Raw genomic sequence first — 144,179 nt, 5'->3', positions numbered from 1 at the left:
AACTATACAAGGTAATGGATGTGATCATTAAGTTGACCTGGTAATCATTCCACAGGGTCTATATAAATATAAATATAAATATAAATATAAATATAAATATAAATAAATATAAATAAATAAATATATGTATATATAATCATGTTGCACACTTTAAATATATGCAATTATATTTGTCAATTACTCATTTAAAAAATAAATTTTAAAAGAATCAGTGTCCTAAAGAAACATCAGCTGTAGCCAGTCCTCACCAAATGTTTTAGCATTCAAAGGGAACTTAGTTACCATCAAGACCCATGTCCTGGTTGTACTGAGAAGGAAAACAAGGCCAAGAAGTAAACGGACTTGCGAAAGTCATTTGGTTTCTTTAGGACCAAGGCTGAGAGTGGGCCCCAGAGCTCACAGCACTCACATCTCCCACGGTAGTCTGTTGCATGGCCTGATTTTCCACCATCACTGCTGAATTCAGAGGCCCTGATTCCACCTGTAAGCAACCAGAGGCTCCTGCCATATGCTCTGAGGCCCACTGTCCGTCCCCTTTTCATGCTCTCTTGTTATTGCCTATTCAACTGTCTCTCCTGCCTTAGAAACTGACCCACCATCAGCGTGAAGAACAGTGGTATTTGCTTGCCATTGTATCCCAGGGATGTAGCACATGGTGGGATCTAAATAAATCCTCACAGTTTGAAAAAAATGAATCTGTGAATGCATGGATGATAATCACCTCCTTAGAGAATGGCCTTCATAAGGCTACACAGGGCTTGGTATTACCCACTACTTTCCTCCTCCGTGCAAGCTGAGACAAGGCTCACAGAGGAACGAGGATGGTTGGACGAGGAGGGAAGAAAACAAATCCACAATGGCATTTTGAGGAGGGCACGCTGAGTCAAGAATCCCAATAGATGTGTTATGGTCCAGAGACCCTGACTCAGATCGAGAGAAGCAAGTTCAAGGAAAAGGAGGAGTCCCCGAGACCCTCATGCAGACTGTTTGGCCCTTGCTGCCATAGAGACTCAGCAGTCCTGCCAAACCAGGGCCTGACCTCCCCAGGTAGCAGCAGGTGTTTCCAGCCAGGAAATTTGCCGTAATTGCTTGTGTCCTTCTTCTTCACCAGACACAACTTCTGAGCCATTAATATTCTTTCAGGGTGCAGAGAGCATGCCAAGAACTTCCTGTAGCTTATGAGTCATGGTCTCTGAGCACAGAACATCTCCCGGGGAAAGAAGGGTTGCAGAGCCCCAAGCCCCAAGGGGATCTCTTCCCAAGGGTGCCCTGCCCCAAAAGCACCCTGGAAAGGCCCTGTCAGGGATGCTGGGTTAAATTGTCCAGGGTGCCATGGAAACCTCACTGGATGGCTAGGGCTGAAAGAACTTAGAGCAAACAGGAAACCAGGCACTGACCCGGGATGGGCAGCCTGATGTTTATACTCAGGAGCCCCAGGCTTGACAGAGTTATTGAAGTAACCAAATGAGAAAATGTATGTGATACTGTTCTGCAAGCTTTATGCACTGTTACTGCTAGTTGCTATGATTAAACAAAAGTCAGACGTCAGACCTACAAGGCAGACATAATGTTCTCTGTCTCTCCTTTATATTCCCTTTGAGTTCCATTCTCCAGGAAAGACTAATAAGGAGGGAGCACTCAGAATGTCTTTTTTTTTTTTTAAGATTTTATTTATTGATTTGACAGACAGAGATCACAAGTAGGCAGAGAGAGAGAGGAGGAAGCAGGCTTCCCACCAAGCAGAGAGCCCGATGAGGGACTCGATCCCAGGACCCTGAGATCATGACCTGAGCCAAAGGCAGAGGCTTAACCCACTGAGCCACCCAGGCGCCCACTCAGAATGTCTTGATTGTGAAATTGATTTCAACTGGATTTGCTGCAGGGGAAGATGGGGAGCTTCAAAGACCACTACAAGGGACAGGAGAAGAAAGGGTGACATTCATGACCAGGGCTGGTACCCACAGAGACCTGCAAACCAAATGCAGAAATCGCAGCCTGTTAAATAAGCATATATTTATCCAGGGTGGGGAGAGGGAGAAGAAAAAATAAAAATTAAATTAAATTAAATCATTTTAAAAAGCAGCATGCACTTAGCAACATCATCTGCATGTGGTGGAACATGCCTACTTGTGATGTCTACTTTGAATCAATCAACAAACATTTATTGAGCATCTCCTCTGTGCCAGAATGGCATTGGATGCATGGTTTCCAGTAGCTCCTCAGAATCTTTTTCCCGTTAAAATTCTAACATGTTCCCCACCTAACGCCAGCTTTGCATGATAATATTCTCAACACTCCTTTGACCCAGACGACAAGGGGCTACCGAGACAGTTTGGGAATTTACTTCCAACTCAAGTGTTGTTGTTTTCCCAGTCTGTGACACATTTTTCTGTTCCCTACTTTCTATAGAATCTATTCTCTTTTGCTTCTTCCCTCCTGTTTCTCACACAGCTAGATACACGCACAAGGAGCTAAAATGCTGACAACGATCGCAAGACACTTCATTCCTGAGGGTCTCAGTTTCCTCACCTGAAAATTGGGCGTGCTGAGGAACATACACTCAAAAAACCCTTCCCGCTCTATCCTTCAGAGACCCTGAAATTCGATATGCAGGTCTTCATTTTTCAATGAGGAGAAGCAGCTCAAGGCAGGGAGAAGCACCCAGATCATGGGCAAAGTCGAGATCAGAGATGCTAACATTGTGGAGTTGCCAACTTGCTCGGGGACTCCATGTCCAGCATGTAACAGCCTGACTTGCAAGAGACACTGTGTACAGTTCATCCATGTCCAGAACAAGAGGGTGACTATGAGACTGGGAGGAAGGAAGACTATTAAGTGATAAAAGGATCGAAGTTCTTTAGGTAGCTGTTTTTCATTAGGTCTTTGCCAAGAAGGTTGACTTTGGCCTGAAACTAGGGCTAAGAGCCCTGGGATGGCAGCAAGGCAAGAAGAAGGATGGCTTCTTATCCCTCTTTTGACTGGACATCAGCCAGGCAGCACTGATGCCTGCAGGGACCCTTGGCAGGCATCTTCCAAAGAGAGACTTTGGTAGCCCAGAACACTTCCCACCTCCAACACTGGTAGAACAGCACAGGAAATACTCCAAACTGGGGCGCCTCGGTGCCTCAGTCAGTGAAGCATCTGACTCTTGGTTTCTGCTCAGGTCGTGATCTCGTGGGTCGTGGGAGCGAGCCCCTTGTCAGGTTCTGCACTCGGTGAGATTCTCTCACTCTGTCCCTCCCCCAACTCCTGCTCTCCCTCTCTCTCTCAAAAAAGAAATAAATCTTTAAAGAAAAGAAAAAGAAAGTATTCCAAACTGGTCATAGCCTTCTCCAACCTCTCCAGTCCTCAAAATGCCACTCTGAGAAATGGAGAAAGGTATAGAAAGAAAGGAGAGAAAGGCCCAGAATGACAAAGCTGATTTGCATTAAGGGACAAACACCGAGTACCAAGAAAAGAACTCCTTCCTGGAGGAGGAAGCAGAAGAAAACCCAGCCAACGTAAGGTAGAGTTAGGGGGAAAGGCCCGAAAGAAAGGGAGAGACAGAGAGAGCTCACAAAGAAAGAGGGATACCCCAGGAGGGGACAGCTGTTGTCCTACTTGGTGCATCTCCATATTGCAAGAACCTCAAGAAGGATTACTTCACTGTTTATTATGAAGTGTAATGCATCTCTTCCAGGGCTCTCAATGAAGACTCGAAAGGCTTCACAAAATTTTCTTGAAGTTGGAAATGTTTCTTTGAATGCCGCCCTATGCTGAGACCATTGCAAAGGCGTCCAGGTTGCATTCTGGTGAGCGCACTTTGGAACAGCACATTCTGCCTGAGGTGACCTCAGATCTGTAACCTGCTGGGTTCGCAGACACCGCAGCAAGGAAAGGACCCTGGGCTTGAAGTCAAAGGGCGCTGGTTTCCATTACTAATTGTGTAAAGGAATTGTTTGGTCTCTGCTTCCTCATTTTGAAAATAGAAAGATGATGATTTCTAAACTGATACAGTTTGTAGATGGTGGCCCTCAACTGGGAAGCCATGGATCCACTCTGAGCTTTTTGCAAACACATGTGCCCATGGAAAGGAACAACGCAGTGACACACGCTGCAATATGGACGAACCTGAAAAGCGTGAGGCTAAGGGAAAGGAGCCAGACACAAAAGACCAGGTACTAGGTCGATTCTGTCCACAGGAAAGGTCCAGAAAAGACAAATCTATTCAGTTAGGGAGTCGATTAGAATTTGCCTGGAGCTGGGAGGTGAGTGTGGGGACAGGAATGAGGTTTCTTTTTGGGGTGCTAGAAAGGATTTAAACTAAGATTGTAGTGAAGGCCACACAACTAATACTAATAACCACTGAACTGTACACTTCATTTTTTTTTAAAGATTTTATTTATTTATTTGACAGATAGAGAGATCACAAGTAGGCAGACAGGCAGGCAGAGAGAAGGGGGGAAGCAGGCTCCCTGCTGAGCTGAAAGCCCAATGCGGGACTCGATCCCAGGACCCTGAGATCATCACCTGAGTCGAAGGCAGCGGCATAACCCACTAAGCCACCCAGGCGCCCTGAACTATACACTTTAAATGGGTGCATTTTATGGCATGTAACTTATGCCTCAATAATGCTTTTTAAAAGCACACACACATCACCCCCACTGCAATAGTCCTTGTGGGGGGTAAAATTCCAAAAGAATTTCTTCCAGGTATTTTTTTCTACCTACCTTCCTTACCTCCACATAAGAATCATTGACACAGGGGCACCTGGGTGGCTCAGTGGTTAAGCTGCTGCCTTCGGCTCAGGTCATGATCTCAGTGTCCTGGGATCGAGTCCCGCATCGGGCTCTCTGCTCAGCAGGGAGCCTGCTTCCTCCTCTCTCTCTGCCTGCCTCTCTTCCTACTTGTGATCTCTCTCTGTCAAATAAATAAATAAAATCTTTAAAAAAAAAAAAAAAAAGAATCATTGACACAAGGCTTTGCCCCTCCCAGAGGGGTCCATAGCACCCGCCCCACTGGCTATCCCCTAGGAGCTGGTTGGAAATTAATCAGAGGCCCCACTGCAGAAGCATGATTGTGGCTTGAAACTGGTGAGCATATGAACCTCGAGAAGCAACTGCTGTCCCTGCAAACAGTAAGAGTTGTGCCCTTGCAAGATCTTTTCTTTTCTCATGACTTTATCCTTTATGAGTCCAACATTTGCTTAAGGAAAGTCTTCTCGCTTAAGGAAAGAGAACACTCTTGCCTTTCAGAAACCAGGTAATGTTTTGGGGGCGTGGTGGGGGGGGAGACTCTTTTCAAATTAAGCTAATTCATTATTGGTTATCAACAACACTAACCAATGTTGCCTGCCTGCCTCAGAGCCTTGACCAGATGTTTACCTGGGGTTGCCACCAAGGGGGGGAACACCAGGCATCTGAGGAATGCAGGTTCTCATCTCTGCTTCTGGATGTACGTTAGGGAATCCGAATGCCCATTTGCTGTAGCGGTGAGTCTCCCCACAGTCTGTCGTGTTGGTCAACTGCCCCACTGGTGTTTCTCTCAGTAATCCCACGTAGCACCGATATCAGATGGCTGGCATCGCGCACTGGAAAACAGCCGGAACACGAGCAATATTTCCATATTTTGGAAATGTTGTGAATGATACAGCAGGGGCCTGGTTCCTAATTGCTCTGTTTCTGGCCTGGAGGACAAGCAGAAACTTGGTTTTGGAAGCTGTTTTGGGGCACTGTTGGTTGCAGAAGCTAAAGGCTGCCCCATCCACCAAAAGACATTGGCATGGAATGTTAAGCTCATATATTTACATAATAGAGACTTTTCCTTGCAATTTCTACTTGAAAACATGAGAGACATTATCAGTTATGTTAGAGATTCTGACAATCACTAAACAACAAAACCGTTTGGAAACCATTACGTCCTTTAAGCATGATCATTTAAAGAGTCCTGTCTTGGGCGCCTGGGTGGCTCAGTGGGTTAAGCCGCTGCCTTCGGCTTAGGTCATGATCTCAGGGTCCTGGGATTGAGTCCCGCATCAGGCTCTCTGCTCAGCAGGGAGCCTGCTTCCTCCTCTCTCTCTCTGCCTGCCTCTCTGCCTACTTGTGATCTCTCTCTGTCAAATAAATGAATAAAATCTTAAAAAAAAAAAAAAAAAAAGAGTCCTGTCCCGCTCCCTTATGCAAGGTGGCGATCCAGCCTGAGATTCACTCCTGCCTTTCTTTGGTCCCGTGGGTGTCTTCATTTTGACCAGTTTTTTCCTCATCAACACAACCTCCAAAAGAGGAGCCAGAGACGGGAAAGATTACCAAGGCTGGGTTAGTTAAGTCTCTGTTCTTTTGAAGGTCTGGGGACAATAGTGGACAATATTTCCATTTTCCCTGCAATGTTCCTCCAGTCAGAGAATTCAAAATCACAAGAGAATTCAAGGTAAGATGACAGAAAAATTTTGAGTCAATTTTTTAAAAAATATCAAACACTTTAGAAATTGATACAAAAGTACATTGGCACTCTTTCCAATAGTGAGAAGTGCAAACAATTTTCTAAACTCTGCCCAAGTGCAAAAAGCTTTTTTCATGTACTGCCTTATTTATGATCGATGTGGGCGGAGAAAGAAGAATGCATTCATGGCTTCTGTGGCTCTTGGGCCAAGGATGTAGAGTCATAGCTGCAAAGGTGAAGGAAGAGGGGAGACAGTTTAGAGCTGGGGCAGGCTGACAATGCCTGACCATCTGTGGACATTGGATGAGGCTGCTCCAAATACACCAGCCAGAGAGAAGCCTGATGATTTAAGGCCCTTGTGATGGCTTCTGCACAGCATGAAAAGGACATGGTGTGCCTCTCATGGCCCTAGTTTCATTTCCCAAGATCTGATAAGATACACACTTGTATGATGATGTTGAATGTGTGAGAGGTCTAGCAACCCAAACTCCCAGCCCTAAGAGCCCTTCCTTTTGTTTTTGTTTTTGTTTTTAGCCTTTTTATTACTTTTTAATTGTTTTTTTAAGATTTTATTTATTTATTCGAGAGAGAGAGAGAGACAGTGAGAGAGAGCATGAGAGGTGAGAAGGTCAGAGAGAGAAGCAGACTCCCCATGGAGCTGGGAGCCCGATGCGGGACTCGATCCCAGGACTCCAGGATCCTGACCCGAGCCGAAGACAGTTGCTTAACCAACTGAGCCACCCAGGCGCCCTGCTTTTTTATTTTTTAATTTCAGTGTAGTAAACATACAGTGTTATGTTAGTTTCAGTTGTACAAGATAGTGATTCAACAATTCTGTACATTATTCAGTGCTCATCACAAGAAGTTTACTCTTAATCTCCTTCACCTATTTTACCCATTACCCTATTCACCTCCCCTCTGGCAACCACTAATTTGTTCTCTAAAGAGTCCGTTTTTTGGTTCGTCTTTTTTCTTTGTTTCTTAAACTCCATTTATGAGTGAAATCATGGGCTGTCTTTCTCTAATTTATTTCTCTTAGCATCATGCCCTCTAGATCCATCCATGTTGTTCCAAAGGTCAAGATCTCATTCTTTTTTCTGGCTAATATTCCACATCTATCTATCTATCTATCTATCTATCTATCCTGTATCTTCTTTATCCATTCATCCATCGATGGACACTTGGGCTGCTTCAAGAGTTTGGCTATTGTAAATAATGCTGCAATAAACATAGGGCTGTGTGTACCTTTTTGAATTAATGTTTTCTTATTCTTTGGGTAAATACCCAGTAGTGGAATTACTGGATCATATGTAATTCTATTTTTTTATTTTTTTGAGGAAACGTCATACTGTCTTCCGCAGTGGCTGCACCAGTTTGCATTTCCACCAACAGTGCACGAGAGTTCCTTTTTCCCACTTCCTCACCAATACTTGTTGCTTCTTGTATTTTTTATTTCAGCCATTCTGACAGGTGTGAGGTGACATATCATGACAGTTTTGATTTGGGTTTCCCTGAAGATTAGTGATGATGAGCATTTTTTCATTTGTCTGTTGGCCATCTGTATGTCTGTCTTCTTTGGAGAATTATCTGTGTCTTCTGCCCTTTTTTTTTTTAATTGGATTATTTGATTATTTTGGTATGGAGTTGTGTAAGTTCTTTATGAATATATAATTTTTAAGATTTCATTTTTTTATTTGACAGAGAGAGATAGATAGACAGAGAGGGAACACAAGCAGGAGGAGTGGGAGATGGAGAAACAGGCTCTTTGCAGAGCAGGGAGCCCAATGCAGGGCTCGATCCCAGGACCCTGGGATCATGACCTGAGCCAAAGGCAGACGCTTAATGACTGAGCCACCCAGGCACCCCAGTTCTTTATATATTTTGGATACTAATCCTGTATTGAATATGTCATTTGAAAATATCTTCTCCCATTCAGTTGTCTTTTAGTTTTCTTGGTCATTTCCTTTGCTGTGCAGAAGTTTTTTATTTTGATGTAGTCCCAATAATTTATTTTTGTTTTTATTTTATTTTATTTTTCGCTTTTGTTTCCCTTGCATTAGGAGGTTTATCCACCTAAGAGCCATTTCTTCTTCTTCTTTTTTTAATTATGTTATGTTAGTCACCATTAGTTTTTGATGTAGTATTCCACAATTCATTATTACATATAACACCCAGTGCTCCGCGCAACAAGTACCCTCCTCAATACACATCACCATTTCTACCAGAGTCGGACTCTACCACCACCTATGTATTATTATGAAAAACAGTATTAAACCTATCAAAATCGATCCCAGAGATCACAACAATTACCAAAGATTTAAAAATAACTACACCCAAACCAGGAATGCCTTGGGTAATTAAAAAAAAAAAAGTTCATCTACATACCATCAAAACCACATACCATCATAAACCAGGTTTAGGTGATAGGTCCTACTTTAGCTTTATCTTCCTGTAAGAAACATGGTACAGTGGGTTAAGCCTCTGCCTTCGGCTCAGGTCATGGTCTCAGGGTCCTGGGATCGAGCCCCGCATCGGACTCTCTGCTTGGCGGGGAGCCTGCTTCTCCCTCTCTCTCTGCCTGCCTCTCTGCCTCCTTGTGGTCTCTCTCTGTGTCAAATAAATGAATAAAACTTTAAAAAAAAGAAGAAGAAGAAGAAAATAAAAGAAAAAAAAAGAAACATGGTACATTACCATCTGTACCTGTTTAACATTATATATTTGACAACTGAAACCCATAACTCTGAAGCAAGACAACAGCTTGGTAATTTATTTGCACATTGTCATTTCTCCAAGGTTAAGTGGGTTTGGTGGCACATAATGCAGCTGAAAAATTGTGAGGAAACATCTGCTGTATTCTCCATGATGAAGGCAGGGAAAGAGTGTATTGATTAGTGACTACACTGCTTGTATTGGAAGCTTGACTTCCAACTTGGCCCAGAAACAGAGTTCAGATTCCAATTGGCCAGAACCAGACACACCTGAAGCCTGGCTGTAACCCCCCGTAATAGAGCCGGGGGCTGCAGCAGCAGCAGCAGCAGCTGGCAACTGAGGGAGCCTTTGGAAGGTCGTGAGTCTTCTCTGAGAAACTCAGAAGAGAAATGAAGTGTTTAACTTATTGGAATTTGGGGAGAGATAATAAATTGAATGTCAGTATGATGGAGTAAATAAAGGAACCTTACTGGGGCAAGTAGGTACTGATTATAACTAGAGACGTGAGGAGAAAACAAATTGCATTTGGCAGCATGAAGAGAAATGACTATATGTGTCAAGGCTAAAGAAAAACCTGTTTGATGTGGGGATTTGCACTGGAACCTGAAGTGGGGGCTACTACCTGAGTAGGAAAGAGAGAACATTCTGAACTTAGAGTAGAGAATGAATGATCCCAGCTGAAAAAGAGAATTAATGTTGGAAACAATGAGAAAGTGGCTATGCAAGTAGGACCAGACTGAGGAGGTTGGCTTTTTATCTTCGGGTTATGATGATGTGAAAATTTTTATCGGGCAGGCCAACTTCATTTGCTAGGGAACGTCTGCCTAGAACACTAGGTCAAGGATTCTAAGGCAGTGTTTGGACTTTTGAGAAAGAAGCCATGATCAGGTGGTAGTGTCTGCCCTGGGAGTTGGATGTGAGGCACAAGCTTCCTGTCTGCTGGCTTAGTCCTACAAGAAGGAGCACCATGAGAGGTTTGAAAGCAAAACTAACTCAATTAAACCAAGAGACAGTGTTGCTATCCACTTGCCTATTACAAGAGAAAATTTGCCCCTAAAATCTTAAATTTCAAAACTGTTTTGAAAAAAACATGCAATCATGATTATTACCTTGCATTTAACTTGTTTATTGATTCACTCAGTAAGTATCCTTGTGTGCCTATCAGAAGCTTGGCACCAAGAATAAATTATAGGCAAGACGAATGTATCTCTGATCCAGGAGTTCACAGTCTAGTAAGGGAGATAGACAAGTAAACCGGTCTGAACTACAGAGGGATAAACTGAGGATACCGCACAATAAGTTGAAAATGGCCACCAGGGGCACCTGGGTGGCTCAGTGGGTTGAAGCCTCTGCCTTCGGCTCGGGTCATGATCCCAGGGTCCTGGGATCGAGCCCCGCATCGGGCTCTCTGCTCAGCGGGGAGCCTGCTTCCTCCTCTCTCTCTGCTGGCCTGTCTGCCTACTTGTGATCTCTGTCTGTCAAATAAATGAATAAAATCTTTAAAAAAAAAAGAAAATGGCCACCAAAAGATATCCACAACCCAATCCCCAGAACCAGAGAATGTCAATTTATGGGACCAAAAAAGGGGGGGGGGCTTTGCAGATATAATTAAATTAAGGATCTTGAGATGGGGAAATTATTATGGATTATCTGAGTGTATATGACCATGTGGCCACAGGGACGGAGACTGGAGTGACACAGCCACATAAATCATGGGCTGACGAGAGCCATCAGAAGACAGAAGCTGGAAGTAGCAAGGAAGGGATTCTCCCTTTCTGAGGCAGCAGGGCCCTGACAACATTTTGATTTTGGCTCAGTGATGCTGACTTTGGACGTCTGGCCTCTAGAACTATGAGAATAGATTTCTGTTGTTTTAATCCACAAAACTGATGATAATTTGTCAGGAGAGCCATAACAAACTAATAGACACCCTGGGAGCTCATGAGAGAGTGGATCATCCAGGCTTCCTGGGTCAAGTTTGGGAGTTAATCTGGTTGATTTAGGCAAAGAAAAAGTTTCCTTGAAAGGCTGTCAGGGGGCTTTCATAGGGGACTTGTAAGATCTAGAAAAGCTGGAGGAAGAAGCTCAGTGAATGGGAAGCACCTCAGAAGGCTTCAAACACCCCGTGGGAGGAACAATCCTTCCAAAAGGCAACGACCCCTGCCACGGGAAATAGGAAATGACTTCTAGCCATCTCTTTTGACTCTGTGTCAGTCACTCAATCCAAAATTCCAGAAAATAGGATCTGATTGGGTAAGACTCGGACTGCCAAAGGATGGGAGAGAAATCGTCCCCCATTCAGCTTCTTCCACGAGAAGAGGAAGAAATCCCACAATACTATACATTTGGGGAACTCTTCCCCAAATTCAGTAGGGGTCTTCGGTATTAACAACCAGGAACAACAAATATTCATACCAGGAGATATCTAATTCACTCTTGGGAGGCTCTGGGGGAAAAGTGGTATTTAAGCAGAAATCTCAACGATCAGGAGAAGTTAGTCATGTGTGTTCGTAGAATTAAATTATTTCTCTCCCCCCACACCACACACACAACCCAGATTTGTTCCTGTCTCAGCTAACAGACCTACTAAGCACTAAACAGCACATCAGCGCCCTCTCCGATTCTCACTTCTATTTCACTCCTGATTACAAAGGGACTGAGGAAGGAGTATGGAAAATATGGGGCTCAAACCAAATGATACCACGTCTGAACCTTCCAGACCTCACTATACCTGTGTCCTCAGGACATTAGCTTGGAATCCCCCATACATCACAGCGCTGAGAGCAAACAACACCATTGCTGCTTCCATGAAGTGTGTATCACATTGCTTAGCAACCCCTCACTGTTTGTGTGACGAACTCTTCGCCTGGGCACATATGAATAAATTTTGGCTCCCTGGGGACTGTAACTGAGTCACAATTCTACTTTTATGAGATCAGGAAAGAATAAAAACATTATTTGCCTACGTGGTTGCTCACAACAAAGCAGTAAGACCTTCAGGTGAGATGACTCAGAAGACTGAAAGGAGGATGATGAGAATGAATGTGAATGACAAGTGTTAAGAACAGGCTAGAAATAAATTTCATTAACATCATCCTTCTAAGGAAGCAGAATAGATCCAGGAGGGGATTTCTGTCAGCCAGGACACCAGTGATGTGAACACCCAGGGTGGAGACAGTCAGTAGAGTCAGTAAGATTTATGTCAGACACAATCTCCGGCCATTGTTCTTAAACTGGGGTTTTATACCTAGAAGTTTCCTGGGAAGATGTAATACCCATGACCTATGGGTAAGATTAAAAGTGAATTTACTGAACATTTAGCTAAAGCACATACAATATTTATATACAGCCTATATTACTTTTGCTATAAATGAGCCTCTAAGCAAGCAATTCCCATTTAGAACCCTCCCTTCACACCACAGCTGTTCCTGGCCCTCTCGGTCTAGGTCTATCCCAGGCTTGCCCTGACACCCTGTTTCATCATCAAAAGAAGTAAAGTCAGAGATAGGGGTCAAATGACCATTGTGCCACTTGGTGGTTGTATACCAAGCAGCTCTCCAAATCCCAGATTCCTTATCTGCAAACTGGGCAAAATAACAGCAATTCATAGGTTGTTCTGGCAACTAAATAAGATAAGCCTGGGTGGCTCAGTGGGTTAAGCCACTGCCTTGGGCTCAGGTCATGATCTCAGGGTCCTGGGATCCAGCCCTACATCGGGCTCTCTGCTCAGCAGGGAGTCTGCTTCTCCCTCTCTCTCTCTCTCTCTCTCTCTCTGCCTGCCTCTCTGCCTACTTGTGATCTCTCTGTGTGTCAAATAAATAAATAAAATCTTTAAAAATAAATAAGATAATACATGGGACGCCTGGGTGGCTCAGTTGGTTAAGCAGCTGCCTTCGGCTCAGGTCATGATCCCAGTGTCCTGGGATCGAGTCCCACATCGGGCTCCTTGCTCGGCGGGGAGCCTGCTTCTCCCTCTGCCTCTGCCTCTGCCTGCCACTCTGTCTGCCTGTGCTCGCTCTCTCCCTCTCTCTCTCTGATAAATAAATAAAATCTTAAAAAAAATAAATAATAAATAAAATAAATAAATAAATAAGATAATACAAATAAAGCACTCATCACCACCTGAACACTCAATAAATGGTAACTATATCGGATTGGAATTCTAGCTACTCCGCTTATTGTCTGTTGACCTTATACAAACAACTTCATCTTTATGAGCTTGCATTTCCTCCTCTGTAAAATGGTGATAGCAAAGCCTACCTTACAGAATTCCTGAGAGTATCAAATATGACATATATAAAAGAGCCGACACAGAACAGTCAATAGTCCTTAATCTGTAGTAATAATGTTTCTGTTTCTATCTATTGTTCCCTTTCACGTGGATTTAGCTAATGCTTGCATAGTTGGGGTTATCTGGCTCTTTCCTCCAAAAATGATAAATTTCTCTAAGTTACTAAGACTTGTATAAGCAACTTAAAGAGAAAGACCATTTCCTCTATAGCTTGGTGTCCTTGATGCCTGACACAAGGTAGAAACACAATAAAATTAAATTTAAATTTAAAAAGAATTTTTCCTCTGTCCCTGACTTCTTGCCTATTCCACAGCACTGTTTCTTGAGATTTTATTTATTGGTTTTAGGAGATCAGGGGTAGTGTCAGAAAGCACAATATTGATAACAAACATTAAATTCTGAAAATTATAGATCATTTCTACTCCCATGATTAGGATTAAGAAAATATTTAAAACCTCTTGCTTTAAACTAGTCAACTATTTAAAACATTATGTGAAGCTGGTGGGATTGGTTGGGGAGGAGAATTCATGTATCCCTAAAATATATAAGTTGATCCATTAGAGTATGGGAAAAAAATATAAGAACTTCAGTTCAATTAGTCCAGCAGTAAATGTATATAGTAGTACATAAATAAATTCCATATAGTAGGGGTGCGTACTCAAAAATTGTGACGGAATTACAACTTATATAATCAAAAATGTTTAAAGATCATTGACTTAAGTTGTGTACTTAATGTCACAGTTTGCCATTAATCTTATATCCAAAACTTACCATAACATTTAAACTTCATTACTTTGGATGTGTAATTAGAGTTACCCACATGAAAACTACATATACAACTTTAAAAGTTCCTCTATCTTTATTTTACTAATGGAGCAAGGGAGAGAAGGGAAGGGAAGGAGGGGAGGGGAGGGAAGAAAATGGGAGGGGAGGAAAGATGAGGGGAAGAGGAAGGGGGAGGGCAGAGGAGGGGAAGGGACCAGAACGGAAAGGAAGGCAAGGGACCAGGGAATTGAAATTTTTTTTTATCTCAAGAGAATAACTTAAGCACTTCATGCATCCTGCTAGCATTTCTACAACTAACACCCAAGTGTTAGCCATTGTAGAACAATACACAAACAAAACCCACGTTTTGTCAGCCAGGGTAGAACAATACACAAATACTTGGTCCAAACTGAATCACCAGAGACCAGCTTTCTCCCACAGTAACAAAACTCAGTTGGTCCTGGCCAGATGTCTGAGGTGCCCCACTCTGCCTGCTGGCCTCTAACCTGTTCATGGTCCTGGGCCTGTGGCTCCTAAAGTTGTTTGTGATTATCTGCCTTATTGTACTCCGATGTCCATTCTTTTTTTTTTTTTTCAGTGTTTTTTTTAAAAAGATTGATTTATTTATTTGCCAAAGAGAAAGAGAGAGAGAGAACAAGCAAGTGGAGCAACAGAGGGAGAGGGAGAAGTAGGCTCCCCACTGAGCAAGGAGCCTCATTCAGGGCTCAATCCCAGGACCCTAAAATCATGACCTGAGCTGAGGGCAGACACTCAACCAACTGAGCCACCCAGGTGTCCCTGATGTCCATTCTTTAAAGTTTCGTGGGGTTTTTTTGTTGTTGTTTTTGTTTTTGTTTTTATCTGACAGATCACAAGCAGGCAGAGAGGCAGGCAGAGAAAGAGGAGGAAACAGGCTCCCTGCTGAGCAGAGAGCCCGATGCGGGGCTTGATCCCAGGACCCTGAGACCATGACCCCAGCCAAAGGCAGAGGCCCAACCCACTGAGCCACTCAGGTGCCCCCCTGATGTTTATTCATTAAAGAGGTGTTAAATCATGGCTGCCCCAAGACTGCCCCAGGCTTATGTTGGGCAGGAGGCCATTAATTCAAATTGCCTAAACAGAGCAGTTAAAGGACACTCTCTTCTTAAACGAATGTTTTTTGTTCAATATTAAATATTTTTAAAACTTCCTCCATTTCGTTATTGAAGCTTCTCATTCCCCTGTCTAGTCATACAGCTATCAAAATTTCAGTGTAGTATCTACTGTCTACAACTGCCTAGAGTGTGGTAGACACCCCCACTCCCATGGGCAGTTCTTGCCCCAACATTCAGGGCTACCAAGGCCTATTAAGTTGGTTTCTAGGCACACTCATCATCTGGGAAGTATTCCCTTTCTGTTAGTTGGATAACCGTTTATTAATAAAACAGGCCACTAATGAGTCACTCTCAGTCTTAATTGTTTGGGCAAGTCATGACTGACTAAATCACTTCTCAGACTTGTGACCCAAGGGTTCAGTGCCAACGTGGAATAATTGCTTTCTCTATTTTATCACTTCAGGGCCAAAGGCTTGGCCAGCTGGAATATAAAATTAACTAGTAAAAGAGATGAAATATAAGATCATTTTTCAATACAAATAAGGTTCTAAATGAAATTTCAAATTTTACGTTATTGTTCAAATGCTCTTATGACTCTTCAACAGTTCATTGAGGCTCTTCTTAAGGACCTCCATATGATGAAGTTCTTGAACCTAGGTGAGGTTCAGTGGGCTGAGGTCCAGAGCCGATGACCAAGAAAGAATTCTTGAGACATCTTTGGTGCAAAATGGTGGTTTATTATAGCACAGGGACAGGACCCGTGGGCAGGAAGAGCTGCGGCTGCTCCGTGCCTGTGAGGAGTGTCTGGTTATATACACAGGAGTTGGGTAGATGAGGACAAAGGGGTGTTCAGAAGGGCTATTGGGGTAAAGAAGACTGTCAAGATATTGAAGGCCTGGTTACTATCAAGCCAAGGCCACTTTCCCTCTAATGAGGCACTAACATAAAGACAATTGGGAGTCTCCTGGTGGAATGTTACATTCCTGCTATCAAGCGTCCTTGTTAGTGAGATTTGGGTTTAGAAGAAATTTAACTTTATTTACTTTTGCTTATAACTCAGCCTCCATCAGTTTTGTTTATGGAGGGGAGGGTGACATTAGGGCTTGAGGAACTGAGTTATGTGCCTTTGGAAATTGGGCTATTGATAAGGTAACTTCTTTGTTGTAAATCTCAAGGACATTTGTAAACCAAGGGAGACTCCTGACTTGCAGGATTGTGGTCTCTGCAAGTTAACCATTTGCTCTTCTTTAGGGCAGTCAGGGGTGCCTGTGGAATGTCACACATATTACCAAGGGGAGTGGGTGGAGAGGGGGTGCAAGGCGCTAGCCCCCTGCTCCGTCCTCAGCCAGCCTCCTGCTCCTTCATCACATATGTTCTCCTAACCAACCTCTTACACTTGGATTCACACTCTTCTAGAACGTTTCCCCTTTCCTCTGACACCTTGAATCCTGAGACATCTGATCCACTTGTCCAAACCTACACGGTCGCCGAGGTCTAATTCACATCACACATCCTCCTGAAGCTTTTGCTGAGGTTTGTAGCCCACGTTGATCTTCTTAACTGTAACAGCCTCATGCACAGCCTGTCATTTATGTCACTCTGTGTTGTTCTCCAGTGATACGGGGAGATCTTGGATGAACTGAATAATTATAAGCACATTTGCTTTCATCACACTATAAAACTTAACATTCAATATCATAGTGTTTATGAAGCTATATTCAATCAGCAAATTTAAAACTTTGACCTTGAGGTTGCCTGTTTCTGTGTTAATCAGCGGAGATTACTCCCATGCAAAGAGAATTGGTGTGAAGGAAAGTCATTGTTCCTAGAAACAAAGCACGTCAGATTATTGGGTTATTAACCTAAACCTCTATATATATATATATATATATATATATAACCCCCAGCAATATATATATATATATTGTATTTTTAAGTTTTTATTTTAATTCCAGTTAGTTAATATACAGCGTTATATTACTCTCAGGTGTACAATATAGTGATTCAACACTTTCATACATTACCCTGCGCCCATTACCAGTGTCCTCGGTAATCCCCATCACATATTTTACCTATCCCCCACCCACCTCCCCTCTGGTAACCATCAGTTTGTTCTCTATAGCTGTCTGTTTCTTGCTTTGTTTCTCTCTCTATCTCTCTCTTATTTTTTTCCTTTTGCTTGTTTTTTTTAATCTCTTAAATTTCACATGAGTGAAACATATATTTCTTTATTTCACTTAGCTTTATCTCTAGTTCCATCCATGTCACTGCAAATGCAAGATTTCATTCTTTATGATGCTGAGGAATAGTCTATTATATAGATCTAAATTACATATCTATACACACACACACACGTGTGTATGTATGTGTGTGTGTGTCACATATTCACAACATATCCACTCATCAGTGGATGGACATGGGCTGATTCCATATCTTGGCTATTATAAATAATGCTGCTATAAACATAGGGTGCAAGTATTCCTTTGAATTAGTATTCTTGTGATTCTTTGGGTAAATACCCTGTAGTGTCAGTAGCCCTATTTTTAACTTTTTGAGGACCCTCCCTACTGCTTTCCATAGTGGCTGCACTAGTTTGCATCCCCACCAACATACACGAGGGTTCCCTTTTCTCCACATCCTCGCCAACACCTGTTGTCTATTTTATTGTATTTCTAGTCATTCTGACAGGTGTGAGATGATATCTCATTGTAGCTTTCATTTGCATTTCTCTGATAATAAGTGATCATGAGCATCTTTTCATGTGTCTGTTGGCCATCTGGGCATCTCCTTTGGAGAAATGTCTGTTCATGTCTTCTGCCCATTTTTTCATTGGATTATTTGGTATTTGGGTGTTGAGCTGTAGTAGTTCTTTATATATTCTGGATAGTAACCCTTTATTGGAAACGCCATTTGCAAATATATTATCCCATTCCATGGTGATATTAGTTTTATTGTTTTAGTTTTTATTTTTTTAGTTAGTTTTATTGTTTTAGTTTTATTGTTTTTAGTTTTATTGTTTCCTTTGTTGTGCAGAAGCTTTTTATTTTGCTGTACGGAAGCTTTTTATTTTTATATAGTCCCTATAATCTTGTTTTTTCCCCCCTCACCTCAGGGGACCTATCTAGAAAAAATGCTATGGCCAATGTCAGAGAAATTATTGCCTGTGTTCTCTTCTAAGATTTTTATGGCTTCAGGTCCTACATTTAGGTCTTTAATCCATTTTGAATTTATTTTTGTGTATTGTGTTAAAAAATGGCCCAGTTTCATTCTTCTGCATGTTGCTGTCCAGTTTTCTCAACACCATTTGTTGAAGAGATGTGTCTTTTTCCCATTGGATATTCCTTTCTACTTCATCAAAGATTAATTGACCACATAGTTGTAGGCTTATTTCTGGATTTTTTTATTCTGTTGCATTTATCTGTCTATTTTTGTGCCTGTACCATATTGTTTTGATTATTGCAGCTTTGTAAAAAAAAACTTGAAGTTTGGAATTGTGATGCCTCTAGCTTTGCTTTTCTTTTTCAAGATTGCTTTGGCTATTCAGGATCTTTTGTGGTTCCATACAAATTTTAGGATTGTTTGTTCTAGTTCTGTGGAAAATGCTGTATTTTGATAGGGATTGAACTAAATGTGTAGATTGCCTCGGGTAGTATAGACATTTTAATGATATTTGTCTTCCAATCCCTGAGCATAGAATGTCTCTCCATTTCTTTGTGTTGTCTTCAATTTCTTTCATCAATGTTTTATAATTTTCAGAGTACAGGTCTTTCATTCCTTTGGTTGAATAAATTCCTAGATATCTTATTACTTTGGGTGCAATTGTCAATGGAGCTGTTTTCTTTTTTTTTTTTAATAATTTTTAAGATTTTATTTATGTATTTTTTTTATAAACATATATTTTTATCCCCAGGGGTACAGGTCTGTGAATCGCCAGGTTTACACACTTCACAGCACTCACCAAAGCACATACCCTCCCCAATGTCCATAACCCCACCCCCCTTCTCCCAACCCCCCTCCCCCCAGCAACCCACAGTTTGTTTTGTGAGATTAAGAGTCACTTATGGTTTGTCTCCCTCCCAGTCCCATCTTGTTTCATTTATTCTTTGGAGCTGTTTTCTTAATTTCTCTTTCTATCACTTCATTATTTGTGTATAGAAATGCAACATATGGTGCCCCTGGGTGGCTCAGTGGGTTAAGCCTCTGCCTTCAGCTCAGGTCATGATCTCAGGGTCCTGGGATCGAGTCCTGCATCGGGCTCTCTGCTCAGCAGGGAGCCTGCTTCCCTTCCTCTCTTTCTGCCTGCCTCTCTGCTTACTTGTGATCTCTCTCTATCAAATAAATAAATAAAATCTTTTTTAAAAAATGCAACATATTTCTGTATGCTGATTTTTTTATCCTGCAACTTTACTGAATTCACTAAACCTCCCTATATATTAAAAATAACTAGTTTATGGGGCGCCTGGGTGGCTGAGTGGGTTAAGCCTCTGCCTTCAGCTCAGGTCATGATCTCAGAATCCTGGGATCGAGTCTCAGCAGGGAGCCTGCTTCCTCCTCTCTCTCTCTGCTTGCCTCTCTGCCTACTTGTGATCTATCTCTGTCAAATAAATAAATAAAATCTTTAAAAAAAAATAAATAACTAGTTTATTGAACTTCTTAGTTTAAGTACGACAGGTAATATTATAATACCTGCCATGTTTATTTCAGATTGAATCTTAGAGAAATACAATATTAGAGGGGTACTGGAAATTCTTTTTTCCCCAGTCCCGTTACTCTCCCTTCCGGGCCATTGGCAACTAATATTATAAATTTGTGTATCCTATGTTATGTTCATTACACATAAATTCACTCTCTCTCTCTCTCTCTCTCACACACACACATACACATACACACACAGTGGTTCTCTGTTACATTAGCGGCCTATAATGAGCCACACTTCCCAGAATTCATATCACTGAGTAGACACCCTCCCTAGAGCTTGAGCTGGTCTGAGTGATGGCAATGACACTGGGCCAGTCCCATGCCTAGGCTTTAAGAATTCTTGTCTGCTTCTCCTTGTGTACTCTTGGGAGCCCTGAACTGCTATGTAAGAAACACAGTTTATGTGAGAGACCATATGTAGAGTCCACATGTAAAGGCTACATGGGAATGAGAAGTCCCAAAACAACATGCAGAAGGAGAAAAACCCAGCTGTCCCAAGTGCCACTGACGCCGGCTCCAGATGACCTATCTGCCAGCCACCAAGCGACTAGCAAAACCAGCAGAACTGGCCGCTGAGTTGAGCCCAGATTGCAGAATTTTAGGCCAAAAATAATTTTTGTTGATTTAAGCCCTAAGCTTAAAGCTGGTCTATGTTATGAAGCAATAGATAATCAAAACATATATATTCATAAACATTATATAGTAATATTCCATGTGAGTTTTTAAAATTCAACATGAGTGCCATCAGTGTATATAACATTGTATCATTTGTTTTTTCTTAGTCAATATTATGCTCTTAGGTCTATTATTATTAAAACCATAGATCTAGTTCATTCATTTTAATTCCTGTATATTCCATTGTATGACTAATACAGCTTGTTTTAAAAATTTGGTTGTTTCCAGTTTTTCTCCATTGCAAGCCAAGGAGCAATAGACATTCTCACAAAGGTCTCCTGTGCTTATGTGAGAGAATTTCTTTAATTTAAATATCTTAATGTTATTAAAGATTTTCCATGCACCAATATTATCCCCACTTTACCAGTGAGGAACCTGAGGCTCAGAGAATTTAAGTGACTGGTTTAAGGGCAGACAGCAAATAAGTCACAGAACTAGGATTAAATAGGTTTATTTGACTCTAAAGCCCACTTCTTCAACCTCTATACTGTTCTGTATACAAGTGTCCTACAGAGCTATGTCTGCTGATTTTGTTTCCCCACCAGAATTCTAAATCCTTTGAGGGTTTACAACTATAATTCATAATAATAGCTTTATTGTTATAACTTAATAGCTTAATAACCACTTCTTATATAACCACTATGGGCCAGATGTTGTACATAACCTTTAAAATATTATTTAATTTCATTCATTTAATCCTCATACAACCTGATGATTCCCATTTTATAAACAAGGAAACTGAAGCACAGTGAATTTCAATAGCCTACCCAGAGTTACACAGATAGACAATGGCCAAGATAGGAAGAGATCCTAGTTTTGCAGGGCTTAAAATTTATCCAAGTTGGATTAGGGAGGCTCTCAAAGAAATAGAATTCAAATATACAAATATAAAAGTAGGTATGAAAGTGACTATTCCAAATGAAATAGAAACCACCACTGGTTACTTGACTCTTAGATATGCAATTCCCTTTCTTCTGAGATAGATTTAGACAGTTCCTTTGGAATGCTTACATAGAAAATGTGTCCTAGTTGCTACTGGCCTTCCGTCTCGAACACTCTGCAACTTCCTTCACTCACAGGGGCTATGCAAGGGAGGGACTCTGAGGCTGAAGCAACATTAACTCACGATAAATCTGCTTCCAGGCAGACCTAGGATTAACCTAGACAAACCTAAATGTTTGCCTTAACATTTGCCTTCTCCAAAGCCCATCTTAGGCACCATTTTGGATTCACACAGTCCAAAGGGCCTGGCACTAGCCCTCAGTATGTATTAGGGAGCCATGATCTTGTATACAACCCACCTCAGTCATTCTCCCTCATCCTACACAATTAATTTTCTTCACAGTATCTATCACTACCTGCAATTATCTTAATTGTGTGTTTGTGTGTTTATTGTCTATCCCACTTGAACATACAGCCCATAAGATAAACCTTGTCTATATTTGTTCCACTTTGTAGCCTCATTATCTACAACAATGCCTTGGCCTCATTCATATTATCAATGAACATCTAAATAAATTAGTAAACAAATTCCAGCTGAATGAAGAAATTAAAATACTTTCACATTAAGATAGCTCAAAGCTTAGAGAAGTCATACAGAAAAAAAAATTATAACGGAGTTTGCAGTATTTGAAACGAGTTCGTGCAATCTTCTTAAAACCAAATTTATATTTTGCACACATCAGGCATTATATTAAGCTCATTTTCTTATGAAAATGTTAAATATTTAAATCCCAGGTACAATCCACAGTTCTTGAGCAAGAGTTGCCTTCCTCTATAGTAATTATAGTAAGATTGCAATAGAAAATAACAATACTTAAGAACTATCGTTATTAATATGGTAATCAAGAAGTTCACACTGCATATACTGGGAATCAAATCTAAAAGAACTAACAGCAGCAGCTTCTTTTCCAGTGAAGAAATGCAAATTTTGCCACTTCATGGATGATTTATCTTAAGTTGGGAAATTATCAGGAAATTAAAAAGAAAGAGAAATGTTTGTTTCTAAACTATGAATCATATAAGAGAATTGCACCAAGTCTGTGTTTTTTACATTTTCATACTAGTCTACTTGAAAGACTATTTCATTTTTTAATCCTCATTTCTTGTCTAACATTATTAAAATTCAAAATAACAACTTTGTTTTCTTAAATTTCATAATTGTTATTGAGGAAAAAGTACAGACTACATAAAGTTATTGTCTGAGATAAATATCTGAGATTAAAATGTCTTTTGTTTTCTGTTCTTCTATTAAGTATATGACAAAAAAAATCCTCAAAATAACCATAATTAATGTTTCACTTGGGAATGGTTCACTTCCCTGTTGCCTTTCCAAACATCCCACAAACCTCTGTTTCTGTTTACTTTGGTTAATAAGATTTCCAAATCTTCTTCCAGTATTCTAATGAGTTTAAAAGTATGCTTTCAGTATCAATTTATTTACATTACTGCCAAATGTAAGGGATTAATGGTATTGGGACAAGTGACTAACCATCTAGAGAAAAATAAGTTAGATACCTCACTCCTTACTCCAAAAGAAATTTCACTGGAATCAGAAACTTAAACAGAAAGAAAGAGAAAGAAAAACAAAACAAAACAAAAAAAGAAACCACAAACATACAAGGAAAAAAATATAGGGAACTTCTACTTCTTATAATAATAAGTTAAGTAATACAAGTGACTATCCTACTGAGAACAACAAGGCAAAATATTTTTAAACACACCCCTACCACAGGATCCAACTATTCCATGCCTAGATATTTGCCAAAGAGAAATAAAACCCAAGATAATTATGCTGAAAGAATCCAGGGGGGAAAAAAGCAAATATGCCCATGCTTTCATTTATATAGAGTTCTTAGAAATGCAAACTAGCTTACAGTGAAGGTAGATCAGTGGTTGCCTGAAGATGGGGAGTCGGGATGAAGCAGAGGGTAGGGAAGGAGGGATTACCAAGCGACAGAAGGAAAATTTGGGAGTGATAAATATGTTTATTATTTTAATTTTGGTAATGGTTTCAGGGCTATATACATATGTCAAAACTCATCAAACTCATCATATATTTCCATAGATGCAGTTTACTGTGTATGGATTATACCTCAATAATTACCTCAGTGATATTTACAACTTCAACAATATACCTCAACAAAGTAAGTCTCCTTGAACAGTTTGGAGATTGTAAGGAGGCTGTGAAGACTGACACAGCCAAGACTCAGGAAAAGGAACTCCAGAGGCTGAGCCTGGTATTTGGGGGCAATTTCTTTCTTTAGGAAGCCCTATAAATGTTTGCCTTAAAAAAAAAATACTGAAAATGAATGGACAAAGTATTCAACTTAAAAGGTTAGAAAAAGAACAGAGTAAGCCCAAAGAAACAAAGATTAGGAAGTAAAATAAGAAGCGAAATTAATGAATCTGAAAACAAGAAGTTAATAGCATAACCAACAAAACCAAATATTGAGTGGTTTTCTTTTTTTAGACTAATAAAATAGACAGGGGACCCCTGAGTGGCTCAGTCAGTTGGGTGTCCAACTCTTGGCTTCAGCTCAGGTCATGATCTCAGGATCGTGGGATGGAGCCTCACTTTGGGCTCTCTGCTCAGTAGGGAGTCTGCTTAAGGATTCTCACTCTTTCTCACTCTCCCTCTCCCCCTCCCCAAGCTCACATGCTCTCTGTCTCTAAAATAAACAAACCTTTCAAAAAAAACTAGACTGTGGCAAGATTTATTAGAAAAAAATTAAAAAGCAAACATACTAGGAATAAAAAAGAGGATAAAACTACAGAAGAAGTAGATATTAAAAAGCATAAAAATATACAACTTTTTGCCAATTATTTGAAAATGATATATATTTGAAAATGAATTATAGAGAAATATTACTTACCAAAACTGACTGAAGGAGAAATTTTCTAAACCTACATAAACCAATAACCATTAAAGAAAGTGTTTCAATGTTTTAAAAAAATCTGCCCCTCTTAAACACACACACGCACACACACGTGTGTGCCATCAACACCAAACCTAAGAGTTTCACAGGCAAATTCTAACAAATACTCAAAGAAGGCAATCTCAATCTTATGTCCAGAGCAGAGAAAAATAAGACAAATTTTACAGTTCATTTAATGAAGCTAATGTAACCATTATACCAGAACTAATGAAAGAATATGACAAAGGAAAATTATAGACTAATCCCATTTATGAACAATAAATACAAAAGTATTAAAATACTTTTGTATTTTATACATAAGTCTTAAAATACAAAATACAAATACAAAAGTCTTAAAAAATATAAATACAAAAGTCTTTTAAAAATGTTTCTTACAAACTGAGGGCTGTGGAAAGGGAAGGGGGTGAGGGGTAGGGCAACCAGGTGATGAGCATGTGATATTATGAGCGCACAAGGTGTTATATGCAACTAATGAATCATTGAACACTATATCAAAAACTAATGATGTACTACTATATGTTGGCTAATTGAATTTAAATTTTTAAAGAAGTTTCTTGAAATCTGAATATGTTTAGGCGCATGCCTGGGTGGCTCAGTCAGTTAAACATCCACTCTTGTTTTCGGCTTAGGTCATGATCTCAGGGTGGTGAGATCAAGCCCTGCATGGGGCTCCATGCTCAGCACAAAGTCTGCTTGAGATTCTCTCCCTCCCCCTCTACCCCACCCCACTAAAATAAATAAAAAATAAAATCTTTAAAATCTGAATACGTAAAAAATTCCTCTTGACTAAACTGTATTTATTCTAGAGAAATAAACATGGTATAATATTAGAAAATTTATTAATGTAATGTACCTCATTAACAAAGCAAAGAGGGGCACTTGGGTGGCTCAGTGGGTTAAAGCCTCTGCCTTCGGCTCTAGTCATGATCCCAGGGTGCTGGGATTGAACCCCGCATTGGGCTCTCTGCTCAGCAGGGAACCTGCTTCCTCCTCTCTCTCTGTCTGCCTCTCTGCCTACTTGTGATCTCTGTCTGTCAAATATATAAATAAAAATAAAAATCTAAAAAAAAAGAAAAGCAAAGCAAAGAAAGTAATGCGGCTCTTTCAGTAGTTGCAGAAAATGCATTTCCTATAACTGAAAATACATTTTTTAAAAAGAAATCATATTTTAAAAAATCATATTAATAATAATAGAAAAGAATATCCCTAATCTGAAATGGGAAGCAACCAAATACCTACAGCAAATATCTTATTCAATGATAAATATTAGCTCCATTCTCTTTAAAGTAGAAAAAGGAAAGAATTCCCAATATTACTGATTCTATCCAAAGTTGTACTGGAAGTCCCTGCTAACAGCAAAAACAAGAAAAAAATGATACAAGAGTTACAAATGAGTAACCAAACTGTCATTACTCATGGATGATATAACAACATAGATAATCCCAGAGAATTATAAACAATTAGAATTCAACAAGTTATTAGGATACAAGATCAACAGGCACAGATCAACTACTTTTCTATGCAACAGCAAAAAACAAGTAGCAAACAGTAATCTCTAACATCATGTCTTTCACAAACAATAAATGCTACCTGGTGCCAAGGGCTAAATCTACAATTTATGTGCAATATTTTTATGGGAGAAAAGTCACAAAACATTATTGAAGGAGTACATAAATGGAGAAGTATGTGATGCTTAGAGATGGGGAGCCCCCTATCACCAAGAGAGCAAGTTTCCCAAAACGAATCCAGAAAAGCTAGTGCAAAGGCAAAATACCAAGAATATCCTTTGTTGGAACTTCACAAGCTAATTCTCAAATTGATATGTAAATGCAAAAACCAAAAAATAGCCAATGTATTTGGAAGAAGAACACATTTGGACATTAAGCTATAGTGATTAACAACAGCATGGGACTGGTGCACAGATAGCCAAGTATATCAATGAGAGGTAACAGAGAGCCTAGGAACATGAACATAAATATAAAAACTCGATATTTGTCAAAGATAACACTAAAAAAAATCATGGGAAGAGAATTAACTAGTCAGTGAATGGTGCTGGAATAAATGGTAACCCACAAAGGAGAAAAGAAAAATCAGATCCCTATTAAACAACATGTATGAAAATAAATTTCAGGCAGATTAAATCCTTTAATATAAAAAGGAAAACACTAAAATACAGACAAATGTATTTATGACTTTAGGATAGGAAATAATTTTTTAACCAAATTAAAACCATAAGTAAGGTCTAAATTTAAAAACCTCTGTACACCAAAAGATACTAGTAACAATGTGAAAATACAAGTCACTTGAAAGAAGATATTTGCTATTACAAAAGATTAGTATTCAGAATATGTAATCCTTATGTAATAAGTATTTATTGATATAAGTTTATTATTATTTATATATTATTTATATGTATTATATATTATTTTTGTGTTTGTTGTGTTTATTATTATGTATATATTATTTTTATATGTTATATATTATCTCTATATAATTTATAATTAATAAGTATAATTACATATATCTAATGTAATTAGTATTCAGAATATGTAATTCTTGTGTAATAAGAATTCGGATCAAAAAAATTGTTAAAAGGAGAAAGTACAATTTTGCGTTTAAAATGTAAGTGGATTCAAAGTTTAAAGTAGATAATTCTCTGAGGAAAAAGTCTGAATGGTCAATAAAAATAGGATAGCATAATCAGTTCCACTTGTAGTTAAAGGAATGCAAAGTTAAGTAACAATAAGAACCATTTCACTCCCATTTAGATTGACAAAAACCACTCTGCAGAGCAATTTTCCCATAAAGATGGACATATATTATAGCTGAGTGATTCTACTTTGAGAGAAAGTCTTGTTAATGTGTACAAAGAGACATGGACAAAAATAAATTTGGGAGCACTGTTTATAAGAGCAAAAAAAAAGGGGGGGGGAACAACCTAAATGTTCATCAATAGGAGAAATAAGGAATTGTGGTGTAGTCACACAATTGAATACTACTCAGCAACTAAAATGAAAAACTAGTGCTACTTGTGTCAGCATGCATAACTTTTTTTTAATATGTAAAGTAGAAAGATTAGGTTGATATAAAGTTATATAAAGTTTTACAGCCTGTAAAACAACACTATAAAAACTTTATGGACAAATACATGTATGGTCAAAATATAAAAATATGTACAGGGATGGTCAGCTCCAAATTCAGGATATTAATCCTTTCTGGGAAGAAGAACGAGGTCTTCTTCGTTTACAAACGAAGAGGGTTTACCGTATTTGTTAGGTTTATTTCTTAAGGAAAAAAGGTCTAAGCAAACACAGCAAGATGTTATGACTGTGTAAAGTTGTATGAGATGTACAGACCTGTTACAATGTTGTACTATATACTTGGTTATGTTTTAAAGTATTTCATGATTTAAAAAAGAAAAAATTGTACCCACAAATGCTGAATACTAGTCCAGGGACAGAATGAGTGTTACATTTAAATCCCATTCTTTGTATTCATGGGAGAGTTCTCTCCAGTCCTGGAATCATGAAAGGTCTTTACACAGGTATCATTCATCAGCTCTGCAAGCTTGGAACCCAAATAAAAAGTCTCTGTTGACTGAGATTTTTGCTCATGGCCACAGGGCATGGCAGTGCTTCTCAAAATGGGGTTGATGGCACAGAACTCTAAAATTTCCGACTGAGTCAGTGGTGAAGGAACACAATGTGGCAATGCTACATGAAGGAGAAAATTGGATTCTGTTCTGGCTCCAATGGAATTCATTCCAAGGGAGACACCAAAATCCTCTCTGAGAGGGAATGAAGCTGAGCCAATCTGATTATCGGAGCACTGAGAGTTCCCAGTAGAGACAAGTAAAGCTGGGTCCCAGCAGAAGAGCACAACACCCCTGACCCCCAAAATTTGAATTCGGTATTTTCCTAGAAACATTTTGCCAGAACTTGTTTGTCTCCAGGTTCCCATGAATTTTATCCACATTATGAAGTATACTCCAAACATCATTAAAACTGCTTTTTTTTTTCTTTTTTCTTTTCTTTTTTTTTTAATTTACTGGAGAGAGATTTAAGCTTTTCTCTGGCATTTTATAGGTGTGTTCAGCTAGCAGGCTAACAGTCAAAGACAACAAAGTTACAGCATCTTACAGATGGAGAAACTTACCTTCCTGTCCAGAGAAAATGAGTAAACATTCATCGGAGATGTTAGGTATCTCAGAAACACTGACACTGTTTCACTCAAAATTTGAGAAAGACTTAGGTAGACCACACTAGGCAGAAAGATTACATAATATGCAGCTCAAAAGAATAAAACATCACAACATGATTTCAACTACAAAGATTTGGGGATGAAGATCATTGTGGGCTATTTTTAGAAAATCTCTATTTAAATAGCTGTAAACTCAGATTATAATTTATAACACATGGTGGGGCTGAGCTATTAGATGTTCAAAGATTGACTGAAGCAGAAGGAAGAAAAGAAAGGGGGTCAGAGACAAGAGTAGGAGTAGAGAGAAGAAACTATTCCAGCCAAGAAGAGATAACCAAGCTTATCATTAAAAAATTAAGATTTAGGGGGACATGGGTGGCTCAGTTGTAAATGTCTGTCTTCAGCTCAGGTCATGATCCCAGGGTCCTGGGATCAAGCCCCGAATCAGGCTCCCTGCTGGGCGGGAAGCCTGCTTCTCCCTCTCCCTCTCCCCCCACTTGTGTTCCTTCTCTCCCTGTATCTCTGTCAAATAAATTTTAAAAATCTTAAAAAAAAAAAAACCACCCTCAAAACTTTTAGAAGAAATTATAAAACTTCTTTATGACTTTGGGGCAAGAGGAGTCTCTTCAATAAATGAGTGAATAAGCAAGCAAACAAAAAAATCACATCCTCAAAAAGAAAACACACATTTGGCTACATTAAAATTTAAGGATACTATATATAAAGAAATATAAATTGCTGGAAGAAGATACATTTGTAATTCATAAAACTGACAATTAATAATTAATCTAATTAATTGAACTAATTAATGTTGTTTATTAATTAGGGGCGCCTGGGTGGCTCAGTGGGTTAAAGCCGCTGCCTTCCGCTCAGGTCATGATCTCAGGGTCCTGGGATAGAGCTCCCTGGGAGGAGCCCCTGCTTCTTCCTCTCTCTCTCTCTCTGCCTGCCTCTCTGCCTGCTTGTGATCTCTGTCTGTCAAATAAATAAATAAAATCTTTAAAAAAAAAAAAAAAGAAAGAAAGAAAGAAAGCAGCCTTAGAGATAGGGAAACTTACAGGACAAAGTAATTGACTTCTCATTTAATTGAAAATTGAATACCCACCCCTTTTTTACCTCTTCTACCCACATCCTTCTAACCCTTGGTGTGGGTGGGGGAGGAACTCTGGTAATTCAAAACGTTCTGGACGAAGTCTCCCAGCAAGGAAGCAACACCCAGGTCAAAGTTTCACACTCTGACCACGTGAATCTTCTACACCTAGGCATCCGAAGACATTGAAGGGAGACAGCTCCTATTGCTGACCTAAGGCTGGCCTTCAGTAAGGCTTGGAAACTGTAAATTTATCGATTTCTCTTTATGAACACTTCTTCAGGCATCAATAGAAAAACCAAAACATTCATTTGTCTTCTAGTACTTATGGAACAAACATTAATGTTTCCATGTTTTCAAAGCCTTCCGAAAGTCAAAAAATTCCTAAATAATGTTTATGGAGGAAAACTGAAAAATTGTCCTTGGAGGTCTCTCAACACATTCTGCATAAAACAACAAACCTATCATCCTGTGCAAAAGTCAGATTATGAAACCTATCTTCATCTTACAAAAAAAATGGTAAGTTAATAACTAAGGTGGTGTTACTGATTTCAGTGGTCTAGTCCATCAGTTTTTAAAAGGCCTGCTCACTTCTCATTTAATTGAAAATTGAATACCCACCTCTTTTTTTACCTCTTCTACCCACATCCTTCTAACCCTTGGGGTGGGTCGGGGAGGAACTCTGGTAATTCAAAATGTTCTGGAAAATAATCCTGTCGGTCATAGTGATAGCTGGAATGATTTGCCAATTTTTATAGCTATCATAACAGCAGCCTGTGATTTGAAATCTTCTAAAAACAGGAAGCTCTGTGCTCTAAGACGTGCCTGGAATTCCAAGCCCAATAAGGGACAACTGCTGTGATCTGTTGCTGCCACCAGCAGGTCACACTCACAGAATGACGTTTTCCCCTTTGTTTGATTCCCAGCTCATCTATAGGTATTTCTTGACCACCAAATGCTTTAAGGACAAATGATTAGATCAAATAACAAATCTCATCATGGATATCCTCCGTAACAATACTTTTTAAAAATCTATGACAGGTAGCCGTTACTCTTAGAAATAGGCGTAATCTTTTTCTTTGTCTTCAATTCCTGTTTGCATTTTTTCTTTTTAATTATTATTTTTAGTTTTCTCTTATTAACATATAATGTACTATTTGTTTCAGAGGTACAGATCTGTGAGTCATCAGTCTTACACAATTCATGATGCTCACCATAGCTCATGCCCTCCCCAATGTCCATCACCCGGCCACCCTCCCTCCATTCTTGCAGTCCCCATGCCCCCCACCACTCCAGCAACCTCCAGTCTCTTTCCTGACACTAAGAGTCTCTTATGATTTGTCTCCCCCTCTGGTTTCATCTTGTTTCATTTTTTTCCTCTCATAAAACCCCAAATTCTTGCTTTTTGAGATTTTTCTGATAAATATATCTTAATCTGAGACTTAGTGATCCTGGCATGAAATGTAGAGGCCCATCGTCCATCACACTCATTACTACTACACAATGTTCCTTAAATTTTCATTTAGCTTACAGATTTAAGGCTGGTGCATACAAGTGAGTTCTAAGGCCACACTGACCTGGGATTAGATCCAGTTTCCACCACTAACCAGCACTGTGCTCTTGGGAAGTATTTAACTTTTGTAGGACTATGTTCCCCACCCCCAGCGGGGATAATATATTTGTCTTAGGATTGTCAAGAGGAATAAATGAAATAATCATATAGAGCATTTAGTAAAATGTCTGACCCATAGTAATCAATAAATGATTATTATTATTACCAGAAAGTGCAAAAATTAAGTGACTTCCATACCACCAGAAGCCAAATCAATAGGAGCATCTGACTAGAATTTCTAGATGGCTGATTCTCAAGCCAGAGCTCTGACAGTCACACTACAATAATACTGACTTCATATTTGCCCAATTAATATTAAGGCTCTGGATCCCTTGGGATAGGCACAAATGTATTGCAAGCACTATTTTTAAAAAGCGAACTCCTTCCTAAGCCCAGAATTATACCAGCCCTCTGGATGTCCCCCTAACACATGACACCAACTTTCTTTCCGATGGATGACAGAAGTGGTGTTTCCATGGCAATAGTTCTCATAAGAAGCAATTACATGTGATTTCTCTCTAAGCTCTGAAATTCCCTTCCTTTGTGGAGCTTCAAAGAAAAAAAAAGAAGCTGTCTACTATTTGTTTCTCTCAGATGACACTATTAAATATATACATGGAGGAGTGTAACCATGAGAGCTGTTCCCCAGTGCAATTAGTGGAAATGGTCTCTAGTCTAGGCCAAGACAGTAACCAAAGCCATTGAGTCTCTTTGCTTAACGCTGACTGGAACTGAATCATTGGAGATCTCCCTGAGGAGCTTTAGTGCAGCACAAGGCAGGATGATTTGAATTCTCATCTAGCCATGCTGCTAACAGTTTGTGGATTCAGGAGCGAGGGAAGACAAGAAATGCCCAAGAAGGTTTACTCTGCTACAGAGAGAATCAATAAGTCTCAGTAAGTCACACGTGGGTATCTTTAAAACGTTCTCCTATAATTAGATTCTCATTATTTCTCCCTTTCTATTTGAATAGTAACATTCTAGAGTCACTGTCTCATCAAATGTCAAATTATTCTTATATCTGTAAATACTTTCTTTTTTTCTAAGATTTTATTTATTTATTTAAGAGAGAGCTAGCGAGCAGGTGTGGGAGGGGCAAAGGAAGAAGGAAAGAGAATCTCTCAAGCAGACTTCCGGCTGAGCACAGAACCCAACTCAGGACTCCCATCTCACCACCCATAAGACCATGACCTAAGCTGAAATCAAGAGTCAACACTTAACCAAATGAGCCACCTAGGTACCCCTGCAAATACTTACTAACCAGGGATCTCCAAAGGCTTTTCCACACTTCGGAGATTAGCTTACTGCACGGAAACTAAATATGAAGGTGAGTGAGTTCTAGGACTAGGGAGGGAATTAACAGGGTTTGCTTCTCAAACTAACCTCATTAGACTAGAGAATTTTATAACGGGTCATGAATCCTTAGCAAGTGGTAGAAAACTCTGGCTATTTATCTCAGTCCCATCCCAGCACACAGGCAACAGAGTCTTCTTGATTGCTCAGTATGTTTTTTAAGGTTCTAGTTCTCCACAGTTAGTAGTAGGTCCTAGTGTATGGAAACAGATGAACATCAGTGTTCTTTGGCATCTGGCCAAACCTCTCAATCATATAGTGCTTTCTTAATTATCTTTGAAGAGTATACCACACCTATGAATTTTGTTTCCAGTAACAATATGGCAATCTGGAAGCAATTCTTCTAGCACCTTCATTATGAAGAAAGTCTTGAAACTCATCAAATGGCTTCTTCCTGTCCCACATTTCCCCTTGTTTCCATAGAAAATGTTAGATACCATTGGCCACTCCTTCCTTCAAGTTCCTAACCAGTTGCTGGCAGTCTATAGGCTAGACCCCATGGCACCAGGACAGAAACATGCTTAGCATTCAAGGAACAGCAAGGGGCACTGTAGGAATGAAGTGTAGTTGGTGAGGGAGAGATGACGTCATAAAGATAATGGTGCCAGAATATGTCAGACTGTAGGCCATTGTTAGGACTTTGACTTTTTCTTTTTTAAAGATTTTATTTATTTATTTGACAGAGAACTAGGAGAACACAAGTAGACAGAACGCCAGGCAGAGGGAGAGGGAGAAGCAGGCTCTCCGTTGAGGAGGGAGACCGAGGCGGGACTCAATCTCAGGACCCAGGATCATGACCTGAACTGAAGGCAGATGCTTAAACGACTGAGACACCCAGGCGCCCAGGACTTTGACTTCTATTCTCAGGAACAATGATAAGGTTTAGAAGGAAAAGGTAGTAATTTTTTTTTCCTTTGGTGATAAGAGCTAAATTACCAAATGATTAAAAATGGATGCCCCAGGGGCGCCTGGGTGGCTCAGTGGGTTGGGCCGCTGCCTTCGGCTCGGGTCATGATCTCAGGGGCCTGGGATGGAGTCCCACATCGGGCTCTCTGCTCCGTGGGGAGCCTGCTTCCTCCTCTCTCTCTCTGCCTGCCTCTCTGCCTACTTGTGATCTCTGTCTGTCAAATAAATAAACAAACAAACAAATAAATAAGTAAATAAATAAGGATGCCCCAGTGTTAACTACAATGTCTGCATCACCCTGGGTATTGTCACAGGGGCTTCCACAGACACCATCTGGCACTATAGCCTTGAGTCCAAAGTTTAGAGAGGCCCAGAGTCTGCTCTTATAAATTAGCCCACAGACTGGAATCTAAACAGGAGCTTTGGCCCCACACATCACCTCTTTCTTGCTCTCTTAGTCTTGCCCACTCATCCTTCTTTCCCTACTCTCATCTCCACAGGCTTCTCATCAATGATGAGAGGGAGCACAAGAGGGGCTGCTCTGTGGAATGAGCAAAGTCCCTTAGCCTAGCTGAAATGCCAGTGCCCTGGGCCCCTCCTCACAGCCTATGGACCCTGGTGTCCCTGTGAGCTATCTTAACCTAACTTTGTCTCTGAGTAGAAGAGAGCATAAAGGTCAGGAAGAAAGAAAAACATGGCACCCACAGCAGACTTCATGTGACCTTTCTTGCTAGTCCCTGAATTAGAGACTGATTTCCAAAGCCAGTCCAGGAGGAAAAGATGGCTACATCTCCCTCCTGACCCTGTGTAATGAGGCTTTATGAAGAAAACACGAAGCTGCTCCTTAATGGTTTTCCCCTACAGTAGAGGATCTGAGTGGGTAAAGTGAGAAAGACAAAAGAAACTGGTTTCATATAATAAAGCTAGCAGTGTCTGCTCAATCAGTGATTGAATTTTAAAATATGAACAGATTCAGAAGAGAAGGGTTAATGTGACACCCTGCTGCAATGGTTATTGCTAACAGTAGAAAATAGTCCTTAACATTTCCAAGTGCTGGTACAAGCCACAGGCTGTTAGTATTACTGCTGTTATGACAGATTAAATAGCCATCATATAAATAATCACACTCCGTCCAAAACTTGAAAATTCAACAATGCCTAAAAAGAAAAAAACCTAGCTTATATGTACGTCAGCCCTTTTCTTTTTTTTTTTACAAAGTCCTCTTATAAGTTACTTTTCCACAGTTTATTGGATACCACATTTCCCACCTCCCTAGTTACTTACCGAATGGCTCTACATCTGTTGATGTTCATTAAGACTGTGCAGACTACCCATGATTAGGGGGCTGTGCTTCTTCCCCATCATTCCAGTGAAGAGAGCCCCAACTGATGTAACCCCTGGCCTCCCTCTGCCCCTTTACTCACCAGAGCCCTTGGGGGAAGGACTGACTTACCTCATCGGTACCTTTGTCAGGAATAGCTCCACCTTGGCATATGACTAGTTCTAGCCAATGGGATGGAAGTAAAAGTGGGCGTGCAATTTCAAGGCTAGGCCTTTAGGCAAAGGCAGGCTTATCTCCTTCTGGTCTGCAGAAGTGCAGAAAGGATTGCTAGAATGAATCTGCAAGTTGCAAGTTGCCTAGGCTAGGCACCTGTCCTGCAAGGTGGAAGCTGCCTAGTAAGAACAGAGGAGCAGCAGAGAAGCTGGGAGCCTGGGTTGTTGGTGACTAAAATTAGCACACCAGCCTGCATGGCCAGCCCAGACTTTTACTTAAGAAATAAAACTAAGCATAATACCCTCTAGTTCCATCCATGTTGTTGCAAAGGGCAAGATAAAAATACATTATATGTTCATAAAAAAATTTTTAAATTAATTTTTTAAAAGAGGGGGCAATATTAAAAAAAGAAAGAAAGAAAGCTATGCCAGGGCTATGCCAGGGCTATGCCAGGGCCCTTGGGTGGTTCATTTGGTTAAGCAACAGACTCTTAATTTCAGCTCATGATCTCAGGGTTGTGAGATCAAGCCCCACATTGGGCTCTACACTCAGCACAGAGTCTGTCTGAGATTCTCCCTCTACCTCTGCCCCTTTCCCCAGCCTAGGATATATATATACATATATATATATATCCTAAAAAAAAAAAAAACTACTCAGAAAATGTCTTCAGTATTTTGCTGGCATTTCCTCAAAAAATGAAAATAAAGGAGTTGTTTGTTTTGGCCTGCTTTGTTGAATTTTCTCTACCTTTGTACTCAAAAAGGGATTTATGGGTATTTTTAATAATCTAAAAAATTTCGTTATAAAGATTAAATTATACTTAACACTTCAGGTTTTCAAGTAAGTATAACAAACTCCAACAAATCGTTCTATGTCAGTAAGGATTATTCTTCCACAGTTTATGTTTGTTGGTTTGTTTTTGTTTTTAACTGTGAAGTTATATTCTGAATTGGTATTGATTTTGTGGACAATGAAGAATCTCAGGGATGAAAGTTTGTAATGGCTTGAAGCAACAGGCTAGCTATAGAAGAATGCCACAGGAAACTAGTCTAAACCAAAAAAATCCTGTAGTGTACAAGGTAAGAGGAAAATAACATCCCTTTGAGTCCTTCCTTCAACAAGAATAGCCTCGTCTACAAACCCCTCTAGGACTCAATAGCTTAATTTGGGACGAACTCGGAGAAACAGTGCCATCTGCTGATTATATATATACCATTTGCTACAAATCACAGAATTTCAGTCTTGCCAATATACTACAATATTAAATTGCCCAGGCAATGTGACGTACCCAGGACTGCACCACTCAGAGAACAGCAGGGTTTTTTGACTTGTGCCATTATCGCGTGCCCTGCTAAATGGACAAACAGGCTGTTGGCAATTTGAATTCTGCTGATCGGAGCTGCTTGCATTTTAATTCATCGGTGGTGATTTGGTCCTAAAGAGAGTATGGTTAAAATGTATTCATATTATCGTTTAAAGCAAGAACATTTTCCCATGAAGGTGTGTCAAACGTTTATTTGTGTCATTAGAAATGATTAAATATGTGACTCAAGCCATACCCATCGCACAGAGAGATTTTGTCAGCTCCTGCAGCAGTTAGAAATCATGGAAGGGGGAAAAAAAAATCATGGAAGCAAAAAAAGAAGTCTAGAGCTGCCAGCAGGCAAGAAAACCTGCTGGCTCTGGCTTTCATCAGGGTCCAGCATGGCCCCGGGTTCAGCTTAATAAACACCTTGGAATTGAAATCTAAGAGCAAGAAACCTGATCGTGGTAGTTAAGGAAGAAAAAGAAGTGAAATATCTCATTCATTCATTCATTCACTCATTCATTCTATTTAAAGGTAGCAGTTTTAGGGGCAACTGGGCAGCTCTATCGGTTAAGCATCTGTCTTCAGCTCTGGTCATGATCCCAGGCTCCTGGGATACAGTCCCTGCATCGGGTTCCTTGCTCAGTAGGGAGTCTGCTTCACCTTCTCCCTCTGCTGCTCCCTCTACTTGTGTGCTCTCTTTTTCTCTCTCTCTCAAATAAGTAAAATCTTAAAAAATAATAATAATAAATAAAAGTAGCTGTTTTGTGCCAAAGACCATAGAAGGTAATGTGATTCTAGGATGGGTAAAATAAATCTTGGTCTTCAAAGAATTCAGCCTAGTGGGAGAAGGAGCCAGGTAAATAGTTACAGACCGTATGTGTAACTGCTCTATCACAGCGCTATGGACAGGGAGCAGAGAGGAGGGGAAAAGAATGAAAAAAAATTTTTTAAAGGTTTTATTTACTTATTTGACAGACAGATCACAAGTAGGCAGAGAGGCAGGCAGAGAGAGAGGGGTAGAAGCAGGCTCCCCACCAAGTAGAGAACCTGATGCGAGGCTCCATCCGAGGACCCTGGGATTATGACCTGAGCTGAAGGCAAAGGCTTCAACCCACTGAGCCACCCAGGCCAAGAGTGAAATTCTTACAAATCAAGCATCTGCCACACAAAAGGTGCTTTATATACGCAACCCAGGTGTTAATGGGCTGCCTCTTTAACACCTAAATTAAATAAGTTTGAACCCCCCACAAACTCCGGCCTGTCAAAGTCCGAAGCCCTCCTCAATCCCCTTCCTAAATTACCATCCTCTGCTTCTCAGTGTCAGAGCTCCTGCGTCACACTTGCCACCTTTGTCCCACATCACAAGGATTTGCTCACAAAACTCTGCCTCTTCCCAACATTTCAGCAAGATTTCATGGTGGGAAAGAGATGAAGGGAGGGCTACTTCCAGCACTCTGTAGCAAACAACTACATGGAGAACAACTGTTATTCAAATATCCTCCAGTTCTGTCACGGGGAGCTTTTCTTATCTAACCCTGTCCCAGCTTCCCTCTGTATTTTTTTTTTCTCTTCACCTCCCTGATTGCCTTTAAAATTCCAAATTTTTCTCCCTCATTACACTTGTTTGACTGCAACCAATACCCAAGGCTCACTCTCTCCCAACCAGGTTTTAATAAGGTGTTTTTCCAAATAAAGTCTAAGAGGAATTCTAATATAAGCAGTCCGGATAGTATTTCTCTATCTCACCAACCATACTTTATTTCACTTAGGTCTCACAACTACCCTCGGACATATCACTGAACAGATGAGAAAACTCAGCCCATCTAAGAATACTAACAGTGTCTCATAGGTTGCTAACGTATACAAAGCTCTTCGCATTTAGAACACAGCAACAAGCACTGAATAAATGCTAGCCATCATGCACCCCTACAATATTTAGTTGCTTTATCTATTTTCTATCTACACTTACTACCTAAGTAGTATCATCCAGTCTCGTGACTTCATTAAATATCATCTGTATATTGACAAAATCCCAAATTTATCACTAGCTCTGACCAATGCTTCTGAACCCATTTCTTTTATGGAGCTGCTTATCTGGCATCTCTCCCCATCAAATGTGACATAACCAACAGTGAACCTCAGATCTTCCCCTATAAACCTTTTTTCTCAGTCTTCCCATCACACTAACTGGCAATACCATTCCTCCTTTGGCTCAGGCCAAAAATCTTGGGAGTCACTCTTGATTTCTCTGTTTTTTCTTACACCTTGGATTCAGTCCACTCAGAAATCTTGTTGGCTCTGCCTTCAAAACTATTGAGAACACAACCATTCCTTCACACTTCACTGCTACCACCTGGTCTGAATCACCACCACCTCTTAACAAGATTATCCCAATAATCTCATATAATAACTCATACAATAACTCATATCCTTTCTCCCACCCATGCTCTACCAGTTTGTTCCACCACAGCAATTCAGATATGTCTTTCCTCAGCTGAAATCCCAGTGGTGGTTTTTCCATCTCCCTCAGAGTCAAAGCTAGAGCTCGCAAGGCCTATCTTCAGTGCCCTCTAACATTTGAATTGCCCCACCACCTCTTTGATCTCATTTATTACTATTCTTCTTAATGTCTCCACAACAGCCTCTCCGGCGGCTTCTCTAACATGTCACACACTCCATCTATCTCAAGGCCTTTGCACCTGAAGCTCCTTCTGTCTGGAACATTTTTCCAAGAGAATGTCACTTTTCCAAGAGAACCCCTCACTTTTTTCAGGTCTCTGCATAAACGGAACCCATACAAATAGCAATCACAGACCCACTTTAATATCTCTCCCTTGTTCTACTTATTCTTCTTCACAGCACTTCTCATCACGTGCTATATTGCACGTGAACTGCTCTGTGTGTGCTAGAATTAAAGCGCCAGGGCAGAGACTGCCTGTTTTATTCATCGTCGTACATACAACCCGTAGGACAATGCCTGAGATGTGCTAGCTACTCAGTAAATACTTGTGGAATGACAAATGGATATAACCCATTTAATCAAAATTAAAGAAGGCAAGAGATTCAATAAGGCAGTGTTCACCAATATCTAATATGATAAAAAGCCAAGATAAAGACTGAAGAGTTCACTGCATTTATCATTTTGGAAATCATTGGGATAGAGGCCTTGAGTGCTGGGGGAGGGAGGCCAGTGGCTTTGGGTTGACAATGACCAGGAAGAAGGAAATGAAGACATCAAGAAGAGAACTCTTCTAGAAATGGATAATGGGGATGATTGCACAACTCTGTAAATATACGAGTGGTAATTCTTTCTGCCTTCATGGGGTATGAAGCAAAACTTATACGATTTTTTAAACTTTCATGTTATTAGTTCATCTAATTAAATGATTTTTCGGCTCATAAGTATTTACAATTGAATGCTGTCAATTATAATTATTAAAATGCTTTTCTCCAGTGATACTCCAGGGATAGTGTCTTGGGTCAGCTTCCCTGGAACACATGTGGAGGCAGACCTTCTTGCAAGGAATTTATTAGTAAGTGCTCTTCAGGACAACGCCTTTGAGGGAGTGAGGGAAGCACAACTAAACAGGGAGGGCAGCTGCACCACAATGAAATGAGAGCAAAGGCCTCAGTTGAAGAGCTCTGGAGCTGGGCCTTTCCATCCTGCATCGACAAAGCACTGGATTCAGCTGAATCCAGGGAGGGAGCATCACCTGAATTAGGGCAGCTCTTTTCAGCTCAGGGCTATACTTAGGCAGGGATTTGGCTAGGAGAAGTGGCAGATAGCTAGGGAAATGGATACTCTGGAAATCCAAACAGCACCCTCTATCATCCACTACAATTTAAGGTAAACAATAAAGCTACTAGTCCCTAGCATATTTTTTAAGGATTTCACACCTGAGAATAATATCATAGATATTGAAAGAAGTTTTTTATGTAAAGCCCCATAGATAAGGCCTATACATAGGGCCAAGGAACACCATTTTTGCTTATTATTAGTTGAGTACTTCCTCACTGACAATTTGGTCCCAGACTGCCTATTCATGAATCCTAGATGTGTAACTGTCCAGGTATGGTGCTAGAAAACTGAAGAATTCAGATTTGCTGATATATAATTGAGTCTTCATTCATTCATTCATATTCAGTCTAAAAGAAATTTCCCAAATGGAAGCAGAAGCTGATTACAGAAACTACAATTGGAGACTAAGTAACTTGTCTTTGTAGACTTCAGCTTTCAAAGCTCGTTTTGTACATTAAAACTTCCTTTTTATGTCAAAAATCACTACAGACAACTGTTGACATGATGGTAGCCCAAACATTCCCCATTCAGAGTGCAAACGATGTCTGGTGGACACAGCTTTACAGACTGCCTGTCAGTCCCCATGAGTCTGAGTTTTCAGATTACGAACTAGTGTTCTGAAGCATCTCCTTCGTCTCCTGCCCCAACCTGCTGACCATTCTCACTCAAACTGCCCTGCAGCGACTCTTCCACTCAGCCTCTGCTAGTCCGATTTCTTTCTCCCTTGAGCTATAGTTGAAACTGATCTCACACATCTATGTCTAATATTCCTAAGTAGATTGGATTTCCCAAAACAGGGACTAGGTATTTTACCTTTTTATATTCCTTATGAAAATTCCTTAATGGGTATTTAATAAAAGTGTGTCAATTATGAAATACTAATGAATAAGTACATGATGACAGAATTATGTTTTTAATGTTTCAACATTGAAGAACATATACAAAAAAATTAAACAACTCAAGTTTAGGCTGTATCAAAACTATGATACATTTTGCAACAAAATATATTATAATTTAAATAATTCTAGTTTTCAAAAATTATACTTAATTACTATGTTAACTTTTTTAAAAAAGGGAGCAAGGGAAGGTCATGAAGTAATCTTTCCTTATATAGCAGTACTTTGATTGGTTATATTCTGAAAAATGAAGGAGACATTTTCTCTTATTCTTTCAAGAAAAGGATCTGCAAGATTTAAATGATCTCCAGAAAAATGTTTCCATTGTTTCAGCTGTGACATGGAGAGAGGTTTCAGAGAGTTGTGCTTCTGATGTGGACCAAGCTGACAATTTCTAGAGATAGGGAATTTTTCCAGTGAATCACCTGTGGTAAGTAAAACAATGAGAAAATCCTTAGGTCAATCAATACTTTACTATAAACAGTACTTTTTTATTTTATTACATAATGAGTTTATATGATTTATTACATTTTGGTCTCTGACTTCAAGGAACTTGTGATCTAGTGAGAGATTCATTAAACATCCAAATAATCATCCAAACAGATGTACTGCAGGTCCACAATCCCTTATCTAAAACCTTTGGGGCTAGATATGTTTCTCAATTCCGAATATAATTAGAATAATCTGGGACAGCACTCCATAATCAAACTCATTAATGTTCTGCAGCAAGTCACATGAATAGTCATGAAATGGGTTAATGACTACTGACAAATTCCCATCGATTTAGGTAAGGTTTTTGCCACCAAACAAATCTGTTGCAAATTTATGAAGAAAAGAACAACTTTTGGTCTTTCTAGATTTCAAAAGTGAAGACAAGGGACTGTGGAATTGTATTACAAACAGTGGTAAGGTTATGGAATTAAAATACAGGGAACAAAGCACATATCAGAAAAACTGACTTGTTTTATTAATATATGAAAGATTAGAAGGCAAGAACCAGATGGGGAAAGGAGGTAAAGCATTTCAGGAGAAGGACCTGCAAAGGTTACAGTCAAGGAACTGACAGGAGCCCAGTGCAACTAGAGCCCAGAGAGCAAAGACGAAGCTCAATAGTAAAGGGTGAGGTGTGTGTTCAAGGGCTGGAGAATGCAAAACACTGTGAGCAAATCAAGAATGGCAGAAGCTAGTAGTTATTCCATAATCCATATATTTTTCCTTCAGGGCACTTAGCCACATTTCCCAGTCTCCCCTACAGTTAGATGCAACCACTGAGTCTGGCCTATGGAATGAGGCTAGACAGCTCTGTGTCACTTCTAGGTCTGGCCTAGAAAAATCCCCCACACCATGTGGTTTTCTACCTTTTCTCTTCTCTTACCTGCTGGCTGCAAGAGACAGGGATCCCAGCAGGGAACTCTAAGGCCTAAGGGGATGGTAGGACCCAAAGAGGAGGAAGCCTGGATCACCAAATCACCTTAGAGAAAGTTGTGCCCTACGTTACTATTATGTGCCCTTCTACATGAGAAATATACTTCTACTGTGGTAGGCCACTGTGCTTTTTGAGTTTATAGCACTTAACCCCACCCTAACTAACCACTTTAAAGATTTTAGTCTCTAGTCTTAAGAGCAATGGAAGCTCTTGAAAGGTTTGTTTTGAAACATTTTACTCATGGGAAATGTCAAATATAAAAGTTAACAAGATAGAAATGTATGTACCCCACCTTCAGGAACTATCAACTAATAGCCAATTTTGTTTTATTTAAACTCTGCTTTCTCTACTTCCGTATTATTATTATGAAATAAATATGTAGTATATATCAGCTGTAAATATTTCACTTTGTATTTCTAAAAGATAAAGACTTCATTTTAAATTTTATCACGCTTTAAAAAACTGTCTCTCCTTAATATCTAAATCCTGTCAATGTACAAAATCATTGAGGTCATAAGAGATGACAACGCTACTTTAAGAATCTAGAAGATAGTAGGATAATTCCTTCAAAGTACAAACAAAACAAAAGTAAAAACAAAAAACCCTATTGACTAGAATTGTACACCTAGCAAAGACAACATTTGAGAGAGAGGAAAAAGCAAATACACTTTGAAAAATCAAAGATTGAGAGTGAACCACTAGTAGGCCTTTGCTGGAAAAAAACAGAACACGAAAAGACAGAAGTGAATCAAAGTATGTCATTAATTATAATAAATGTAAACAGACTAAATGCTCTAGTTGAAACATGAGACTGGAAAAAAGACAGTCCATCTTTATGCTATTAACAAGAGAAATAACTAAAACATAAGGACACAGACATACTTAAGACAAAAGAAGGGGAAAGATACACCAGACAAATACTATAAAGAAAGCCAGTATAATATACAAACTTAAGATAAATGAAAGCAAAAGGTATTAAGGATAAAGAAATCACTACCTATTAATAAAATAAACCACAATAAAAAGTTCACAAAGAAGATACAAAGTATACAGAACAAATATTGATAGATTAGCAAGACACTTTGATAGATCCACTGTCATACTGTACGATTTTAACATATTTCTTTCAATTACAGATATATCTAATAACAAATTAGGTTATTAATAGAAAACTGGGCAAATGATATTAACAGATGATTCATATAAAGGAAGGCTCTTAAATATAAGAAAAAAAGCTCAACTTCACTCATAATAAGAGGAAAGCAAATTAAAACTAGACCAATGCATTATTTTTTACTATCAGATAGAAAAATTCAAACATTTGATAACGTACTCAACTGACAAAACTGTGGAGAAATAGCCATTTTAGTCTATTGTTGGTGGGGTATAAAGGATACAACCCCCAAGGGAGGGCACCCATGATGAGCCCTGGGTATTGTATGTAAGTAATGAATCACTAAATTCTACTCCTGAAATCAGTATTACCCTATATGTTAACTAACTAGAATGTAAATAAAAAATTGATACCAAAAAATAATAATAATAGTAAAAGATACAAACCCCAGTGGAGAGCATTTTGGCACTATCTGTTAAAAATTACAAATATACACATTCTGTGAACCAACAACACTGTTAATTTACCTTACAGATATACTTAAACATATGGAAAAAGATGTATGAATAAAGATATATGCTGACTGGAAATAACTTAATTAGTATACCTAATTATACCTAATTATACTTGTGGGGGACAGGTAAATAAATTATGGTATATAAATACAATGAAGGATTATAAAGGAAAAAAAAAGAATGAGAAATTTTCTATAATGATATGGAAAGATCTCAAGTATACTATTAAGTGAAAAAGCTACAAAACTATACCTATTCCCTATGCTACCCTTTATTGGTGGGAAAAGTAGGTAAGAATACATATTCAGAGTTCCTTGCATGAGCATAAAAACACATCTAGAAGGATACACAAAACACTAATAATGGTTATTAGATAAAAGGGCTGGAAATTAGGCAGATGAGAGTAATGTAGAAGGGTTTTTTTTACCATATACATTTTATAAACAGTTGAACCACTAAATATATTAGCAATTTATAAGCTAAAATTGTAAATTTTTAAATCTGGAAAATAAGAAAAAATTTATTTGGCATCAGAAAATGTGACTAATATGGCATAACTCCAAACTAAGTAATTGAGAGAATACACATGGTTTTCATGCACAAAAGAAACATTTATGGGGTGCCTGGGTGGCTCAGTCAGTTGGTTAAACATCTCACTCTCGATTTCAGGTTAGGTCATGCTCTCAGAGTCGTGAGAGGGCTCGGCTCCTCACTCAGCGTGGAGTCTGCTTGAGATTCTCTCTCTCTTTCTATCCCTGCCCCTTCTCGCCCCCTCACACATTCTCTCTCTGTCCCTCTCTAAAATAAATAAAATCTTAAAAAAAAAAAAAAGAAAGAAACATTTACAAACTGACCACATACCATGTCTCTATAGTTACCATATTTCTGACTACTCTGTAGTAGCTAGAACACAATAACAAAAACTAAAACACATTTAAAACATACTTTTAAGCAATGCATGAGTCAAAGAAGAGATCATGATGGAAAATAGAAAACACTTAGAACTGCATATCAAAGTAATGAGATTCAACTTAGAGGAAAATATACAGCCTTAAATACCTATTGTAGAAAAGAAGACTGAAAATCATCAAGCTAAGCACTCAAGTTGAACAATAAGAAAAAGAACATTAGAGTAAATACAAGGAAAATGAAAAGAAAATAAGAGCAGAAATTATTAAAATAGAAAAAGCATATGAATCAAATGTTGACTTATAGAAAATATGAATTCTTCCACCTCAGTCTACCTTCTTAAACCATTTTACTTTTAAGATTTTATTTATTTATCTGAGAGAGACAGAGAGAGAAAGCATGAGCAGAGAAGGAGAAGCAGACCCCCTGCTGAGTAGGAAGCCCACCACAGAGCACGATCCCAGGACCATAGGATCATGATCTGAGTCGAAGGCAGATGCTTAACCCACTGAGCCACCCAGGCGCCCCCTTCTTTAACCTTTTCAATGCAATTTACCAAGTGACTTTCAGGTACTAGTGACTACTTGCTCAAGTCCTATTCCCAATCCAGTTCCTATCTGAACAGTGTCGACTCTGGAGGGTTGGTGATCTCAGCCTCACTTGAGCAGCACTAGGAGTTTCTCAAGTAATGAGAATTTCCGGGGCACCTGGGTGGCTCAGTGGGTTAAGCCGCTGCCTTCGGCTCGGGTCATGATCTCGGGGTCCTGGGATCGAGTCCCACGTCGGGCTCTCTGCTCAGTGGGGAGCCTGCTTCCTCCTCTCTCTCTCTCTCTGCCTGCCTCTCTGCCTACTTGTGATCTCTCTCTGTCAAATAAATAAATAACATCTTTAAAAAAAAAAAAAAAGTAATGAGAAGTTCCATGCTAACTGCCTCAGAAAGGATGACCCCATTACGAATGAGTTCTACACAAAATTAACACACAGTAGGATTTTGTCAGGTGAAAGAGAAATAAGGATTAAGAACATTTTTTTTAATTCCAAAGTCATTATACCAGGTTGTGAAAGATTCTCCTAAACAAGTTAAATTGTTTACAACTAATTGCGAAGCAGCTAAATTGAGATAAATAATAAGGTTCTACTTAATATTTTCTCAAATACCCATCTGGCAGTAGGGTGCCTGGGTGTTTCAGTTGGTTAAGCAACAGCCTTCAGTTCAGGTTATGATCTTGGAGTCAGAGGATCGAGTCCCACATCAGGCTCCAGCTCAGCAGGGAGTCTGCTCCTCCCTCAGACTCTCCCCACCACCCATGCTCTCTGTCTCTCTCAAATAAATAAATAATTTTTTTTTCAAATAAATAAAATCTTAAAAAAAAAAATACCCATCTGACAAGTACCCTATGACATGAGGAAAAAAGAAAACTAACAAATGCCAATGGTAAATATTTTAGTTACTCTGTATTTAAATGTTTTCAAATGCCAAAGAGAAAGAAATTAACTTCACCATCATAACACAATTAAAATACAACTAACCTGTACCTTCTTTGTCTCCTGTACATTCACAGTCAAGCAGGTCATGAGTAACACAATGTGAACTTTCATGTAAGGTGAACAAATTTTTTAGCTCCTCTACTGAAAACTGGATATGTTCAGATGTCTTGGTTAGGTCTACGACTGCCCCAGAAAGATCCTGCTTACTGATCTGTCTTTGATAAATCTTTTCTTCTATTGTACCTAAAGAGAAAACATTGATTCTCCTTCAGATCTTTAAGTCTGTTAGTTTTGTAGGGTAAAACATGTTAGCATACTAGTTAATAAATAATATTCCTGATCTCAAAGCACAGATTAACCCCCCCAAAAATTTTTGTCTGATTATTCAAAGAGACCACATTTTTTTTCCACACTGAAGGGTTATTACCTGTGGTTAGGAGTCTGTAAATATGTACAGGATGTTTCTGACCATCTCTCCATACTCTAGACATCGCCTGTAGAAAATAAAAGAGAATTCAGAGAGTACAGTAGGAACCAATAACCCTGTCCACATAAACAATATGTATTAAGACACCTAAGATTAGGAATTCTAGATCTTACTTAAAGCTTCAGAAAACAAAGCCCAGCATACCCAAGCATTCCCCACCTCACATTTTTCTCCTGGGATAAAGAAACGGATGGGTAAACACACACTGTCATACTGTAAAATAGTTGAAGGGTGTCTCACACAACAGTGAGAGCATCTCTCTGCATCAAAGACTAGGACAGCAAGTGTGGACAGCAAGAATGCAAAGAACCAAGTATAGCGTGGATGTGGAGGGTTTCTTCCCAGTCCAAGTAGTTACTGACTTAATCCTAAGGAATCCCTAGGATACCTAATCAATTCAGGCTATTGGTAGATTCCTGTGGTTTCACAATTTATTAGTGATAGTGTAGAGAGCTAGTGTTCAAACCCCACACACTCTAAAGACAAGTCTCACCTTCCACCAGCTCCTGGGGATAAACTCTAAGCCCCTGTGATATCCTGCCTGATAAGAGCACATTAGTTTGGCTGAGGCCCTGGGCCACAGAAGATAGTTTTTGCTAACAATGTGACTGAGGTGGGGACCTTGGGACAATTTGACCTGTGGAGGTGGAGACTGAGCAACTTAGTCAGTCACACTGGTACTCCAACCTCCAACAAAATCTCTGGACACCAAGACTTGAGCGAACTTCTCCAAACGGCAGTACTTCGACAGGTGTCGTCACTCACGGATGCTGGCAGAATTAAGTATCATCCACACAATGTCAGTGGATAACGACAGCTGGAAGCTTGCGCCTCTTGTGTCCTGAAATCCCAATGTGCCTTTTACCTTTACTGATTTTAGACTGTATCCTTTCACTGTAATAAACAATAACTATGAGGATAGCTGTTTTTCTTTGTTCTATGAGCCTTTCTAGTAATCAATGAACCTGAAGGTTGTCTTCGGGTTCCCCAACACAGACACCAAATGAGGTGCAAATCCATAGGTAGAAATCTACATGCCGATGGACTGTATTCTAAAGAAAACCAAAAGCTCCTTCTAAAATATTTTCCTACATAAGCTAGCTTAGTATCTTTACTATACCCTGCACAAACACTGATAATAGCATCTATAACACATTATTGCCTTTCCCTAGTAGTCATGGGCATCCCAAAGGCCCAACTGTACAGTGAAGTACAGACAAGAGATACCCAGGTTTTGGTCTGAATCCTGGCCCTGCCTCTCATAAGCTATGTGGCTCAGAACAAGCTTCCATCTCTTTATCTGTAAACTAGGTCTAATAATATCCACACTTGAAGGACTATGGTGAAGATTAAATAGATGTAAAGCATTTAGCAGAGTGCCTAAAAGAAAGTAAGGCCCTAACACACAGCAGTTATCACCATCCACAACATACCTCCTAATCCCCAGCAGGAACAGGATTCCCAGTTTGCATTCTATACTGTTTCTCTAATGCACAAATAGTCATACCTGGATATCAGTGGCTGGATTCCAGTCAATGTCATAGAGAATTAAGTGAGATCCTCCAATGAGGTTAAGTCCCACACCACCAGCTTTGGAACTTAACAAAAAAATAAAATCAGAAGAGTATTTACTATTGAAGCCATCAACAATTTTCTGTCTTTCAAAGACTGGTGTTTGTCCATCAAGCCTCGTGTAAGTATATCCATGACGCTTGCATACTTCTTGTAGAATATTCAAGGTTTGTGTATAGTTGGATACCAACACCACCCTGGAAATCAAAAAGAAAGAGTCTTTATATACAATTTTAAAGCAATATTGGATTTTTTAACTGAAGGAAAATACTACAGTGATACTATCAGTGATATTTATAAAACATGCAGCAATGACCTTGTATAATTAAAACACAGGTTCTCCTTCAAATTCAATTTTTATATCAACATCTAAGAGAATTCCAGCTTTAAAATATGGAATAAAGACCTTTCTGCTTTCTTCACCTCTCTGAGCCACCCTAAAAACAACAAAATGAGAAAGAGAAATAACATAGCCTTTGATAAAACAAGGAGATATTTATATGTGAAAACAGAGAGAAATGGAATGGTGACCTGCTTAGGGAGTATAGAGAATGTAAAATCCAAAGAGGGAGATTCTTTTTTTTTTTTTTTAAAGATTTTATTTATTTATTTGATAGAGAGAGATCACAAGTAGGCAGAGAGGCAGGCAGAGAGAGAGGAGGAAGCAGGCTCTCTGTTGAGCAGAGAGCCCGATGTGGGACTCGATCCCAGGACCCTGAGATCATGACCTGAGCCGAAGGCAGCGGCTTAACCCACTGAGCCACCCAGGCTCCCCAAAGAGGGAGATTCTAATTTAAAAAAAAAAAAAGTGTAAGTTTATTCACATCGGAGAATCTTAAGACACCTCAGGAGGAAGGAGTTTAGACTACAGCTAATACTAGAGCACTGGAACCCATCCACTACTCCCATGTAACCAACAAACTATTCTTTCTCATCTAGTGTGTTTATTCTCTGAAGAAAAAAAAACAAAAACAAAAAAAAAAAAGAACTGAGACCAGGGGACTCTAGAAGGAAAGGATATAGTAACAGATCAAAATGAACATCTACATACGGAATGGTAAGACTGCAGTTCCCTTTTATTGCCAACTCCCAGAATACCTATAGCCTTGGCATCCCTCTCACATCCCACCCCCAAAAAGATGGTACTGGAAGATTCATCTCTGGGATGATTTCAATGACCACAGAGAAAAGGTCCAGCCAGCTCACCACCTAATTACCCAGGGAGGGCCACCAGTCAACCACCCTGCCCCGATACACAGACTGTTCGATTAATGTTTTACTGCATCACTCTTAAATATGAATGAACACCAAGGATCAACAACTATTTGAGGTGCAGCTCCAAGATGAAAAATAGAAACCAAAAGAAATAAACAGAAAAGAAGAAACCTGTATAAAACAGAGCAATGGAGGAAAGAGGAGACAACTTTAAGAAAATAATTAATACCCTCAAGTAAGAAACGGCATTCACAAGAAGAGGAGGCAATAAAAAAGAACCATCAAGAATAAGAAAGTATCTTAGAAATTTTTTAAATGACAACCAAAAAAAATTTAACAGGAGAGCTGGAACACAGTAAAAAGAGATGATGCCAGGCAACAGATGAAAAAATGAAAAAGTGAAGGAGCACATGGGTGGCTCAGTCAGTAACGTGTCTGTCTTTGGCTCAGGTTGTGATCTCAGAGTCCTGACACTGAGCCCCCACTGCGCTCCCTGCTCAGCAAGGAGTCTGCTTCTCACTCTTCCTCTGGGCCTCTGCCCTGCTCTCTTTAACAAATAAATAAAATCTTAAAAAAAAAAAAGTGATATCCATTAGGAGAGAAAAGATAAAAGAATTAGAGAATCCGTTAATGAGGTTCAATATCTGACAAAAATTCCAAAGAAAACAAAAGAAATTGTTTTGAGAGAAAGAAAATATTTCCCAGACATGAAGTCTTCAGATTGAAAGGACCTACTAAAGTACCCAGTTCAATAAGTGAAAAAATGATCCATATTAAGGCACATCAAGATTGTAACTCAAAGCACGAGAAATGAAAAGCAAGCTGCTAGAGCTTTCATGAAGAAAATACAAGTTGTGGTGGTTCCATGGTGTAGTGATTAGCACTCTGGACTTTGAAAACACAAGTCACATGCAAAGAATGAAAATCAGAAAGGCATCATACTTCTCAACCTGGAAAGCTAGAAGATATGTAAAGTACCCCCTTCAAAATTCTAAGAGAACATGATTTCACTTTAGAATTTTACAACTACACGAAGTTGTCAGTCAAGTACTAAGTTTCAGACACACTGGAAGTAAAAACGATTTACCGCCCATCTCTTCTTTCTTAGGAAGCTACTACAGTGAAACCCAGGAAATAGCACTAAGCTGTCAACACGCTGAGCGAGCCGGCCGTTGTACTGAGAAACTGGAGGCAGAGGGAGAAAGGAACTGGGGACTTCTGCTTTATTAGGAGCCTTTTAACATCTCAAAAAATAAAATTTTAAACCACAAAATAATATAAAAAGTAAAACTAGTATTTATTACAATAACTGAAGTTCAATAATTAAGCATAAATAAAGTCAAGAATATTTCCTCTACATATATACATTATTAGCAGTAGAAATCTAAAAAATAAAGCAAATTTTTAAGTTAAAATTTTTAAAATGATCTATGCTAAGAAGGAATGGATAATCCAACATTTTCAATTTGTATTTCTGTACCAGTTACTTTTTGCTACATAACAAACCATCCCAAAATTCAGTGTCTTCAAATAAAAACCATTTCTTTTATATTTAGCTCGCAAACTGTAGTATTAAAAAGAACACCCAGACCCAAAACAGCATCACTTAGGTCAAGACCCCAAGTCAGAAACCAAGATTTAATAACTAACCTAATTGCAGTTTTAAGTCCCTCAGGAATGTAACCTTCAACCAGTCAACACGGAATTTCCTGGTCTATACTAGGAAATTTACTGATAGATCCCTTCCCCTCCCCTTGGGATGGCAACCCTGCTTCCATTCCCCTTTCTGCCTTCAAAACCTTTTCATTAGTTAAGCTCAGCAGAGCTCTCCTCTACTTTCTTGCTAGATGGGATGCTGCCTGACTCATGAATAAAAGCCAATTAGATCTTCAAACTTACTTGTTTGAATTTTGTTTTTTTGGGTGGCTCAGTCAGTTGAGTATCTGACTCTTGATCTCCGCTCAGGTCTTGATCTCAGGGTCATGAGCTCAAGCCCCATACTAGGTTCCACCTTGCCCATGGAGCCTATTTTAAAAAAATAAATAAATAATAACAGGAGGTGGGCAATTTAGGCTGGACACAGCTAACAGGTTCCTCTGCTAGTTGTGGCTAGGCTGACTCAAGTATCTGCAGTGAGCTGCCTGGTCAACTGGGGACCAGCTGACCTCCTCACCAGGCTAGCCAAGGCTTAGTCACATGGTGACAGAAATGCTCCAGGAACCCAAGGGAGGACGAGCCCCAGTGCACAAAATCTCTGCAAGTTCCTTTTTGTGCTACATTTGCCAACACTGCATGGTCCAATGCAAGTCATACAGCTGAGCTCAGAGTCACAGTGGGAAATCACTCAAAACTATCTAGCAAAGGAACATGGATACATGGAGGAGAACTTAGACCATTTTTGCAATCTACCACAATTCCTATACATTTTTTCAATCATTTCTTCTTCTTCTTCTTCTTCCTCTTCTATTACTGTTACAGAAAGCAGTTAGGCTTTAACAGGCTTTTTAGGTGCCTGGAAGCCAGCAAAGATTGGAGGAAATGAGGAGGGGGGTGGTGGTCAAGACTTGTTACCAGGAAAGCTAGTAACCTAGCAACATTCCACAAACAAAGCCACAAGAAGCCAGATCAAACCAGACAGGCCAAGACAAAGAAGGTCTGAGAACCGGACCAGGTAAGGGAGAAAAGGTGTAAAATCCTGCTCCCAAAGAAATCCCCTCTCCAAATAATAAATGCTCCACCCCTCAGATAACAATTGTCAATAAAAGATAGAAATCCAAATTTCTCCCTTGAGCTCACCCACTTTCACAACTCCAGAGTGAACTCTCACTTTAAAAACTCTTTACTTACATTTTTAAATTTTATTTACATTCAACCACTTTTCATTATTTACACTTCTTTTAATTTACATTCAACTTTATTTACATTCAACCACTGTGTCTAGACCGTCCCAAATTCTTTTACTGTGACAAGACTGAGAGCCTCCAGTAATGTCCCAGGGTGGGCAAAATGGAGGCTTTAGGGCCTGAAGGTTTCCAGTTCACCTGGCAACAGTACAGGGATGAATAACACTATCTAAACATAGTTTTTTCTATATAACTTCACTAAACAGAAAAAAAAATTCTGGCTTAATATTTTCCCCCAATAAGTTCTTACAAGGCTAGATGTAGATGGACAGGAGAGGTGACTGTCTTGGTAAAGAATTTCAGACGGACACACACATACACACACACACAAGTACATACCACTTTGAAACAAGGCTATTATTTTTATGTTCATGAGACTGACCCCTAAAGCAGCTGAAATCTGTAGCCAAGGCAGTCAGGTAGAGTGCAAGGGGCCCCCAGCACAAGTCTCCCTCCAAGTGATGCTTGGAGGCTACAATGCAGCATTAACTCTAGCTAGCCAAGCCTTGAAGCCAGATGCATGAAGGCAACAACCAGAAGGGAAAGTAAGTGTTTTTATAGTTGAAATTTCCTCTTCAAAAATTCTATAGGGGCACCTGGGTGGATCAGTGGGATAAGCCTCTGCCTTTGGCTCAGGTCATGGTCTCAGGGTCCTGGGATCGAGCCCCACATTGGGCTCTCTGCTCAACAAGGAGCCTGCTTCTCCCTCTCCCTCTGCCTGCCTCTCTGTCTACTTGTGATCTTTCTCTCTCTGTCAAATAAATAAATAAAATCTTTAAAAAATTAAAATTCCATAAAACTTGGTAGACAAGTCAAGAGTTCTCAGCTATGCCTCTACCCAGTTCTAATACATCTTAACCTGCACAAAAACATTGTATGTGCTAGAAGAGTTCTTCCTGAAGACCTAAAATGTAACTGTCTGGTTCAAGTTAATGGTAACACAGCAGTTACAGCAAAGACTTAATACTAGTCCTGAAACCAAACACTGCTACTTTTAGCTACATATCTTTAAAGGCTTAGAATGTTGCACATAGGCAGCCCAGCCCTGGAAAGCCTGGTCTATCTACACCCAGTTAGCCATAACTCACCACCTGAAAAGCAACTCAATTAGAAAATGGCAAAGGACTTGACTAAACATTTCTCCAGTGGAAATATACAAATGGCCAGCAAATAGTTGAAAAGTTGCCCAACATCACTCATCATCAGAAAAATGGAAATTCAAACCACCGTGAGATACCATCTCACATCCGTTAGGATGACTGTTATCAAAAAAACAGATCATAATGTTTGTGAAAATGTGGAGAAATTAGAGACCTTACGCATCGTTGGAGGAAATGTAAAATGGTGTAGCTGCAATGAAAAGCAGTATGGTGGTTCCTCAAGAAATTTATTTTTTTTTTAATTTTATTTATTTATTTGAAAGAAAACGAGCGAGCATGAGAAGGGAGAGGATGAGAGGGAGAAGCAGACTCCCTGCAAAGCACGGAGCCCGATGCAGGACTCGATCCCAGGACTCGAGGACCATGACCTGAGCCGAAGGCAGTCATTTAACCAACTAAGCCATTCAGGTGCCTCCCCAAGAAATTTTTAAAAGAATTGCCAAATAACCCAACAATTCCACTTTGGGTATATATTCAAAAGAACTGAAAGCAGGGTCCTTTTTTTTTTTTTTCTTTCTTTTTATTTTTTTTTAAAGATTTTATTCATTTATTTGACAGAGAGAGATCACAAGTAGGCAGAGGGGCAAGGCAGGCAGAGAGAGAGAGAAGCAGGCTCCCCGCTGAGCAGAGAGCCCGATGCGGGACTCGATCCCAGGACCCCGAGATCATGACCTGAGCCGAAGGCAGCAGCTTAACCCACTGAGCCACCCAGGTGCCTTTTTTTTTTTTCCTTAAGTAAGCTCTACAACCAGCATAGACCCCAGCACAGGGCTCAAATTCATGACCCTGAGATCAAGACCTGAGCTGAGATCAAGAGATGGATGCTTAACCAACTGAGCCATCCACGTGCCCCCAAAAGCCAGGTCTTGAGAGATATTTGTACACCCATGTTCACAACAGCATTATTCACAATAGCTGAAAGGTGGAAGCAACCCAAGCGCCCATTAACAGATGAATGGATAAACAAAATGTGGAAAAGACATACAATGGGCTATTATACAGTCTTTAAAAGGAAAGAAAATCTGATGCGTGCTACAACCTGGATGAAGCTCGAGATGTTAAGCTAAGTGAAATAATCCAGTCACGAAAGACAATATACTGTAGGACTCCACTTTTATAAGGTACCTGGAATGGCCAGTTTTACAGAGACAGAAAGTAGAAGGGTGACTGCCAGGAGCTGAGGGGGAGGCAGGACTGGGGGGTTGTTAGATACTAGATAGTTTGTTTTGCAAGATGAAAGAGTTCTGGGGATTGGTTGCACAACAACATGAATGAACCTACCACTACTGAACAATACACTTAGCAATAGTTAAGATGGTAAATTTATTTTGCGTGTATCTTACCACAATTGTAAAAAGGGCATTGAGGAGAGGGGCTGTGGATCTCTTCAGATAATATAAAGCAACAGAACACCCATCCTCTGCCACTGATGGAAGTGCCTCAGCTTCTCCCATGGGACAAAGCAGGATATGGTTTCCGTAGGGACCCACAAGCAATCAAAATGACCCTGTCCCTTGGGACACCTGGGTGGCTCAGTGGGTTAAAGCCTCTGCCTTTGGCTCAGGTCATGATCCCAGGGTCCTGGGATTGAGCTCCGCATCAGGCGCTCTGCTCAGCAAAGAGCCTGCTTCCTTCTCTCTCAATCTCTCTCTGCCTGCCTCTCTGCCTACTTGTGATCTCTGTCTGTCAAATAAATTTTTTTAAAAAATTTTATTTATTTATTTGACAGACAGAAATCACAAGTAGGCAGAGAGGCAGGCGGGGGGGGGGTGAGCAGGCTTCCTGCTGAGCAGAGAGCCCGATGCAGGGCTCGATCCCAGGACCCCAAGATCATGACCTGAGCCGAAGGCAGAGGCTTTAACCCACTGAGCCACCCAGGTGCCCTGTCAAATAAATTTTTTAAAAATCTTTAAAAAAAAAAAAAATGACCCTATCCCAACTCTACCTCTAAATTATGCTTTTCCTCATCATTCCTTTCTTCCCACCACAAGAAGGAAACCTTCCAACATTTCAAGGATAAATTTTCACAAATATTGTCTTATCTCTTCTTGTTCCCTCTAAAACTGTTCACTCATTATTCCTTGTCCAATGACCATCACCTGTCCCCTCCTCCTCAGAAGAGGAAAAAAGATCCAATTTTTAAAAATGCAAATAGTTAGGTCAGAGTAAAAGTTTACACTCATAAATTCAAACTAGATCAAAATCTGCACATATTTCTTTAAGATTTATTTATTTGAGAAAGAGAGAGAGAGTAAGCAGGGAGAGGGACTGAGGGAGAGAAAGAAAGAGACTCAAACAGACTCCATGCTGAGTGTGGAGCCCGACTCAGGACTCAATCCTAGGACCCTGAGATCATGACCCAAGCCAAAATCAAGAGCTTGTTGCTTAATCAAATGAGCGACCCACATGTCCCCACAATCTGCACATATTCACATATGAAATATTATCTAATAAAACATTTTAATTAAGTGTATTAAACACTTCACAGAAAGTTTCCTTAATTCCTTCATTGTTATGAAAAATAAACCATCCATATCCACAAGTCAAATGGTATTATAAATGCTCCAAAGAGGTTATGCAAGATCCATTAACAATTAAATGCAATTACTATTTTGCAATCTTTTCTATGTATTTTTGCCTTAATTCACAAACATGGTTTGATACAAAGACAGATAAGACACAGTCCCTGTACTATAAGTACTGATAGATAAGAAAACTAATGATCATAATACAATGTGAGAGCTCTATAAGAGGTGGTTACAGGATACAAAGGGGGTAAGAAGAGGGACATCTGGGACACCTGGATGGCTCAGTGGGTTAAGCCACTGCCTTCAGCTCAGGTCATGATCCCAGGGTACTGGGATCAAGACCCACTTTAGACTCCTTACTCAGCAGGGAGCCTGCTTCTCTCTCCACTCCTGCCTGCTTGTGTGCTCTCTCTCTCTCTGACAAATAAATAAAAAATCTTGAAAAAAAAAAAAAAAAGAAGAGGGACAGCTAACTCAATCTGAGGCCAGGGTCTTCCAAAAGAAGAATGTATCTGAGCTAAGTCTTAATGAAGAGAAAAAGCTGGCCAGATGAATGAGAAGTGAAGGTCATGGAGACATAGGCATCTGCAACAAGTAAAAGCAGACAGTGAAAACCAGAGCCAGTGATGGTCCTGTAGGTAGTGTGGTAAGACTGGACCACATGGTAAATGTGAAGGAGTGGTAGGAAATGAGACCAGAAAATAAGGCATTAGCCAGATCATGAAAAGTCTTGCCAAATGTGCTGAAGATTTTAGAAATTCTTGGAAGACAATTCGGAGTCTTTGAAGGATTTTTGAAGAGAGTGATACGTTCACATTTGTTTTTAGAAATGTAATTTAGGGTAATGTTGATATGTAATAAGGTTGAAAGAGGAAAGTAATTTAGAAAATACCATCATAACCCAAATCATTATTTACAAGAGTCAGAACAAAAGCCCTGGTACCAGAAAGGAGGTAGAGTCCACAATTAAGAAATGACAACCAGGGGGCGCCTGGGTGGCTCAGTGGGTTAAGCCACTGCCTTCGGCTCAGGTCATGATCTCAGGGTCCTGGGATCGAGTCCCGCATCGGGCTCTCTGCTCAGCGGGGAGCCTGCTTCCTCCTCTCTCTCTGCCTGCCTCTCTGCCTACTTGTGATCTCTCTCTGTCAAATAAATAAATAAAATCTTAAAAAAAAAAAAAAAAGAAGAAATGACAACCAGGGGCGCCTGAGTGGCTCAGTGGGTTAAGCCTCTGCCTTCGGCTCAGGTCATGATCCCGGAGTCCTGGGATCGAGCCACACGTAGGGCTCTCTGCTCACTGGGGAGCCTACTTCCTCCTCTCTCTCTGTCTGCCTCTCTGCCTCCTTGTGATCTCTGTCAAATCAATAAATAAAATCTTTAAGAAACAAAAAAGAAATAACAATCAATAGAATCTAGTGACTGACAATGTTGGGTAAGTGAAGGAGAAAAGTGAGTCTAGAAAAACTAGATTTCTGCATGGATTTTGCTGCCATTCATCAAGCCAAGGAATGATGGGAAAGATCAGTTTCCAATGGCAAATAATGATGTTGGAGATAGCTGTCGCTTAAAGTCTGATATGACATCAAGAAAGATTTGGATGTCCACTGAACAGTAAGAAATGAGGACTTGGGAACAAGAAGGCAGGGCTGGACCAGAGATACAGACTAAGGGTCAAATACTGTATGTCTGAGAGGTGAAATGATGGGGAACAGAAGTAACCAAGAAAGGGTGTTTGCAGCGAGAACAACGCTACAGAGAAACCCCAAAGAAGGATGAACATTTGAAGGCCAGAAAAAAAGAGACTAAGGAAAAAATTAGGTGTTTAAATATCAAAAGATATCTCTGGGTTTTTGTGAATATTATGTATTTACTTTAGATTTAGTTTTTCTTAAATAAAGACCATGACCCCAAAGAAGGAAGGAAGAGAGGAAGGAAGGTCATAGCCTGAGCCAAAATTCCATGAGCATTTACAAGCAAGTTTATTATATTGACCTCTTACTTTTCAGTAGGACGAAGTTCATGGATAACCGCTAAGAGCTTCAACAGCACCTGTAGTTTTCCAGACTCTTCCTCGGTAAACATGAGCGGGTTGTAATCAGCAGGGAACACATCTACCACGCCTTCATAGAGAGTCCTTTCCTCATTTCCATCCCAAGTTGAGCTATATTCTTTCTCCTATTCAAAAGGATAACTGTTAACACTGGTTCACATTTGTTAATTAGGAGGGGGGAAAATGCTAAAATTATGGGGTTGAAAGTAAAGATGAATAGCTACCTGAGAAGACCAACCTAGCTATTATGTACATCTTTAGAGCTTACTGATTTGGTCATTTTTGAAAAAGGTAATGTGCATCCCACTGAGTTAATTACAGAGCAACCCTGATGCAGTCCGCTACTGCGGATGCTCTTCACCCTACAAGGGCAGCGTTACTGCCCATGTGCTCCTTGGGAAGAGGAGAAGGGACAGCAGAGAAATAAAAAAGAGAGGAAAATGGGGTCCAAACAGTGATATAACATTGGTTCTCTCCAAAACCCTGAGATTTCTCATCACTGGTGCTTCTTTTTCTCTCTCCTCTCCTTCCCTCTGTTATTTTTCTTTCCGACATTTGTAAGCTTCTCACAGCACCTCCTGGGTTATATTCAGAAACCAGCATAAGAGTTTACTCAATCTTAACAATTTCTTCTGCATGAAGGAATAATTCTGCCTAAGTTAACAGATATATGTAATCTTTGTAATCATGTAATCTTACCTATACTATTTTTGTTTATATTACCAGCAGTTTTTAGAATAATTTTATTTCAAAGTGCTTACGGTTATCAGTATCTCTGAAGTTCCTCCTCCAAAAGTACCTAGCTAACATGTGAATACTTAACCAGAAATACACTTATTAATAACTACATCACTTTTCATTTATTTTTTTTAAAGATTTTATTTATTTATTTATTGGACAGAGAGAGACCTAGCAAGAGAGGGAACACAAGCAGGGGGCTAGGAGAGGAAAACCAGTCTTCCTGCTGAGCAGGGAGCCTAGGACACCGGGATCATGACCTGAGCCAAAGGCCAATGCTTATCGACTTAGCCACCCAGGTGCCCCTACAGTACTTTTTAGATTAAATTTCTGAGACTGGCTGGTCTCCTCACTTTCTTCCGCACTTACTGGATTCATCACTGTTTTTAAAACTTTGTTCAACCTACTCCACCTATCATGAATGCTTCCTCATTTTCTTGTCCAATTATCTCAATCCTGTAAATACTTAAGGATCCATTACAAGTCCTACCTTATTATTTACAGCCCTTTTTTGGGGGAAGTAGCAGACACTTGCTCTTAAACTTGATGGTTACAAAGTACACTTCAGCTTTGACCTTATTTGGGAAGTTAACTATATACTTTATTATACTTCCCTATGTTTTCATGTGTACTGTATTCCCTCTTTAATAATTCCAGGAACAGAGGTGCCTGGGAGGCTCAGTCAATTAAGCATCGGACTCCAGATTTTGGCTCAGGTCATGATCTCAGGGTCCTGGGACCGAGCCCCACCTCAGGCTCCACATTCAGCAAGGAATCTTCTTAGATTCTCTCTATCCCTTTACCCCTTCCCCCAGAGCCCCACCCACCACCCACCACCCACCATCCACCACCACCTGGCTCACATGCAGGCTCTTTCTTTCAAATAAGTAAATCAATCTTTAAAAAAAATAATAATAATTCCAGGAACACCTTAAGGGCAGTGAATCCTCTGGGTAAGATGCTGGGCACAAAGTACTAATTTTAATTTGGCTTATTCCCAAAATATAGTAATAGTTGGGTAAAGCCACTTGATTAAAAATACCTGGAGCCCTAAAATATTAATATTACTGGGATATACAAGGGGAAAGAGACAGTTGCTGGCTGCTTCAGATTAGGTCTGCTAAAATGTCGGTATCTTGGAGAGATCATCAAAGGACCACAGACAGACCCAGGATCTAGTGCACAAATTTTCATGTTCAGAAACTCAACATGCTTAAGCTCTAGGCAAATGAGCCATACTCATCAAATTAAGAGACTAAGAATATAAATTTATTGACCTTCAAAGGAGACCTGCCTATTTAAACTAATTGGTCTATGCATTCCGTCATATGAAACCACAAGGCAACCCAAATCATTAACAGAAAGTTGTCTTGTGAATATTAAATTAAAAGACAAGGAAGATGATGATCTTATGGCACAAGTTGTTAACCAGAAACACATAACCAGAATCCCTTGGGGAATCACTTTTTCCATATCTTCATACTTGGGTCCTACTCTCAGATTCTGAATCAGTCTATACGTATTGAGGCCTGGACAAAAGTAGTTTTAAAAGCTTTCCAGATTATAACGCATAAGACCCCTAATTAAGAATCAACTAATAGTGGGGCGACTGGGTGGCTCAGTGGGTTAAGCCGCTGCCTTCGGCTCGGGTCATGGTCTCGGAGTCCTGGGATCGAGTCCCGCGTCGGGCTCTCTGCTCAGCAGGGAGCCTGCTTCCTCCTCTCTCTCTGCCTGCCTCTCTGCCTGCTTCTGATCTCTCTCTGTCAAGTAGGTAAATAAAATCTTAAAAAAAAAAAAATCAACTAATAGATAATGTCTTTATGCTGGGACAGTCTGATGTATCAGCTCCAACACAGGGATTTACCAGTCAGTCCTCTCACATCAGCTAGTCACAGCACTTGCTCTTCTGACTCTCTATAGTCAATACCCTTCCATTATCAGTTACACGTTTTTTGGTTATAGTCCACTCACATTGCCTGAAAAGAAACCCATCACCTTGACTGAACTTGGGTGGGGGAAGAAACTAGTTTCAACTGGAATACATTTATAAAAGCACTGCTTAAAGTGTACTTATACATGTGGAAGGCTCATTTCAGCCATTTTCCATCACTTCTCATTTGCTTTGATGTTAGAGGAAAGGCTTTATTTGCCAGGTTGTAAATTATGTACCCTCTTTAAAGCTTGTAGTATCCTATGTCTGTTACTAGTTAACTGGGCCATTCTGGGCCATGATAAAGTCTACCTTTTAAGGAAGAATTTGGGGCTTCTATTTTTGCTGGGTGCCATGCCCAAAGGGTTTAATTTTTATCACTGTATATAAAATGTTTCTTAAAAAGGTGATTAATAATCCTACCTACTTAATTATAATCCTACCTACTTAAGAGTTACAGACTTCTCCTATGATAAACTATGTAAATATAACTCATAAGGATAAACTTGAAGAATTCTGGTAGAACACTCCATTTTCAAAATATAAAACTAATAACCTCAAGCATAATGCAGCACCCACAGGTTTTCTTTCGTTTTGTTTGCAAATTACAATTTTACGATTTAAAAGAAAAAAAATAAAAGAATAAAACTTGTTTTTTGTTCGTTTTTATAAAAGTTATTTTAATAAAGTGTTAAGAATGAGCTGGGGATAAGAGAATATTAATAGTTACTGTGTAACTTCGATGGCCAGGCATTCTGCTAGGTTCTTTCCATACTATTTCATCAAGTTGCCACAATAACGTCAGGAAGTTATTATTGTCTCTGCTTTAGAAATAAGAAAAATAAAGGCTCACAGATATAATTTGACCATGATTAAATTTGCCCTTAAAGAACTGGTAAACAGCAGAGTGGAGACTGATACCCAGTTCTAACTCCAAAACAGAAAACTCTCACTATACTCCAAACTGCCTTATGTTTGTTAACTAGTCAAATACTAAGTTCAATTATACAACCATTAAAAATCATACTTGGAGAACATTTCTAATTTGAGAAAATGTTCATGATTTATTTGTGAAAAAAGTAGATTTTAAAATAGTAAGCATAGCATTATTAAAATTAAATTTCTCAGGGCGCCTGGGTGGCTCAGTGGGTTAAGCCTCTGCCTCCGCTTGGGTCATGATCCCGGGGTCCTGGGATTGAGCCCTACGTCGGGCTCTCTGCTTGTCAGGGAGCCTGCTTCCTCCTCTCTCTCTCTCTGCCTCCTCCTCTCTCTCTCTCTGCCTGCCTCTCTGCCTGCTTGTGATCTCTGTCTCTCACATAAATAAATAAAATCTTAAAAAATAAAAATTAAAAAAATTAAATTTCTCTAGAGCCAGATTATATATATGCATATTTTTTAGTCCCTATTCTCTCACCATAAAACGGGGAGTAATAACAATACTTATTCAGCAGAGTTTTATAAAAAATATGCAAAATAATACGAGAAAGGCATTTAATTTGGTATAGGACAAGTGCTTATTAAGTACTGGCTAAGATTATTAATATCAAAATATGAGTTTTTTTCTGGCTAGAGAGCTTTATTTCTTTATAATTAATTCTTAAACATACTGCCAAGGCCACAAAACATATACAATGTTAAGCCTTTGATATATATTGCCAACTATTTGGGGCGCCTGGGTGGCTCAGTGGGTTAATTCTGCCTTCGGCTCAGGTTGTGATCTTAGCATCCTGGGATCGAGCCCCGCATCAGGCTCTCTGGCTCAGTGGGGAGCCTGCTTCCCTCTCTCTCTGCCTGCCTCTCTGCCTACTTGGATCTCTCTGTCAAATAAATAAATAAAATCTTTATATTGCCAACTATCTCTCAGCTGTACCAATTTACATTCTAACCAGCAGATGACTTTAATTTTCTTCTGATTTTCTGAATTTTGTAAATTTCATACAAATTGTATGTACCATGTGTTACTTTTATAAGGGTAAAAAATTAAGTTATTTTCATTGGTAAATTTTGTATGTGTCTGCACCAAACAAAACTGATTGGCTATATAAAATAGGGAGAGGGGGCACCTGGATGGCTCAGTGGGTTAAAGCCTCTGCCTTCGGCTCAGGTCATGATCCCAGAGTCCTGGAATGGAACCCCGCATCGGGCTCCCTGCTCATCAGGGACCCTGCTTCCTCTTCACTCTCTGCCTGCCTCTCTGCCTACTTGTGATCTCTGTCTGTCAAATAAGTAAATAAAATCTTAAAAAAAAAAATAGGGAAAGAAATCACAGCAAATTATTAGACAAGATACCAAAGGGCACGGGGAAAACTCTAAAAGGCAGTGCCTCACATCCATTTCACCCCTAGTTCTGTCCAGTATGGACAGTCTCTCAACAAATAGAAGACTGGATAAGCTGTACAGATGAAAAATACAGGAGAGGCCGTAAAACTTTTGGAAAACCCAAAAATGCAATCCCCTGGGATTGGCCCAATCTACCAATCAGATTCATGTGATACAAAACCCTGAGCTTATATTCTTGACACAGTCTCACATGCTACTTACCTTTATAGAGCTGAACAACAGGCAGGGGTGATTGCACAGTTTTTTAAGAGCTCCTATACATATTAGATGAGGACTATTTCCCAACAATCCTCGAAGGCAGAACTTAACAGCTTGAGAATTCAACAGCTTTCGATAAAGTTCAATCTGTAGCGCTCCTGGTCGACAAAAGACTACATTCTCTATTTTAGGTGGAAGATATTTATTAATAATTTCTTGGGTTCTTCTAAGGATAAAGAGTCCAGTAAGGCAACTAAGTTCAGCTGCTCTTTTCTCTCCTAACTCTTTTTCTTCCTACGGAAAAATTCGCAGACTTAAAAGTGTTATAAACAAACAGTGCTTGCAGTTAAAAGGGATATTAAACATCTTATAATAATAAAACATTTACTAATTATGTCCCTTCAGATTTTTTTTTTAAATATGGGATAGAAAAACCAACCATCATCTCCTTAAATGTTCAGCATAATCATTTAATTAAATGAAGCCAGTCTCCTAAATCCTTGTTTGGCTATTGGCACCATTGAGAACCATCAGAAATCAACAATCCCCACACAAAAATTATTCTAAAAGTAAGCTTTTATATGAAGATTGTCATGGTACATAATCTTAAAATCATCAACAAAGAACTAATTCAGCAAATAGCAAATTCTTGGAAGCAAGTATTTTGACGCGTTATTGATCCTAAAATTAAAACTATGAGAAATCACTGACAAAAGGCACAGCTAATTCTTTTAAAATCATTACACATTGTTCATTAGAAATGTTAGTTTCTGATGAAAGACCTCATTGTGAGACAGGAATCCATCAAAATCCTCGAGGAGAACATAGGCAGTAACCTCTTCAATATTGGCTACAGTAACTTCTTTTAAGACACATCTCCAAAGGCAAGGGAAACCAAAGCGAAAATGAACTTTTGGGACTTCATCAAGATCAAAAGCTTCTGCATAGCAAAGGAAACAGTAAACAAAACAAAGAGGCAACCCATGGAATGGGAGAAGATATTCGCAAATGACACTACAGACAAAGGGTTGATACCCAAGATCTATAAAGAACTTCTCAAACTCAACACAAAAAAAAAGATAATCAAGTCAAAAAATGAGCAAGAAGACATGAACAGACACTTCTTCAATGAAGATATACAAATGGCTAAGAGACACATGAAAAAGTTCATCATTAGCCATCAGGGAAATTCAAATCAAAACCACATTGAGATATCACCTTACACAGCTAGACTGGCAAAAGTTAACAAGGCAAGAAACCGCAAATTTTGGAGAGGATGTGGAGAAAGGGAAATCCTCTTTCTCTGTTGGTGGGAATGCAAGTTGGTGCAGCCACTTTGGAAAACAGTGTGGAGGTCCCTCAAAAAATTAAAAATAGAGCTATCCTATGACCTGGCAATTGTACTAGTAGGTATTTGCCCCAAAGATCAGATGTAGTGAAAAGAAGGGCCATATGCACCACAATGTTCATAGCAGCAATGTCCACAATAGCCGAACTGTGGAAAAAGCCGAGATACCTTCAACAGACAAATGGATAAAGAAGATGTGGTCCATACATACAATGGAATATTAGTCATCAGAAATGATGAATATCCAACTTTTGCATCAACATGGATGGGACTGGAGGAGATTATGCTGAGTGAAATAAGTGAAGCAGATAAAGTCAATTATCATTTGATTTCACTTACTTGTGAACATAAGGAATAGTATGAAGGACATTAGGAGAAGGAAAGGAAAAATGAAGGAGGGTAATTGGAGGGGGAGATTAACCATGAGAGACTGTGGACTCTGAGAAACAAACTGAGGGTTTTAGAGGGCAGGAGAGTGGGAAATGCGTTCACCCGATGATGGGTATAGCACATACTGCATGGAGCAGTGGGGGTTATATATAAACAATGAATTTTGGAACACTACATCAAAAACTAACGATGTGGGGCGCCTGGGTGGCTCAGTGGGTTAAGCCACTGCCTTCAGCTGAGGTCATGATCTCAGGGTCCTGGGATCGGTCCTCTGCTCAGCAGGGAGCCTGCTTCCCTATCTCTCTCTCTCTGCCTGCCTCTCCATCTACTTGTGATTTCTCTCTGTCAAATTAATAAATAAAATCTTTAAAAAAAAAAAAAAACTAACGATGTGACTAACATAATCTAATAATTTAAAAAAAAGAAAAAAAGAAAAGAGGGATGCCTGGGTGGCTCAGTCAGTGAAGCCACTGCCATCAGCTCAGGTCATGATCCCAGGGTCCTGGGATTGAGTCCCACGTCGGGCTCCTTCCTCAGTGGGGAGCCTGCTTCTCTCTCTGCCTCTGCCTGCCACTCTGCCTACTTGTGTTCTCTCTCTCTCACTCTTGACAAATAAATAAATAAATAAAATCTTTAAAAAAAAAAATGTTAGTTTCCAATTTGTCTGTTTCCTTTAGTTTCTAAGTTCTTACCATAGTACCTCAAGTCAAAATACAATATAAGTAAAATATATGTTTAAATTCTCTTTAGAGCATACATAACTTCACAGTGAAGCTTAAAATAAATCCCATGTGTGTAAAAAGTCATAAAAAATTCCCCTCATGTTAAAACTATTTTCAACTCTTATTACAAAATAGGATCAGTGGAGAAAAGTCAGAAAATATAGTTACATAAATTAAGATAATTAAAACCAACTTTAATCAAATAGAAACAACCATTGCTGTCATGACTTTTGTATCTATCTCCCAAGTCTTTTTTCTTTGTCAATATATAAATGTATTTAACACTTCATTTTTACTTTTATTTTCCTGTTTGTAACAAAACAGGCTCTCTATAGTTTAAGCTTCATGGGACCAAGGCACCAGACAGTTTGGCTCTTCACTGTATCCCCTAGCATCTAACACTTTGCATTTGGCCCGCTACAGGTGTTTAACGTATAAGTGTTAAGTAAATAAATAAATGTGATTTTACTTTCAAATAATGTATGATGGATATTTTCCATGCTATTAAATATATTCATAAGTTATTATTTTGTACAGTTCATGGGAAATGCTCAATAAATATTTGCTGACTGATTATCATATTTTATTAATTCTGAGACATATTTTTTTTTACACTTTAACTTCTCTGATATAGATTGCTTTTTATAAGCAATGACTTCTTATAACTACAATTGATAGCATGTTTTCCTTAGTGGTTCATAAAATAAAAATGCATCTTAGAATTGGTATTATTTTGATTCAATGAAGTATTGTGTATACAACATGAAGACTCTGCTTTAACCATTCTCCTAAATGTCTGTTTCCAATTTGTTTCCTTATACTTCTTTTTAAGATTTTATTTATTTATTTGACAGACAGAGATCACAAGTAGGCAGAGAGGCAGGTGGAAAGAGAGAGAGAGGGGAAGCAGGCTCCCCACTGAGCAGAGAGCCTGATGCAGGTCTCGATCCCAGGACCCTGAGATCATGACCTGAGCCAAAAGCAGAGGCTTGAACCCACTGAGCTCCTCCTTATACTTTTTTATCCTTACACAACACAGCTAAAATCTTTAAGCACATCTACAATTATTTCTCTATAATAAATTCCTAAAAGTGGTATTGCCACACCACAAAATATATACAATTGTAAGGCTTTTGATACATGCTGCTCAACTATTCTCCAATTGTACCAATTGACATTCCCAACAGTAGAGGACAGTATTTTCATCTTTACTTGCTATTCCTATGTTAACTGAGCCAACTAAAACACCAGTAGAAGAATATAAAAGTTATTTTATGATTATTTTGGTGTATTTTTTTCAATACTGGTAAAAATGAATATTTTTGTGTATGTTTACTACCATTTATAATTCTTTGTGAAGTACCTAATAAAGTACCTACTTATGATTTTTTTTAATGTGGTATTTTCTAAAGTAAAGAATGCAGGAAGACTCAGCTGAAGGATTGTGGGAAAAGGAAAGAATTCACTAATTTAATTTTTTCTGAATTAAATAATGCCCAAGTTTGTGGATGACTTTCCTGGGCATACTGCTTTTTTTTAACCTTTTTATAACAGTAAATTATACCTCAGAAGCAGAAGGCTGTCTTGATAGAATAATGGGTTCTTCGTATATTTTTCTGTAAGACGACAAAGAACCTAATATTCCTGGATTTACAAAATCAATTAATGCAAAAAATTCTTGAAGATCATTCTGAACTGGAGTACCTAAAGAAAGAAAAAAGTGATGAAAGGTCAAATTTGTGTTTTACAGTCACAGATATTTATTGAAAGTTGTACTCTCCTCCCTAAAAGAACTAAAATAAAGGCTTTAGAACTGAGAAAGATCAGCCAAATCCAGTGAAACGAAAAATATTAAGAACCAAATAAATTTGTAACTCTGGTTTTAACTGTGTACTAAATTCAGCACAGTGGCTGCATACAGGCTCTGGAGTCTGACTAGCCTGGAATCAGATCCCACCTGTATCATTTACTCTCTGAGTGACCCTGAGCGAGTCACATACCTCAGTTTATTTCTATAAAATGCAGCTCCTAGGGTTGTGAGGATCAAATTAGTTAATCCACATACTAAGAATAATACCTAAAGCACAATAAATGTTCTATAACCTTTAGTGATTCTTAATATTATTACAACTGTGTGATTCTGGACAAGCTTCTTAAGTGCTTCTTTAAGTTAAATTCAGAACTTTTTCCACTTATAAAAGTGGGAAGATATCAATTTCCCAGTAGTATTACAGTGAAAGGCAAAGACAGCGTATGCACACTATAGAACAGTATTTAACATTTAGTAAGCCCTCAGTGAATGGCACCTATTACCTTTCAAATGTTTCAGATTAGATTGAGATCTTCACTAATCCTAAAGACTGACACAAATGGATTAACATACACTGCATATACTGCATACTCAATAACTTTTGCTAACTAATTTTCAAAGAAACATTAGCATGTTTCAATAATTACATCCAAAGAACATGTAAATTAGCATAATCCAACATTGTAATTTCAGATGGCCATTCAAATAATGGACTAGAAAAGTTGCCCATGGGACGCCTGGGTGGCTCAGTTGGTTAAGCAGCTGCCTTTGGCTCAGGTCATTATCCCAGGGTCCTGGGATCAAGTCCCACATCGGCCTCCTTGCTCAGCAGGGAGCCTGCTTCTCCCTCTGCCTCTGCCTGCCTGTGCTTGCTTTCTCGCTCTCCCTCTCTCTGACAAATAAATAAATAAAATCTTAAAAAAAAAAAAGAAAGAAAAGAAAAAAAGAAAAAGTTGCCCAAAAATATAAATAAGAGATAATATAAGAAGTGACTAAAAATGCACTTCTTCATTAACACAGACAACATAAATTTCACAATGCCGGAGAATTTAATGATTGCTTGCTTCAAAATTAAATGAGTCAACCCCAGGACAAATGCTTATTAATTTTTTTAATACATCTAGGTAGTTCTAAATTTTTGGACCCAAAGTAGAAAGAATTAGAGGAAATATATTTATGTTGGTATATATTTTGCTAGTAAGCCTTTAAATGAACATCCATGATGATGACTAATAAAGATGGGCAGAATGAGGGGCACCTGGGTGGCTCAGTGAATTAAGCCTCTGCCTTCAGCTCTGGTCATGATTCCAGCGTCCTGGGATCAAGCCCCACATCGGGCTCTCTACTCAGCAGGGAGCCTGTTTCCCCCTCTCTCTCTGCCTGCCTCTCTGCCTACTTGTGATCTCTCTCTGTCAAATAAATAAATAAAATCTTCTTTAAAAAATGAAAAAAAAAAGATAGGCAGAATGAGAAAGGCAAGAAAGAAAGAGGGGAAACAAAGGTATAAGTATCCTATGGCTGGCTTCCAGATATTCATCCAACCCCAGCTAACTCATCCAAGCCACTCATGATAGTCTGATCCCATCTGCCAATAATTGATGCAGGAAAGGATTTGTGTCTTAGATTGGGTTCTCCAGGAGCCCAGTCTGAGACAGGGATTTGGCTATACATTTATGGAGGGAGAGCTCTCAGGAGAAAGAGAATAATGGAATCAGAGAATAGCAGGAAAAGAAACTAAGGGAGAATGGCCTCCGTGAGCCTGAGATAAATTATAGCAAGGCTCAGAATATAAATTGTACCCTAAAGCTGGTCCTGAAATTACCCTAAAGCAAGGGCTCTAGCATTTTCCACTTACCTCCATATGAGTTAACCATTGATCAAGTTGCAGGGGAGAGTGGAAGCTCTCCTTCAAACAAGGATAATTCTCCAGAAATTGGAAGGGCCACACAAGACCAAAGTGAGGTATGGGAGGAAAGCTACATTGAGCTAATCAGGCCTGATTCTAATATACACTAAAAAGGAGTAGAAAAAGATTCTTGTATTTACATATGGGCCATCCCACCTTTCCATACAGCTTGGGCCAGCAAGTTTGATCAGGAATAAATTACGTGCATGCAACATACACATATAAAAACAAGAGATACTTATATTAAGCATTTACCATGGGTCAGGTAATCTTCCAAGAACTTTATGTGAATTAACTCCTTTGACCTTCACAGTAACTGTTAATAACCCAATAATAAAGTATCATAATCCTTATTTCACAGATAAGGAAACTGAGGCACAGAGAAGTTAAATAACTTGCCCAAAGTTGTACAGCTATAAATATCACCCTTAGGAACCAAGCAGAGGTAGTACGGACCCATCTCCTACATTCTTTACCATGATACCATGGTATTTACTTTTCAAAACCTCCAAAATCTAGGATGCAGAAAATTACATAGGGATTTGAAAATTCAGAATCCTACCGAGACTCAATGACCATAGGTTTATTAACACGCACCCCATCCAGCACCACCAATTCTTTGTATGCCAAGCATATTACAAATCTTGTATAAGTAGGCAAAAATTCTATCCTATCATCCCCAGAGTAAATACTGACCAGTTAGAATTATTCTTTTCTCACAGGAGAGGCTCATGAGGGCCGTAGTTGTCTTAATGGCACTATTCTTCAAACGATGGCCCTCATCACAGATTAGAAGATCAAATTTTACACTCTTAATTTGATCCAAAGAACGAAGTAACATTTCATAACTGATGATAAGAACAGAAAAAAATGGAGATTTAGTGAATTCTTCTACTTTGTGGTCCTAAAAAAAAAAAAAAAGACAATATTTAACAAATTATGGGCTAAAACTATAAAATCAAATTTAAGCAGCATATTCCTGACAGACATTAATTAGAATATATTAACTCAAAGCCAAATTGTAAGCCAAGATGTTTTTCTGCAAAGGTTGGGGAGTTACATGCATTTGAAAAACTACCTTACAGACAGTGAAAACTGCAGTGTTGATTTCAAAAGCACAGAGAGGGGCGCATGGGTGGCTCAGTAGGTTAAGCAACAGCCTTCGGCTCAGGTCATGATCCCAGAGTCCCGGGATCGAGTCCCACATTGGGCTCCCAGCTCCATGGGAAGTCTGCTTCTCCCTCTGACTTTCTCCTCTCTCATGCTCTCTCTCACTCTCAAATAAATAAATAAAATCTTAAAAAAAAAAAAAAAGAAAAGAAAAGCATAGAGATTTAGAAAATGACCAAGGCTGAACTGTGATAAGTCTCTTACCTGATCAACAGGAAATATTTTGATTCTTTCACTTCCTAGCCATTTTTGAAATTCCTTATTCCAATTATTCACCAAGCTTCCAGGTGTGACAATAAGCGTCTTCTTTATTACTGGCTTGCCTCCATAGGGTCCCTGACACTGCAGAGTCCAGATGAGCGAAATACATTGCAATGTTTTCCCTAAACCCATTTCATCAGCAAGAATAGCTCCACATCTGCCATTCACTCTGTTAGAAATAATTATACTTCTTTTAGTCACAATAGGAAAATATTTTATGCCCCTAATATCATTGGTTATTAGTCAAAAACCAAAAGCTGGTATTTTGTAATTAGGACAAACTCTACCCCGTGCCAAACCCTTTTTCCAGTTTCATGCAGCTGATTTATAACACATCTCTCTTTTGAATCTTTGATAATTATATTCATTATATATTTACTGTCAACTAAATTACTAAAATAAATCTGAAATTCGACAGTTGAATCCAAATCATGTTACTATCATATGCATATATTTAGAGACTAGAAATATATCCCAATTTTATACCTACATTAGAATAATTTAACTACAACTGTGCTTCTCATCACTAATAGTTGAGCAATTTTTATCAGGTTCAGCACTAGACATCAAAACACTAAACTACATTGCAATCTTAACCAGAAAGATCTGTTGAGCTGTATTTATGATTATCTGGCAGTAAATGAAGTCCTCAATCTTAGAGCTCCCTGCACTGTAAGGAAAAAAGAAAAAACTATATATTGTCTAATACATGTAAATTGGTACTAGTCTTATGTTACAAACCTACTCAGTTAATGCAATTTAAAATTAAATATTATAAGGAATGTTATTTATAAGTGGCATGTTTATATCACTTCATAGCTTTTGAAGTTTTGATATATATTTTTTTTTATTTTTTTAAGATTTTATTTATTTATTTATTTATTTGAAAGAGAGAGAGAGAGCATGCATGGGCAGAAGGAAAGGGAAAAGCAGACTCCCCACCGAGCAGAGAACCCGACACAGGCCTCAATCCCCCAACCCTGGGACCATGACCCAAGCCAGAGGCAGACACTTAACCAACCGAGCCACCCAGTCATCTATTTATATATACTTTAAGTTTTACAGCCCAAAGGAACTAAGTATAGTACCAAAAATAAGTATGTGTTTTTTTCTCTGACTTATTTCACTTAGTATAATATTCTAAATCCTCCATGTCATAGCAAATGACAAGATTTCATTCTTTTTTATGGCAGAGTAATGTATTCCATTGTGTATATACATTACATCTTCTTTATCCATTCATCATTCAATAGACACTTGGGCTGTTTCCATAATTTGGCTATTGTAGATAATGCTGCTATAAACATTGAGGTGTGTGTATCCCTTTGAATTAGTATTTTTGTATTCTTTATGTAAATATCCCTTTGAATTAGTATTTTTGTATTCTTTCACCAATATTTGCTTCATCATAAGGTAGTTCTATTTTTAACTTTTTGAGGAACCTCCATACCATTCCCCAGAGTGGCTGTACCAGTCTGCATCCCCACCAACAATGTAAGAGTGTTCCTATTTCTCCATATCCTCTCCAACACCTGTTGTTTCTTGTGTTGCTGATTTTAGCCATTCTGATAGGTGTGAGGTGGTTACCTCATTATAGTTTTGATTTGTATTTCCCTAGTGATGAGTTATATTGATTCCACTCATATGTGGAATTTAAGAAACAAAACAAACAAGCATGGGGGAAGAAAAGAGAGGCAAACCAAAAAACACACTCAACTATAGAGAACAAACTGATGGTGACCAGGCCTGAGGTGGGTGGGGGAATGGATGAAATAGGTGATGGGCATTAAGGAGGTACTTGTGATGAGCACCAGGCATTATACAGATGTGTTGAATGACAGGGGCACCTGGGTGGCTCAGTGGGTTAAGCCTCTGCCTCCGACTCAGGTCATGATCTCAAGGGTCCGGGGATTGAGCCCTGCTTCCAGCTCTCTGCTCAGCAGGGAGACTGCTTCCCTCTCTCTCTCTCTGCCTACTTGTGATCTCTCTCTCTCTCTGTCAAATAAATAAATAAAATATTTTTAAAAATAAAAAATAAATTTTAAAAAAAGTAGTGTTGAATTACTAAGGGTGCTTGGGTGGCTGTCGTTAGGCATCTGCCTTCAGCTCAGGTCAGGATCCCAGGGTCCTGGGATTGACCCCCTCATTGGGCTCCTTGCTCAGCAAGAAGCCTGCTTCTCCCTCTCCCACTCCCCCTGCTTATATTCCTTCTCTCACTGTCTCTCTCTGTCAAAAAAAATAAAATCTTTAAAAAAACAAAAAGTAATGTTGAATGACTCAATTGTACACCTGAAACTTAATACTACACTATATATTAACTGGAATTTAAATTAAAATACGTACAGTTTTATTATAGTTTAACCCATTTTCTTATTAGTAAAAATAATATCCAAAAATCAACTATGCTTTCCATTTCAAAGTACAGAAAAAAAAATCACAAACATGAACTATAGCCATTATTATCATTTTTTAAAATGATTTTATATATTTGCCAGTGAGTGAGAGAGCTCAAATAGGGGGAGCGACAGGCAAAGGGAGATGCAGGCTCCCCACTGAGCAAAGAGCCTGACACAGGGCTCAATCCCAGGACACTAGGATCAGACCTGAGCCTAAGATAGACACTTAACTGAGTGAGCCAGCCAGATGCCTCTATTATCATTTTTTTTAAGATTTTTTTTTTTTTAAGTAATCTCTACACCCAACATTGGGGCTCAAACTCACAACTGTGAGATCAAGAGATGTATGCTCTACCAACTAAACCAGCCAGTCAGGCACCCCATTATTATCATTTTGTATCAACAATGTGACAGTGCAAGACCAAATGCCAACTGAGATGTAGTGAGTGGCAGAGAAAATAGTGATCCATCCTTCGACAGTGGAAGGAAGAAAGCAGGAAGGCTTCATTAAAAAGATGGCCCTTTTCAAAGGTGAATAGTTCATTACATGAATCAAGTAGTTCAACATAGTTGGAGCTTGAACTGAATTCCAAGCAAGGAAACACAAAGGCTATGAACCTGGCAAGATAGGAAGAGACTAAAGACGGCAGGCATACTTATTCTTGAAAGTTCCGACTGCATCTTGCAGGTGTCTCCCAAACACCACTAATTTTGCGATATGTGATATCATATGTGTTATCATCTATTTTTAAGTCAACTTCTTTTTATTTAGATTTATTTTAAAATTCCAAGCATAATAAATCCAGGAAACCAAGGACTTAATATGCTACTTTTTTCTAATAATTCACTAATTAAATACGTTACTATCGGAATTTAAAAACAAGGTGTGGGGCTCCTGATTGGTTTGGTGGGTGGAGTGTGCAACTCTTTATCTCGGGGTTGTGAGTTCGAGTTCCACATTAGATATAGAGATGACAGACAGAGCCACCTGGATGGCTCAGTCAGGTTAAGCATCCGAATCTTGGTTTCGGTTCAAGTCATGATCTCGGGGTCATGAGATGGAGCCCCACATCTGGCTCCACGCTCAGCAGTGCCGTCTCTCTCTGCCCCTCTCCCCACACACACCTTGCACTCTCTCTCTCTCCCTTTCTCTCGACTAATAAATAAATCTTTTTTAAAAATTGCTTAAAAATAAAATCCTTCAATTTTTTAAAATAAAACAAAATAAAATAAAAAACAAGGCTTGTCCATGTCCACCTAAAATGATCCCACATCCCACCAGTGAAGTGCATATAATACATCAGGAAACACTGCTCTAAGTTCTGAGAGTCTGAAACATTTTAAGCAAAGGAATGCCATGTTCAGAACTGCTTTTCAGAAAAATCAAGCTAGTAGCAGTAAGTAGAATTAATTTGAGAGCATCAGAACCAGACACATAAGTACTACTGCAAAAATCCAGACAAAATAAAATTGTATGACATCAGGTACCAGCACTGCTGCAGTGGGGCACCAGAAAAGATCTGGAATCAAAGATCTTTAAGAATTCAAAATAATTAAAAGTTCAGAATAATTAAAAGTAAAAGAGAAGAAATTAAAGATCCCCTCCCAGCCAAATGAGACAAAATCTCCAAAAAGAAAAGTACATTTTGAGAAAGAACATGAGTCTACGAAGTTTCTGGGATTTAGTATTCCCTTAACCTGTCATCAAAGGGTTCTTAAGAGTTTGGGGAGGGGGTGCTTGGGTGGCTCAGTCGTTAAGCATCTGCCTTTGGCTCAGGTCAGGATCCCAGGGTCCAGGGATCGAGCTCCACATCAGGCTCCCTGCCCAGCAGGAGCCTGCTTCTCCCTCTCCCATTCCCTCTGCTTGTGTTCCCTCTCTCATTGTATCTCTCTCTGTCAAATAAATAAAATCTTTAAAAATAAGAGTTTGGGGGAATTTATTATCTCAATTCCCTATTAAATGGTCAATTTAAAAATCAAGGTCTATGCATTACAAGCAAAAGAAAAAGAACTAGAAGGAAATATAACAAGATGTTAGCAGATTCCTTTGATTCTTTTTTACTTCCTTTGTCTGGCTTTTTCATGTCTATGTATATCCTCTAAAGTATCTTTAAGAGAGGACACCACAATTCTTTATCAGAAAACTCTATTTAAAAGGGAGTTGGGGAGGGTGCATTACATATAGTGGCTCAGGGTGGCTCAGTTGTTAGGCGTCTGGCTTCTGCTCAGGTCAAGATCCCAGGGTCCTGGGACTGAGCCCCACATCGGGCTCCCTGCCCAGCAGAAAGCTTACTTCCTCTCCCACTCCCCCTGCTTGTGTTCCCTTTCTCACTGTATCTCCATGTCAAATAAATAAATAAAATATTTTTAAAAAAATAAATGAATGAATGAATGAATAATTAAATAAATGGAAGTGAGGGAGGGGCACCTGGGTGGTTCAATTAGTTAAGTATCTGCCTTTGGCTCAGGTCATGATCCCAGAGTCCTGGAATTGAGCCCCACGTCAGGCTCCCCAAGACTGCTTCTCTCTCGCTTATGTGTTCGCTCTCTCTGTGTCAAATAAATAAATAAAATCTGAAAAAAAAAAAAATTCAAAAAAGGGAGTTGGGGAGCTCTTTTTTTTTTTTTTAAGTAGAAGTGAGACTAGAAGAAAACTTTTTTTCCATAAGCAGAATTAAAGGCTACTTCCATTTTGCCCCTATAAGCCTTTCTCATACTAGTAAGCTCTTATCATACCATATTCAGGTCGATTATATTTACCTATTTCCTCAAATATTTTAAAAACTACTTAAGGGTAGGGACCATGGTCCTGACTCCTATATGCTCAGCTCCTAGCAGGATGTCTGGCACAGGGCCTCCTCAAGAATCACTTTTAGAATAAATGCACACTGGCTGGGTTATGGACATTGGGGAGGGTATGTGATATGGTGAGTGCTGTGAAATGTGTAAGCCTGATGATTCACAGACATGTACCCCTGGGGCAAATAATACACTATATGTTAATTTTTTTAAAAAGAATAAATGTATACATTAAGTATTATTCATGATGTACTAAGATTCATTATATCAGGTTTTTTCTAGAAAACCATTTTTTTAAAAGTTTTTTTATTTATTTACTTGACAGAGAGAATGGGGGGGGGCATGGGGGGTGGTCAAAGGGAGAAGCACACTCCCTGCTGAGCAAGGAGCCCAATGTAGGACTGGATCCCGGGATCATGACCTGAGCCAAAGGCAGATGCTTGACAGACTGAGCCACCCAGGTATCCGTAGAAAACCATTATGTTACAGGCTAAATCAAAACTCAGATCAGGGGCGCCTGGGTGGCTCAGTGGGTTAAAGCCTCTGCCTTCAGCTCAGGTCATGATCCCAGGGTCCTAGGATTGAGCCCCGCATGGGCTCTCTGCTCAGCAGGGAGCCTGCTTCCCTTCCTCTCTCTCTGCCTGCTTCTCTGCCTATCTGTGATCTCTGTCTGTCAAATAAATAAATAAAATCTTGAAAAACAAAAACAAAAAACAAAAATAACCACAAAACTCAGATCAGACTAAGGGTACCTGCCTGGTTGGTTCAATCAGTAAAGCATGTGACTCTTGATCTCAGGGTTATGAGTTCAAGCCCCATGTTGGGTGGAGAGATTACTTAAAAAAAAATAATAAAATCTTTAAACAAACAAAAAAAAGGCAAAAAACTCAGATTAGACTAAACAAATCATTTATTTTCCTACCTCATTCCCATTACACATTCATAAAGGAATATGATTCCTTCTCTCTGATGTGGTCGAAGATGATATACAAGGTGAGGATCTATCACCACATCCACAATAGGAAAACAATTCTTATTGAATGTCCACTGGCAATTATTGTTGGGTCGTGACATTACAAGAGAATCTTAAGAAAAAGATGAAAGTTTAACTATTAACGTATGGCAATTTCACTTTGTCAGTAACTATATTAACTTGCTTTAATTACTCATAGCCTATATTTATTTGCTATCATTTGTGGGAAAAACAAAAGCTGGACATTTAGTAATACTGATAGTAGGCAAGAAAAGAAAATTTAAAAATAATCTCATGTCTTATTGATGTAAGATTTCAGGCAGAGAATTTCAAAGAGCTTTCTAAACTTCATACGCCTCAAAGTACTTCAAAACCAATGAAATTCACTATTGTTTAGTAAAGAATTCAGTAAGCCATAACATTTAATAGTTCAGTATTCAGAGCAAAGAGAACTATCTCCAACTGAAACTACAGGTTGGAATTTTGCCAAGTTGCAGCTGCTAATGCTCACAACTTCTTATTTTAGAAAGGTACCCCAAATTTAACATAAGGCTCCCATTATCTTCATTTCTGTTCACACAAACAATGACTATTACTTCTATTAATCAGAAGAATTAAGAAAGGATGACAAATTTTCCACTGACTTTGCCATAATTATTTGCTTTAATTACTATGTTCATGAATGTCAAACTCATGAATCTTTACAAAGCAGCAAAAAAAGTAACTGTAGAATAATAAGGTAATTCAGTAGAAATATACTAATACAATTTAAAGATTTATTAAAATATCACCAAAAAATACAAATTCAAATTCAAATAACTGGAAAGCAGTTCTCAATAAATCTAAAGTTAGATAATAAACTCCTCAAAATTATTTGGGGGATATACTTATATGTCTACATCATGGTTAAAAAATGTAATAGATTTCAAAATAAAAAGAAAAAAGAAAAGGACAGAAATGAGAAGGGAAGATAAAGAAAATAGGTTCCAGACAATTAAATAAATATCCACCAGTGCAGAAATACACGGTCACAGGAATGAGAGTTTGGTAACGTTTAACCATTACCAATCACCTACAGGAAAGTTTTCTGTGGATCTAGGGTTTCTGAGCAACTAAAAGGAACTCCTATTTTTGAGGTCACTTCCTGGCAGGTAGAGGATTAGGGAGAGTGAAAATGGAAAATTCGGCCCTTGGCATTCCCTGTATTCTAGCAGCAAAGCAAGAGTATATTCCTTGTTGGTTCCTAACCAAGAAATGGGCCCATTTTTTTTCTCTTTTGAAAAACACAAAGGGGAAAAAGGGAAAACAGACGTAAGGATAATTCACTACTGAAATAAGAAAGATTATAGAAACTAAGCCAACTAACAAAGCATCCATCTTCAAGAAAGATAAAACTTAAACCACTACAATAAAGGGACACCAGTCCAAATTTTAAGATGCCTCTCTCTCTACCTTCGCAATAAGGAAGCATCACTTGGTGATTACAAAATCTTTCATGTTTTCACTTTAAGCCTAAAACCTAATTCTACCCTTGGCAAGATAAATAAATGAGAATCATCAACTACTTATTAGCATTTACACAAAGGATTCTTAATTATATTACACAAACACACACATCCATGTATATATAATCACTATAAAACTTCATTCAGTCAACAAGTATTCATTATACACAGCATTTAGCAGCACTCTGTGCCTCTATGGTAGTAATTAGAACCCACATTTTAGACTTGAGAAGACAAAGCCAAGAGAGAGGTAAGTGACTACCCCAAGAATTAAAGAACCAGTTAGGTCAGTGGCAAAATCAGGACTCCAAGTCAGATCTGTGAATAAGCACATCATTCTTTTGGTTCCCCACATCCCTGTATTATGTAATAGGAAGGCAAAGAGAAAGGAGAATAAAGGAGAAGGAAGCCTGTGAAAAGAGATGGCAGGACAGAAAAAAAATGTGGATAAAAAGAAAAATCAGAAGCAGAAGCTTTCTGTTCTCTGCTTTCTATCTTTCTATCTTTCTCTTTCAATTAAGTCTCTGATAAGCTCACATAGAGCTAGGAACTTTTAATTTGGGGTTTTTAATCCCGAATTTATCACTAATTATTTGAATTTCAACAATTTCAGTTCATCTTTCTGACCTCACTTTTCTTCAAACACAAAGAGACTGAACTAAATGATCTCAAAGACTCCTTTATTTCAAAAATTCTATCTCCATAATACTTACAAAAAATACTTAATTATGTTGCTTTATGTACTTTTAATTTTACTACTAATATGAAAGCAGCCTACTCTGTACCCCGATTGCAATAACCACTACCCTATAATTCAAATTTACTTGTCTGTCTCCTAACTAAATGGGAAGATCTTTGGTAACAATTTACCTCTGGGCTCAATGCAAAAAAAGGCACTGAAGAAATCCCTGTTGAGTAAGCAATTAAAAAACAAACAAAAGAGAGGAGAGGTTTTATTTTTTAATGTGATTTTTAAATTAGATTCATTAATGTGAAAATTAGTTTATTAAATTGAATTCTCATGATAAAATTTAAATTCTTGACCCGAGATCCCACCATTCAACACTTTAATACACTAATGCAAGCGATCAAGGCATACAGTCATCAAAAAAAAGTATAAGCATAATCCTGACTCATGAATTGACTAATATTTCTTTTTGCTGAAGATGTCAGATATTACTCAAAATCATATATATATGTGTATGTATGTATACCTCTCCAATTTGTATATTTTTCCGTATGTATGTGTGTATACATCTCCAATTTGTATATTTTTCCTTCAACACAAATATGACATTTTCATTACTATATTCTTAGAATTATACATTTATTTTTAAATGATTCCCAAACTATATTATACAACTTCAACATTATTCCTTATTTGAGTTATATACCTGAAGAATAATATATACTTTCATCTGAAAACTTTAAACAAAGCTTAAACTTTAAATTCACATGCCAAATACTTTTTGACAGTAAAAACAGAATATTTAAATTATTTTTTACATCTTACTTGGAGCATATGGGTCATGGCGTGGTCTGCAATCTTGGAAGCTATTCAGTCTATTTTCCTTTGAACTCGATTTACAAACACTTTTAAAGGGGTTAGAGAAACACTTCTTGGCAGCTTGAGAAGAACTTGAAATAGCAGAGCTTCCTCCTCCACGCTGAAAACATCTGCCACTACTGAAATCATCTGGAGAGATTATACCCATGACTTCTACTTCTTTTCCACCAATCATCAGTCTGTGGCCCTCTTCAATCTTTTCAAGCTCTTTGAATTTATACACAACGCCTTTAAATTTAGAAGGGAGAATGTGAATTTCATTTACTGATACCCTAAAATAACTTAATTAGTGATACCATAGTCACCTTCCCATAATACTACAGAATGAAAACTGCATGTTGAATCCAAATAGCCTTATATAACCCATTAGCCAGAATGAAAACATAATTTATCATTTTGTCTTTAAAAAAAAAAACACTAAAAATCAGAAGGAATAAATAATAAAGCTATAAAAATCAGCGAAGCTTTAGAGAAAGCAAGGCCTTTAATTATTGAAAACATAGCTTGGGGTGCTTGTTGGCTCAGTCTGTAGAGAAATGACTTTTTTTTTTTTTTCCTTTTTGAGAGAGAGTTGGGGCTGGGGAACAGGAGAGAATCTTAAGCAAGCTTGCCCAGCCAACAGCCCAATGCTGCGCTCAGTCCCATGACCCTGAAATCATGGTATCAGCCAAATCCAAGGGTCAGAGACTTAACTGAATGAGCCACCTAGGCACCCCTCAATATTTTTATGATAAAAAAATTCTGCTGCAGATAATTCAGTTCAGCCTCAACTTGTCACTCTTGTCACTCACTGACTTTCACATAATATAAAAATTCCTGAAACATTGAACCAGTAGCTTTAATTCTCCCCTGCTTTTGTGCCTTTGTATATATTATTCCCTCTTTTGTATGCCCCTTTCTCATATCCTACAAAACTATTTATCCTTCAAATACTTCCCTAAATAATTCTTATGAAGCTTTCCCTAGCCTCCTAGGCAGACCTAAATGGTCCTTCTACCTCCTACTGCATGGAGTACAAATTCTCATTGAAACAATTATTATACTGCCTCCTAATTATCATTGCCTAATTATCATTATAATTACATTGCCCTATCCCCACTAAACTATAAATTATATCCATTTATATGCTAGGAGTTACTCCTAGCATAGTGCTTGGCACTTAACAGTTATATACTATAAAGCATGATATTATTAAATGAATGAATGAATGAACATATAGGATGAATTTTACAGTAATGGGCCATATTCCAAACTGAACAATAAGATAATGATAAAAAACATGGTCGGTGTTAAGCATTCTGAATTTGTGAGCTAACTTGTATCAGTACAAATCATCCTGACAACATTTTATAATAGAAATAATGACAACCTCCAATTTAGATATATTAATTTAGATCATGTCTTGCCATGTTTTTTTCCCTTATTTTTTTTCAAAATTTTATTGCGTATCATTGAAATTACATAATATTCCACTCCTGATATCAACATCTTTCTAACTTTAATCATTTAGCATTTGGGGGGTGAGGAGTACACTAAGACAAACAGCTTAATCTCAGAAAAATACCAAAATAACCATATATAACTATTTCATTTTAGAGAAAATGAATCCATGGGATGGGATTTGCTTCAGAGTTAGTGTTCATAAGACTCTTAGACTAACTATTATGGAGATAATTTAGACATGCAAGTCAATTAAAGAGCATCTTAATCTAACTAACCCTTCATAAAATCCAATCATTTTAATTATGTAACCTCAGATATATACTAGTTGTAGGCCAAATCATAAACATCAGGTAATATCACAATACCTCTTCCAATGTCTTTGCCTTCCAAATCCTTTAATGTAAATGACTTTCCTTTTACAATGAGAACAGCATCACCTTCCCACTTTTTGTGTTTTTTCTTTGAAGCCTTACACCAAAGAACACTGAAATATTTAACTAGGCTATCCGGTTCTTCCTCTTCTTGTCTCTTAAACACTGTTATTTCTTTAGGGGCTGAGTGAACTAGAATTAAAAAATAAAATAAAATAAAAACCACATTGTTAGAAATGGTCAACTTTAAGTAGTAAGGTCATTTGAACAAAAATAAAAGCACAAGAAAATTAGATGGTATTAAAATTATGAAAGAATATTTGATCATACCCCTGTTAGTATTTTATAAATTAAGAAATTCAAATGTCAGGACTAACATTACCAGGAGAACAATGAATATAAACGTATCATCTCAAAGTCATATAAATCAGTTCAAGTAGAGTAACATAATTACCATAAACATTTTAAAACTCTAGAAACCAGGGGCACCTGGGTGGCTCAATGGGTTAAGCCGCTGCCTTCGGCTCAGGTCATGATCTCAGAGTCCTGGGATAGAGTCCCGCATCGGGCTCTCTGCTCAGCAGGGAGCCTGCTTCCCTCTCTCTCTCTCTGCCTGCCTCTCTGCCTACTTGTGATTTCTCTCTGTCAAATAAATAAATAAAATCTTTAAAAAAAAAAAAAAAAACTCTAGAAACCAGAGATATTCAACATCCATGGAAAAAATATCTATTTCAAATTCTGAATTTTGGTCTTTTCCCAGGCTAGCAGTACGTGGTCTAATCCTCTCTTGTGAAGCTGGAAAGCAGCAGCTAGCCACAACTCCCTGTCTACCATGAAATCATGAGGCTGAACAACTGATACACTCACAACCATTCTGTTTTTCACTATTGTCGCTATTCAATAAACTACATGAGATGGTTAATACTCTATTGCAAAATAGGGTTGTTAGATGATTTTGCCCAATTGTAGGCTAATGTAAATGTTCAGAGGATACTGAACACCGGTTGAGCTAAGCTATAATGTTCAGTAAGCTAGATGTATAAATGCATTTTTTAAAAGATTTTATTTATTTATTTGTCATAGAGACAGCACAAGCAGGCAGAGTGGCAGGCAGAGGCAGAGAGAGAAGCAGATTCCCTGCTGGACAAGGAGCCCGATGTGGGACTCGATCCCATGACCCTGGGATCATGACCTGAGCCGAAGGCAGCAGCTTAACAGACTGAGCCACCCAGGCATCCCTATAAATGCAATTTTGACCTACGATACTTTCAACTTATGGTGGGTTTATTGGGACATAACCCCATAAGTCAAGGAAGATCTGTACTCCAATCTGGCTTACAGTCCAGTCCCCCCCCAAAACCACCCTCGTTAAAGGTCATTAAGGAGTTCCTTGCCAATATTTATTGGTATTTTTGTCTTGTCAGAGTTCTCAAAAGTGTTGGACAATGTTGACCACTTCCTCCTTGAAATACTGGACCCATTTTTACAGCTTTCCTAACACATTTCAATTTTTCCTTTTACTTCTTTGGTTGCTTCTTCTAAAACATCTTTGCCAGCTCATCAGACCTGAGTTTTAGACCCTCTTCTCACAGTGCCCTTCTCCTTAAATTAGTTCATCTACTCGCATGGATTTAACACCATCCTTGCATAAAGCCGTATTTTTTTTTTCTCTAGCCCAGATCATGACTCCAGATCTGTGTATCTGTACATAATTGCCTCTCAGACCTGTCTACATGAATGTCTCATAAACATCTCAATTCATCATGCCCACTTGTCTTCTCTCCAAAAATTGCTCCTCTTTCAGTTTTCTCATTTCTCAGAGTACCATCACCCTTATTCATGCCAAAAAATTGGAAATTATGCTTGACATCCTTTACTCTCAGTTCCACAGGCAATCAACCAGATTCAGGTGATTCTAGCCCCACATGGCTCCCAAAGCTCTGTACTGTTTGCCTTCTCCCTCCCCTCTTCCTCAAATCACCATCTCTGATCTGAGCTACCGTACTACTGTAGGATCTTCCCAAGAGACCTACTGAAATCTTCTCTTGCCACCTCTATTCCCTAAAACCATTTTCCACACTCACTATATTTTTCCATTTTTAATGTAAATCTGATTATGTATCCTTCTTAAAATCCATGTCTTAATGGTCTTCAAGAAAACATACTACTTCTAGCCAAAAGGCCAACTACCTCTTCCTCCAAAATGCTATTCTAAATTACCTTCTGTTCACACTGCCATACAATTTAAATTTCCCTTACTGCCCAGCTAGATCCTGCTTTATTATTTCAGCATTACCTCAGCAGTTAATTATGTGATAAATTATTTAATATTAGCCATCCCAACTAAACTAGTCAAGGTTTGATCTTGCTCATCACCATATGCCCAGAACAATATGGTACTTTTCAAAACTGCCATTTTGATTCAAAGAACATTTGACTTTATGCTTAAAATATTAAAAATATTAAAAGAGAATCATCTTAAAATTAATTTTCATGAGAAACTAGCTTTAGAAATTGACTTTGAACTCATCTCCATTGCTGTCCATTTTTAGTTTCATTTTTATGAACTGTTACTTTCAGGATTATCTTCCATGTAAACTTTTTAACAGATTTGATTCCTCAGTCACTTTTTTATGAATATTTTACTGACTATAGCTTTTGCGAACATGAGTTTTTAAAACCATAATTTCTACCAAATGCAGTTTTGCTAAGTCAAATTTTGAATACATAAATATTAACAAAATTGTATTACTCCATCAGTTTCTAGTCAAGAAAACATCCATTTTTAGATAACTGGTAGTTGTCACTTGTTGATCACTTTTCTTTACCAGCTTTGAGTTTCCCAGATAAAGTCTTACAGGTTCTTAGGATTAACAAAGAAGATGGGATGCTCGATCAATTTTTGAACTCTAAAAAATTTTGTAGTGTGCAATTTTAGCCAACTTTAGTTTTGTCTTTGCAGTATTTCTACCAGTAGTAGTCAATGTGCGTTGAATGACTGATAATAACATTTTGCATTTTAAAAAATTTATTCCTTTCTTTTATTACGTTATCCAAGAAAACAATGTGATTGCTGAGGATTGCTGTAAAACAAGAGTAAAAAGTATGTCTTCATCAAAATGGCTGGAAAAACATCCAGTCAAATACCCTGTTATATTCCCAGAGCCGAAAGAGTTGACTTGTTATGTCCAGGACCCTCCTTGTGCCAAGAAAAAATAAACAGAACAAAAGACAATAAACTGAGAATTCAGAAATTACTTATAATCAACTTTGAAATACCACAGATTCTCAGATATACTCTTTCTTCTGAAGAACAGTAGGAGGAGGAGAAGAGCATGAACTAATCTGCCTGCATTTGAATCTTGAGTTTTCCCACTTACAAGCTAAGTGACCATGGACAAGTTACTTACCACTCTATGCCAGTTTGTGAATCTGTAAATGAATGAAATACTAATACCTACCTCACAGGTTTGTTGTAGGCATTAGATTAGCTATTATACATAAAACCCTTAGAACAGTACTTGACATAAATACTCCCTAAATGTTAACTGCCATCATCATCCTCTGGTCTTGGTTCCTTTCCCATTTAGTCCCATTTTAAATGTATGCCATTAAGGCAGGGAAGAGAGAAAATTTAAAAAGTAGAATAAAGATATTGGAAACTGAACACATAAGGAACAAAACCCTCCCTCATCTAGACTACTTGTAATACATAAAATATTAATTCGCTACATTCTAATTACCCCTAACAATTCCACTCCAGCTGTAATTTTTAGTTCTAAACTTGGTTCTGATCTATTTTACCCTTGGCCCTGTAAGGTACTTTACAAACCAATACCAAAAAAGACAGTCTGTATAAATAAGAGACTTAAATGTCTATTAGCAAGATTCATAAGTAAGAATGTTCAAAATCATGCTTTGATAAAAGAGGAAGAGGGAGATACTGCCATTTTAATACTGATAGCAGATATGATCATCTTAAAAAATTCCTAAGCATAGTTACTCTACAGCTGAATGGCTTAATTATACATTCCATATATCCAAGCCTTTAGCATTTTCTTTTCTTGGGGTGCCTGGGTGGCTCAGTGGGTTAATCATCTGCCTTCGGCTCAGGTCCTGGTCCCAGAGTCCAAGGATCAAACCCAAATCAGGCTCCCTCCTCAGCAGGGAGTCTGCTTCACCCTCTCCATCTGCCTGCTGCTCTGCCTATTTGTACACTCTCTCTGACTCAATAAAAATCTTTAAATGTTTTTCTTTCAAAAATTCCAAATACACTGTTTTCAATAGAACAAATAGAATTTAAAATGTCTCATCTAGGGGCGCCTGGGTGGCTCAGTGGGTTAAGGTCTCTGCCTTCAGCTCAGGTCATGATCCCAGGGTCCTGGACTCGAGCCCCGCATCGGGCTCTCTGCTCAGACGGAAGCCTTCTTCCCTCTCTCTCTCTGCCTGCCTCTCTGCCTACTTGTGATTTCTGTCTGTCAAATAAATAAATAAAATATTAAAAAAAAAAAAAAGTCTCGAGATGAACCATGAGAGACTATGGACTCTGAAAAACAATCTGAGGGGTTTGAAGTGGCGGGGGGGTGGGAGGTTGGGGTACCAGGTGGTGGGTATTATAGAGGGCACAGCTTGCATGGAGCACTGGGTGTGGTGAAAAAATAATGAATACTGTTTTTCTGAAAATAAATAAATTGGAAAAAAAAAATAAATAAAAAATAAATAAAATTGAAAAAAAAAAAGTCTCATCTAATCAAATTCAACAAATAATGTAAATACTCTCCCAAACTGTATTTGAAAATTACTAAAACATACCAGAATTTTAATATACATTATCATATAGATGTAATATAAAGTTTGAAACATAACTTTTATTACACTAAAAAATTTGCAATCATTAATACACAAATTCTTCTGAACCAGTTTTATCTTTTTTTTTTTAAGATTTTATTTATTTGAGAGAGAAAGAGAGCGCAGGCTCACATGCACACACGAGCAGGTAAAGGGGAGAGGAAGAGGGACAGAGAATTTCAAGCAGACTCTACACTGAGCACAGACCGCAACCTGGCTTGATCTCAGCACCCCGAGACCATGACCCGAGCCGAAACCAAGACCAACACTTTACCAACTAAGCCATCCAGGCACCCCCATAGTTTTCTTATCTAATAATTAGAGAGATTTAATGTCATCTAAGTATCATTATGAATAAAATAAACCTAAAAGATCTTTCTTGGCATTAAATATTTTCAGAATGATACTTTATGAACATGGCAGGGACTATACATTTCATCACATTTCTCAGTACCTCTTGTCAAAGCATATATGCAGTAAAGGCTAAAATAGAGGAAAAAATCAATAAAACCACAATATTTCCAGATATCAAAACTATCTGCTCAGCATTTTTTTATTTTATTTTCTGCTTAGCATTTTAAACTCATCTAAAAAATTAGAAAAGTTATTAATTTGAATTCTGACATTCCAATCGTTGAGCATGCACAGGTTTATTTTTAAAAAAATACACTGTTGATGCAAGCGTAAAATGGTACAATCACTTTGGGTAAACGCCTGGCAGTTTCTTAAAAACTTAAACATGTAGATTTTCCCTAATCCAGCATTATGTCCACAACAAATTTATACAAGAATACTCAGAGTCTTTATACATAATAGCCATAATCTGGAAATAGCTCAGAAGTCCATCAAAAAATAATGGATACATAAACTGAGGTATATTTATACAAGGGAATACCATTCAACAACAGAAAGCAATAAACTACTATAAGAGGATGAACAAACACAGGTATTAAAAACATTAAGATAGGTAAAAGAAAAGAGAAACAAAGGGTATACACTGTATGATTCCAATAATATAAAGTTCTAGAACAAGCAAAACTTATCTATCATTTTTTAAAAATTAGAACAATGGTTGTCTGAGGTGCCAAAGGATTGATCAGGAAGGGGCAAGAGAGAACTTTCTAGGGTAATGATAACGTTCTAAATCTTGACAAGGATCTAAGGTACACAGGTAGAGTCACCTGTCAAAATTCATTGACTTGTACATTTCATGTCTGCAAATCTTATCTCACACACACTTACACACACACATATTGAATTCCAGTTGATGATACTTCTGCTGAAGTGTTTAGTGAAGTCTTCAACTTGTTTTAAGTAACCGTTTTATTTTTTAAAATGAATTGATGGGTAGATGGATGGATGGATATATGATAAAGCAAGTATAGCAAAACAGTAACTGCAGAATTTAGGTGGTAGGCATATGAATGTTTTTTCTATTTGAAGAGTTTCTTAATCTTTGTAAGGTAAATTTACATATAATTTTAAAACATGAAAGATGTACTAACAAAGTGTAAGTCTAATGATATATTTATTTTAGTTGAAATTTGGGGGGGTAACTTGGGTGGTATTTTTTATTGATTTATTTGGCTTTCCACTACTTACAAAGCAATTGAAAACTAAAAATAAGATAAATTCAAAGTATAGTTACTATTTTAATCAATTTAAGGTATATAAAAATATACTAAATCAATTTCTTAAAATCATATGCAAAGATTTAGCATGACCATTAACATTTAATTAGGCTGTATATCTTAAGAATTTACTTTTTTGTATTTGTTAAGTATGACACCCATATTTCCACTCATTATTTTTAACTATTTACTATCAAATTCATCATCAAATACTTAATTGATTTTGAGAATTTGTGATTTTTAACATTTGAAAAAATGTATTATGATAGTTAGACATGATACATTTAGTATCTATTATAAACAATTATTTAAACAAAATATACTTCAATTGTGCCTCATCAAAAAATTTTACCTCAGTGGTACCGAATTCTTAGTCTTGTGGCACATAAAGAATACACACAGCAGTACAATGTATTACCCTGTATTTAAAAGAGTATGTATTAACAAAGCATTTAACCACCATCATCTACAGTACATATTAAATACAATTTATCACACTATAAATTATTTAAACATGTCTATTTAAAATTTAACATTACTCTAAAAGAAGGCACATGGAAAATAATTCATTGTCTAAACATTTTCACATAAGTAAAGATACAATAGGGTAGAGTAAAATCTTTCAAAAAGGAAGTAAAACCAAGTTTATGTCTCATACCAAAAAAAAAAGTACTTAATCTGAATATTTAAGAAATCTAATGGCATTTTTATTTTTTCAATTTTTTTTAAAAAGATTTTACTTATTTATTTGACAGAGAGAGACAGAGCACAAATAAACAGAGAGGCAGGCAGAAGCAGAGAGAGAAAGACACTCCCTGCTCAGCAGAGAGCCCAACATGGGGTTTGATCCCAGGACCTGGGGATCATGACCTGAGCCAAAAGCAGACGTTTAACTGACAGAGCCACTCAGGTGCCCCTCTGACAACATTTTTAGCAATGAAAGATCTTCGTTAATTTTTTCAGGATGCCATTATAAATCGTACCTAGTTTAAAAGAAAATCAAGTTGTAGAAATAACGTGTTGTAGAAGTTCACATGGATAAGAAAAGATAGGAAGGTGGCAAAAATAACCTATCTTAGATGAAATAATATTTTGCCTTAGCTTATTTTTCAAAGTTAATATTCTTTTCCAGAATCAAGTCTACATTTTCCCTATGTTTTCTGACATTACATTTCATAGGTAAAGTTCATGGCATTTAAATTTCTGCAAATTAAAATTAAATAAGATTGACTTGGAAAAAATGGGGGCAGTAAACTCCCTGAAATAAGTACAATTCTGGTAATTAAACATATGCAAAAATAAAGTTTTTTATTCTATTCAGTCCCTAAATGCTAAGAAATCTGTCACCTGATGCAACCAAAGAAAAAATAATTGTGAACAAAACTGGAGGGGAAAAATGACAGTAGAAGACTATGTTTACTCTATCTTACGGAAAGCAAAAAAACTTTCAAGGGCAATCTTTTATGTACATTTTTACCTTCCACACTGATTTTAGAACCTAACCACACAAATGTGTGTTGTACTTTTTTTGAACACAGAAACCTCCTAGAAACATCCCATGGAATTCTTGTTCCACAGAACAGAGTTTGGAAAACTGATGTAGCCACACAAAGTCAACATTCGAATTGAACATTCACATCAATTCTGAGGAGTAGCATGCTGAGGTTATAATATGAATTTCATTACATATTAGTAATTTGCTTTCAATAATTTCATAAAGTTAAAACTGACTACTTCAAGGATGTATTTACTAGAATTATATTGTAAAAACATTAAATTAGAACTATAAGATTCTAATCTCTTGAGTCCAGTGTTTAGGCTCAAAGAAAAGTTATAACAAAAAGATGAAAAGTACCAAACAGATATAATATTATATAGTCAAGGCATTTTTATAATAAAATATTTAACTCTAATAGCAGATATAAAATGCCAATAAAATTAAGCAATTAACAAGCTAAAATAGTACCAGAAAGTCCATTTTATTTTTATTCTATTTCAATATCCATAACCTAAATTCTGGGTTTAATTTCCTCTCACTAAATGCCCATCCCATAAATGCTATTATAACACTAATTCAGAACTCTAATTTATATTCCTCTAATAATCAAAAGCCTCCGATGACTTCCCATTGTACATTCAACTGTAATTATTTAAAAACAGCATTCAGTGTAATCCATAATGTGGCACCAACCAACTTCTAAACTGATGTCCCTCAATTCATCTTCACCCATGTCTCTTTTCAGTACATATTTTCTGTGACTGTAGTATGAGTTAGGCATGTACCTACATTCCAAATACTCTGTTCTAATGGTTTTCAAACATTAGCTTGCATCAGAATCTCTAAAGGGTTTATTAAGACAGATTGCTGGACTACACCTCCAGAGTATCTGATTCAAAAGGAATGGATATACATTCATCAAAAAGTTCTCAAGTGATCTTGATGTTACTGGTGAGCTCTACTCTTGGTCAACCATTCCTCTACCCCAAAGGCCACAAACTGGAAGCCCCCTGGCTGAATGAGGCCCATTCACATGCATGTAGTGTTTTTAAAACATTTTGAATTATTTGCAAACATTTTTAAGTTGAAAAATTTCGCATAAAAATGCAAACTTCTGGCTTACTCCTGCATGTAAAAAATCTGCTGGAGCTAAATAGTAGCTACTCATTTAACCCTAGTATACAGGTAACAAAGGCTTAATTGGCCCTCTCCACACCCACTTAAAATCACAAGAGACTTAAATGTCTATTAGCAAGATTCATAAGTAAGAATGTTCAAAATCATGCTTTGATAAAAGAGGAAGAGGGAGATACTGCCATTTTAATACTGATAGCAGATATGATCATCTTAAAAAATGTATTTGTGCTTGTACACCCTGATTCACTGTTCCCCATTCTCTATGCCTTTTTCCACATTGCTCCCTCTGACTTAAACATCCTTTTCCACTATACTAAAATTCTGAAATTCTATCTACTCCATTCTAAAGCTTGGCTTAAAAAACTCCTTCCTCAACAAAGCACCAGCAAAAATGGAATATACATATGAAAGATTTAACTTAAATCTAATGTGTGCTTAAGAACTGAGATTTTATTTATTTCTGTAAATACTAAAATAGCAGTATTTATAATAGTATTAGATTAAATCGTAACTATTTTTTGCTATTTCTATGTAAAATTTTAATTTTATTCATTAAAACATTTTTACTGTGACTTTTACTGTAAAATAAATGTCTTTCAGAATAAGACATTAAAAATAAATTAAGACATTTAATCTTATAGCCAAAATATATAACTGTTCTAAGAGAACATTTATTTTGCTGGACAAGAAAGGAAAGAAGGTTGGGGGTAACTGATACAAGTTCCCTGGTTCTATAACCTAAGAATCTTTAAAAGCAATTGTAATGAAATAAACACTTCCATAATTTTTTCATAAGGAAGACATTTTAGTGGATTTTTACTTCTATGGAATAGCAGGGGGGGAAACTACAAAGAAACAAAATCTGAGTACTGGTCCTTGCTCTGCCATAAACAGCTTTGTTATATCAAGTCACTAAGCTCTCCCTGGACCTCAGTTTCACTACCTCTGAATCAAAGAGGTAGAAAAAAAGTGATTTCCAAGTACCTTTCATCTCTAAAATCCTGTCACTTCTTCAAAAACAGAAAAGCATAAAAATCAATGTTTTATAGGCAAGCTTCTGTTAATCAGGCTAGTATTGCTCCTAAATTAGACTGACTTAAAAACCTTGAACTATAGCTTTCAAAGCTCTAATTTAAAATGTCAAAGACTCAGAGCTTTGAAAGAATACATATGTTTGTATATCTATTTATGTGTGCTCTAATTTAATGATCAAAATAAGAAATCTTTTGTAAGGCCAACAATCGAACTTCTTAGAAAAAAACCGAAGACAAACTATATAATCATGCCAACCAATCAATAAGTTTTAATATATCTCAAAAGAAAATTAAATAATTAGAAAACCATGTCAAAAAAGGTTTTTTCACAATTGAGATTAATGCACTTTTAAGAGTATGTATTCTGCTCCCAAATGAAAATAATTTGGTCAAAATTAAAATCATCAAATTGCAAGACCGAAAAAAAATATTAGAGACTATTATATTCAGGCAGATCATGCCGTAAGCGAACTGCTTTCAGCTTCTCCACTTCAATTTTTGCTCTTAGCAGCTCTTCCTCTAGCTGCTGCCTTCTTTTCAATCCATCCCTCTTCTCCTGAACATACAATCCAAAATTTTTTTGATTTTCTAAAATTATCTGATGCTCCTCTTTAAGCATTTGCAGAATCTGAGGATCATACCCTAATTGTGACCTAAAGTGTTCTCCACGCTCATGCCGAAAAAAATCATCTCTCCTTGGGATAGAAGATGGAGACGATGTCATTCTCATATCAACAGAGGAAAGTGACGGCGACAAAGATCTTTCCATAACATGTACTAATTCATGGTCTTCTCTTTGTTCTAAAATATCACTCTGTTGAGAACTTAAAACCAGTGGAGGAGGGGGCTTAATGTCTTCTTCTTGCTTCACCTCCACTGTAATAGCAACTGGATGGTGATCCAACATTACCTGTAGTGAACTCGTACCAGCCTGTGCTTCCTCATCCAAGTTTGCACTACAGCACACAAAAAAGCATTGTAAAATGTAAATCAAATGAAGACAAGAGTATATTTATAGCATAATTACATATTTTGTATACATCAAAGTGTCAAGCTTTAGAGCTATAAAGAAAATTGTGAAATAAAAAAAATTTAATCCTTGGAATAACAAATTAAAGTAACTACATTTAAAATTTCAAAAATGTATACATACAGCTCTTAACCATCCTTAACTTCAAAAATGAGTTCTTAAAAGGACAAAAAATTACAAATATTACCCAAGGCCAATGAGGTAAATAAAAGAAAACCCTTTGTTAATGCTTTCAAAGAAGACAGCACATATTCCTACTAGCCTGATATTCTTAAATGGTATAAAGGGCCATTTACTACACTTTGGGTCTGCTATCCTCACACCTTAGCCCTAGAACCCCTGCTTCTGCTCTCTTAGACTGATTAATAATCTAAAAATCACCAAGGTCTATGACTTCTAGGAGAGTGGATAGTCATCTATGGGAGGTACTGATTTCAACATCTGTCCAAAAAAAGAAAAATAAAAGTCAAGTTTTTGTATGGCTTTGGATACATATTCCCAACTATCAGGGTATTATCCTAATACGCAATTCAGATACCATGGCAGTTATCCTTTATCTATTCTAAACCACTTGATTCTACTGCCCTTTCAGTCTTTCAACCACAGTCCGGTAAAGTTCACAGGGAAAGGGTTCAAATCCACCACTCCAGCTCCAGCACCTAGCATAATATACTGTACTTGGAACCTCATAGGTGCTCATCACATGTTGAATGACTGAAAAAAGAATTTTTTTAATGAAGTATTTTTAACTGGCTTATAGACTATATATTGAAAGTCTATTAAATTTACAAGTAATTTCCATAAAATATACACTTCTATTAGAGAAAACTAGTTTCAGCGTAATTTAAACTTTGACGTAACATTATGGGTTATGACATAAACACAATGTATCTTAAGATTCTACTTTTTAAAAAAAGAATTTCATAAATAACATGAAGCTACTAATTAAGAATATATAATCTTGTTTTTGAGGGTTTTCTTTATAAATTTATGCTTCTGCCTAACTCAAAAGTAAGTTATAAAGGGAAAGAGATTATTGGAACATTAATGAAAAAATGCTATACTTAACATTAAAGAACATTTTACAAATGATAAATAAATAACAGTTAAAAATACATTCATTCTACATAGATGATTAAAATGCTGGAACAAGTTCAAGCAGAACATAAGGAAAAAAATCAAAACTCCCTATATATCACTTACTACTGGCATTAAATTGCCAAAAATATCAGATATTTATGAGATAACAAAAAATAATGATATATTATGAAAAATCTATTTGTAGATTACATAAATTCCTTAATTTCCATTCTTTTTGTCATCTTACGCTTTTCAAAAGAAAAATAATAGAGTATCAATGTAACTCAAAGTAGAAACGTTTCCCTTTATTAACATCCCTAAAACCTGGAAAGGAAAAAGTTAAAACTACAAATGAAAATTAAAGTTTTAAAAATCTACATAATTACTATCCAAATTAGTATGTACGATGAAGCATAAGACTCACTATTAGAAATAGACATTATACTCCCATGTAAATTTTAAAATGCCTTTTATCTGAAATATCCCAATCCATTTTCAATAAAACATTACAAGTAGGCATAACAAAGTAAAAAAAAAAAAAAATGTTTTAGAGACAGTCACAAAAAAGGATAAACAGAAGGACTTCTAAAATTTATGAATTTTGAAGATCAAACAGACTCCAAAAACACATAATATAATCTGATACTAGAGAGAGGTAAACATGAAGACATATATCAATGCACTATAGAGGCAGCCTTGTAATATAGGTATATATCTTTAAATTCGTTAAATACAGTAATACTTCCTTAGTAAGAATGGAGAGTTTGGTGAGATTAACAGGCGTATTTATACAGAAGCATAATTAAGATTATTAATTATAAACTTCTGAGAATTAAGATTCAAGATGATGTCAATCAAAGAATAATAAGTACATTAAATATGAAAATGCTAATATAGAGAAAATGGCAATTTGGACCCTAACACAAATAAGCATTTAAGCAGCCTATTTCTAGTATTCTTCCCTTTAAAGTATGAAAAGTTGCTCTTGCTTAAAGAGCAGGTTTTGTGATGTATAAACTAAGTAACTCATTTTATCAGGGCAATGTTGTTATCCCAAAATGCTGATTGTAAATATGGTTACAAATAATCAAAATGTAAACAGATACTTGTATATTATTTCTCTTCTATATTCACTGTATTTTTAAAATATACAACTAATTAAAATTACAATTTCTCTGTATAGTTTTCAAATTATAAAAGCCTATACTTAATGCCCTAAGGGAGTTTTATACCTATAATGCAAAAGTCACTTTTCTCTATGATTTGAAGGGGACAAATTTTTAATGAGTAGTACTATATAAAAGTTGTACTGTGGAGTTTTCTGGAAACCCAGCAAATAAGGATTTAATTGTTTCTCATCACAGAGAACATTTTTGGCACTGATGAATTAATATACTATATCCAAGTTCCAGATTCCCGCTGGTGATTTTTTTTTTTTTTTTACTCTGTTATCTACTAGAAGTAAGCAGTATATGGTAAGAAACTGGTCACAAAAAAATTATCCTAGTAAATTATAAAAATAACAAATAAGTTTGGCTAAAAAGTTTTTCTCTTCTCTTTCGCTCCTAACTTCAAAAGGATTTCACAGGTAATCAATAATTTTTCTTATATATTGACTCTTCCATGAAGAAGAAAACATTGTAAACGTTTGTTTGAAATATCCCTTGACTAACAAGTTTACGACGTGTTTGAAATAACCCTAAATGGTTCAGAAAAAGAATGCAGCTGCCATTTTTATCTTTTGCCAGGGGTTAAAATCTGAATTAGTAATAAGTTTGGAAGATTCCCAGGCAAGTAGTTAAGTAGGGCATAAATTTAACAAAACAAACAAACAAAAAAAAAAAAAAACTTTCTAACCCTATAAGAACTTAGTTGCTTATTCATATATTAAAATTCATAGTTTCATATCTTTGCAAAATAGTATGGGAGAGCTTATCCCTTTCCTGTATGACTAAGATCAAAGTGAAACTAGACCATTAATGAATAAAAACAACAAAAACTTTTTATTAAGTAATCTGAATCCCTAATGATGCATTAAATTCCTTTCCTTCTATTTATCTTTTTCACTTTGAATATGCTGGAAAATAATTTAAACTGTCTAAATATATACAATGATGCCATTAATAAATGTACTAAATTATTGATTTTAGGTTTTTAGCTCAGTTAATACTCACTAAGTGTAGACAGTAACAATTCATTAAAAAAACAAGGGTGCCATTTCTCCTGAAACTGCTAATTTACATAAAATTGAAAATTCCAGTGAAATATAATCTTAAATGAAATAAGAAAAAGATATCTCTCAGAAGCTAATTAGCAATTTAAATTTAAAGCTTAAAAAGTTTATTATGAGATTATGTTACAAATTTCATCCCATTTATTCCTCCCTAACCTTTACTTTTAAAACTACAGAGAGAGAGAAGGGGGAGGGGAAGACAATAAAAAGTGGCTTAAATCAAATGCAGCAGAAAAATTCCTTATAGCCTCACATTTCTTTTTTAAAAAAGCAAAACAAAGACACTATTCATTGCTCCCGTAGTGGGGATGCTTACTATGCATATCTCTATCACAACTAAGCCAGAGCCCAATAGATAGGAGGCGCCATAATTTTCCACAAGAAAATAAAATAAAGCTTACCTTTGTATGTGGTTCCTGTCTCTTACCAGGCAAAAACTGGAAATCTGGGGAATCATCTCCATAACTTTCTTGGTTGGCTCAGAAATATTGCCTTTAAAATCTGATTGGGTCTCTTTTTGCTGCAATAGCTCCTGTTTGGCATATTCTTTGAGCCTTTTGTAAAGGGTGCGTAGGCCCTGGGCTGTTCGAGGAGGGCGATCTACTCCAATTGCATTATAGTTTACAGCTATGATATCCCAACATCTATTCTTTTCCACTATTACTGAATGTTTATTAGTGTGTTCTTCGAGAATTTTAACATATGGCTTCACAAGCTTTAGCAAATCAAGCTTTTCAGATAAGGTAAAATTGGAAGATCTAGCCTTTCCTACCATTGTTCTTTTCAAATTAAGTAGGCAGTTTCTGAAACCACCATGCAGCAGCCTTCAGCTCTGCTCAGCTCTTTTCACAAACAGAAAAAGATCAGGCTTAACTAGGCTAGCCTCATTTAGGCCCACGCCTACAGGGGAGGGTTTATTAAAATTCCTCCAGCTTAAGCTGACGCAGGTTCAGGAAATCTGCTTAAGCCAAGCCTGACCTACATAAAGCTTCTCACTGAAGAAGACAGGAAGGCACAAGCAAAACACACTTGTGTATAAAGAGAACAGCTCGAGATAGGATTTAATACACAAAGGTCTAGAGATAAACATGGAACACAGCTAAAATTTAGCTAATTTAGTGAGAATATCCAATTTTCACACATGTATGCCTAGCTGATAGACTGAAACTGCATTGCAGTATCACTTTAATAAAAACAAAAGAGGAACTGTTTTGTGCTATTTGTTTACAAATCCAGTAGACAGGAAAATGAAAAACTAAAGATATGAGTGATGAATGTAATGATTCCTAACAGAGCCCCTAATCACTGTTTTCTGAGCTGCTGTTCTCTCTTACCAAATCTGCATAATGCTGGTCCTGCTGTCAATCAGGAATTGCATATCCTCTAGCTAGTTAGGTTACACCCAGACTCAGACTTCACAGTAAAGCTAAGCTTCTCCTTCATTTTACAGTCTACGGTAGCCACATTTTTTTCAGTTACTTAGGAAAAAAATTTTGTTCTGAAAAGCAGATAAAAATTATGTTTTTAGCAAGGGATTATTCTAGCTATAATGTATGTGAATATGCTAGTCTCCTTTATCATGTGTAAAAAACACCATTCACAGTGAGAACAGAATAATCATGCCTTAAGACACACACACAAAAATGGCATTTGCTATTATTAAAGAGCAGGATTTTTATTTCGCTATATTCATAAAAGTTGGACTATTTAAAAATGAGACACCAGGTTCAAAATGGAGTTACTCATGCTAAGTCCCACCTCACCTGAGACTTCATTAGTTTTGGCTCTCCCAAAAATGGAATCTTAAACCAGTTAATCAAGAACTAGGTGATCAGCCCTAGTGAGGTAATCTGCCCAACAAACTCCCTCCATCTCCTAAAGGAAAGTGAACACAACCAACCCACTTTTTGCCAGGATAATTTCCTTGTGCCCACTCACTTCTGCCTATGGAAGTCATTCATTTTGTAGAGCTCCTTTCTACCTGTTAAATGGGATGCTGCCCAATTCACAAGTCACTGAATAAATCCAGTAAGATCACAATTTACTCAACTAAAAAATTTTGTTTTTTAACAAAAGTAAACAGCTAGTCTAGCCATTAACAAGGCCACCAGTTTGCAAACTTAGAATGTATTTTCTAATTCCCGTCTGAAAAAATAAATGTATGCATAACAATATGTAAGAATATAACGTAAACAAGGTTTAAAAAAAAAAGCCTATTTTCTTCTCATGCACAAGTGTAAGGCAGGCCCACAAAAATGGGCCACTTTGGCAAGAAGATTACTTTGGGTTCAAAGCAATCAAAATCCAGCAGATTCAGGAAAAGCTTTTAACCTTCCCCCACAACTGCCTAAATTTTACATTGGAAAGGAGCCTGTACCAGGAAGAATGCTAATAGCGACTGCTCCTTACTTAAGAAACATATCTACTGTATCTCTGTAACAGGGCAACCTTTGTTTTCCATACATATACCCTCACCTTCCTGCTAAAGGTCTTGCTCCCCCTTGTAGCCTAATACTCCTAAACCCCCTCCTTAGCTCAGGATGTCATATAAGCCTCAAGTTCCCAGTCTTTGGAATCTCATGTTTGTGTGGATTCCCTGTATGTACAAAACTAAATTTGATTCTCTCCTGTTAATCTGTCTCATGCCAATTTAATTCTTAGTCCAGCTAAAAAGACCTTGAAGGGGGCGCCTGGGTGGCTCAGTGGGTTGGGCCGCTGCCTTCGGCTCGGGTCATGATCTCGGGGTCCTGGGATCGAGTCCCGCATCGGGCTCTCTGCTCAGCGGGGAGCCTGCTTCCTCATCTCTCTCTCTCTCTCTCTGCCTGCCTCTCTGCCTACTTGTGGTCTCTCTCTGTCAAATAAATAAAATAAAATCTTTAAAAAAAAAAAAAAAAAGACCTTGAAGGGCAGAGGATATTTCTTCCTCCCTAACATAGTCTTTAAACAGTTTTAGTGCTCAGTAAATTACAGAAAATAAAAATGCAAATGATGTTTGTCCATAGAGATGCAAACTGAAAACTGACCCACCCCAACAACCTGACCAAAGTTACTCAAAGGAAAGCAAGAACACAGGATATATACTGTCTTTAGATAATACTTTGTTCTTTTTGGAATAAATAACTGGTATTATATTAAAAATGAAATACTAGTAAAAATATGAAAAACCATTAAATCTCACTAATTATCAAAAATGTATACTAAAAGTGATTTCATCCACAAAGATTGGCAAAATTCTTAAGGACTGAATATGTCAAGTGGATTATGGTACAGGACAGAGTTCTCTTTGGTACTATTCATGGGAGTGTAAAATGGCATTTTGGATTGCGGTCTAAGAGTATTAATATTTTGCATGTGTAAAACCTTCTAAAATGGCAGTAATTTTACTTCTCAGAATCTAACTTAGAAAAAATATTTAAATACAAGGAAGAACAAAGCATTCTATGAAGCTGCATAGTATTGACAGCAATCTAAGAGCACATCAGGTGGGGACAATTAAAATCACTAGCATACACCCATACTATGGTCTACTCTAGGCAGCGCTAAAATAAGAGAAGCAGATTTCGTTGTATTGATAGAACAAGCTCCAAAACACATGGCAGATGAAATGAGCAAGTAAAAGAAAAATACACACAAATATAATGCCATTATGTTTACCAAAATCAAGAAAAAACATAAAAAGTTACAAATGTAGGTAGGTACATACATATGTATGAAAACGCACTCCCAAAACATCTGGAACTCCATTATCCTAATACAGTAGTGCTAAGAAAAGAAAACCATAGGCCCTAAACAGTGTCACAAAGACCAAGTTCCCAAATTGGGGCTTAATACCCAAAGTAATTGCAGTTTCAAACTCCCCCAAAAATTTCAGTCAGGAAATTTTTTTTTCCACCAGTGCCAGTGAGTCTGTCATCTGGGTCCTCTCTCCCCTAAAGAAATATGAGGTACTCTCCATAAGACCCGCTCCCATAGAAAACAGCCTTCTCAATCCTTTTCTTTTGCTAGTAACTTTCTTGCCCCACTTTCCTAAAAAAAACCTTCCATTTTATATAATGACTTGGAGTGCTTCTCTCAACTTGCTAGGAGGTAGTGCCCAATCCATGAATTCTTTAATAAAACCAATTAAATCTTCAAACTTACTTGGTCAAATTTTGTTCTTTAGCAGTAACCACGAGCCATGTATGGCTACTGAGCATTTTATATGTGGTTAATGGAACTTGGGAGGTAAATTTTAACTTTTATTGAATCTTAATTAAGGTAAACTTGAAATTTTTAAACTGAAGCAGCAAACTTTACTGTTTTGGTAGGATTACTGATCACATATGATACAACTCTTCCTAATATTATCAAGATCATCCCCTTTGACTAAACTTTAGTCAGACTGCTCAGCCCTCTTCTCAACTAGGTTCTGGCCTTGGCCTAGGCAACATGCCAGGCTCAGATGTGGCAAGAAACTACTCTGGATACCTAACCAAATCCCTCACTACCTCCACACTGATCCACTCACTCTCTTATCCTGCCCACTGGCTATAAAACCCTGTTGTACTGGGAGTTAAATTCAATCTCTACCCTCTATTGCAATATTCTGAATAAAGTCTTCTTGCTTATTTTACTTGTCTAATGCAATTTTTCTTTGACATTACAAATAATCACATCACGAGTATAGTCCATCTTTTTCTTTTTCTTTCTTTTTTCTTTTTTCAAGTAATGTCTACATCCAATGTGGGGCTTGAACTCACAACCCCAAAGATCAAGAATCTACCAACTGAGCCAGCCAGTCACCCCTCTACCAGTGTAGTCAGTCTTAAACTGATTCCATCTGAATGATTTTTTCCTATGCACTGACATAACATTTAATGGACTTGTTTGAATACTTTATGCAGACAGTACAAATCACAATGATATGCTGTGTAAACTGTAACATTATTAATCTGAAATACTACAATTTTAATTGCATTACATTTAAATTATTTTTCTAGCCAAAAAAATGAGAATGGACAAATTCTTTAATATAAGAAAATATACTACTGATGCAGAATCAAGTGGAGATGCATAAACTAGTACTCTTAATGGAACAATGAAGAAAAAAAAGACTGAACTAAGTCATTATCACAAGTTTTACATAAGCATTACAAAACAATTTGATACAGGAGAAGAATAATAAACTGTTCACTGTGTAAAAGAATTTTAAAGGTTATACACTAGACAGTAATAGGAGACATTGTCAACAAATACATAGTGAATCTAATAAGAAGTTTCCTCTCAACAAGAATGGATGAGGTTTAGTCACCTCAAATCAGAATTAAATATCCAGAAATATTTTTAAATAATATGTAATAAGGTCTGAGCCTACAACTATGGCCTGCCATTAAATGGCTTAGTTTCTTGCATAAAAAAAGAAAATAATTTTTAGATGAAGAGCTGGTGAAAAAAATTTTATTTTAGTCATGGAAATGTCATTAGAAAAAAATTTTTTTGTTAGGAAAAAAAATAAAAATAATTTAAATTAAATTAAAATTAAAAATATTTTGGGGGCATCTGGCTCAGTCAAAAGAGTATATAACTCTTGATCTTGGGCTTGTGAGTTCAACCCCATGTTGCCTGCAGATTTACTAAAAAAAAAATAATAACGGCCTACAGAATATAAGACATAACACACCAAATATTAACTGATTCAATGATTCAATATTTTTTAAATTACAAGTACTCTTCTTTAGATGTAAATGAATTGTACAATAAAAGAGAGAAACTTTCTCATGAATATTTGAATTGGGTCATATTTTATCTCAAAGGATTTCCAAATTTACAAAGAAATGCTATCAATTTATGACCAAATATCCATGGCATAGATATTTTTGTATCTTCTATGTCTGTTGAAGAATTTAGTGAGATGTGGAAAAAAAATTCTACAATAGATGGTGCTCATGAGGTTAAAAAGCCTGAAATTTATTGAAATTTTAAAACAAAAAACTAACATTTTGGGGCATCTGCCTGCTCAGTCAGTAGAGCATGCAACTCTTGATCTTGGGATTGTGAGTTCGAGCCCCATGTTGGGTAGTACTTACTTTAAAAGATAAATAGATTTGCCTGGGTAGCTCAGTCAGTTAAACAATGGACTCTTGATCTTAGCTCAGGTACTGATCTCAGGCTCATGAGTTCATTCAAGCTCCATGTTGGGCTCCACACCTTGTGTGGAGCCTACTTTTTAAAATAATTAATTAATTAACTAAAATGTGGATTTATAGAATTTACTTTCTTTTAAAGATTTTATTTATTTATTAGACAGAGAAAGAGAGATCACAAATAGGCAGAGAGGCAGGAAGAGAAAGAGGGGGAAACAGGCTCCCTGCCGAGCAGAGAGCCTGATGAGGGGCTCGATCCCAGCACCCCAGGATCATGACCTGAGCCGAAGGCAGAGGCTCAATCTACTGAGCCACCCAGGTGCCCCAGAATTTAATTTTTAAAAGAAAGAAACTAGGGGCACCTGGGTGGCTCAGTAGGTTAAGCATCTAACTTTGGCTCAGGTCATGATTCTGGAGTCCTGGGATGGAGCCCCACAACCCTGCCAAGCAGGGAGCCAGCTTTTCCTTATCCTCTCCACTCATGCTCTTTCTCGCTATCTCTCTCTCTTTCTAATAAATAAACACTTAAAAAACTAATCTTCACTTATTACTTTGTTCCACAAACATTACGAAAATATTATACTCAATTTTTGGAAGTAAACTCTATGAAAACTATCTTGAATATTATTGTTAAAGTCATTTGGAATATGTATGTAAATGCTATGATCACTGCCAATTTACTGAACTAGTAAAAGAAATAGAACACAATTCATTTAATGATTGTTTTTGTTCTTCACCAGTGCTCACTGGTTGAGTCATGGAAGGTTTTATAAAGAATTATTGTATTATTAACTCCAATTCAATATTTTTTTGAAAGAAAAGGAATGCTTGCCAAACATTCAGTAATCAAAGACAAAAATATGGTAATACAATTTGCATTTTCTTTTTTTTTTTTAAACAGTTTATTTTTTTTTAAGATTTTATTTATTTATTTGACAGACAGAGATCACAAGCAGGCAGACAGGCAGGCAGAGAGAGGGAGAGGAGGAAGCAGGCTCCCTGCAGAGCAGAGAGCCCGATGCGGGACTTGATCCCAGGACCTGGAGATCATGACCTGAGCTGAAGGCAGCGGCTTAACCCAATGAGCCACCCAGGCACCCCCAATTTGCATTTTCTAATCAATATCACACTGTTATCTGAATGAGCTAAATTTGTAGTTCTGAGGAAAAGAAAAGTATATTTGTGAGCTGGTTAGATAAATAAGAAAACATATGTTTAAAGTGAAAATTTTCATGATGCAAATCTGTGAGCATTTTTCTAATATGAATCAAAAGAAAATTTTAATTAAGAGTGATATTCAAATTGCATGCAAAAGCTACAAGAAAATTTTGAAAAATACTTTGTTGATATTCATAAATTAACTTATGATATGATGTTGATATTTATAAATTAACTTATACAATGATCATTTGAATTCAATGTTAATAATACAGATTTTGACATAGTACATTTACTTAACTTGGAAAGCCATACTTTTGAAACACATGATTTGCTTCCAAGTCAAATTGATTCTTCTAAAATAGATGAACTAGTTTTATAGATGTAGATTTGAATATAAACAATTTTAAAACTCAAGATAATGAAAAACTTTTAGCTATGCTTAGAACTTGGGTATACAAATCCATTTTTTCAATTGTATTATCAAACCTAAATACTGATCAATAATTCACAATTAAAACTCAACATCCAAACCGAGATGTATATATAAATATATACCAGCCTTCTAAGACTTAGTACTAATAGTAAATTCTGTATTAATTATACATTGAGATGATATACATATTGAGTTAAATAAAATGCATTTATAAAAATTAATTTCATCAGCTTCATTTTACTTTTTCTTAATGTGCTACTAGAAAATTTTACAATCTATCTACATGATATAGATTATATATAGACAACAGTGGTCTAGAAGGTTATGTACCAAATTATTGACAGTAACTAGTACTGGAAGGAAACTGACTTGAAGGAAAACAGTAAAAAACTATTAATTTAGTTGTATTAGTATAAAAGATTTTTTTAAATATTTTATTTCTTTATTTGACAGAGAGAGAGTACAAGCAGAGGGAGAGGCAGAAGGCAGATGTGGTGTACACGCACACATACATGCGTGTGGCATGCACAACAGACTATTACCCACCCATGAAAAAGAATGAGATCCTGTAATTTGCAATAACATAAATGGACACAAAGGGTACTATCTTAAGTGAAACAAGTCAGAGAAAGACAAATATCATATGATTTCACTCCTATGTGGAATCTAAAAAACAAGAGAACAGAAACAGACTCATAAATACAGAGAACTGGTGGTTGCCAGAGGGGAGAGGAGTGAGGAAATGGGCAAAACAGATGAAGAGGATTAAGAAGCACAAACATCCAGTTATAAAACAAATCAGTCACAAGAGATAAAACGTACAGCATGTGGAATATAGTCAATAATATTGTAATAATGTTTTATGGTGAATATATTTTACCATGGTGAGCACTAAGTAATGTATAAACTGTCAAAACACTATGCAGTACCCCTGAAACTAATCTAACATTGTATGTCGACTACACTCTAATAATAAAAATTTCTTTATTTCATTTCTAAAAAGTAAGATAGAGTGGGGTGCCTGGCTGGCTCAGTTAGTAGATCATGTGTCTCCTGATCTAGGAGTTGTGAGTTCAAGCCCGAGGTTGGGCACAAAGCCTATTAATAAATAAATATATATATATAAAAGAATATTTAAAAGAAATCAGATAAACTGATAAATGAATAGATGGATATACAACAAAGCAAATATAGTAAAATTCTAATTGTAGAATCTTGGTGATGGGCATATGGGTGCTCAAAGTACAATTCTTTCACGTTTCTTCATGTTTAAAAATCGTTTAATGTCCAAAATTATCCTTAAAAATAAAAATAGCGGTTAATATATTTTAACTCTTTAGCCACTAAAAATGTAGTAAGAATAAATTTCTAAAATAGGGGGCGCCTGAGTGGCTCAGTGGGTTAAAGCCTCTGCCTTCGGCTCAGGTCGTGGTCCCAGGGTCCTGGGATCGAGCCTCACATCGGGTTCTCTGCTCAGCAGGGAGCCTGCTTCCTCCTCTCTCTCTGCCTCTCTGCCTACTTGTGAGCTCTCTCTGTCAAATAAATAAATAAAATCTTTTTTAAAAAAATTTCTAAAATAGAATTAAGATAATTACATCTATTAAATTTAACCATAAGAAGTAACGTGGAGTAGGGGGGATTTTTTCCATGAATTTTTTCAGGCAAGAAGAGTACTGCTTTGACTACTGAAATTATTTCTAGATCTTAGGACAGTCCAAAAAAAAAAAAAAAAAAGGTAAGAATTTATGCCTTATTAATCTGTCTTAGCCCAAATTCTCTGGCAAACAGAATCTGAAACAATGATTAGAATGCTGATGGATTTATTTTGGAGTTGCTTACACAGGATATCAAGGGTTTTTTTAAAAGGGAAACTTAAGCAAGGAACTATGTAAAGCAAAGTGCTGGTTACCACTTTATAACAAGCTATGAAAAGATATAGTAGGTCACTTGGCAAATGCATCTACTTGGAACTCTCCTTGGAATATCACCTAATGGCCTATAAAAACGAAACAAAACAGAAATAAAAAAAAAAAACTTTACAATAGTCCACATAGGAAAAAAAGAGGAATAGATCCGGAAGATTCTCTCTTGTTTCCTATTTCCCACTAGTCAATGTTCATCCCACTAACAATAAACTTCACTTCACTTCCAGACTGTCATCCAGCCTCCACAAACATGCAGGGTGCTACCCCTAAGTCCCGTGATGTGATGTTTCATCCAACACCATTTCATACAGGAGAAACAGACTATTTCAGACTATGCCTCATTAGCCTGGCTGGACCATAGTCACCAAGAAGTAGGGCCCTGCTGCTCTAATTAAGCAACAGATCAGCCTACAGAGAGCAGAGCAGTCTAGGAGGAGGCACATAAGATTATGTTTAATATTTCACAGTGCAACATGTGAGTTAGATGAATCAAACAAAAAAATATGCCAAACAAAATAGCGTAAAAACCACGGTGAATCCAAACCTGAAGCATCATTCTGCTGTAACATTTATATCTCATACTTCATTGCTGTGCTTTGGTAAGAATATTCTGTGATATTAAGCTCTTGAGACAATCAAAAAAGGGATTTCAGGGTGCCTGGGTGGCTCAGTTGGTTAAGCTACTGCCTTCAGCTCAGGTCATGATCCCGGAGTTCCGGGATCAAGTCCCGCATCAGGCGCCCAGCTCCATGGGGAGTCTGATTCTCACTCCGACCTTCTCCCCTCTCATGCTCTCTCTCATTTTCTCTCTCCAATAAATAAATAAAATCTTTTAAAAAATAGATTTCAGAGATCATAGTCATCCTTACAGAATTGAAGGAGTCTGAGTTAAAAAAAAAAAGACAAACCTCAGTCCTCCTCTTGTGTTACTCCTTTCTCTTGCACAACTACCATACTCACAATACTTCTGACACAAGATGTGGGGAGGTTTTCCACACACCAAACAATTCTAGGTGTCCCACAATTTAACTCAATTCTAACACTATCTACCTGGAGGTAGCATCAGATCCCACAGGTTAAGGGCTCAGTCCCATAAGACAGGGCCCCTCCCTTCAAATGCCAATCGTGAGTCGTTACCCGTGCTTCTGACCAAGAAGCTATAAATCTGAGGCTCCCACAGCCCCAGAAATTCAAACGATTCGCTAGAGCATCTCATGGAACTCAGGACAACAGTTTACTTACTATTTGCCAGCTTATAAAAAGATATGACAGATGATACAGATGAATATCTAAATGGAAGAGATATGTAGATCAGGTTACATGGGAAGGGACACACAGCTTCCATGCCCTCTCCAGGTAGCCAGTCTCCCAGCATTTCCACATGTTCACCAACCCAGAAGCTCTCCAAGCCTCATACTATTTATAGAGCCCTCCTCACGTCATGTATGATCTACCATTTAATTCCATTTCCAACCTCCCTTCCCTCTCTGAAGGATGAGAGTAAGGCTGAAAATTCCAAGCCTGTAATCATGATTTGATCTTCCTGGCAACCATCCCCCATCTAAGAACCTACCAAGAATCACCTCCTTAGAATAAAAGAAACTACTATAGCCCAAGAAATTCAAAAGGATTTAGTAGGAACCTTATGTCAAGAACCGGAGTTAAAGACCAAATACTATAACAAACACATGCTCAGTTATCACTGAGGAGATTAGAAGGGTTGTAGGAGCTCTATGTCAGCAACTAGAGAGAGACCAATAAATATACTTTATATTATCTCACAGAGTCAAATTATAAAACTTACTGCAATCATGCTACATGAATCATACCTACTCTATACGGTCTAGATTTACATACATCTTCATACATCAAACAGCTCCCTATTTGGCCAAGTTTTGTTATGGGGGTAACATATTTTGAATGAGGGGCACCTGGATGGCTCAGTAGGTAGAGCGGGCAACTCTTGATCTCAGGGTTGTGAGTTTGAGCCCCATGATGAGATGAGTGTAGAGATTACTTAAAAATAGAATCTTTAGGGGTGCCTGGGTGGCTCAGTGGGTTAAAGCCTCTGCCTTCGGCTCAGGTCATGATCCCAGGGCCCTGGGATTGAGACCCGCATCAGGCTCTCTGCTCAGTGGGGAGCCTACTTCTTCCTCTCTCTCTCTCCCTGCCTCCCTCTCTGCCTACTTGTGATCTCTGTCAAATAAATTAAAAATTTTTTAAAAAATAGAATCTTTAAAAAAAACTTACTTTGAACTAAAGGAACCTCTGCCCCAGAAGCTGGTTGGCAGGAACCTAGCCTTTAAATTTTGTATACTAAAAATATGGCTACAGCACTCATGTTTATTTCAGCCATCTTTTCAATTAATCATTTTTCAGCACAGTTAACATTATGGATGTCAGTGGTGTCCTACTAACATCCATTCCACTCTATTGTGCAGCAGCCAGGAAATTAGGATGAGATAGCTCTCACTTCCAAGGACAGGGCTGAAGAATGTGTGTCTGATTGGTACACTGATGATTCTCAGAAACCAGTAAGTCTTCTTTATAGTAGTAATATAGGTCTAATGTTAGGAAACCCTTTTCTAATGTTAGGAAAGTGGCATAATTTCATAATTTCAGAATGAAATTAAGAGATCTTATTTAATGATTATGAGTAGGGAGCATCTGCCTTCCATCAGATAGATGAGGAAAAGGAAGTATACAGCCCCAATGGTTGTTGAAATCCATACTTAACATGAGGGAAGCCAGTTTAACAATGAAACCAATCCTATGGAGAATGACAGATGAAAAAAGAGAAAGACACTGGGCTCATGAGGGTATCCTTTAGACTGCTATACCAGTCAACCCTGAAGCCTGAAATTTCAATAGCTATACATGCCAATAAAATTCAATTATATAAGCCAGTATTTTTATTAATACTTACACTAAAAGCATATTAACTGATATTTAAAATTGTGCTTTCTTTCCGTTGTGCTTATCCCATTTGCTTATTTTGTCTTGCTTAAATCACCATTTCACATTTTGTGTTTAAGACTGACATATATACATTGATTGATTGATTGATTGTGGGAGGAAAGAGAGACAGCATGAGCAAGAGGAGGAGCAGAGGGAGAGGGAGAAAGAGAATCCCACACAGACTCTGCACAAGCACGGAACATGGTGCAGGGCTCAATCCTGACCCTGAGATCTTGATCTGAGCCAAAATCAAGAGGCAGACCCTTAACCAATTGAGTCACCCAGTCACCCCATATTTTGTTTTTAAATTAGGACTCAGAGAAGAGGCAAAATACGAACACAATTCAGTCCCCCAAAAGTAGAAGCTGAACACCATTATTATTTCAATTATTCTACGTGAGCCCTCCCAAAAGCATAAAGCAGATTTCCAGATTAAAGTTCTGCGCCAGGGGCGCCTGGGTGGCTCAGTGGGTTAAGCCTCTGACTTCGGCTCAGATCATGATCTCAGGGTCCTGCGATTGAGTCCCTCATCGGGCTCTCTGCTCAGCAGAGAGTCTGCTTCCCCCTCTCTCTCTGCCTGCCTCTGCCTACTTGTGATCTCTCTCTCTGTGTCAAATAAATAAATAATCTTAAAAAATAAAAAATAAAGTTCTGCTCAAACAGGAATACTCCCAATTCAAGCAACCGAGAAGTGTAGACCAAACTTAACATGCTTAATATGCTAGGCAATGAAGAGGCTTTCCAATAGACCTTAGTAAATACATCCCACAAAGTTTATACATCGATAGTTTATAGCCTTGGGAGGAAGGATGGCAAGAGTTATAAGACTATTTGAGAAATTCAGTAAAGCTCCTTAGGAAAATGCACATGTCTCCCTCTGTTTTAACTGTCTCCCTATTTACCTAGCTGGTGAGAAAGGATTCCTGTTCTAGAGTTACAAGGATGGCCAAACACACAACACTTGATACTGGACAGGTACAGATCAATAGCAGTTACATACACTCACGGAGTGGGGGAGGAAGACCGCCACTCTCATGGAAGGCCACAGAGGGACTGCCCTCCAAAACAAAGTGAACCAGTAGGGGTGTGGGAAGCAGGCTTTGCAGTACCAAGAGGGTGAGGTGTCCCTTGGCTCCTAGAAGATGTGACTGACTTGTTTAAATAATTCTGCAGCTGGCAGGGAAATGAAAGCTGTTATCCACAGATAAGCAGAAACTGCACCTGATCTAGTTAGTAAGAAGCGTTGTTTAGCTAGGGGATCTTATCCTCAGGAACAGAGTAGGAAAGAGAACTTGTAGTTAGGCATTTCAAGACCCTCCTGATTTTATCAGGCATCAAGGAGCATATAATACTGATTTAATTTTTGGCATTACAAAACACCCTCCTCTACAGACAGACACACACACACACACACACACACACACATAAAAGCACACCCCTCTCGAATCCATATCCATATTAATTAAGAACCACTCTTCAATATGTATATCTAATCGTTGCCTTTCCCCATGCACCCTGTGTCTTACAAAAGAGTAGGCAATGCTGGATACCCAGAAGAGAATTTGGTAACTCAATCTCCTACAGATATGGTCCTGGATAATACCTAGTTGTTTCAAATGTGCTTCAAGATGAATCTGCAAAAGTTAATGGACAAATAAATGGGGAGAAGGAAAAGCTCTTGCTTACAGCAGAATGCCAACTAAAAAATACAGATGGAATTAGAAAATCTCAACAGTCATGATTTAAGCAAGAGAAAGATAAAACTACTAGGTGAACAAATAAAAAATATTGACACCGTTTCAAAGGATCTCCCCACAGATACTTAATAAGTACAAAAGCAAAAATAATACCTTTATACTGAAGAAACTTGGCAGATACTAATTTATTTAAATAACTGAACTTAGTATCACTAATAATGGAATAAATTGACATCATATGACCCCTAATGTTATACCAAGAATTATTTTTGTGATATTCCTGCTGAAAATGTATACCTGAATCTATTCATAAGAAAACATCATAAGGAATTAGCTATTCATAAATCAAACATTTATAGAATGTGAAACATTCTATAAATGATTGGCCTCAGGGCACATGGGTGGCTCAGTCAGTTAAGTATCTGCCTTCAGCTCAAGTCATGATCCCAGGGTCCTGGAGTCGAGCCCTCTATCCAGCTTCCCTACTCAGCGGGGAGCCCGCTTCTCCCTCTCCCCTGCCCACCATTCCCTTGTTTGTGCTCTCTCTTTGTCAAATGAATAAATAAAATCTTTAAAAGTAAATAAATGAAAAAAATTGTTCTGGATTTAAAAAGACTAAAAGGACATGACAAATACAACACATAAGCCTTGACTAGTAGGAAAAAATGTTTACTTATTCCTTTTTTAAATCAATTTTTTTTTTTTAAGATTTTATTTATTTATTTGACAGAGAGAAATCACAAGTAGATGGAGAGGCAGGCGGGGGGGGGGGGAGCAGGCTCCCTGCTGAGCAGAGAGCCCGATGCGGGACTCGATCCCAGGACCCTGAGATCATGACCTGAGCCGAAGGCAGCGGCTTAACCCACTGAGCCACCCAGGCGCCCCTACTTATTCCTTTTTTAAATTCATTTTTTATATGAAGGACATCACTGGGACAAGAGGAAAGAGTTGAATAGGATCGTTGGATCAGAGGGTAAAACTGTATCAAAGTAAACTTCCTGATTCTGATGGTTGCACTCTTGTACTTTATTATATAGAAGACTGCTCTTGTTTAGGAAATATAGACTGAAGAATTTATAAAGTGATGAGCATCATGTCGGTAACTTATTCCCAACTGGTTCAGAAAAATTACACACATGGGGCGCCTGGGTGGCTCAGTGGGTTAAGCCGCTGCCTTCGGCTCAGGTCATGATCTCAGGGTCCTGGGATCGAGCCCCACATGGGGCTCTCTGCTCAGCAGGGAGCCTGCTTCCTCCTCTCTCTCTCTCTGCCTACCTCTCTGCCCACTTGTAATCTCTCTCTGTCAAATAAATAAATAAAATCTTAAAAAAAAATAAATAACCGTTTAAAAAAAAAAAATTACACACATGAATGCAGTAAAATTTGTGGAAGTTCTTTGTACTATTCTTAAACTTTTCTGTAAGTTTGAAACAGTCTCAAAATATAACATTAAAAAGTTTAACTTAAAAGGCACAGCAAGCTCAGCTGGTTAAGTGTCCAACTCTTGATTTTGGCTTAGGCCATGATCTCAGGGTCTTGAGATCGAGACCCGAGCTCAGCAGGAGTCTGCTTGAGATTCTGTCTCCCTCTCCCAGTGCCCCTCCCCCGTTCCTGCATGTGCACACTAAATAAATAAAGGCACAACAAAATGACATTTTTTGACAATTAGATTATCAAATACCAAAAAGTAGAAGTATATATTCATGTATAGCTTGAGCATCACAATAAATAATACATGCATTGCTCATATATTGCTGGTGAAAGGATAAACATCTAACCTCTTCAGAAGGCACTTCATCACTATCCATCAAAATGATAAATGCACATACCTTGAAACCAGTACCCTACTTCAAGGTATTTATCCTACGAATATATTCTCACATATGTATCTAATATACAGACATTAACTGTAGCTTTGCTTGTAAAAACAAAAGATACCAAATAATATAAATATTCCTTAATAAAACACTGGTTAAGTATATATGGCATATCCATAATGATGAAATATTAATAGCTTTTCAAAACCATAAGGTAGTTCTATGGGGCACCTGAGTGGCTCAGTCAATTGAGCGAAGAACCCTTGATTTCAGGTCAGGTCATGATCTCAGGGTCCTGGGATGGAGTACCATGTATGGCTCTGTGCTCAGCAGAGGGTATGCTTGAGTACCCTGAGATCATGACCTGGGCTAAAGGCAGACACTTAACCAACTGAGCCAACCAGGCATCCCTACAAGCTTTTTCTTCAACAGGGCATACAATGGATCAATTGTTTGATCATCTTCTTTTTTTTTTTCTTTTAAGATTTTTTTTTACTTATTTGAGACAGAGAGAGGTAACAAGAGAGAGCATGAGCAGGGAGGAGTGGGAGAAACAGACTCCCCACTAAGCAGAGAGCATGATGCAGGGCTTAATCCCAGTACCCTGAGATCATGATCTGAGCTTAACCAACTGAGCCACCCAGGTGCCCCAACTGTTTAACTATCTTAAGTAAACCTGCATTTGATAGGAGTATAACACTAACACATTCTGTCCACCTCTGTTCTCATTTGAAGACATGAAAATTTATAATTATAAGGTGGCCATGCAAAAATACCAGCATATGCTTATATGCATTTATTCGTATCAGCTAAAAGAAAACAAAAAATTCTAAGCTTCTCCAAGAATTTATAAACCCAAGAAGGCATCCAAACATTCCCAAGGACTTCAATTCCAAATGAAAAATACTTATCTAATATCCACGAAGACTTTATCACTCCCTTTTTTTATCCTTCATCTTCCCCTCTTCACTACATCATTCCTTACAGCCTATAACATACTACTTTTAGGGGCGCCTAGGTGGCTCAGTGGGTTAAAGCCTCTGCCTTGGCTCAGGTCATGATCCCAGGGTCCTGGGATCGAGCCCCGCATGGGGCTCTCTGCTCAGCAGGGAGCCTGCTTCCTCCTCTCTCTCTCTGCCTGCCTCTCTGCCTACTTGTGATCTCTGTCAAATGAATGAATAAAAATCTTTAAAAAAAAAAATATACTACTTTTAAAAAACAGTAACTGGGGCGCCTGGGTGGCTCAGTGGGTTAAGCCACTGCCTTCGGCTCAGGTCATGATCTCAGGGTCCTGGGATCGAGTCCCGCATCGGGCTCTCTGCTCAGCAGGAAGCCTGCTTCCTCCTCTCTCTCTCTGCCTGCCTCTCTGCCTACTTGTGATCTCTCTCTGTCAAATAAATAAATAAAATCTTTAAAACAAACAAACAAACAGTAACTGGAGGAGCACCTGGGTGGCTCAGTCAGTTAAGCGGCTGCCTTAGGCTCAGGTCATGTTCCTAGGAACCTGGGATCGAGCCTCGCATCGGGCTCCCTCCTTGCCAGAGAGTCTGCTTCTCCCTCTTCCTCTGCCTATTGCTCTGCCTATTTGTGCGCTCTCTGTCAAATAACTAAATTAAAAAAAAAGAAGAAGAAGAAGAAGAACAGTAACAGGGGAGCCTGGCTGGCTCAGTCAGTATGGTGTTCAACTCTTGATCTCAGGGTTGTGGATTCAAGCCCCATGTTGGGTGCAGAGATTATAAGTAAAAAAATAAAATCTTAAAAAAATAAATAAATAAATAAATAAATAAAATCTTAAACAACAAAACCTCTCTGGTCCCATGCTCTCTCTCAGGATACTATTCTTTCCCTTCACAACCAAATTTATTTTTACATACTTCATTTATTTATATTCAGTGACTCCATTTACCTGTTTCCATTCATTAATTATCTATTACAATATGACTTTTGTTCCATTTTTTGAAACTGTTTCCTCAAATATTACCAAACCCTGAAAACTATAATATTCCAGTAGCTTATTCTTGACTACTTGACTTCTCTGAAGCATTTCAGAGCCAAAGGACTTATCCAAGGGACTCTGCCACAAATTTTCCAAGATCCTTTCATTCAGTCATAATATGTTTTTTTCTAATTCATACTATCTGATTTAAAACCTGAAAAAGGGAAAGTTCCTGCCTTCGTATTCACACTTTAGTCAGATAAATAAATAAATTACAAAACAAGACAGTGTGGATGAACAGTTTGAGAGAAAATGAGAAGGAATTAGAAAGAATGAAACAATTTCTGTTTCTAAAGAAAGTAAGTTTTGTTCTGAATATTAGGAGGACCAAGGCTTCCTGTATCAGTTTCTGAGGACTGCCATAACAAAGTACCAAATACTAGGTGGCTTAAAACCACAGAATTCATTCTCTCAAAATCTGAAGACCAGAAATTCAAAATCAAGGTGTCGGCAAAGGCTTTCTCTCTCTGCAGATTTCAGAAAAGAATCTTTCCTTGCCTCTTTCTAGCTTCTGGTGGTTGCCAATGGTCCTTGGTGACCCTGGGCTTGCAGCTGTATTACTCCAATCTCTGACTTGATCATCATGTGGCCTTGTCACCTCATAAGGACACCATCCATTAGATTTAGGATCCACCCTAACACAATATGACCTTATCTTAAGTTGATTACAACTGCAAAGCCCCCATTGCCGAATAAGGTTGCATTCGCAAGTACCAGAGGTTAGGACTTAAAACACATCATTTTAGGACACAATTAATTGAACCAACTGTATTTCTCCTTTAATTTTCTCAAGCCAAGGCAAAGAATAGAGGCTGCAGACAAGACCCAAAAAATTTAAAAAAATTTTTTTTAAGTTTTTTTTTAAAGACAGAAAAGGGCCCTTCTAGCACAACCTCCAAAAAGGCATTTACCCTGAGCCATGGATGAAGTCATTAGTGGTAGGCCTGATGTGAAATGTTGGGATCCAGGAGCAGTCAAGAAACCATTCTTGAGATGTCTTTGGTGCAAAAAAGGTGGTTTTATTAGAGCACAGAGACAAGATCGTGGACAGAAGGAGCTGCAATGGGGTTGTGAGGAGTGGCTGATTATATACTTTCAAGATGGAAGGAGTTTAGGGATAGTGTAATCTCTAAGGAATTTGGAAGAAAGCTTGCCAGGACCTTGAAGGGCTAGCTATTATTAAGAAAAAGTCATTTACTACTGTCTAGTATAACCTTAGTCATGAGACCCTTCAGAGGTACATCAGTGGGCCACATGCGTGCAGGATGATTGCTAACATGTATCTTGGCAGGTGGGGGTTAAGAAAAAGGAGTTTCCAAACAGATTTTTATGTGTTGAAGGCTTACAAGATCCTGGAGGTAGGGCTTATGCCAAGCTAAGGTTGCCTTTTGCCCTTAGTAAAGTATTAACATTGAGGCACTTGAGTTCCTTGAGGAACGTCACTCTACCTGTCCCAAATACTTGTCAGTGTGCTGTAAGCTGTAAGGAAATTTAATCTTTTTTTTCTCCTGCCTTTGTTCTCCACATCAGACCTACACCTTCATTCTCACATAAGGACTATTACCTGCAAAGGTGCTGGGTTATAAAGAGACCTGAAATGCCCAGTGAAGTTCAGTGGAATGAAAATATACTCATTAGGGCACTTTCAGTTGAGAAAGAAACCAAACTTAAGCAAGCTTAGGCAAAAATGATATTACTGGGGCGCCTGGGTGGCTCAGTGGGTTAACGCCTCTGCCTTCGGCTCAGGTCAGGGTCCTGGGATGGAGTCCCACATCAGGCTCTCTGCTCCATGGGAAGCCTGCTTCCTCCTCTCTCTCTGCCTGCCTCTCTGCCTACTTGTGATCTCTGTCAAATAAATAAATAAATAATCTTTTTTAAAAAATTATATTACTGATGAAGTAGATATTAAGTATTATGTATTATTAAGAAATCTTAAGAAATACACGCTGAGGGGTACCTAGGTAACTCAGTCGTTAAGCATCTGCCTTCAGCTCAGGTCATGATCCCAGGGACCTGGGATCAAGCCTTGCATCAGGCTCCCTGCCTGGCAGGAAGCCTGCTTCTCCCCCTCCCATTCCTCCTTGTGTTGCCTCTCTCACTGTGTCTCTGTCAAATAAATAAAATCTTAAAAAAAAAAAAAAAGAAAGAAAGAAAGAAATACATGCTGAAGTATTAAGGGATGATATGGCATAACATCTGCAACTTATTTTCAAATGATCCAGGAAAAAAATGGACATATGGGGGGAAGGAGGAAAGCAAAATGTTAACAACTATAGTATTTAGGATGATAATTATTCTTTCAACTTCTCTACATGCAGGAAATTTTTCAAAATAAACAGATGATGAGGGAAAATGAGGACATATTTTAACTGGGACAAACAGGCTTGGACCCCACTTCGGGGAGGAGGGTGGATCGAGGATTAAAAAGATGTAAAAAGGTGAATTATACTACACAGATCTCTCATCTCCATACTTTTTCTACATAAAACACTCCTCTCCAGTAATCCACCATAGAAAGCAAGATGTTTCTCACAATGTTCTTTTCCCCAATTAACCTCTCTCTGAATGCGAGGCAGGAGGGTGTCAGGAGGTTGGCAAAGGGCCCCCAGTCCAGTAAATGTATTAAATCAGAGAAGGGATTAAGGGATTAAGGGTTGAGTAAATTAACTCCCTCTTCAATTTATCTTAACTCTTAACTCCCTTCTCATATTTAGCAGGTTAAAGAGTGAGAAACTATAGAACAAAAATACAGCAGCAAATCAGTAACAAGGAATGTATTACAGCCTAAATATCATTCCCTAGTGAAGAGATTAGCCACCATAATAGAAAAAGAAAGAGAAATAGATGGATCATTATCTGTCACAGGCTTGGCAGTAGAGAAGAAAACCTGGGAGAACAGGATATTCATTTAACAAAGATGGAAGAAAAATAAAAGGAAGGACAAGGAAAAAAGAAATAAGGAGAGAGCAAATCAATGAGACAGTGCAGCTGCTAAACTGCCATACCCAGAGCTGTCTTTAGGGATCTCAGATCCCTATAAAAAGTGCTTCTCAACTTTGTCCTGACACCAGTCACAGCTTTTGAAAAATTATAAGGAACACATAAACGAAACTAGGAATCCTAGTCAGTTGGGAAAATAGAGAATTCTTTTCTCCCTCAACAAGAAATAAACCCATTCATAGGTAAAATTTATTAATCCTCACAAATATCAAGAACTTCCTTCAAAATGTTAAGAAATCTTACTGATTTGTACTGGTATATTAAGCATGACAATTACTCTTCTGTAGACCAGCAGATGGGGCTCTCTCCCTGAATCTGTTTATTCAACCAAAAAAATGAATGTTATTTGGAAAAATGTAGTCTTATGTTGTCTTTCGAAGGCCAAATAAGCATCAGTAAACAACCCTATTTATTGTTTTAATTACTTCTAAAATATTAATTTCTAAGAGATAAAAAAAGAAACAATCATTATTTTGACTCAATTCAACAAAGCAGGGAGGAAGCTCTGTTAAATCCTTGGTTCTCCTTCAGTTATGTACCCTTATAATGCAAATACTTGACCAACAAGTTCACAATGAACAGTCTTAAATATCTATTACAAAGTAGAAGATTTGAACTACATGGCTATTAACCCAATCAATAAAGAAATTATGACCAAAAAAATCTGAATTGCCAACAATCTAGAGGTTTTACAACACTTCAATATAACATTCATTCTTGAAACAGTCAATTTAAATAATACTACACTACAACTGGTCAAGTGTAAACCTAATCAATAAAAAGAAGTCTTACCTGTATGAGGTGGATCTAACGTTGCCATTACAGATGCTTCAGAATAGTGTTTTCCACTGTTATTATGCCCACGATTAATTTCTCTAGAGCTTCCATCAGTAGACAGATTTGAACTGCATATTCTGGGATTATTTTGTAACTGGAGAAAGGTATTCTTACTTGCAACAGCCTAAAAAAAGAGAAGATATATTTTATGCAGAAATTAAATCTAATTTCCCATATTTTTACACAGCAGATTCCTAATTTAAAATATAAACTACCAGTTTCTCTATATCTTAATAGGGAATAGATATTTTAAAATAAATTTTAAAGTTAAGAACAGGGGTGCCTAGCTGGCTCATTTGGATAAGCGGCTGGCCTTCAGCTCAGATCATGATTTTGGGGTCCTGGGATCAAGCCCAACATTAGGGTCCACACTCAGTGGGGATTCTGCTTCTCCCCCTCCCTCTGCCCATCCCCCATGCTCACACACACACATACACTCTCGCTCTCTCTCAAATAAATAAAATCTTAAAAAAGAAAAAAGTTAAAAATAGAACTACCGTGTGATCCAGCAATGGCACTACTAGGTATTTACCCAAAGAATATAAAAACATTAATTTAAAGGGATACATGTACTCCCCCATGTTTATAGCAGTCTTATTTATGATAGCCAGGATATGGAAGCAGCCCAAGTGTCTATCAACTGACGAATGGATAAAGATATGTGGTATCTGTGTATATACATGGAATATTATTCAGCCATGAAAAAGAATAAAATCTTGCCATTTGCAATGACATGGATGGAGACAGAGTATAAAGCTAAGTGAAATAAGTTAACGACAAATATCATATGATTTCACTCATATGTGGAATTTAAGAAAAAAATGAGCAAAGGGGAATAAAAAGAGCAAGAGAAAAACCAAGAAACAGACTCTTAACCATAGAGAATAAACTGTTACCAGAGGGGAGATATAGAGGGATGGGTTTAAAATAGGTGATGGAGATTAAGGAGTATATGTCATGATGAGCACTGAGTGATTAAAATAAAAACACAGGGACGCCTGGGCAGCTCAGTCGCTTAAGCCACTGCCTTCAGCTCAGGTCATGATCTCAAGGTCCTGCATTAGGTTCCTTGCTTGGCAGGGAGCCTGCTTCTCTCTCCACCTCTGCCTGCTTGTGCGCGTGCGCTCTCTCTCTCTCTCTGACAAATAAATAAATAAATAAAATCTTTAAAAAATAAAATAAAAACACAAGGGGCACCTGGCTGGCTCATTCAGCAAAGCACGCAACTCTCAATCTCAGGGTTGTAAATTCAAGCCCCATGTTGGATGTAGAGATTACTTAAAAACAAAATCTTTGGGGCATCTGGGTGGCTCAGTGGGTTAAAGCCTCTGCTTTCAGTTCAGGTCATGATCTCAGGGTCCTGGGATCAAGCCCCGCATCAGGCTCTCTGCTCAGTGGGGAGACTGCTTCCCCCGCCCCCCTGCTTCCCTCTCTGCTTACTTATGATCTCTGTCAAACAAATAAATAAAATCTTTTTTTAAATCTTTAAAAATAAAAACTTTTAAAAAAATGAGTAGGGAGGAACTGGGCAGGAAGTTGAAGAAGTAAAAATGAAATAAGATTGGTCATGAATTGACATCTGTTGAAGGTACATAAGGGTTTTTTTTTTTATATATAAACTATCTTCTCTATTTTTGTATATGTATTTGTTTTCTATTGCTGTTGTAAAAAGCTACCACAAATTTAGTGGCTTAAGGCAATGTAAAAAATTATCATTTTATAATTCTGTATGTAAGAACTCTAACTTGGGTCTTACTGGGCTAAAATCAAGGTGATCAGTAGGGATGCAACCCTTTCTGGAAGCTCTGGAGAGAATATATTTCCTTGTCTTTGCAGACTTCTACGTCATTTTTTGGCTTGTGGTCCCCTTCCCCTATCCTCAAAGCCTCTGCATCTCTCTGACCCTGCTTCCCTAACCACATCTAACACTCTGTTCTGTCTCCCTCTTATTGAGCACATCCAGATAATCCAGGATAACCTCCCAATCTTTAACATTAATGACTTAGTCTAACTTCCTTTTGCCATATAAGGTAACATATTCACAGGATTAAAATATGGATGTTTTTGGAAGTCCATTTTTCTGCCTACCAGACTATGTTTAATTGTTTTCTTTTAAGATTTGAGAGAGAGCACGTGCATGCAAATGGGGGTAGAGGGAGAGAGAGCATCCCAAGAAGACACCCACTGAGCAGGGAGCCCAAGGCAGGCTTGACCCTGAGATCATGACCTGAGCCAAAATCAATAGTCAATCATTCAACCACTGAGCCACCCTGACACCCCTGAATCTTTTAAATATAACTCGCAATAACAGACACAGTTGTCATATCCCTGTAAATACTTATTAAAATAAATTTCAAAGGCATTCAAAAAACCTATCTTGTAAGATTTTACAGTAAGTCATAGTAATATACTAATGAATACCATAATTTTACTTTTACATAATTTCAAACTTAAAGAAACATTATAGAAATAAATACAAGGAAATCCTAGATGACATTTGCCAAGATTTACCAATTGTTTACATTTTGCTTCATTTGTTTTCCTTTCCTCCCTTTCTCCCTTTCTTTCTTTGTGTGTCTGTCTATATGTGTTTTGGGCCCAGCACACTTCCACTGCATGACTCTGCTTGTCTGTATATGTCAATATCTGAGATCAAACTGGAGACACTGTGCTCCTTTACCTCTAAATATTTCAAGATGTGTTTACAAAGATCAAAGTCACTCTTCCACAATCACAGTAAAATTATCAAGATCAGGATTTCTTATTGGTATATTATGTAACCCACAGTCCATATTCAAATTCAGTCATTTTTCCCAATATTATCATTTATAGTGTTTTCCCTAAGCCAGGATCCAATCCCAGATGACATATTACATCTAGTAAGCATATTTCTGTAGTCTCTAATCTAGAATAATTCCTTAACCTTTACTTGTCTTTTGGGATTTTGACACTTTTAAAGAGTATAGGCCAATTATTTCCTAGAATGTCCCAATATGGACTGTCTCGTGTTTCCTTATAATTAGCTTCAGGTTACGCCATTTGGACAGAAATACCATAGTTCGTCATATCAAGACGCACATAGTATCCGTTTGTCCCATTACTGTAAGTATATACTAGATAAAAGTAGTATCTGCTAGGTCTCCCTGGAAAGTCAGTATTTTTCCCTTTGTAATTTTTTTAAAATATATAGTGAGGAGATGGTTGAGTCTATTCAAATACCCTGGGGAGCTTGGGTAACTCAGTTAAGTGCCCAAGTCTGAATCTCAGTTCAGGTCCTGATCTCTAGGTTGTGAGTTCAAGCACCACACTGGGCTCCACACTGGGTGTGGGGCCTACTTTTAAAAAAGTAATTAATTAGATTAAGGTGTGCATATGTGTGTGTGTACACATATATATACATACTATTTCCTTAAACATTCACCCACTAGTTTTGGTATCTACTGAAATTTTTTTTTTTTTTTTTGAAAACACAAATGACTGTCTAATGCCAACAACTGCTGCAGAAAGCAAGACAGGTGAGTAGGAACATAAGTGGTTCTAGCCAATGTCCATGCATCTAGGAAGTAGTGACATTTGTGGTTCTCAAACTTCCTTCTAGAGTTCATACTGACCAGTCCCTTAAATTGTTTTAAGAATTACAGATTCTGAAAAAAAAAAAAAAAAAATTACAGATTCTGTTCCATGGGTTGAGAACTAATATGTAAACTCTTTGTTATAGAGTACACTAATATTAAATGTCTTAATTCCATTTTAAAATCCTAGTATATTGTAGCTGGTTAAGAGTTCCCATATAACAAATATGCAACTTAAAAGCCCTCTTTTAGGAGGGTATGTGATATGGTGAGTGCTGTGAAGTGTGTAAATCTGGCGATTCACAGACCTGTACCCCTGGGGCTAATAATACATTATATGTTTATAAAAAAATAAAAATAAATAAAAAATAAAAGCCCTCTTTTATCCCCAGAAATAATTCATAAGCAAATATTGTTGTGTGCTAACAAGCTCCTTTAATTGGAATATCAAAAGCAGTTTTCTCTTCAGCCCTGGCTTAAAGATATCCCTATATTTTTTTAATTGAGTTTAATTGACATAAAACATTAGTTTCAGATGTACAACAGTAATGATTCAGTATTTGTATACATTGCAAACTGATCACCATAATAAGTTTAGTTAAATCCATCACCATACACAGTTACAAAATTTTTCTTCTTGTGATGAGAACTTTTAAGATCTATTTCTTTGTAACTTAGGGCATCCACTGACATCTTCTAACACCATCACTTCCATTATTATGATTTAGCATTCCACTTTAAGATCTTAGCTTACTCTTCTCCCCATATATTTTACTTCTACTAGTAAAGATTGAGACTCCTGTATAATTCAATTAGCATATTTATTTTGACACTCATTTTTGTTCCAGATTTTGTATTTATCAGACCAAACAAATAAAAACCCCTGAAGTTATCAAAACAATATTATTTTCATCTAAGATGAGAAATAATTTAAGAACAAAAATTTAGGAATGGGCTAGACTAAGGAGAAGTTTACTAGAGTGAACTGCTAAGGCTTCTCAAGTTGCCTTGCTTAAAACAGCTGTATAATTTCAAAAATGCCTATTTCAAAAATGCCTAGTTTTTAAAAATAACTATTTATTTTCCTGATAGAATTAAAAGAAGAAAAGAGTAAATCAATGGTTTTGATCTCAAATTAGTCCTTAGAAACTACATTAAAAAATAAACCTTAAGACAATGGTGTCAAAACGATTAATGGTTAAAGAAGAATCTTTTTAACATCCTGGAACAACACAGTATCCATATACAAAAGAATGAAGTTGGACCCCTACCTCACACCACATACAAAAATGAACTCAAAAATGGGACAGACTGGGGACGCCTGGGTGGCTCAGTGGGTTAAAGCCTCTGCCTTCGGCTCAGGTCATGATCTCAGGGTCCTGGGATCGAGCCCTGCATTGGGCTCTCTGCTCAGCAGGGAGTCTGCTTCTCTCTCTTTCTCTCTCTCTCTCTGCCTGCCTCTCTTCCTACTTGTGATTTCTGTCTGTCAAATAAATAAATAAAATCTTTAAAAAAAAATGGGACAGACTAAAATGTAAGAACTAAAACTACAAAATTCTTAGAATACATGAGACAAGGGGGAAAAATTCTGTATGTACAGTGACAGATGATAATTACACTTATTACAGTAATCATTTCATAATATCTACAAATATCAAACCATTATGTTGTATACCTGAATATAATGCTGTATGTCAATCACACCTCAATAAAAAACAAATGAGTTTGTTTTGTTTTAAGATTTTTAAGTAATTCTCTACATTCAACATGGGGTTCAAACTCATGACTCATTAACAATCACATGCTCTACTGACTGAGCCAACTAGGCACACCAAAAAAACAAATTAATTTTAAAAATAAATAAAATACAGGAGTGCTTGGGTGGCTCAGTTTGTTAAGCATCCAACTCTTGGTTTCAGCTCAGGTCTTAATCTCAGGGTCACGAGATTGAGTCGCATGTCTGGGAGTGGAGCCTGCTTAAGATTCTCTCTCTCTCTCTACCAAATCTCCCTCTCTAAAAAATAAATCAATTAATAAAATCAGATACAGGCATAACTCTTCATGACCTTCTTAAATAAAATACCAAAATCATAAGTACCAACACCAAAAAAATTAGACAAATTGGACTTAATCAAATTTAAAACTTCCGTGCTACAAATGATACTATCAAGAAAGTAAATAATCAACAGAATGGGAGAAAATATTTGCAAATAGTATATCTAAGGGACCTGTAGCTAAATATATATATTTTTTTTTAATATTTTTATTTATTTATTTGACAGATAGAGACAGCAAGAGAGGGAACACAAGCAGGGAGAGTGGAAGAAGGAGAAGCAGGCTTCCCACTGAGCAGGAAGCCAGATGTGGGGCTCGATCCCAGGACCCTGGGATCATGACTTGAGCCGAAGGCAGATGCCCAATGACTGAACCACCCAGGACTCCTAAAATATATTTTTTAAAATAGCACTCTTGGGGTGCCTGGTTGGCTCAGTTAATGAAGCATGGGACTTATGATCTCAGGGTTGTGAATTCAAGCCCCATGTTAGATGTAGGGATTAATAAAAAAATTAAAGTTAAATTTTAAAAATATCTTAAAAAAGAAAAACTCTTACAACTCTAACAAAAAGTAAATAATACAATTTTACAAAGGTCAAAGGATCTAGGGGCACCTGGGTGGCTCAGTTAAACATCCAACTCTTGCTTTTGACTCAGGTCATGATCTCGGGGTCCTGGGATCAAGTCCCACACTGGGATCTACGTTCAGCATGGAGTCTGCTGGAAAATATCTCTCTCTCTCTCCCCTCCCACCCCGCCCTTCCCTGCTCTCTAAAATAAATGAATAAATCTTTTAAAAAACAGACAAAGGTCAAAGGATCTGAATAGTCCAAAGAAGATATCCAAATGGCCAATAAGCACATGTAAAGATGCTCAACAACATTAGCCACCAGTGATGCACAAATCAAAACCACAAATGAGATACTACTTCACCCACTAGTAGACTACAATCAAAAAGATAAGAGTAAGTGATGACAAAGATGTGGAGAAATTGAAACCCTCATACGTTGATGGCAGGAACAAAAATATGGCAGCCACCTTGGCAAAGAGTACAGCAGTTCATCAATGAAAGGTTAAACACACAGTTACATGATCCAGCAATTCCATACCTAGGAATGTACCCAAGAAAAATGAAAACACATGTCTACACAAAAACTTGTACACAAATGTTCACAAGCATTATTAATAACTCATAATTTGAAAAGTGGAAACAATCCAAATGTCTGTTAACTGACTGATAAATAAAATGTGGTATACTAATACAACATTATACAGTAAGGTAGGCAGAACAATGCTTCCCAAAGATGTCTATACTAATCCCCAGAACCTGTGAATATGTTAAAAGAAAGGCAAAGAAATTTTGTAGATGTGATTAAGATGTGCTTAAAGTAATCTCTCCTGAAATGGAGACTGTCCTGGTTTACCCAGGTTGGCCCAGTCTAATCAAATGATTCCCAGTCTGAGGGAACCAGAGACATAATAACATGGGAACTGAAACTGTCATTACTGGCTTTGAAAATAAAAGGGAAAAAATAAAATGCAGGTGGACTACTGAACCTAAAAAAGGCAAAGGAAACAGCTTCTCCCCTAAATGAATGCACGCAGTTCTGCCACCACCTTTTGCAAGTATCTTCTTCCATTTCATAGGCTGTTTTTAGTTTCATTGATTATATCCTTTGCTGTGCAGAAGCTTTTCATGTTGACAAAGTCCCAACAGTTCATTTTTGCTTTTATTTCCCTTGCCTCTAGAGATGTGTCTAGTAAGAAATTGATATGGCAGAAGTCAAAGAGGTTGTTGCTTGGGTTCTTTTCTAGGATTTTGATGGATTCGTGCCTCACATTTGGGTCTTTCACCATCTTGAATTTATTTTTGTGTATGGTGTAAAAAAGTGGTCCCATTTCACTCTTTTGCATGTTGTTGGTGTTGTCCAGTTTTCTGAATACCAGGTTAAATAAACTGTCTTTTTTCCAATGGATATTCTTTCCCGCTTTGTTGAAGATTAGTTGACCATAGAGTTGTCGTTCTCTCTCATTTCTAGGTTCTCTATTCTGTTGCAATGATCAAAGTGTTTGTTTTTGTGCCAGTACCATACTGTCTTGATGATTACAGCTTTGTAATACAGCTTGAAGTCCGGAATTGTGATACCTCCAGCTTTGGTTATCTTTTTAAACAATACCTTGGCTACTCAGGGTCTTTTCTAGTTCCATACAAATTTTAGAACGATTTGTTCTAACTTTGTGAAAAATGCTGGTGTTATTTTGATAAAGATTGCCCTGAATGTGTAGACAGAATAGACATTTTAAAAATATTTGTTCTTTCAATCCATAAGCATGGAATAATTCTCCATTTCTTTGTGTCTTCAATTTCTTTCAAAAGTCTTCTATAGATCTCAGTATAGAGATCTTTTATCTTCTTGCTTAAGTTTATTCCTAGGTATGCTATGGTTTTTGGTACAATTGTAAATGGGATCGATTCCTTGATTTCTCTTTCTGCTACTTCATTATTGGCGTATAGAAATGCATCAGATTTCTGTACACTGATTTTATATCCTGCAACTTTGCCGAATTTATGTATCAGTTCTAGCCATTTTTCGTGGAGTCTTTTGGGTTTTCTATACCAACACGTTGATCTTAGCCCGGTGAAACCTATTTTGGACTTCTGACCTACAGAATTATAATAGATTTGTGTTCTTTTAAGCCACTAAATTTGTGGTGACTTGTTAATAGAAGCAACAGAAAATTAATAAATTTGGCAATAAAAAGAAATAAATTATTGATACGTACTAAAACATGGGTGAGCCTTGAATACATTATGCTTACTGGAAAAAGTCAGTCACAAAAAGCTACAAGTATAAATGTATGATTCTATTTATATGAACATCCCCAAGAGGCAAATCTACAGAGACCAAAAAAAGATCAGTGGTTGCAAAGGGCTGAAAGACTTGGAGAAAAATGGAGAACAACTGGTAATATATATGAGGTTTCTTTCTGGAATGATGAAAATGTTCTAAAATGGACCTTGGTGATCACTGTAAAACTGTGAATATAATAAAGACCAATGAATTTTATGGTATGAGAATTGTATCTACTTAAATCTGTTTTTAAAAAAAAGAAACCTTGAATAAAATCTTTAAAAAAAGAAACCTTGAGGGCGCCTGGGTGGCTCAGTGGGTTAAGCCGCTGCCTTCGGCTCAGGTCATGATCTCAGGGTCCTGGGATCGAGTCCCACATCAGGCTCTCTACTCAGCAGGGAGCCTGCTTCCTCCTCTCTCTCTCTCTGTCTGCCTCTCTGCCTACTTGTGATCTTTCTCTGTCAAATAAATAAATAAAATCTTTAAAAAAAAAAAAAAAGAAAAGAAAAAAAAGAAACCTTGAGGGGCGCCTGGGTGGCTCAGTGGGTTAAGCCTCTGCCTTCAGCTCAGGTCATGATCCCAGGGTCCTGGGATGGAACCCAGCATCAGAAGGGAGCCTGCTTACCCCCCTCTCTCTGCCTGCCTCTCTGCATACTTGTGATCTCTGTCAAATAAATAAATAAAATCATTAAAAAATAAAAAAAACTAAAAATAAAAAATAAGAAAAGCTACCTTGGGATGCCTGGGTGGCTCAGTTAAGTACCTGCTTTCGGCTCAGGTCATGATCCCAGCATCCTGGGATCAAGTCCCACATTGGGCTCCCTGCTCAGCAGGGACCCTGCTTCTCCCTCTGTCCTTCTTCCCTTCCCCCCAGACTTATTCTTGCTTTTTCTCTCTCTCTTAAATCTTTTTTAAAATCTTTTTTTAAATCTTTTAAAAAATGAAAAAATAAAAAATAGGGGCACCTGGGTGGCTCAGTCATTGAGCATCTGCCTTCAGCTCAGGTCATAATCCTGGGGTACTGGGATCGAGCCCCACATCAGGCTACTTGCTCAGCAGGGTTCTGCTTCTCCCTCTCCTTCACCCTCTCCTCCACCCTTCTGTTCCCCCACTTATGCACACTCTCTCTTTCTCAAAATAAATAAATAAAATCTTTTTTAAAATAATTTAAAAAAGGAAAAAGAAAATAATTAAAAATAAAACAAAAAAATAAATCTTACTAAAAAACAGAAACTTGTACTTTCATCTTACATCGTGGCCAGAATTCTAAAGAAATGTAGGCTAAAACTGGGGTAGGGTGCCTGGGTGGCTCAGTCATTACCCATCTGCCTTAGGCTTGGGTCATGATTCCAGGGTCCTGAGATTGAGCCCTGCTTTTCCCTCTCCCACTCTCCCTGCTGTGTTCCCTCTCTCTCTGTGTCTTTGTCAAATAAATAAATAAAATCTTAAAAAAAAGAAAGAAAGAAAGAAAGAAATGTAGGCTAAAAAAACACACGCAGACCAAAAAAGCAGAGTTAAAAACCAGCAGACCCGGGACGCCTGGGTGGCTCAGTTGGTTAAGCAGCTGCCTTCGGCTCAGGTCATGATCCCAGCGTCCTGGGATTGAGTCCCACATCGGGCTCCTTGCTCAGCAGGGAGCCTGCTTCTCCCTCTGCCTCTGCCTGCCATTCTGTCTGCCTGTGCTCGCTCTCTCCCCCCCTCTCTCTCTGATAAATAAATAAAATCTTAAGAAAAAAAAAAAAACCAGCACACCCTTTTAACAACAAAAAGACAATCAATTAAAACAATCCATTAAAAACCAGGCAAAGGGTGGGGGGCACCTGGGTAGCTCAGTTAAGTGGAGCAGCTGCTTTTGGCTCAGGTCATGATCCCACGGTCCTGGGATAGAGCCCCACATCGGGCTCTGAGCTCAACAGAGAGCCTGCTTCTCCCTCTCCCTGCTGCTCTGCCTACTTGTGCTCTCTGTCAAATAAATAAAAAAATAATCTTTAAAAAAAAAAGGCAAAGGGCACTTGGTTGGCTAAGCTGGTTAAGTAACTGCCTTTGGCTCAGGTTGTGATCCCAGAGACCAGGAATCAAGTCCCGCATCAGGCTCCTAGCTCTGCGGGGAGTCTGCTTCTCCCTCTGACCTTCGACCTTCTCCCCTTTCATGCTCTCTCTGTCTCTCTCTCAAATAAATAAAATTGTTAAAAAAAAAAAAAAAACAGGCAAAGAACTTGAATAGATATTTCTCCAAAGAAGGTATACAGATAGGCAATAAGCACATGAAAGGATTCTTAGCATCACTATTCATAAGAGAGTTGCAAATCAAAACCACAATGAAAAACCACTCATATCTTCTAGGATATCTACAATAAAATTTTGTTACTTTAAACAAAATAGAAAGTAACAAGTGTTGTTGAGAATATAGAGAAACTGGAACCCTCACTCATTGCTGGTGGCAATGTAAAACAGTGCAGCAGCAGTTGTCAAAAACATTTTGGTAGTTCTTCAAAAAGTTAAATGTAGAATTACCATATGACCCAGCAATTCCAGTCCTAGAAAAATGAACATAGGGACTTAAACAGAAACTTGCATGCCCACACTCATAACAGCACTATTCACAACAGCCAAAAATGAAAATCCAAGGATCCATCAAAAAATGAATGGATTAAAAAAAAAACAAAAACAAAGAATGGATAACTAAACTATGGTGTATACATACAAACGAATGTGATTCAACCAGACAAAGTCATGAAGTTCTGACACATACTACAACACAGATGAACCTTGAAAATATTATGAAATATAAGTGAAATAAGCCAGAAACAGAATGGCAAATATTGTATGATTCCACTTATATAAGGTAACTAGAAGTCAAATTTATGAAGAGAGAAAGTAATATATGTTTACAAGGGGGTGGGTGAAGGAGGAAATAGGGAATTACTGTTTAATGGTGGTTACAGGGTTTGTCTGGGGTAATGAAAAAGTTTCCAAATGAAAATAGTGGTGATTCCTATACAACAGTGTGAGTATACTTACTGCCACTTATTTTGCAAACTTAAAAATGATAAAAGAGCAAATTTTGTTATATTTTACCACAATAAAAAAAGGAAAAAAATCTGCTGACAGATGGTGACTACATATAAGCATGACATACCATATGTAATTGTCAGATCACTATGTTGTAAATCAGAAATATAATATTGTATGTCAACTGCAACAACCAAAAAGGAGAGGGAAAAAGAATTTGAAGACTTTAATCCCCATACCATGAATGGTTCAGAAAACTGTAGAGCAGAGGAAATGTGGATTGCCAATTTTATATACCTTCTAATACCTTTAAATACCATCTATATAAATAAGACCTGTGGTCTTAGAAGACCAAAATAATCCTTTCTTTTCGTAGTAAAAAACAAGACTGGTGGGGAGCCTGGGTGGCTCAGTGGGTTAAGCCTCTGCCTTAGGCTCAGGTCATGATCCCAGGGTCCTGGGATCAAGGCTTGCATTGGGCTTTCTGCTCAGCCAGGAGCCTGCTTCCTCCTCTCTCTCTCTCTGCCTGCCTCTCTGCCTACTTGTGATCTTTGCCTGTCAAATAAATAAATACATAAATCTTTAAAAAAAAAAAAAAAAAAAAACCCAAGACTGTTTTAGGAGTACCTGGCTAGCTCAGTCAGTGGAGAACATGACTCTTCATCTTGAGTTCATGAATTCAAGCCTCACATTGGACATACAGCTTACTTTTAAAAAAAAAAAAAAGGTGCGGGGGGCACCTGGGTGGTTCAGTCCTTGGGCATCTGCCTTCGGGTCAGGTTGTGGTCCCAGGGTACTGGAATGGTGCCCCACAACAGGCTCCTGGCTCCCTGCTTGGCGGGGGGCAGGGGAGGGGGACGCTGCTTCTCCCTCTCTCACTCCCCCAGCTTGTGTTCCCTTTCTCACTGTGTCTCTCTCTGTCAAATAAATAAATAAAATCTTAAAAAGAAAAAGGGTGCGGCAGGCGTGGGAGGGGGCGCCTGGGTGGTTCAGTTATTGAGCATCTGCCTTTGGCTTGGGTCATGATCCCAGGGTCCTGGTATCCAGCTCCAAACTGTGCTCCCAGCTAAGTGGGAAGCCTGTTTCTCCCTCTCCCATTTCCCCTGCTTGTGTTCCCTCTCTCTTTCAAACAAATAAATAAAATCTTAAAAAAAAAAAAAAAAATGGGGGGGGCAACTACTTTAAGCATTTACTTTTTATAGATAAAAATTTAAGGAAACAGGGGCAAACTGGCTGGTTCAGTCAGTGGAGCATGCAACTCTTGATCTTAGATTTGTGAGTTCAAGCCCCACACTGGGTGTAGAGATTACTTAAAAAATAAAATAATATCTTTAGGGGTACCTGGGTGGCTCAGTGGGTTAAAGCCTCCGTTCAGGTCATGATCCCAGGGTCCTGGGATGGAGCCCCACATCAGGCTCTCTGCTCAGCAGGGAGTCTGCTTCTCCCTCTCTCTATGCCTGCTTCTCCACCTACTTGTGATCTCTGTCGAATAAATAAATAAAATCTTTCAGGGTGCCTGGGTGGCTCAGGGGGTTAAGCCTCTGCCTTCGGCTCAGGTCATGATCTCAGGGTCCTGGGATCAAGCCCCATGTCGGGCTCTCTGCTCAGCAGGGAGCCTGCTGCTTCCCCACCCCCCGCCTGCCTCTCTGCCTACTTGTGATCTCTGTCTCTCTCTCTCTGTTGTCAAATAAATAAATCTTTAATAAATTAATAAATAAATAAAATATTTCAAAATAAATAAATTAATTTAATTAAATAATATCTTTTTAGAAAAGCAAATGTCCAGAATTGTGATACAAATTATTACTCAAATACATTTACTCCTTAAATCACCTTATCTAAAGTTTCTTTTAAGATTTTATATTTAATGTTTTATTTAAATTCAATTTAGTTAACATATACTATTGGTTTCAAGGGTAGAATTTAGTGATTTATCAGATGCATATAATACCCAGTACTCATGACATCAAGCACCCACCTTAATGCTCATCACACAATTACCACATCCCTCCACCCATCTCCCCTCCAGCAACCCTCAGTTTGTTCCCTATAGTTAAAAGTCTCTTATGAGAGACTCCCTGTTTTTATCTTATTTTTCCTTCCCTTCCCCTATGTTCATCTGTTTTGTTTCTTAAATTCCACATATGAGTGAAATCATGTGGTATTTGTCTTTCCCTGACTTATTTCGCTTAGCATAATGCCCTCTAGTCCAAGCCACAAGATTTTATTTTTAAGTAATCTCTACACCCAATGTGGAGCTATGAACTCATAACCCCAGTTCAAGAGTCACATGCTCGGGGCGCCTGGGTGGCTCAGTGGGTTAAAGCCTCTGCCTTCAGCTCAGGTCATGGTCCCAGGGTTCTGGGATCAAGCCCCACATCGGGCTCTCTGCTCCACGGGGAGCCTGCTTCCTCCTCTCTCTCTCTGCCTATCTCCTCTGCCTACTTGTAATCTGTCTGTCAAATAAATAAATAAAAATCTTTAAAAAAAAAAAAAAGAGTCACATGCTCTTCCAACTGAGCCAACCAGGTGCCCCTTATCTAAAGTTTTCACTTACGTGGTAACTTTAAAAAGAACACTGATTAAAACAATTTATTTTTACAAGAATATCCACCCTGTCCCTCACAGAAGTATTTTTTACTGTTAACAGACATTTATCCCATAGATCCAACAGCAAGTCATTCCCTTAAAAAAAAAAATTATATAAATTATATATATATACATTTATGTGTGTATATTATATATATATATAAAATACACACACACATACACACACATACATGTGTGTATGTGTGTGTGTGTGTAATGATTACTCTAAGGTTTTTGGAAAACTTTGTTAAAGATACTAAAAATTCCTTCAGGCAGTAAGCACTATTAACCTCTTAAATGACATTTTTTTTTAAAAATGCACGCTTCTCTATATTACGTTTTTTTTTGGCTTTTTTGTTTTGTTTTTTGTTTTTACCTCAAGTAATTTTACATCTGGACTCTTTGTATTCTCTTCATCTAGACTTGGATTACTTCTCCCTGGTGGTATAAATTTTAGTTTTTTGAAGGGATTCCCCTGCAACTGACTTGGTGCGGCAGATCGTCTCATATTCAGCAGTATTGACCTAAAAAATACCCAAAACAGAAATCACCCATGAATCTGATAGAATTAACTCCAAACTTGAAAAGAGCTCATCACTACAACCATATCTTTAAAAAATATAAGAAAATAACCCTGTAAAAAACCTTAGAAAACAAGTTTCGCAGCTAGTGAGATTTTATTTTCATCACAATGGGTTACTGAAAAGAATCTAAGGCTTAAGTTGAACGGGTAAATTAGAGCATATGGATTCTGATAATACAATAGATTAATGATAATGTAGTCTTTGAAGGGTGCAACCATTAAACTGGGAGGGAGCAAGAACATAAATAAAGCAGCCAAGAACCAGCAACAGACCTGCTTTTTCCGCTTCCAACTACCGTAAGGAGCGGTCACACTCCGTGACTTAAGTCGCTCCTTCGACTTTGTGACCCCGCTAAATGTGCCTACAGACATCACCTATTAATTAACCGGCTAATACCGTGCAGGATAATGTAGATTAGTCCTGGTGCAAGCCCAAGCACCACAGAAGGAAAGCCGGCGGACCGCTGAGAGACCACTGCCCATAGTCTCCTCTCCCTGGGACCTTCCCACCACAAACGCACCCCTACCGCCAGCCTCCGCACCAGCCACCCCGGGGCGAACGGCGAGGACGTCCCTCACGCTTCAAGTCGCCAACCCCCGCTGCCCGCGCCTTTCCACCACCTCCCTTCCCTCCTCTCCCAGAGGCTTGCTCCGGCGCCTCTCCCTACATTGTCCCGCACGACCCCACAGGCTGCCCAGACTCATAAGGCTTCCCCTCCAAGGGCTTACCCGCAAAGATCCGACAAAGGCCGAGCGCCCTGAGAGAAAACTCGGGGAGACAGACAACCCCTCACCACCGGAGGAGGTTAAGGCTCCCGCCTTGGCGCAGCCTATAGCAGAAGAGCAAGCCGCGCGTGCGCACTACCTTTCAGTTGTTGCGCCTCTCTCGGGCTAGCCCGACTCTGATTGGACGACCTTAACTGCGCATGTCTCTGCGTTTTCCTTTAAGCCTCTGTAGTTACATTCAGATTTATGGTTCAATTACTCTTAATCTCACAAAACAAACTGAGGGTTGGGGAGGAGGGGGGCATGGGGAGGGTGGTTGGGTTATGGACATTAGGGAGGGTATGTGCTATGGCGAGTGCTGTGAGGTGTGTAAGCGTGACCATTGACCCCTGTGGCAAATAATACATTGTATGTTAATTTAAAAAAATAATTTTTTTAATTCAAAAAAAGTATTTACTTGGAAAAATATTTGCTTTTGTTTGTTGGTTTGTTGCCTATTGTCACATTCTGTAGGTGCTGATACAGACCTCATTTTAGAACAGATGATGTATACTTCTTAAATCTAAGAACAGCTACGTGGATGTGTTTAAGCAAGTAGATGGTCTGCATAATAGTATGTGCTTGGAAAAATAGTATGCAAATGTACTTTACCAAAAAGCTCTTAAATTATGCAGCATTTTAGGAATGAAGTGACTTTAGAAACATTGCTAAAATAATATAGGCTTTTAAAGTACCTGGCACAAATAGGCAAACTAAGGTTTTAGAAGTGTTCTGACACCTTTTAATACAGTGACAAGGCAGAGAAATATATGGGCCATAGGCCTTTTAATGTAAAGTTCTCTCCAGGGTCACCTGGGTGGCTCAATGGCTTAAGCCTCTAACTCTTGGTTTCAGCTCAATCTCAGGATCTCAGAGTCCTCTCTGAGATCTCAGAGTTCACGCTCTCTCTCAAATAAATAAATAAATAAATAAAATCTATATTTTTAAAAAAGTATCTCCAAACCAGATCACTGTCTGTATTATATATAAAAATATTCAGTTTAAACAAAACACTTAGAAATGCATGAGTAGGGGCATCATGACTCAGTGGGTTGAGCTTTGGACTCTTGATCTCAGCTCAGGACTTGATCTCAGCATCCTGAGTTCAAGCCCCACCTCAGGGATGCTGGGTGTGGAGCCACTTGAAAAAAAAAAAAATGTGTGAATAGAATAATTTTCATAATTTAGCCTGATTTTTAAAAGCCATTAATTCTAGGTTTGCCTAGGTGTTTCAGTTGGTTAAGCATCCCACTAATGATTTCAGCTCAGGTCATGGTCTCAGGGTCCTGAAATCAAATCCCACAATAGAAGCTCAGCCTGGAGCCGGTTTAAGACTCTCTCCTCACTTTGCCCCTCCTTGCTTATGCTCTCTCTCAAAAAAAAAAAAAAGCCATTTATTCTAAAATATATGTGAAGATTTAAGGAATATTAAATTTTACCAAACTGTGGTAGACTGGGTATCATTTTTTTAATATTTATTTTGTTTTTTAAGTAAACTCTATGCCCAATGTGGAGCTTTAACTCAGACCTTGATACCCAGAATCACATGCTCTACAACTGAGCCAGCCAAGGGCCCCTTTATCATTTTTTTGTATACAAAAATGTGACAATTTTGGTATTTTAGCAAAACTAGTGTTTTAAATAAAGATGTTATGAATTGCATAACAGCAAACTTTGGGGTTAATTTTCTACAATGAAGAGAAGAACAGGGGCACCTGGGTGTCTCAGGCATCTGCCTTCGGCATAGGTCATGATCCTGGGGTCCTTGGATGGAGCTGTGCATCATGATCCCTGCTCCACAGGGAGCCTGTTTCTCCTTCTCCCTCTGTCTGCTGCTCCCCCTGCTTGTGCTCACTCTCTGTCAGATAAATAAATAAAATCTTTAAAAAAAAAAGATAAGGACAAACAGCAAAATTATAACTGATGGGTATAATATAAATGAAGTATAGTCTTACTTATAACACAGCAAATAAAATACTCTTCTTTGAAATGGCAAATTTCAAAAGGTTTATTTGTATTTTATAGGAATTATTTATGAGAGGAGAAATCAATCACACTTTTTATTCTAACAAAAATAATCATCATGTTTATTTTACTTCACTAAATTATTTCATGGTAGTAGATAAAGATGGACTAGGAAAAAAGGATAGGCCAGAAAGATATCAGTCATTTTAGTCAGAAAGAATACAACTATTTCTCAATACTAACATATCTTATTACATAAATAAGTGATTTGTAATTTTCCGCATTTCAATCGCAAAGTCTACCACTTGCATCCAATGATAAAGAGATAAATGAGTAAACTATATAGTGTTAGATAATGAAAAGTCGTAAGCAGAAGAGGAAAGCACAGATGGAAGGTATTGAAATTCTAGGTAGGGCAGCCAGGGAAGGCTTACTTGAACAAAGGTCTTGAAGCAATAACGCACGGAAGACCAGTAGGAACGGTCAGAACGTGGTAGCAGCTGAAGCAAAGTGAGCTCGGAGAGTAGTAGATGAGGTCAAAGAAATAACAAGGACAGGTGAAAAACCTGTGGGTGATTGTAAGAACTCCAGCTTTTATTCTGAGGCCACTGAAGGGATTTGAGCTAAGTTAGGAAGCTATTCCTCAGTTGGAAATTTAGAGGAATCCATATGTAGAAATGCTATTTAAAGTTATACACTGAATGAAGATTCTTCATCCATGATACAGATATCTTTGGAAACAAATATTCTGATAAATTTTAGTTCATTTCCTTCCCTTCTTTAATCATTGAGTAAGTACTAAAACGTTTCTACCACTAAATACTTTTTGTAAGGACATTATACTGTGTTTGCAGGTTAGATCTATTAGTGGTAAAAACTTCTGTAACCCTTGAGTACTGAGTAATGTATAGAATGTTGAATAATTATATCATACCCCTGAAACTAATATAACTGTATGTTAATTATGCTCCAGTAAAAAATTGTTATAAGCTTTTGTAACTCTTAACTTTTAATAAATTTTGAATTAACATTATTGGTTATTGGTAGTATTGGTTAATTGATTAGCCAACACCAACATAAGAGCTGAACATTTCTCCTGGGGTAAGAGTGGAGAGGAGAAAGAGAATTTGGAAACCTCCTTTTAGTGTGGTTGCCCTCCTTTTTTTAGTTGTGTTTATTTCATCAGTCTTTATTTCATTTTTGTAGCCACTACATTTCATCAATTCTGGACTGCTACTTTTTACTTTAACTCTACAATAAATATCTTTGATAACATTTCTCTTCTGATTCATACTCTCCTCCACATTGCACACATTCTGACTTCTATTTTATATTTCAGAATATATGAGAGAACAGAGATCCACCAATGATTTAATTTGAATCACATAGCAAGTTAATAAATGGGAAAGCCAGGTTCTTCCTTCCCCTAAGTGGCCTCAAGTGATCTCTGAAAATGGTTCACTATTCACTTGACCCAGGAAACCCTACAAAATCATGCAAATTAAGATATTCAAATCTTTGTGTTCACTTTTAGAACACATGTGAAACTGACCAGGCAATCAATGGTTTGCACGTCTGAAAAGCTATCAAAGTAATCTGAAAGATTCACTCTGCAGAAGCAATGTGTGCCATTCCCTAATTACAATGGTGGAGTTGGTAGGTGTGCCCAGGCCAAACACTGGGACTGGACACAGGATCATTGGCCCAAAAAGAGAGTTGAATTTTTACTGCGGATGCTTAAAAATGCAGGCAGTAATGCTGAACTTAAAAGTTTAGTTACTGCCTTCTGCTGGAGTCATGATCCCACCGTCCTGGAGAGGTTGAGAGTGCTCAGAAGAGAGTCTGCTTCTCCTTCTCTCTCCATTCCTAGCCCCTGCTTTTGAGCTTTTTCTCTATCAAATAAATAAATAAAATCTTTAAAAAATAATTTTCTAAGGATTTAAAAAATAATTTTTTAAGAATTTTAAAAATTTATTTGACAGAGAGATAGAGAGATCACAAGTAGGCAGAGGCAGGCAGAGAGACAAGGGGAAGCAGGCTCCCTGCTGCACAGAGAGCCCGATGCAGGGCTTGATCCCAGGACCCTGAGATCATGACCTGAGCCAAAGGCAGAGGCTTAACCCACTGAGCCACCCAGGCTCCCCTAAAAAATAAGTTAAAAAAATAATTTTATTTGTCAGCATAAGCAAGAGCAAGGAACCTGATGTGGGATTCAATCCCAGGACACTGGGATCATGACCTGAGCCAAAGGCAGCTACCAAATAAATTAAAAAAAAAAAAAAAAAAAGGCCAACGGGCACCTGGGTGGTTCAGACTGTTAAGCTTCTGCCTTCAGCTCAGGTCATGATCTCAGGGTCCTGGGATTGAGCCCTGCATTGGGCTCTCTGTTCAGCAGGGAGTCTGCTTCTCCCTCTCTCTGCCTACTTGTGATCTCTGTCAAATAAATAAATAAAATCTTTTTTTTAAAAAATGAAAGCCAAGCAACTCAGCATTATTTTTTTCCAAATTAATACTCAAAACTTTATTCCATTTAAAACCCATGAATATATGATAAATATACTAGCCAGAGGAGGCTCATTAAAAAATTACACCTCGGGATGCCTGGGTGGCTCAATCAGCTAAGCTGCTGCCTTCGGCTCAGGTCATGATCCCAGGGTCCTAGGATCAAGTCCTGCATTGGGCTCCTTGCTTGGCAGGGAGCCTGCTTCTCTCTGCCTCTGAGGCCACTCTGCCTGCTTGTGCCTGCACTCACTCTTGCTCTCTCTCTCTCTCTGACAGATAAATAAATAAAATCTTTTTAAAAATTACACTTCAGGGACGTCTAGGTGGCTCAGTTGGTTGGGCAGCTGCCTTCGGCTCAGGTCATGATCCCAGCGTCCTGGGATCGAGTCCCACATCGGGCTCCTTGCTCAGTGCGGAGCCTGCTTCTCCCTCTGCCTCTGCCTGCCAGTCTGTCTGCCTGTGCTTGCTCTCTCCCCCTCTCTCTCTCTGATAAATTAAAAAAAAAAAATTACACTTCAAGGATACTTGGGCAGCATGAAGCAATGCAGCATAGTTAAGAACATCTTAATGTTTTTAATTAATTAATTGGAGAGAGAACGTGCACAAGTGAGCACAAATGGGGGTAGGGGCTGAGGGAGAGAAGCCCTCAGCAGGACTCCCACGAGCGCAGAACCCAACCTGGGACTCGGGACTCAATTCCACAACCCCTGAGATCATAACCTGAGCTGAAACCAAGGGTTGGATGCTTAAGCGACTGAACCATCCAGGCACCCCAAGAACATACATCTTAAATACTAAAGAAGTAGACAGAAGAACTTAGAATATATTATTCAGAAATGCAATTTTCAAAGCAATCTGTAGTCAAGTATGGAAGCACAAAAAATATAACTAGATTCTACACATCTAGTCTAGTACCACAAAAGTAAAGGCAAATTTTATTTATAATATATTGGGGAGGGGATGTCTCTGTTATACATAGCTTTTAAGCAATTTCTCTTCTGTTCCCCACCAAACTGAAAAAATACTCATTGCCTATTTCTCACTTCTCAGTCATGCAAAGAACAGAATTATGGATCTTGTTTACCTTCCTCCAAATTCACACTCCCAAAGAAAACTGCCATCACAGAAGTTAGAGAATCTTTCCAATTGTCAAATCTTTTCATCTTCACCTTTTGAGATCCTTTTGAAACATTTGGCACTACTCACCACCACCAAACTTCAGGTATCTTCGGGTGCTTCAATCTTTTCCGAAATGCTTTTTTCTCATTCTGCTCCCAAACAGCTGTCTCTCCCTTGTCCCACCAGAAAATTCTTTCAGAGCAGTAACTGCTTTGTACCAACTCATGACATCTAATGGCTTAATATAATTCTAGAGTTATTACAGTATCTGAGAAATATCTTTTGTATTTGATCCTTCCATTTCCATTACCAGTATCTTAGCTGAGGACATTACTTTTCATTTGGGTCACCGGATCCAAACCTGGTTATCAGAATCTCATGAAAAGCTTTTTAAAAACAGATTGGGGGCAACTGGGTGGCTCAGTTGGTTAAGCCTCTGCTTTCAGCTCAGATCATGATCTCGGGGTCCTGGGGTGGAGCCCTCCATCCAGCTACATGCTCAGCAGGGAACCTGCCTCTCCCTCTCCATCTGCCCTTCCCCTCCTCCTTCTTGTAAATAAATAAAATCTTAAAAATCTTTTAAAAATAATACAATCTTTTAAAAAAAGAACAGATTAGGGTGTCTGGGTGGCTCAGTGGGTTAAAGCCTCTGCCTTCGGCTCAGGTCATGATCTCAGGGTCCTGGGATCGAGCCCCACATCAGGCTCTCTGCTTAGAGCTTCTCTGTGTCAAATAAATAAAATCTTTTACATAAATAAATAAATAAATAAAACAGATTAGTAGATCTCTGCGCTCCCTCAAATAAATAAATAAAATCTTATTTAACAAAATTAGTAGGTCCCTGGAATCTGCACTTTTTTTTTTAAAGATTTTATTTATTTATCAGAGAGAGAGAGGGGGAGTGAGTGAGCACAGGCAGGCAGAATGGCAGGAAGAGGCAGAGGGGGAAGCAGGCTCCCTGCCAGCAAGGAGCCCGATGTGGGACTCGATTCCAGGACGCTGGGATCACGACCTGAGCCGAAGGCAGCTGCTCAACCAACTGAGTCACCCAGGCGTCCCTGGAATCTGCACTTTTAATGACCTTCCCAAATGACTTCTAAATTAAAAAACCACTGATACACATCAGTGGGTCTCAAACTGTAAGGTGCATCAAATTTTAGCAGAATCACATACAGGGCTTGCTAAAGCACACATTTCTGGGCCCGGGTTTCAATGTCTTAGGTCTGGGATGGTGCCTGAGAATACACATTTCTAACAAATTCCCAGGTGATGCTGAGCTGCTGGTCTGAGGACCACTCTGAAAACCACTGATGTAGATCTTTGCTGTAATTGCTTATTTGCTCTTTGCTCTTTCGGCTCAGGCTCTTCCCTCTTTAATCCATCCTTGCTGCACCAGAGGAGCTGTCCTTGATTATGATTAATTTATGGAAAACACCTCTCACAGTCACTGGTCAATAGTAGATGCTTATAAAGGTGTGCCAAATTTGAAAATGCCGTTCATATTAACAACAAAAATATTTTATTCTTATGGCTGAGCATAGCAAATAATAAGTCCTTCTGTAATTTAGCCCCAATCTCCAAATATACCTTCCCTCCACTTCCTCTACCCCCCATCCCTGCATCCTACATTGGCCAAAGTAAACTACTCACACTATTCCCTCATATTCATATCATCTACTGAAAGACCCCCTTCCTCCTTGGTAAGGTTTGTTGGTAAGGTTTGTTTTAGCAACCTATTGTCCCCATAGCCTGATGGCAACACATTGTCTGTGGTTACCCGGTCTGTCAAAAGGAGAGACAAATGAGAAACGAAATGTACCGGAACTTTCCAGAGTGCTGTCCCAAGGAACCGCCAGAATGCCCTGACCCCAACGCCCAATCATGCCTGAATCAAATTAATCAATTAGACTCCTGTAACCAAGCATCTACTTCTGTAAACTCGCTCCCCGCCACCCCAACCTTGCCCTATATAATCTGCTCCCCAACTTAGGCCGGCGCGCTCAGCCCACAAAGGCTGATGCGTCCGCAGGCGCCTGTGTAACCAATAAACCTCTTGCAATTTGCATCCAGTGGAGGCGTGCTGTTTGATTCTTGGGTGCGGCTCCAGGATCTTTCACTACCACCTCCTTATATGTAAAAATTATTAAAACATCCCCCTAAGTATCCCAGGAATTATTAGAAACTGACCTATCTTCACTTAATCTATAAGACCATTATAAAAGTGTCCCCAAACATAAAATCTATTTAAAATCTATATCAAAATTCTTTAGTAGGGGGCACCTGGGTGGCTCAGTGGGTTGAGCCGCTGCCTTTGGGTCCTGGGAACGAGTCCCACATCGGGCTCTCTGCTCAGCAGGGAGCTTGCTTCCCTCTCTTTCTCTCTCTCTGCCTGCCTCTCTGTCTACTTGTGATCTCTGTCTGTCAAATAAACAAATAAAAATCTTTGAAAAAAAATGCTTTAGTAGAACTGAAAATTTACCCTAAAGATAACAAATGTAGTGATCTGAAGGGGCATGTGCACCTGAATGTTATAGCAGCAATGTCCACAATAGCCAAACTATGGAAAGAACCTAGATGCCCATCAACAGATGAATGGATAAAGAAGATGTGGTATATGTGTACAATGGAATACTATGCAGCCATCAAAAGAAATGAAATCTTGCCATTTGCGACAACGTGGATAGAACTAGAGGGTATTATACTTAGTGAAATAAGTCAATTGGAGAAAGACAACTATCATATGATCTCCCTGATATGAGGAAGTGGAGATGCAACATGGGGTGTTTGGGGCGTAGAAAAAGAATAAATGAAACAAGATGGGATCGGGAGGGAGACAATAAGAAACTCTTAATGTCACAAAACAAACTGAGGGGGGTCTGGGGGAAGAGGACAGGGAGAGGTGGTAGGGTTATGGACATTGAGGTGGATATGTGCTATGGTGAGTGCTGTGAAGTGTGTAAACCTGGTGATTCAAGACCTGTACCCCTGGGCTAATAATACATTATATGTTTATAAAATTTTTTTTAAATTTAAAAAAATAGTAAAAATGCTTTAGTAGAGCTACAAATTGGTATAACTCTATTCCCATAACTTCCTCATTATTTCTCAAACAGGCATTAATTTCTAGGACTTCAGAAATAACAAGTATGTCATATTTAGCATATTTTTTTCCAGGCAGTAGAGGTTCTCATTTAAAATGATATTGCTTACACATTGAAAAAGAAAAAAAATCAAATACATAATTTATTTAATCTTCAAAACCTAGTGAGGTAGATAAAGGCAGATAGATTTAGGACTAGAGGTTAAAGTTTATTAAAGTTGCACAGCTAGTAGATAATAAAGCTGGTTCTCAAATCCAGGCTTTCTGGTGCCTAAGAAATCTAGCATTTAGCATCATATCCTATTACAGATTTACTTGGTAAATTTACCATCTCAAGTCAAAGTAAGTTTTTATAGTAAACCAGTTCCAATTTCTAAAATAGCATTATCAAACTCTTCAGGATAGAACCCTCTGGCCATATTTTGCCCTGATCTTGCATTTGGCTCAGATAATATTATTAATTGCCACATGTGAAAACTGTTTACACAATAATCCAGATTTCTGGCTTCTCTTTAAAATAATCAGAAGTACATCCATTAGCATAGCTACTATCAAAAATAATTTTTAAAAAACACAGAAAATAACAAGAGTTGGTGGGGATTGTGGAGGAACTGGAATGCTTATTGATAGAAACGGAAAACTGCAGGTACCATGAAAAACAGTATGGCAGTTCCTAAGAAAATTTGAAAGGGAATTATCATATGATCCAGCAATCCTACTTCCATGGATATACCCAAACAAATTGAAAGTAGGGTCGTAAGCAGATATTTTTACATCCATGCTCTTAGCAGCATTATTTGTAAGTCAAAAAGTAGAAGCAACTCAAGTATCCATTGACAGATGAACAACAAAAAAAAAGTATACACATACAACAGAATATCATTCAGCCTCTAAAAGGAAGAAAATTTTGACATACTACAAGATGGATGAAACTTGACGGTATTATATTAAGTGAAATAAGCCAGTGACAAAGGACAAATACCACTGAGAAGATTATCTAATCAAATTCATAGAGACAGAAAGTAGAATGGTGGTTTCCAGGGGCTGGAGGAAGAGTGGACTGAGTTAAATGGTATATATAGTTTCAGATTTGCAAGTTGCAGAAGTCCTGGATATTGGTTATACAACATAAATATACTTAACACTA

At 38.0% G+C, this 144,179-nt stretch overlaps 2 protein-coding genes across 3 annotated transcripts; both read right to left on the bottom strand.

The window, feature by feature from the left end:
* Positions 1-41,288: 41,288 nt before the first annotated feature.
* On the bottom strand, positions 41,289-134,401 carry RAD54B (RAD54 homolog B). Of its 2 annotated transcripts, none has more exons than XM_044245290.1 (15): positions 134,311-134,401; positions 133,375-133,522; positions 118,874-119,042; positions 82,476-82,673; positions 80,614-80,895; positions 77,545-77,707; positions 71,371-71,596; positions 70,693-70,900; positions 67,845-67,984; positions 63,824-64,114; positions 58,564-58,739; positions 48,694-48,955; positions 47,127-47,193; positions 46,742-46,942; positions 41,289-41,672 (listed from the first exon to the last, which is right to left on the bottom strand). In XM_044245290.1, exons 2-15 carry the CDS (start codon positions 133,504-133,506, stop codon positions 41,458-41,460), a joined length of 2,730 nt encoding a protein of 909 aa, XP_044101225.1. In that variant the 5' UTR covers positions 133,507-133,522; positions 134,311-134,401; the 3' UTR covers positions 41,289-41,457. The 2 variants fall into 2 exon arrangements, with proteins under 2 accessions (XP_044101225.1, XP_044101226.1); XM_044245291.1 differs by having other exon boundaries at positions 46,748-46,942.
* Positions 92,161-97,814, bottom strand: LOC122904437 (fibrinogen silencer binding protein). The gene is made up of 2 exons (XM_044245292.1): positions 97,374-97,814; positions 92,161-93,585 (listed from the first exon to the last, which is right to left on the bottom strand). The coding sequence occupies exons 1-2, from the start codon at positions 97,745-97,747 to the stop codon at positions 93,060-93,062; spliced, it is 900 nt and encodes a 299-aa protein (XP_044101227.1). The 5' UTR covers positions 97,748-97,814; the 3' UTR covers positions 92,161-93,059.
* Positions 134,402-144,179: the final 9,778 nt, after the last annotated feature.

This window comes from Neovison vison, chromosome 4 (genome assembly GCF_020171115.1).
Source record: "Neovison vison isolate M4711 chromosome 4, ASM_NN_V1, whole genome shotgun sequence".
NCBI classification, from domain to species: Eukaryota; Metazoa; Chordata; class Mammalia; order Carnivora; family Mustelidae; genus Neogale; species Neogale vison.
The sequence above is the reverse complement of the archived record's forward strand: the minus strand, read 5'-3'. Positions and strand labels throughout refer to the sequence as shown.

Bases quoted from the DNA above. Each gene is read 5' to 3' on its own strand.
- LOC122904437 (XM_044245292.1), bottom strand. From the start codon at position 97,747: ATGGTAGGAAAGGCTAGATCTTCCAATTTTACCTTATCTGAAAAGCTT. The intron at 93,586-97,373 runs GTAAGCTTTATT...TGTGTGCTGTAG, and splicing joins GACAGGAACCACATACAAAG to TGCAAACTTGGATGAGGAAG.
- RAD54B (XM_044245290.1), bottom strand. From the start codon at position 133,506: ATGAGACGATCTGCCGCACCAAGTCAGTTGCAGGGGAATCCCTTCAAA. The intron at 119,043-133,374 runs GTAAAAACAAAA...CTCTTTTTTTAG, and splicing joins CAGATGTAAAATTACTTGAG to GCTGTTGCAAGTAAGAATAC. The intron at 80,896-82,475 runs GTATTGTGATAT...CTAAATTTAAAG, and splicing joins AGGCAAAGACATTGGAAGAG to GCGTTGTGTATAAATTCAAA.